This window comes from Dipodomys spectabilis, unplaced genomic scaffold (assembly GCF_019054845.1).
Source record: "Dipodomys spectabilis isolate Male_0828 unplaced genomic scaffold, ASM1905484v1 ptg000173l, whole genome shotgun sequence".
Classification (NCBI taxonomy): domain Eukaryota; kingdom Metazoa; phylum Chordata; class Mammalia; order Rodentia; family Heteromyidae; genus Dipodomys; species Dipodomys spectabilis.
In genome coordinates, this window is record NW_024870850.1 from 8,409,409 (window position 1) to 8,553,587 (window position 144,179).

The 144,179-nt window shown below is 40.7% G+C and overlaps 2 protein-coding genes, 2 non-coding genes and 1 pseudogene across 4 annotated transcripts; all 5 read left to right on the top strand.

Annotated features, from left to right (window-relative positions):
- Positions 1 to 10,483: 10,483 nt before the first annotated feature.
- On the top strand, positions 10,484 to 15,034 carry LOC122119601 (annotated as a pseudogene).
- Positions 15,035 to 24,390: 9,356 nt separating this feature from the next.
- On the top strand, positions 24,391 to 62,111 carry LOC122119602 (vomeronasal type-2 receptor 116-like). The gene is made up of 10 exons (XM_042693611.1): positions 24,391 to 24,594; positions 25,235 to 25,397; positions 25,616 to 25,796; positions 47,970 to 48,096; positions 48,179 to 48,345; positions 54,009 to 54,297; positions 54,675 to 55,484; positions 57,698 to 57,925; positions 58,912 to 59,035; positions 61,192 to 62,111. Exons 1-10 carry the CDS (start codon positions 24,391 to 24,393, stop codon positions 62,109 to 62,111), a joined length of 3,213 nt encoding a protein of 1,070 aa, XP_042549545.1.
- LOC122119996 lies at positions 43,365 to 43,450 on the top strand. The gene has a single exon (XR_006149618.1). It is a non-coding gene; the product is annotated as a small nucleolar RNA SNORD35 (small nucleolar RNA).
- Positions 62,112 to 70,048: 7,937 nt separating the features above from the next.
- On the top strand, positions 70,049 to 84,336 carry LOC122119603 (vomeronasal type-2 receptor 116-like). The gene is made up of 7 exons (XM_042693613.1): positions 70,049 to 70,150; positions 70,286 to 70,452; positions 78,208 to 78,496; positions 78,871 to 79,680; positions 80,623 to 80,850; positions 81,840 to 81,964; positions 83,403 to 84,336. The coding sequence occupies exons 1-7, from the start codon at positions 70,049 to 70,051 to the stop codon at positions 84,334 to 84,336; spliced, it is 2,655 nt and encodes an 884-aa protein (XP_042549547.1).
- Positions 84,337 to 134,441: 50,105 nt separating this feature from the next.
- LOC122119993 lies at positions 134,442 to 134,527 on the top strand. Its single transcript, XR_006149615.1, has one exon. It is a non-coding gene; the product is annotated as a small nucleolar RNA SNORD35 (small nucleolar RNA).
- Positions 134,528 to 144,179: the final 9,652 nt, after the last annotated feature.

A 144,179-nucleotide genomic window follows, 5' to 3' on the forward strand; every position in this document is an offset into this window, starting at 1 on the left:
ACTTTCTTGCAATTGTTTCCAACATATTTATAAGATGATATCTTTGTTACTTTGCATATACCTCCCACATGGTATAACCCTTCTTTCACTGTATTTGATGTTGGTATAATTTGTGGAGGGTAAAGGAAAAACCAAATTGCTTAAATAGAGTTACAGGTGGACGCATTGCAACAATTAGATGTACAAGACATTATGTGGAAAAACGAACTTTGCAACTTTGGCAGTGGAGTAGGGGGGTGTGGAAAGGGGAAGGGATGGGAAGGGGAAACAAAGGAGGAGGCAACAATGCTTGATAAGAAATGTACTCAAGATCTTGCCCATGTAATTGTAACCCCTCTGTATGGAATTTTCACAAAAAAAAAAATAAAAGAAAGAAAGAAGGAAAGAAAGAAAGAGAGAAAGAAAGAGAGAAAGAAAGAGAGAAAGAAAGAGAGAAAGAAAGAGAGAAAGAAAGAGAGAAAGAAAGAGAGAAAGAAAGAAAGAAAGAAAGAAAGAAAGAAAGAAAAGAAAGAAAGAAAGAAAGAAAGAAAGAAAGAAAGAAAGAAAGAAAGAAAGAAGGAAAGAAAGAAAGAAAGAAAGAAAGAGGAAGAAGACAGAAGAGAAGAAAGGAAGGAAGGAAGGAAGGAAGGTAGTAGCTTACCCATGTAATTGTAACCCCTCTGTATGATATTTTCAAAATAAAAAAAGTTTTAAAATAAAAAATATAGAAAAAATGAGATAAAATATAAAAAAGAAAAGAAATTTAATAATAGCAGACGCTATTGAAGATGTTGCCAAAAAATATGTTATAACACCGTTGGTAACATAATATGACAAAAGATATATTTTATTATATGCACATTACACACACACAAATAGTGGTGTTTGTTATGTTTATGTTTATATATGATGAGTGTTTATCATGACACTACTTAGAAGCTGAGTTTCAGAACCACACTCCATTCCAATCAACACATGAATGGAAAAAGTGAATTGAGTAATACAGACATAATGGTGTCTTGAGCATGCAATTATATGTTTGAGTCAGAAATACGGGAAAGTGGAGATCATCGTGTTCAGTTAATCACCCTGACAAATGCAGCAGTGGTATATACTGGACACCATGTGAAAAATGAAGCTTACAACTTGTGGATGGGGAAGAGAGGGGAAAACTGAGTAACATTATAAAAACATAAACATACTCATTTCCTGACTTACATAATGGTAACACCTCTGTACAACATATTGACAATACAGACAGACAGACCGACAGACAGACAGACAAACAGACAGACAGACAAACAGACAGACAGAGAGACTGACAGGTAGAGAGAGATGGATAACACCCAACATAGATCCCCAAGTTTTCTCTCATTTTTGAAATGTAGGGAGAAGAAGGCTTACAGTACTAGAGTAGATATTAGTGACAATGAAGTAGAAATTGTTAGCTTCGCCACCAAGAAAACCTGATACATGGTTCAGGCAGAAAAAGCAAACTGCCTACATGCAGGAGATGGAAGAGCATGGAAAAGACAGAGGAAAAGGAAAAAGAGAAAAAGAGAAAGAGAGAGAAGGGGACTTGTGCTGAGCCAGGACCACAGCGGATGTGGAAATGACTACAGAGTCTGGGGAAATTCTCACTGTCCTATGGAGGCTTGACCAGGGTGGTACAGGAAGTGACTTCTGTGGATGAACAAGTGAACACAGAGTGTGGGGTCCTCTACTGAATCACAGTCAGGTGACTGACAGGTGATTACTGGTTTCAGGCAGGTGAAGGGGATGTGGGGAGGGGCTGTTCTCTTGGACAGATTTAACAGAAATAGAGTAATAGATGAAGAGAACAGGATAAATGTTTCTCTTCTGAGCCAGCCACAGGTGGCTCATACTGGTAATCCTGGGTATAGAAGCAACAAAGATTTCTACCTCAGAACCCAAGTCAGGCTAGGCCCCAGCAATGGTGCTCTTGCAAGGTCTTGCTGGCTACCAACACCAAATAGCATTTGCATCCTTACATTTCCAACTTACATTTGCCAAGCCCTTCCCCATAAATATATGCAGCCAAATCACATAACCGGCCACCATGGTGAACTCTGTGCAGAGCAGGACCCTATGCTGTGACCTTGGTTTCAATTCTATTATGAGGAACTAATAGAGAAGACAGGTAGGGAGACATGGACAGAGCTGGCATCACATAGTTGTACAAGTGGTAACAAGAATTACCAGAGCACTCTGGACATGATGGGGACACAGCAGAGCAAGACCCATCCATACACCCACAGCTACCAGGATTCTCAATGGGCAAGACTGCTATGTTCCCAGAAAGTAACAGATCATAGAACATCTCTGTCCAACAGTGGACCACCACAATATATTGATAGGTGCAGTCTGATGGTCAATGACATGCAAGCACTGAAGAAGTTCAAAGTTCAGAGTGCAAATATCCAATTGGATATGTGCATTGACCTTGAAGTATTGATCTGTAATAGTTGAATTCAGGGAGACTGTTTGTAACACCAGCAGCAGTAAATAAATGCATTGACCACTTCTGGATACTTATGCCTGTGCAGTTGGTATCGAAACCTGAATGGTTCATTTCAGCAAACTGTGGATCACTTGGCCCTGGATTGTGAGGCTGTCCATCCTTAAGTTTGACAGTGCTCCAATAACTCTGATTGGGCCTTTTCTGGCCAGGCGCTCTATGACCATTTGAACTTCACTTGGCATTTTCTAGTGTTATCCATTCCCCTCATCCCTAGTGACCCTTGATTGGTTGTGCTTTTTCTGTTCAACTTTTTGCTTTCAAACAAATTTGTGAACAATTCAACAAGAAAGGAATCTATTCCTGGAGTTTCATTATCTACAGTCTTGGATGAAATCAAGGTCCTGAGGGAGTGGAGAGGAAGATTGTACACATGTTTTCTTACTTCTGTTTTGACCTTGAAGCCGGACCCCAGATGCAGAGACAGAGGGCAGAATGGGCTCTGTATTCCTCTAGGACAGAGGAGGCCATCCAGGTAACAAGAAGCCACAAAAAACTGAAGATCCATTATACACCTGCCTGACACAGAAATCACAATCTGCATCCAGAATCACAGCTCCAGGTTAAAGCAGCAACAATGTTTCCTATGGCTCTGACACTGCTTCTCCAGCATCCACACCTGGTCAGTTCCTCTGAAGACAGCAGACGGATTTGCACAGAGAAATCTGTGGTATGCAGCAGGGGACATGTGGTCATTGCTGGATTTTACCCCCTCTATTCTTGGGCATTGTTCATTCAAAGCTTGAATGACCCTACCCTGCAGCAACAGAACATTCAGTAAGTGATTTCTTGGCTTTCCTTAAATTGTGAATTTTCTCTTTGGGTTACAGTCAGAGGTGGGGGAAGTTTGGACACAATCACTGATGTCCTCTGCATCTTCTACATTGCCCTCACTACAACAGCTCTACTTCATTTCAGATTTTCCTGAATGAATATCGTTTTTTCATCCAAGGGTACAGAGTTTTCTGTCTGTCTTCCTCTCCACTCCCCTTTCCAGAGATGTCCGACCACCCCACCACATCACTGTGTCTCCTCCACTCATCACTGTTACTCAGGGTCAATGGGGTGACCAAGAGTCCATATGGACACTAAAGAGCAATGTCCCCATCCATAGTGCAAAGGCCAGGGAATCTTCAATCAATTCTCTACTTTACACTTTTCAAAACAGGACCAGTGTTTGGACCTCCTTCATAGTAACCTTTGTTAGGGTAGACATGCAATTTCTGCTTCTGGGATTATTTCATGTCAGCAAAGCTCTGGGAGTGGGGAGCTGCTGGACATATCAGTAATAAGAGATTCAAGACATGTTTGATTTTTTCCCCTTAACTAATGTAAGTAAACGTCTGCCCTGATGTTCATGTCTTGACCTGTGTCCCATGTCATTCCCAGAAGCTCTGCTTCCATTCCTTGTCCTCCAACATCTTTCCAGGCTTCTTTATTTTTCCTTGCTCATAACTTCCTAAACTATATTTGAATGTTTTTTTCATATATATTGGCAGTAATGGGGGGCTTCAACTCTGGCCTTCAATGCTGCCCCTCTGCTATCCAGCTTAAGGCAAGTGCTCTACTGCTTGCGCCACAGTGCCACTTCCAATGTTTTGGTGGTTTATTAGAGCTAAGAGTCTCATGAACTCTAATGGCTGGCTCTGAACCCTGATCCTCAGATATCACCCTCCTGAGTAACTAGAATGACAGGCGTGAGCAAAGGTGCCTGACTTTTTCATGTTTTACACACACATTAATTCATGCATTTGACCCAGGATACCTCACTACTTTCAGATCTACAGAATTCTCTGTAAACTAGAGAAGTCATGGATGAATCTTCTCAGACAAGTTGTGTGGAAACATCCTGTTTGAGGTTGGTTTAGGAGAGGAATACTTTATTAAATAAGAGATATGTGAGGGATAGTGAAGCCAACTGAACCTGGTGAGGAAGTGAGTGAGAAAGACGGGGCTCATGTGTAAAGCCAGCATTAGAAACGTACCCCATGGGAGGTGGGAGATGTCAGAGCTATCCTCTTCTCTGTCCATTCTCTAATTGGGCTGTGGGTTTGTGTGTGTGTGTGTGTGTGTGTGTGTGTGCATGCGTGTGTGTGTGTGTGTGTGTGTGCATGTTCACACATACTCTGATACTCAGGCGTCATCTCAAGTCCTGATGGCTGTCCCTTAGCATTTTTTCTGTCATGGCTGGCACTCTACCACTTGACCCACAGCTCTGCACCAGCTTCTCTTGAGTTGCTTGCACATAAGACTGTCACAGACATTCCTGGCCAAAGTAACTACAAAACATGATTCTCCTATATCAGCCTCCTTAGTAGTTATAATTACAGGCCTTAGCCACCAGTTCCCAATTCATATTTAGTATTACTGGCATTCTAGCTGTCAAGCCTGAGAGTTAAATTGTACACAAGGACATCAGCAAACATCCATGAGAGTTGAGATTCTATGAGAATTTCCCCAAAATGATTACAATGAATGCTAGGAGAACTCATTGTTCTGGAACATTCTTGATTCATATTGGCATGTGATACTATCTGGCCTTTGAAATGTCTCTGAATTACACCAGTGGTCTGGCTTTGTGCCTGTCTTTCCAGAAATTCCAGGCAGGCTTCAGTGTTCCTGAGTCTGTAGTGACTTCCACAATGGCACCACTAGAGGGAGCGCAGGCCTTGAGGGAAATCAGCTGAGAGGTGATAAACCACTTCAGTACCAGAGAAAACCAAAGGCAATTTTGGTGACAAATACTCTGTGGTTCTAAAAACTTCTAGAGAACTTTAATGAGTCATGGGTCCAAGTATGCCTCCTCTTGGGTGCACAGGGGGAACATATGCCTCCTCCACAGGGAATGGCCTTGTGAGTGGATTCTGCCTAGCAGTGGCAACATCTGTGTGCCTTAGTCAGAGCTGTGGACACCAGAACTCTATTACACCTGGAATACCAACCAGCAGGGTCACCAAATCAGATGAAGGTTAATGAAGTTTCCCTCTAAAAGTAGGGACTCTTCACTTGGGATCCTGGACTTTGATCACAGAAAAAAAATTCTAGACAATCACAACAGTAAGAAAATGTGGCAGAGCTTTACTGAGTAAGGAAGCAAACAAGCAAGCAGGTAGAAAAATAGGAAGCAGAAAGGCAAAGAAACACTCTAACTGAGGAGAGATACACAGCTCTTGGGCTGCCAGGGGTATTCATATGGTAAAGGAAGGAGTTCTGACTTCAAAGTTATGCAAACGTAGGTATCTCACTTTTGTTCTAATCACTGCTGGTGTTACACTTTCTGAGTTTCTGTATGTTTTGGGCATTCTTTCCAGATGATTATCCTTGAGGGAAGGTGTGCTGTTGTCTATATTTGGGGTAGGATGTTGCTAAAGTTTGGGGGAGCATCTTGGAGGAAGGCGTACATACAAGAAGACAACTGCTATTTCATATGATGAGAAATGCATCTCTCAGGAAGCAATGCAACCTGTCGTCTCTCTTTGAAGTAAAGATAGTAGCCCTGTGTTTCTAAATCATATGTTTCTAAGTTGCCGTCTCTAGGACTCATTTTTTTCCCATAATTTATCCAGCTTCTTTTTGTGCTCAATGACTTTGGTCCCGTAATCTTTTTTTTTAATGTTATTTCTGGCTTTTTCTTTTTACTTTTCTTTATTTATTGTGATAATACTGTACAGAGGGGTTACAACGACATGGGCAAGATAATGAGTACATTTCTTATCAAGCATTGTAGCCTCCTCCTTTGTTTCCACTTCCCATCCCTTCTTATGCTCCCCCCATCCCCCAATTCTCCTCCACCCCCGCACGGAAGTTGTAAAGTCCATTTTCGACATAAGGACTTGTGCATCTCATTGTTGCAATGGGTCCACCTGTATCCCTACTTAAACGATTTGTTTTTCCCCTTCCCCTCCACAAATTATGAAATAAAGTGAAAGAAGGAGTTGTACTGTGGGGGAGGGACATACAAAGCAACAAAGAAATAATCTTATAAATGTGTTAGGAACAATCACATGAAAGAAAAAAACACATGAATCCATATCTTAGGGTTCATTTCCCTCACATCAACTTATCTGACCTTTTCTGCTTGACTCAGACATATACTAGATATTGCAAATAAGGGAAACCCTGGGACCTATGTTTCTTTGGGCTTGGCTTACTTCACTTAATATAATTTTTTCTAAGCGTTTCCACTTCCTAAAAATTGGAGCAATGTCATTCTTTCTGATGGAGGCATAGAATCTCATTATGTATATATACCACAATTTCTTGATGCATTCATCTACTAAGGGGCATCTGGCTTGGTTCCATATCTTAGCTGTAATAAATAATGCTGCAATAAACATAGTCGTGCTGGTAGCTTTATTATGGTCTTGTTTGTAAGCATTTGGTAAATGCCCCAAAGTGGAATTGCTGGGTCATAGGGGAGCTCTATGTGGAGTCATTTGAGGAACCTCCATACTGCTTTCCAAAGTGGTTGAACAAGTTTACACTCCCTCCAACAATGCAGTAAGGTTCCCTTCTGTCCACATCCCTTCCAGCATCTGTTGTTATTAGAGTTCTTGATTATACCCATTCTATCTGGAGTGAGGTGGTATCTCATTGTTGTTTTGATTTACATTTCTTTTATGGCGAGAGAGGTTGTGCATGTCTTCATGTTTCTATTGACCATCCTTCTTTCCTCTTCAGAGAAGTTTCTCTTTGAGTCTTTAGCCCACTTGTTTCTTTGGCAGTTGTTTCTTTAAAGATTTGTTGTTGGGGGATTTAATTTTTTGAGTTCAAGGTATAATTTAGATATGAGACCCTTGTCTGTTGTGTGGCTAGTGATGATCTTCTCCCAATCCTTGAGCTTTCTATTGATCTTTCTAGCTGTGTCCTTTGCCATGCAGAAGCTCTGCAATTTCATGCAATCCCATTTGTCCAACCTTTCTTTGATTTTTTGTGTTTCTGGGCCTCTACTAAAAAATTTTGGCCTGTGCCAAGGAGACCTAGGGTTTCTCATATTCCATCCTGTAATGTTTTCAGAGTGTCTGCTTTGACTCCGAGGTCTTTGATTCATTTGGAGTAGATTCTGGTGCAGGGTGATATATAGGGATCTAGCTTTAGTTTTCTACAAGTAGTTAACCAATTTTGCCAGCATCATTTACTGAAGAGGCTGTCTTTCTTCCATTCTACTTTTTAGCTCCCTTATTGAAGATTAGATGGCTATAGGTCTGTAGGTTCATTTCTGGGTTTTCAGTTCTATTTCATTAGTCCTGAGGTCTGTTCTTGTTCCAGTACCAAGCTGTTTTGATTACTATGGCTTTATAGTAGAGTTTGAAATTGGTATTGATATTCCTCCAGCAGTGTTCTTTCTGTTAAGGATCATTTTTACTATTCAGGGTCTTTTATTGTTCCATATGAATTTTTGGATTGCCTCTTCTATTTCCTTGAAGAATGAGGTTGAAATTCTGATAGGATCGCATTGAATTTGTAGATAGCCTTGGGAAGTATTACATTTTCATGATGTTGATCTTTCAAATCCAGTAACATGAAAGTTTTTGCCATTTTCTAAGTTCTGTTTTGATTTCCTTTTTCTAGTTTTTAATGTTTTCATCATAGAGGTCCTTCACTTCTTTGGTTAATTGCTAGGTATTTTATTGTTTGTGGGGCTATTACAGGTGGAGTTGCTTTCCTAGTTTCAGCCACACTTTTCTCATTGTTGGCATACAGAAAATCCATTGATTTTTGAGGGTTAATTTTATACCCTGCTACTTTGCCAAAGTTGTGAATCAGATTGAGTAATTTGGGAATGGAGTCTATGGGATTCTTTAAATACAAGACCATGTCATATGAAAAGAGGGAGAGTTTTTCTTCTTCTTTCCCTATTTAGATCCCCTTTATTTTGCATCTTGTCTTATTGCTGTAGCTAGGCATTCTAATACTCGATTGAAGCGAAGTGGAGAGAGTGGACAGCCTTGTTCCTGAGTTAAGGGGAAATGGCTTTAGTTTTTTACCATTAAGTATAATGCTGGCTGTAGGTTTGTCATGTACAGCCTTTATTGTATTGAAGAATGTTCCACAGATTCCTAATTTTTCCAGAACCTTCATCATAAAGGAATGTTGGATCTTGTCAAATGCTTTTTCTGCATGGTCCCTTAATCTTAAGATATGTAGATGGATGAATACCTCTCTATATATTCTGAGCTTCACAAATCTCATTTTTTACTAATCTATTCTAGCAGATGCTTGGGTGCTAGCATCAAACAGTGCTTCTAGTTTATTCTGGATTATTAGATCAATAAGCATTTGATTCAAAAAGAAGTCATGAGATTTGCAGTTAATCATTTGTGATAAGCATATACCTACCCAAAATTTGTGACCTTTGTGCAGGATCAACTTAAAGAAATACCAATTGCTTCTCACCCTGCTGCTGGCTGTGGAAGAGATCAACAAGAATCCCCATCTGCTACCCAGCATGACTCTGGGGTTTGAGATTTATAGTGCACATTACTCAGGTACTGATCTGTTAGAGGATCCACTCACCTGGCTGTCTGGGAAAAATAAAAACAGCCCCAATTACACCTGCAGAAGAGACAGCAAAGCTTTAGCAGGACTCACAGGAACCTCAAGCACATCTGTTCCAATCGGGACACTGCTGGACCTCTACAAACTTCCACAGGTAAGGCTGGGAGAAGTGGGCAGATGTGAAACTATGTCCACATGGACTCTGTCCTGGACAGGCTGAAGAGGTATTATCACCAACCCTTCCAAATGCATAATCTCACAGAGAAAAGACTCCACAAGTGGGTGGAACATACACATTTTCTTTGCTCTAAATAAAAGGAGAAGTTTTAAGAGAGGAAAGGATGACCCAAAGATCTGAGCCTTATCCATACAGGGATGCAGCGTGCTTGAAACATGGGAGATGACTTTGCAAATGGGATAAGCAAACTTTTGCTCCCACATTTGCCAGTTGTTGGTTAGCTCACATCAGGACTGAGACTTGCCTATTACCATCCTCTTCCTGGTGTTGTGTTCATTTTTTCCCTGTAGTTCACTTATGGGGATTTTGATCCTCTCCTGAGTGATCATGGAAAGTTTGGGACTGTCTATCAGATGGCAGCCAAAGACTCAGATCTAGCCCTGGCCATGGTCTCTTTGATGCTTCATTTCGGCTGGACCTGGGTGGGACTGTTCATCACTGAAGACAACTATGGTGTGTGGTTCCTCTCAGAATTGAGAGAAGAGATGGGCAAGAGTAGAGTCTGTTTTGCCTTTGAGAACATGATCCCTTACAATGCCTTTACAGATTACTCAGATGATCTATCGAAGTATCGCCAGCTAATGGACTCATCAACCAATGTGATTATCATTTATGGGGACAGTAAATTTCTACTAAGCTTTATTGTTAAATTTGGGCACATTTTCATTACAAGGAAAGCCTGGGTCATGAACTCACCCTATGATGACGCCACCATTGGTAAAAGATATTTTCTGATCCACTCCTTTCATGCATCTCTCACCTTCTCTCATCATCATAGAAACACTTCTCTCTTCACCAATTTTATTCTGACAGATACGTTGTCAAATAACTTAGGAAATAATTCCCTTCCCACGTCATGGATTCAGTCTGTTTATAACCCACTGATGAAGTCTGACTGCAGAGACTTGGGGCAGTGTTCATACAATGCCACACTCCATTGGTTGCTGAGGCATATTTTTGACATGACTATATCAGAAGAGAGTTACAACATCTATACTGCTGTGTATGCCTTGGCCCACGCCCTCCACCAGATGTTTTTCATCACATGGAAGAGCCACCAGTGCACAATGGTCAACCAAGGGCATTTCTCTCTTCACAGGTAATGGCTTTGGTTTTGGGTGACCTACTCTAGGCATAGTCTTTCTACAGAAGCTTTCATAGCAGATGCAACTAGGTCATCTGGCTTTATTTTGCAAAATACAAGAAACATTGGGCCTGTCATACTCTACATGAGTGAATGTAGAGCTGTGAAGACAATGTTCTTGAAGAATGCTGCATCCATGAAAAGGAAGTGCTGTGTCTTCTGTCCCCATCCTCACTATGTGTGGAAAAAGCCATCCCCTTTTCGATATATCCAAATTGTCCTTGTAACTTTTTAAAATAACAGATCAAGGTGACTAATTCTTGAAAACCTAATATTGTCTGGACACAAGTGGCTCACACCTGTGGCTCACTCCTGACTACAGTTAACTATCAAAAAGCCAGAAGAGGAGCTGTGGCTCAATGGATAGAATGCATACTTTGAAAAGAAAATAAAACCACCTCAATTTGAGTGCCTAAGCCCTGAGTTTGAGTCACAGGATAGACACACACACACACACACACACACCACAATGAACTCTGTCTTGCTTACGGTAGTCTTTCATACTTGTCATAAATATTTTACTATCCTACTTAGTATATTATTCACCTTATTTCAGACTGACTCTCTGATCACAATCATAAAATGAGTGATTGGAATGCAATTGAGAGTCTTTGAGGTCTGTCATATGATAAATTCATTATTTTGTTAGATGTAGCTGGAGTTGCATTCCCTTGAAATTGAGTTTCTGCATCCCATCCTGGATACCCAGGTTTTAGAGCTTGGTAAAACTTTAGTCTGCTGTGGGCCTGCATTTGATACAGTTGGTTGGATTCCTGTGGTGTGCCTGAATCAGGGGATGGGAATGAAGAGTAATCCATTGTTCTGGGGTTCTGTGATAACACTGGGAAGCACTTCACCATACTATAATGTTTCCCTTTTAGCTGCATCCCTTTTTGAAGAAGATCCAATTTACCAATCCTGTTGGAGACCAAGTGGTTTTGAATGAGGAAAGAAATTGGAGGCAGAGTATGACATTAAGAGCTTTTGGAATTTTCCAGAAGGTCTGGGACAAAGGATGAAAGTTGGTGAGTTTTCTCCATCTAGGCCACATGGTAAACAACTGATTTTGTTTGAAAATCTGATAGAGTGGCCCATAGGAATTACCAAGGTGGGTCATTAGTACATTTGGTACTCTCTCCTTTAAAAAAAAAAAAAGTATTGTTATTAGGAAGTAGTTGTAGAAAGAGCTTGCAATATACTTAGTCAGGTTACAATCACAATGCTTGTTATCAGTGCCACCACATCCTATTTCTCCCCCAGAGTTGGTTGTTTCTAAGCATAATGTCATAATCTATGTATAAATAAGCAATAAGCTTACCCTTTCTTTAAAGGTTGTTCAATAAAACTATGGTTCAGTCGTGTACATTTCACCTTCCTGCTTCTGGAAGTTTCTTACTAACAGATTCATGGAGGGAATAGGGGAACATTTCATTATCAATATGTTGTTCTATGTTTGCATATTGAATATCATAAAAGCTAAATGCCACCTGTGAATCATCTTTCCAACACTGTGACCAAATACCTGAGGGAATCAAATGAGAAGGCAGAAGGGCTTGCTTTGCTTCTGCCTGGAGATTTCAGACCATGCTTGGGTAGATTGTTGCTTTTGGATCTGTGTTGACACAGGTTGTAATGAGAGGAACATCTGCCAGTGAAGTTCGCCCACCTCATGGCAGCTGGGAAGTCAAGAGAGTAAGATGTGAATAACCCTGGGAAGTCAAGAGAGTAAGATGTGAATAACCCTTGGTACAGCAGCACCTTCAAAGAACTTAGCCGTGCTTTAGAGTGTGGATTTAAAATTTCCCTGAATGATGTTCTTCTCATGAGAGAAAACACATCATCACCTGATACAAGAATGGGATGCAGGGTTAACTCCCATTTCCTAATTTCCTAGAATTAACATCCACTTCTTCAAGGCTCCATGACTTCCTGATAGACTGAAGGGCTGGATGTCTAGGCCCCATATATTCTTCAGGTCATGTTACATGAAACTGTAAGAAGGCTCAATCAATTCATTGGTTGTATGTATTTAAAGATTTTGTGTTTTGATGATCTTTTCCCTTAAAGTACTGGAGTGTCTGGGATGTCAGGTAAAAGGATGAATAGTCACTACCCTTCATCTGAATGTTCCCAGACTCCTCAGTCTGTCTGCACTGAGAACTGTGGTCCTGGATTCAGGAAGGCCTCTCTGGAGGGAAATGCTACCTGTTGTTTTGACTGCATTCTTTGCCCAGAGAATGAGATTTCTAATGGGACAGGTGAGTCTCTGACTTATAGAGAAATTCCCCATCTCTCCTTGTTAACCTTCAGTCCATCCAAACCAGTGGAGTGATATACACTAAAACAGCAGGAACACACATGCACCTTCACCCAAATTTCTATGACTACCGTTAACCATACTTCTCCTTAGAAGAAACAACCCACTGCCCCTCCATTACAAGACCCTGTTCCCATCTCCTCAGTCATATGTTTTTGTATTAAAAGAAAGTATATAAAAAGAAAATATCAAGGATTAGTTGTTGATCTTTGAAATGACATGCAAATCTAAATGTAATTGTGGATGTAACACAGACTTTCATTTGTGAATTCTCATTGCAACTCTTTCCTAATTGAATGTTATTTTCTATTTAGCACACCTAATAATACAAGGGGCTTTGGGGCTTTTTTGGGGTTTTTTTGTTATGATCACTCCATATCTGACACTGGCACTAGGTTGACTAGCAATTACTCAATTATCATTGATTCAGAAGTAGTTCACCATCTCCATTTCGTGTCTCTTCTCCCTTCTCAAGCTGAGCTTTCTGAGATCCTCTCATATCAGTGGAGGAGCATTGTTCTGTTTTTAATACATTTTTATTGTTAAAATCCTGTACAGAGGGGTTACACTTACATAGGTAAGGAAATGAGTACATTTCTTATTGAGTATTGTTGCCTCCTCCTTTGTTTTTCTCTTAACATCCCTTCCTTCCAACCTCCCCAATTCCTCCTCCCATAGACCAAATGCTCAGGAAGTTTATGTTTGGGGTAAGTAGTAGGTTGAGTTGAGGATTAAACCTTCTTTTTAAATTGAAGTGCTTGGGCTGATTCTATATTTTCCATTATTTCTTGAATGAGTAGCAGAGAGCCAGAGTGGTAGGACCTGTCAAGAACGTAGCAGGATGGCTAGGTAATTATATATTACACCTGTAATCCAAGTGACTCAGGCAATTGGGATTTGAGGATGGAGCTACGATGCAATGATGAGCAGGAAACTCAGTAAAAATCTTTTCCAAAATTAAGCACCAAAAGAGCTGGAATTCGAGCTGTGAGTCAAGTGGTAGAGTGGTAGTTTTGAGAATGAATACTCAGGAAAAATTCCTAGGGGCAGAGTTCAAGCACTGGATGAAAGACAGACAGACACGCAGACAGAAAAAGAAAAAAAAGAAAGATAGAAAGAAAGAAAGAAGGAAAGAAAGAGAGAGACGAGGGGGGATGTGAGGGAGTGAGGGAGGGAAGGAAGGAAGAGAGATAAACAGAAAAAAGAGAAAGGGAAGAAGGAAAGAAGAAATGTGTGAAAGAAAGAGAATTCACGTGAACATATTTTGATACAGAGAGTTATACTAGTTGGTATTGAGAGTAATACAGGTCAACTGGTGAATCAGGGAAAATGAGCATCTTGAGTAGAGGAGGATGTGAGAAAAGAGAAACATGGAACCCAGACAAATAGTGATTCTCACTCCTCACCAGACATGGAGCATTGTGTCAGGTGTGCAGATCATCAATTTGCCAACACCCAGAGAAACCACTGCCTCAGGAAAAATGAGAGCTTCCTGGCTTATGAAGACTCCTTGGGCCTGGCTCTGGTCTGAATGGCTCTCTGCTGCTCTGCACTAACAGCCGCTGTCCTCGGGGTATTTATCAAGACATCCCTATTGTCAAGGCCAATAACCGGGCCCTCAGCTATATCCTGCTCATCTCCCTCACCTGCTGCTTCCTCTGCTCCTTGCTCTTCCTTGGCCATCCCAACACAGCCACCTGCATCCTGCAGCACACCACATTCGCAGTGGTCTTCACCGTGGCTGTCTCCACGGTCCTGGCCAAGACCATCACTGTGGTTCTGGTCTTCACGCTCACTGATCCAGGGAGAAGCGTGAGACTGTGGCTGTTGTTCGGGGCTCCTAACCTCATCATCCCCATCTGCACCCTCATCCAAGTGACTCTCTGTGGTCTCTTGCTGGGAATCTCCCCTCCTTTTGTGGACATAGATGCACACTCTGAACATGGCCACATCATCATCCTGTGCAACATGGGCTCCCTCACCGCTTTCTACTCTGTCCTGGGATACCTGGGTGCCCTGGCCCTGGCCAGCCTCACTGTGGCTTTTCTGGTCAGGAACCTGCCTGACACCTTCACTGAGGCCAAGTTCCTGACCTTCAGCATGCTGGTGTTCTGCAGTGTGTGGTTCACCTTCCTGCCTGTCTACCACAGCACCAAGGGGAAGGTCATGGTGGCCGTGGAGGTCTTCTCCATCTTGGCCTCCAGTAGAGGCCTCCTGAGCTGCATCTTTGCCCCCAAGTGTTACATCCTCTTGATAAGACCTGAGAGAAATTCACTGCACAGGTTTAGGGAGAGACCGACTGAAAGAAATAAATCTTAAGATGGACATAAATTTTGTCTAGAATGCTTGGAGGTTCTGAGACAAATCTATACAATTTGGGCAGTTAAGAACCATTTAACTCATTCATTTTGCGGGTTGTGTTAGAGTTAGAGCAAGATTCCAACTAGACTGTCTAAATTTGTATTTCCTCCTGGATATCCTTTGCTTCCTCCAATGTAATCTTCCTTTTATGCTATCAATCGTCCTTTTGATTACAAATCTACTGTGATTCTTCTTTGCCCTATATGCAGGCTATAACACTGCTTGAATATTATTATATTGCTCAGTTCACTGATATATGAGCATTCATTTTGGTGAAAGTTTCCATGCTTTGATTACAGTTACTTTTGTATATTTTCTGAGGTAGTTGTGTATTTCTGTTCAAATATTTACTGTTCTGCAATATTACTGAGTGTATTTTCCTAGGAAATACCTCCCCTCTCTCCTTCACCCCTCCGTACCTTTCTCTCTCCCCCTCTCCTCCTCCATACCTCTGTCTCTGTCCCTGTCTCTCTCTCTGTCTCTCTGTCTCTCTCTCACTCTCACTCTCTTTCATCTACTTCAGAAATTTAGTTCAGGGTATTAAGCAGCACTAGTATCCCATGGGAATCTCTATGAGTACTTTTTTCTGGCAAAAAGGGCCAGGGCATCAACGTGACTTAAGATGAACCACTGGAGGAATAGTTTGATTATTGGTCATTATTCCTCAAGGGAAGTTGAAGGTACAGAGTGCATTATGGTCTGAGCTGAGCCTTGTCACCTCAGTCTCTAAGGATCCTCAATATTAATAGATAGTGAAAAGAAAAGGATCCCAAAAGAGGGGAAATACATTAGATCATGCTCAGACTCAATATATGGCCATGTTCTTTAAACAGTACAAGAGAAGGAACAGTTCAACCATTCAGAAGACTCCTTGAAGAAATCAGAATCTGTTGCGTGCTTGTTTGGAGTTGAGGCTCCTTCACTTGTCATTTATCTTGTGTTTCTATGGCTTGTTCTATCCCACTTGGAATTGGCAGCAGAGTATTCAATGAAAAACCTAGAGGATAGTTCTCAAAATACTCTAGAAACACTACTGGCAATCATGCTGAATGAAAAGGGCCCGTTTAGTGACAGAGTGCAAGGGAAAGTCTATAAGGGAAAAAATGGGAATCCAGAGGCGAAAGAAGCTAAAGAAGACCAAGAAGGGCCAGATGATCTTAGTTCGGCAGAGACAGGTGGTAATTGAGGAGGTCCTGAATTCTGCAGGGAGGTATAGCTCATCCCTGATGAGAAATAATGAACCCTAGGTGTGACTAACATCTGGCACAACTGAGCCAAGTCTTTCAAGGCTCTGTAGCCCCAAGAAGCAAGAGCTTAAGAAGGTGAGTGGAATGTTTGGTATTTACTTTGATACTAATTCTAAAAAGGTATTTATAACTTTTGGTCAACTTAAAAAATGTGTATGGTTATTATAAAGGGGATATACGGGGGGTTACAGTTACATAAGTCAGGTAAAAATACATTTCTTTTTGGACAATGTCACCTCTCTCCTTGCTCTTTCCCAGTTTCTCCCTCTTTTACCACACACAAGTTATATAGTTCCTTTGCCACTACTGCTGCATTTGTTCACTTTGTCCCTCCATTTCCTAATCAAATTGGAAAGGCCTCACCTCTTAATACTGTCATATTGGGGAAGACACATTCAAACCACAGCAAGGAAAAAGCTGGAGGAAAAGCTGTAGATCTGAAGAAAGAAAAGTTCAGGTGGTAGAAAATCATTACCTTTTCAAAATCAGGTGATAACAAAAATCAAAGCAATGCTTTAGAAAGATTGATTTAACACTGTAATGCTGAAGGGGAGAATGAAATTAGAACAAACTGAAGAATAATTAAATTGAAGTAGAGATTTTGTATCTTTGCATATCTATTACAAACAATATGTTTTATATATATAACAGTATGACAGATTTTGCTAGTTTTGGGAATTTAAGTCTAAACTATAAACATACAAATAATTATATATATACAATGGAATTCTGTGCCTCCATTAGAACGAATGTCATTGCCCTGTTTGTTAAGAAATGGAAAGACTTGGAAAATATGAATGTGAAGAATCAATATACACAGGAAAGAAAGTAGAGCTGTGGTTCAAGTGTTAGAATGTATTGAGCAGAGAAATTCAGGAACAGACCCCAGCCCCCAGTTCAAGCCCCAGAACAAGCTCAAAAATAAAATAAAAAAACACAAGAAAAAACAGGAAAGTCTATACTGTAGGGAAAAAACAGAGGAAGAGCATTGGGAATCTCAACAAGAGCAAGGATAAGATCCACATGGTTATCTCAATAGATGCAGAAAAAGCATTTGATAAGATCCAACACCCATTTATGATGAAGGCTCTGGAAAATCTAGGAATCCAGGGAACATTCCTCACTACAATAAAGGCTATATATGACCAACCTACAGCCAGCATTATAATTAATGGTGAAAAACTAAAGCCATTTTCTCTTAATTCAGGAATGAGACAAAGATGTCCACTCTCCACTGCTCTTCAATTGAATATTAGAATGCCTAGCTACAGCAATAAGACAAGATGCAAACATACAAGGGATCCAAATAGGGAAAGATGAAGTAAAACTCTCCCTCTTTGGAGATGAAATTATCTTCTATTTAAAGAATCCCATGAGGGGTGGGGAGAGATTTGGTAGAGGGGGCATGGGGTAGGTGAAGGGATGGGAAGGGGAAACAAAGGAGGAGGCTACAATGTTAGATAAGAAATGTACTAATTATCTTGCCCATCTGTACAGTATTTTCACAATAAAAAAAAAGAATCTAACGACTCCAATCCTAATTTATTTGAGCTGACTTTAAACATTGGATAGTAGCAGGGTATAAAATTAACCCTCAAAAATCAATGGCTTTTCTGTATGCCAACAGTCAGAAAAGCATGGCTGAAATCAGGAAAGCAACTCATTTGTAATAGCCCCACAAAAAAATAAAATAACTAGGAATTCACCAAAGAAGTGAAGGATCTCTATGATGAAAACTTTAAAAATCTGAAAAAGGAAATCAAAACAGAATTTAGAAAGTGGAAACACCTTCCGTGTTCCTGGATTGGAAGGATCAACATCTGAAAATGGAAATACTGGGGCTGGGAAGGTGGCTCAGTCGTAGAGCGCTTGCCTTGCATCCATGGGGCCCTGGGTTCGACCCCTCAGCACCACATAAGCAAAAAGAAAAAAGCCGGAAGTGGTGCTGTGGCTCAAGTGGTAGAGCACTAGCCTTGAGCTGAAGAGCTGAGGGACAGCGCCCAGGCCCAGAGTCCATTTCCCCAAACTGGACCTTTCTCCCCCCAAAAAAGAAAAAAATCAATACTTCCCAAAGCTATCTACAAATTCAATGTGATACCTATAAATATTCCAACCTCATTCTTCAAGGAAATAGAAGAGGCAATCCAAACATTCATATGGAACAATAAAAGACCCCAAATAGCAAACACAGTCCTTAACAGAATGAACTGTGCTGGAGGAATATTAATGCCAAATTTCAAACTCTACTACAAAGCCATAGTAATCAAAACAGCTTGGTACGTTCACAAGAACAGACCTCAGGACCAATGGAATAGAATTGAAAACCAAGAAATGAACCTACAGACTTATAGCGATCTAATCTTCAATAAGGGAGCTAAAAAAAAAAAATAGAAGGGAAGAAAGACAGCCTCTTCAGTAAATGGTCATAGCAAAATTGGTAAACTACACATAGAAAACTGAAGGTAAATCCTTATATGTCACCCTGCACCAGAATCAACTCCAAATGGATCAAAGACCTCGGAGTCACAGCAGACACTCTGAAAATATTACAGGATGGAATATGAGAAACCCAAGGTCTGCTTGGCACAGACCGAAATTTTCGTAATAGAAACCCAGAAACACAACAAATCAAAGAAAGGTTGGACAAATGGGATTGCATGAAATTGTAGAGCTTCTGTATGGCAAAGGATGGCAAAGCTACCAAGATCAATAGAAAGCCAACAGATTGGGAGAGGATCTTCACTAGCCACACAACAGACAAAGGTCTCATATAAAAAGTATAACTGGAACTCAAAAAATTAAATCCCCCAACAACAAATCCTCAAAGAAACAACTGCCCAATAAATAAGTGGGCTAAAGACTTAAAGAGAAACTTCTCTGCAGAGGAAAGAAGGATGGCCAATAGATACATGAAGAAATGCTCACCCTCTCTAGCCATAAAAGAAATGCAAAACAAAACAACATTGAGATACCACCTCACCCCAGTTAGAATGACAAAAATCAAGAATTCTAATAACAACAGATGCTGGAGGGATTGTGAACAGAAGGGAACCTTACTGCATTGTTGGTGGGAGTGTAATCTTGTTCAACCATTGGAAAGTAGTATGGAGGTTCCTCAAAAGACTCCACATAGAGCTCCCTTATGACCCAGCAATCACACTTTGGGTCATTTACCCAAATGATCACAAACAATACCATACTAAAGTTACCAGTACAACAATGTTTAATGCAGCATTATTTACCATAGCAAAGACATGGAACCAACCTACATGCCCCTCAGTTGAAGAATGGAACAAGAAAATGTGGTATATATACACAATGGAATTCTATGCCTCCATCAGAAAGAATAACATTGCCCCATTTGTTAGGAAATGGAAAGACTTGGTAAAAATTATATTAAGTGAAGTAAGCCAGGCCCAAAGAAACATAGGTCCCATGGTTTCCCTTATGTGCAATAACTAGTATATGTCTGAGAAAAGCGGAAAGGGCAGACAACTTTATGTTAGGTGAAATGAACCCGAAGATAAGTATTCAAATGTTTTTGCTTTCATGCAATTGTTTCTTACATATTTATAAGATTATTTCTTTGTAGCTTTGTATGTCCCTCCCCTACAGTATAACCCCTGCTTTCACTGTATTTCATGTTTGTATAATTTGTGGAGGGGAAGGGAAAAAACAAATCATTTAAATTGGGATACAGGTGGACCCATTGCAACAATGAGATGCACATGTCGCTATGTCAAAAACTAACTTTACAACTTTAATGGCGGGGGAGTAGGGTTGGGTTAGGGACCGGGGGAAGATGGCAAGGGATGGGGAGGGGAAACAAAGGAGGCTACAATGCTTGAAAAGAAATGTACTCATTATCTTGCCCAGGTAATTGTAAACCCTCTAGACATTATTTCACAATAAAAAAAAAAGAAAAGAAAAACGAACTTTACAAATTTGCCAGGGGAGGGGTGGGGACAGGGGGGAGGTGGGACATGGGAAGGGATGGGTAGGGGAAACAAAGCAGGAGGCTACAATTCTTGGTACAAAATGTACTCATTATCTTACCTATGTAATTGTAAGCCCTCTGTATGATATTTTCACCAAAAAGAAAGAAAAGAAAAAGAAAGGAAGCCATTAAAATAAAAAAAAGAAAAGAAAAAAGGAGTCATGTTGCTTAAGTTTGGGGGAGCATTTTCTCAGGAAGAAATATTTCCTGCCAGACAAATATTAATTCTTGGGGTAAGATATGCACCTCACAGGAAGGAATGCACCCTGCTGTCTCTCTTTGAAGCAAAGATAGTGCTTCTGTATTTCTATGTACCATGTTTCCTCAATTTCTCCTGCCTCATTTTCCCCTAAAATGACTTTCTTACTTTAATATTAAGGGAATTGGATGGATTACCTTTAAGCTTGAGGGGTTTTTGGTCATGTCTGGCAACCATTACCCATGCCTCATTTTCCCTGGATTATCTTTCATTTTCCTCTGAAATGACTTTGTTCCCTTAATCATAAAAGATGTAGATGGGCAAAAATCTTCTGTATTAGCAACTAGCGTTTTAATTACTGTCAATCATTTACCCTGCCACAGTTTTCCGAGGTTATCCTGCCTCACTCCCCTCAAATGATTTTGGTCCCTTAATCTTAAAGGACATTGATTGGTGAAGATCTGTTTCTGTCACTGCATCAGGCTGAGCAGGGACATTGACAGTTCAAGTCTTGTCCTATCTTATCAATGGGTGACATGGGAAGTTCTGTTGTTCAATTGTCAGTTTGGGACAACATTAGGAGCATTCTTTAACAAAAAACTGGAAAGGAAGTCAAACAAGAAATTCTGAATCATAATAACCCTCAGAAGCTATATAAGGTGCAGTAGATCAATACACCCCCACCTATTAATGCCATAAATATAAATAACAAATTTCCCCACAAGTCGTTCCAGAGAACCATTAAGCAAGGCATTTGTTAAAACTAAGAGCAGAGTCAGACTTAGTATCATTTTGAGTGTGTAGAACCAGAGGGGCTGGGGAGATATTTGAGTTGTCTGGAATATACACACAGCATTTAACCTTTACAGTTCTGCAGGTTCCTCCTTAGGCTGCAGGAGTGATAGCTAACATCTTCCTGTTCTGCAGGAGAGGTTTTCCCATCCCATTGACTATAAGTATGACAGTGCTATTTCCAGAAGAGAGAAGTCTTTGAGCTCAATTGCCCAAGAGTGGAAGTTAGCCAGAAATAACCTCCCTTATATAAAATTGGGCCCACTGTCAAAATGGGTTACTTTCCAATTCAGCCCAGGAAATAGTCATTAGAAAAGGTGACTTCTTATACATCCTAAGCTTAATGAAGGAGCTTTAACAATTGTTCTGAGACTAAAGAATGCTATTTATAATTGAGTCCACAGAAATTTAAAATTGGAAACTTGATCACAACATTCAGGCAATGTGGTTAACTCTCCTTTTATTAATCTTGAAGAGGAATCTCAAGTCTTTTAGAGGTTTACAGGTAGAGAAGTCCTGTGAGACCTCGTGTCTACATGAACCTGAAACCTGAGATTGGGGATAAAGATATAAAGTTTTTATTCTAGAAATGTGTATCCAAGAGTTAACAACAGACAATTTCACAGCTGTGGGAATACTGAGAAGAACTGAACAGGGTTACTTCCATTTAGGTAAAAGTTGATCTGAAGAAATTTGAGCATAGAAGGGATCCAAGCCATTCTTGGGTGGTGGTTAAATCTTTTTATTTTATTGTAAAGATGCTGTACAGAGGGGTTACAGAAACATCAGTAAGGTAATGAGTACATTTCTAGTCCAACATTGTTACCCCTCCTTTGTTTTTCTCCTACCATCCCTTCCCTCTCCCACCTCTCTCACTCCTCTCTCCCCCAAATACATAAAGAGCATTTCCAACATAGTGTCTTGTGAATATCATTGTTGCAATGGATCATCCTGTGTCCTTCTTTCAGAATTTTGTTATTCCCACTTCCCCTCCCCAAATTAGATAAATGTATATACAAGATTCAAGGTACCTAAATCAAATACAGTGACAACAGGGATATGCCATAGGAGAAAGAACATACATAAGAAACAAAAAAATCACATAGTACATTAAAAACAACAACAAAGAAAAACCTCATGTGTCTGTACATTGGGGTTCATTTTGCTGAGCATCATTTTATATGGTCATATGTACATAACTTTTGAGCTTTTCAGATCATCTGATAAGATTAGCCTAGACATATACCAAAATTACAATTAAGGGAAACCATGGGACCTATATTTCTTTGGGTCTGGCATACATTACTTAATATGATTTTTTCCAGTTCTTTCCATTTTCTAGAAAATTGGGCAGCTTCATTCTTCCTGATGGAGGCATAGAATTCCAGTGTGTGCGTGTGTGTGTGTGTGTGTGTGTGTGTGTGTGTCACATTTTCTTGATCCATTCATCTACTGAGGGGCATCTGGATAGGTTCTATATCTTAGCTGTGCTGAATAATGCTTCTATAAACATAGTTGTGCTGGTAGTCAAGCCATTTTCCTAGAGCAGAGCACTACAGCCTGCTTAGCACTCTGGTGTGCAAAAGCATGTCCCTGGTTGACTGGAGAACCTCAACTGTGGTGACCATTACAGTGCATATCAGCTTTCTGTGAAGCTTCCCAGACATCTTTCAATGGGGACAAGATCTTAGATCCATGATTAATTGGGGTTTTACAATACCAAGAAAGAATATTTAGAATGTATATGAACACTGCTTTACGTCTGTGTTTGAGCTCTATTAGAGCCAAATGACCAGATATCCTATTTTGGGCTTGTGAGAAGAGGCTTTTGATTTACTAACACCCCAGCCTTACCCTCTTTATCAGACTGGCTGAATATATGTATCTGCTTCCATATCAAAAATTTACTACAAACATAGCCTTGAGCAAAGAGTAGAGTCTGCCCTTCTGGATACTTTTAAGCTATCCCCAATTTCACAACCATAGCCTTAAAAACAAAAACTTACCTTACATAAAAATAATAGGTAATACATATAAATTCCTGCCCAGTTAGAAGGTAAACAGATATGGGCATCAAATAGACATACTTTTCAACTATTTTCTTTTGACCTCCCAGCTGTGCTTAGTTTTGAAAGGACAAGCACAAAGTGACTCCCTTTAGGATCTGACACCATCCCTCTTATGGATGCAGTTTTCCACTGGCATCGGGATGACCACTTATCCCCAGGATCCCTCCACACCAGGACAGATATTTTGTTCCGGGAGACTGTCTTTTTCCTCAGATAATGTCCTTATTGGTGATGATGATAATGATGATATTATTATTATTATTATTGTCAGTAGTGGGGCATAAACTCTGGTCCTGGGCACTGTCCCTGTGCTCTTCAGCTCAAGGCAAGCTCTTTACCACTTGACCCACAGCGCCACTTACGGTTCTCTAGTGGTTTCTTGGACATTAGAGTCTCATGGGCTTTTCTGCTCCAGCTGACTTTGAACCATGATCCCTAGATCGCAGCCTCCTGAGTACCTAGAATTACAAGTGTTAGCCATAGGCATCCGGCTCTAATTGCTGTTTTTGCCAACTAGTATCTCAAACATTCCATTTACTTCAGATACAGACCTAATCTTCATATATTTCATACACAGACCTACTTCAAGGTAACCAATAACTTGGTGTGGGAACTAGAGAAGCTCTATGGCCTAGATATAAGTGCTTCTCATGTATCCACAAATGACAGACAGGAGAAGCCAGCTCACTCCCTCTCTATCTCAGAACAGCAATCTAGTGTTCTTTATTCAAATTCTGGTTCAGGAACTCTCCAAATTCTCATTATCTTCCTAATGATCCAAATTCTAATTCCATCCTCTTTGAAGACAGGCTCCAAACATATTACTGTGTGTACAGAAAACCATTCAATTCAACAAAGTATTGAGATTTCAACTTAATCCTTTGTAATACATGTTTACATACCTGAATCTCTGTGGCCTCTGTGCAGGTTCAACTAAGGAAATGCCAATTAGTTCTGTCTCTGACCCTCACAGTTGAGGAAATCAACACAATCCCAATCTGCTACCCAACATGACACTAGGGTTTGAGATCTATATTTCACATTATGTAGAAACTGGTGTGTTAGAGAATCCATTAACCTTGCTGTCTGGGAAAAATAAAAATCGTCCTAATTGCACCTGCAGGAGAGACAGCAAAGATTTAGCAGTACTCACAAGAACTTCAAGCACATCTGACCCAATCTTGACACTTCTGGACCTCTACAAGCTTCCACAGGTGAGTATGGAAGGGGAGGGCAGATGTGAAGCTAAGTCCACCTTGAACCTGTCCTCAATAGTTTGAAGAAGTGGAAAAAAGAGGTGGTATTATGAGCCTCACATACTGAACGGCCTCAAAGGAAAAAATCCCCACATTGGATGGGGCATCCACATTATGTTTGTTGGAAGAGATAAAAGGAGACTTTATAAGAGAGCAAAGAGTGAGCCCAGGCTCTGATCCTGATCCATACAATTTTACAAAAATCTTGGAGCATGAGAGGTGATATTACAAGTGGATTAAGCAAGCCAGGCACTGGTGGCTCATGCCTGTAATCCTAGCTACTCAGGAGGCTGAAATCTGAGGATCGCGGTTCAAAGCCAGCCAGGGCAGGAAAGACAGTGAGACCCATATCTCCAAGAAACAACTAGAAAACTGGACATGGTGCTGAAGCTCAAGTGGTAGAGCGCTTGCCTTGAGCTTAAGAGGTGAAGGACAGTGCCCAGGCCCAGAGTTCAAGCCCCACAACTGACAAAAAAACAAGTGGGATAAGCAAACCTTCACTCCCACCACTGCAAGCGGTTGTTGGCTGCTCATCAGGACTGTGACCCTGACAATGACCATCCTCTTCCTGCTGTTGTGATTATTTTTCCCCCTTTAGTTAACCTATGGGTCTTTTGATCCTCTCCTGAGTGACCATGGACAGTTTGGTGCTGTCAATCAGATAGCTGCCAAGGACTCAGCTCTAGCCCTGGCCATAGTCTCCTTGATACTTCAATTTGGCTGGACCTGGGTGGGACTGCTCATAACCAAAGACAACTATGGTGTGTGGTTCCTCTCAGAATTGAGAGAGGAGATGGACAAGAATGTAGTCTGTCTTACCTTTGCGAATATGATCCTGACAAACAGCCCATCAGATTTATCAACTGATCAACCAAGACATCGCCAGATCATGGAATGCTCAACCAATGTGATAATCATTTACAGAGAAATTGAATTGCTACTAAGCTTTATTCTTAAATTGGGGATTTTTTAATTACAGGGAAAGTCTGGGTCATGAATTCACCCTATGATGACATGACCCTTAGCAAAAGATACTTCCTGCTAGACTCCTTCCACGCAACTCTCATCTTCTCTCACCACCATACAGACATTTCTGGGTTCACCAATTTTGACCCAAGAGATAACTATTCCAAGGACTCAGGAGATATTTCTCTTCCTAGGTTATGGATTTGGGCTGTTCAGTGCATACTGATTAAGTCTGATTATAGAAAATTGGGGCAGTCTTCATCCAATGCCACTGTGGCTTGGTGCAGGGACACACTTTTGATATGGTCGTGTCACAAGAAAGTTTCAATATCTACACCACCATGTATGCCGTGGCCCACGCCCTCCACGAGGTGCTTCTTCATCACATAGAAGAGCCACCAGCACACCATGAGCCACCAGGGGCATTTCTGTCCTCACAAGTAATGACTTTTATGTTAGGTGATATGTTCCAGGCATAGTGACTTTCTAGAATCTTTCATAGCTGATGGAATTAGGTAGTCTGCCTCCTTTAGGGAAAATACAAGATAAACTCGCCCTGCCATTCTCTCCATGATATGACTTGAAGAACACAGCATCTGTGATAAGGAAGTGCTATGTCTCCTGTCCTCATGCTCACTTTGTGTGATATAAGCTCTCAACTTTTCAATAGTCTAAATCCAAAATATCACTCTGGAGTAAGATGGCTGAGGAGAAGCTGGAGGCTGAAGAAGGTCTTTCATTGAAAGCAGTTTTAGTGTTGTTCCAGTGAACAGTCCTAGGCTGGAGAATCATACCAAGTGTGCCATCACAGTACAGAGAGTTTGGTCAGAGAGGAAAAATCCAGGTAGCTTGATCAAGAAGACAGATCTGATCACTTGACAGTAGGCACATCAGGGGTAGCGGTGGCAATGGTGGCGGCAGTTACCACTGCCACCATATCAACAGAGACGATCCAGGACAAAGGTACCAGACACGGTGTGTGAGCAGATCCTATTCACCAACAGTAAGAACTGACAAGGGCAGAAATTTTCATCCTGCTATTCGCAGACCAGAGACAGCCCAGGAACAGAGTCTGGCATGAGTAGAAGCAAGATAACCTCAATCCTTCTAATGGAGCAGCAGTGGGAAGGTAGGCCCTCCCCCACCACCGGATAATATCTCCATCTTTGTTACTGACAAATGCCCTGCCAGAGAAGCTAGCTCCAACTCAGGCCTTGAAAGAAAACCATAGGAGCCATTCAACAGGTCACAAGAACCTGACCTGACTTGCCAGGTTCAGCTCCATTCAGAGAGGGGAAGCTCCACTTCGGGAGAAGTGACTTTCTTCACTGGATAAACAGAGGCAGAGGCTGCCCCTCCCACTGCAGCCTAGTCAGCAGAAGGGGTAAAACACAAAGAATTAAAACTCAGTAAACATAAACCTTGAGAATGGCTCCAGGCTGGGCTTTAAGAGTGTCTTAGGAGCTAGCCCCTCAGGGAAAAGCTACTGATTGCTGTAGGCCTCAACCCTACCCAGAACCTAGCCTCAGCACAGCAACTCCAAGTTAGAGGAAACAGACATCTCCAGCTTTTCTGATACTCAAAGCAGAACTCCCTCCCACTCAACTACACTGGGAGGAGGATCACAAAGTCCTGGGGGAGGAACACCTTCTTTCTGCTTGCTCTAACAAGCTTAAGAAACCAATCAAGCCACAGGAAAACCAAACACCACAAGCCAACCAGAGACTCCACCAAGAGACTGGTTACAGACAGAGGGGAAATAAAAGATCTCCCCCTCCACCAAAAAAAAAAATCAAACAACTCTTTTTTCTACTTAATTTTTTTAATTTTCGAAAAAGTTTGTTTTTTTATCATTTTTTTCTTTCATAATTTTTATTTCAGGTGTGTGTGTGAAATCTCTTTTAACCATTTAGCCCTTTTTCCTTTCTTGTTTTGAGTGATTAATTGCTAGTCTGCTGATTCCCCAATATATAGCTGTCATCTATTCTTAGACCTTATTCCTCATTGTGTACAGAATTAATCCAGGAATTTACTAATCAATTTACAATCTCTTAGGCTTAACTTCTTTAATACTTGTATTATTCCTTTAGAATTATAAAATATTTAGGTGTTCCATTTTTCAAATTTTTATTTTTTCATTTTTCCTTCTCATCTCTCTCCTCCTCTCATCCTATCCCTTTCTTCAACAATATCATTTCTTTATTCTTCCATAATTTTAAGTATTTCAATATTTAAATTTTTGTTTTTCTTATTTCTTTTTTTCTCTCTCTCCTTTCATTAAGTCCTATCCATTCCCTCTCTGAGATTAGGATTTGGTAAAATTTACTCTTTCCTTTTACCTCACCATATTCTTCTAATCCTATTTTTCCTCACAATTCTCCCTAAACCTATTAAGGTCTGGTCATCTGAATCTTTCTTTGATGTCCTAAGCCCATTAATCCATTGTTGTTTGATGATGAATAGATTGTATCTGTTGAACTAGATTGTATCGGCAGCCGTTTTAATGTGTAACTACAGGACTCTGGTTGATGCTTGCCTTAAAATAGTGTTCTAGCACAAAATTGGTGTTACTTTCTTACCAAATGGACAGAACAAGCCGGAGAAAGACAAGAAAAATGGCAAGTCCGGGTATCTCAACTCCCATTCATGATAATGAGGTGACAGAACATTTAATGAAAAATCCAGAAGAGAGTTCCCAAAAAGCTCTACAAACACTACTGGTAAACATGGTGAATGAAAGGTATGAAAATGTGTAGAGGATTCAGTGTGACCATTATAGGAAGCAAGGTGAGGGCAACCAAAGATTAATATGGGAACTTCACGAGCATGATAAGGTTAACCAAAAATTAATACAGAAATCTCATGAGCATAAGGAAGCTAATCAAAGATTACTATAGGAATTGGATGGCAGGCTGAGAACAACCAAAGAGAAAGACAGGAATTGCATGAGCAGGCTGAGAACAGTCAAAGAAAAATACATGAATTGTATGAGCATGAGGAAGCTAATCAAAGAGTAAGACAGGAATTGTGTGAGCAGGATGAGAATAGACAAAGATCAATAGAGGTATACATGGAATCCATAAACAGACAGCTGAAGGAATCCAGACAGACCACAAAGGGAATGCTAAATGGAGCCCGACAGAAGGAATCAACTAAGTGATTTGAGAATAAACACTGAACACTAAATTAAGGAAGTAAAGAAGTTCATACAATATCTAAAACAAAGCTCCCACAAGGAATTTGAAGCCATCAAAGCCAAACAATTAGAAGGTAAGAAAATTAAAAAACCAAGTAGAAAGTCTTGACAGTAGGTTAGACCATGCAGAAGTTGGAATCTCAGAGATTGGAGACAGCCAAGATATTATAGAGAGAGAGCATACAATTATCCAAGACAAATTCAAGAAATATGATAGATTGATTCAATATTTGTAGACACCATCAGAAGTCTTAATCTGAGAATAATAGATGTAGAGGAGCAACTAGAGACAGAAGTTAAAGATCTAGGAAATTTATTTAACAGGATCCCATCCGGGAACTTCCCAAACATGCAAAAAGATAGGCCTGTTCAGATACAAGAAGCTTTTAGAACCCCAAATATACCAGACCTGAACAGGACATCCCACCATCACATTATAATCTGCACAGGATCGATTCAGCTCAAGGAAAGGATTTTTAAAGCTTTCAAGGTGAAAAGATCAATCACATATAAAGGGAAAACAATTAGAATCACCTCAAATTTTTCAGCAGAGACAATTGAAGCAAGAAGAGGCTAGAATGATGTATACCGCACCCTAGAGACAAACAACTATCAACCAAGAATGCTGTACCCAGCTAAACTCTCCTTCATAATGAAGGTCAAATGAAAATCTTCCATAGCAAAGAAAAACTGAGACAATTGATCCCCACCAAACCAGCCCTACAAAAGATACTTAAAGATGTCCTACACATAGAAAACCAACAAGACCACAATAAAGGCCAAGAAACTGCACCCAAACTGAGAATCCAAGAACTATGTGAAGAACCAAGTTGTCGCAGCTGCTAAGAAGGTAGATAACATGGCAGAACCACCAAACAGCTCTCAGTCCTAAGTCTCAACATTAATGGACTTAACTCTTCAATTAAGCAGCATAGACTGCCTACTTGGATTAAAAAGGAAGATCCTTCTATATACTGCTTTCAGGTGTCACACTGTCCCAACTAAAACAAACATATTATGAAAGTGAAAGGCTGGAATAAAATCTACCAAGCAAAGGCCCCCATAAACATGTGGGAGTAGGGATCCTAATATCACATAAAATAGACTTCAAATTAAAATTAGTGAGAAGAGAAAAAGTAGTTCACTACATACTAATTAAAGAATCTCTCCTTCAGGAGGATATAGCAATTCTAAATATCTATTCACCAAACAACAGAGCACCCTAATTTATCCAAGAAACACTACTTTCTCTCAAATCTCACATAGATACAAAGGCATTAAGTGTTGAGGTCTTTAACACACCACTATCCTCACTAGTTAGATCAACTCAGCAAATCTCAAAAGTGAATCCGCAAATCTAAACAGCTGCATAGATCAACTAGATTTAACAGATTTCTACCAAATACTTCACCATGCAGCATCAGATTATACATTCTTCTCAGCAGCACACAGAAGATTTTCCAAAATACACCACATTTTAGGTCACAAAACAAACTGGTACAAATTCAGAAACATTGAAGTTATGGCCTGCATGCTCTCAGACAAGGGAATAAAATCACAACTCAACACCAAAAGCCACCATAGAAGGTCCTGTAACACATGGAGGCTGAACAACACACTGTTTAATCACCAGTGGATCATTGAAGAGATTAGAAAGGAAAGTCAAATGTTCATGATATTCAACAAAAATGAACACACAAATAGTTCCTCTGGGACACAGCAAAAGAAGTACTCATAAGCAAGTTTATAGCTCTGATTTCCTACATCAACAAATTGGAGACATCTGAAACCAACAATTTAATGAGACATCTGAACTTCCTTGAGAAAGAGCAGCAAGATAAACCCCAATCCAATAGACAGGAAGAAATAATTACAACTAAATCAAATTAAACTAATTAGATTCCAAGAAAAACATAGAAGGAATCAACAAACAATGAGTTCGATCCTTGAACAAATAAAAAGAAATTGACAGACCCTGAGAAATCTTATCAGAAAAAGAACACACCCAAATAAACAAACTCAGATATGAGGATGGAAGCATCACCACAGAAACCACCAAGATTCAGAACATTATAAGGGAATATTTCTCAAACCCTTAAGATAATAATTTTGAGAATCTGGAAGAAATGGACAATTTCTTAGCAAAACGCGATATGCCCAAAAACAAACCAACATGAGTTAAACCAACTAAAAAGACACAAATCAAGCCTTGAAATAGAGCAATAAGAGACCTCCCATCAAAGAAAAACCCAGGACTGGAAAATTTACAGCAGAATTATACAAGGCTTTCAAAGCAGAACTGACACCAATATTCCTTCAAATCTCCAATGAAATTGAAAGAGAAAGTTCACTACAGAACACATTCTATGAAGCCATAACCCTCATCTCAAAACCAGGCAGGTACTCATCATAAAAAGAGAACTATTGAAGCGTTTTTTGATGAACGTCGATGCAAAACTTCTCCACAAAATCTTGGCCAAACGAAATATTCTTAATAGAGACCCAAAAACACAACAAATCAAAGAGGGGTTGGACAAATGGGATTGCATGAAGTTGCAGAGCTTCTGCCTGGCAAACGACACAGCTATCAAGATCAATAGAAAGCCCACGGATTGGGAGATCTTCACTAGCCATACAACCGACAAGTGTCTCATATCTAAAATATACCTCGAACTCAAAAAATTAAATCCCCCAACAACAAATCCTCAAACAAACAACTATCCAATAAATAAGGGGGTAAAGACTTAAAGAGAAACGTCTCTGAAGAGGAAAGGATGGCCAATAGACACATGAAGAAATGCTAAACCTACCTAGCCATAAAAGAAATGCAAATCAAAACAAGATTAAGATACCACCTCACCCCACTGAGAATGGCAAAAATCAAGAACTCTAATAACAACAGATGCTAGAGGGCATGTGGACAGAAGGGAACCTTACTGCATTGTTGGTGGGAGTGTAAATTTGTTCAACCACTTTGGAAAATAGTATGGAGGTTCCTCAAAAGACTCCACGTAGAGCTCCCCTATGACCCAGCAATCCCACTTGGGGGCATTTACCCAAATGTTTACAAACAAGACCACACTAAAGCTACCAGCACAACTATGTTTATCGCAGCATTTTTTACTATAGCTAAGATATGGAACCAACCCAGATGCCCCTCAGTAGATGAATTAATCAAGAAAATGTGGTATATATACACAATGGCATTCTATGCCTCCATCAGAAAGAATGACATTGCACAATTTGTTAGGAAATGCAAAGTCTTGGATAAAAGTATGTTAAGTGAAGTAAGCCAAGCTCAAAGAAACATTGGTCCCATGGTTTCCCTTATTTGCAATATCTAGTATATATCTGAGTCAAGCAGAAAAGGTCAGATAAGATGATGTTAGGGAAATGAACCCTACGATATGTATTGAAATTTTTTTTTTCATGTGATTGTTTCTAAGGCATTTATAAGATTATTTCTTAGTTGCTTTGTATGTCCCTCCCCCACAGTATAACCCCTGCTTTCACTGTATTTGATGTCGGTATATTTTTTGGAGAGGAAAAGGAAAAACAATCGTTTAAATAGAGATACAGTTGGACCCATTGCAACAATGAGATATACAAGTCATTATGTCGAAAAGGAACTTCACAGCTTTGGTTGGGGGGGGGAGAATAGGATAGGGAGGACAGGGGGGTGGTCGATGGGAAGGGATGGGAAGGGGAAACAAAGGAGGAGGCTACAATGATTGATAAGAAATGTACTCATTATCTCACCCATGTAATTGTAAACCCTCTGTATAATATTTTCACAATAAAAAAAAAAAAACTTGGCCAATCAACTTCAACAATTCATCCATAAGATCATAAACCGAGATCGAACAGGATCAATTTCAGGGATGCAAAGATGGTTCAATATATGCAAATCAACTAATGTAATCTATCACACAAAAAACAGCAAGGATAAGATCCACATGGCTATTTCAATAGACGCAGAAATAGCATTTAACAAGATCCAATACCCCTTTATGATGAAGGCTCTGGAAAGACTACGAATCCAGGGAACATTCCTCAATACAATAAAGGCTGTATATAACAAATCTACAACCAGAATTATACTTAATGCTGAAAAACTAAAGCCTTTTTCTCTTAACTTAGGAAGGAGACAAAGATGGCCACTCTCTCCATTTCTCTTCACTTTAGTATTAGAATGCCTAGCTACAGCAATGAGACAAGATGCAATCATAAAAGGGATCCAAATAGGAAAGAAGAAGTAAAACATGACATGATCTTGTATTTAAAGAATCCCATGGACTCCAATCCCAAATTACTCAAGCTGATTTGAAACTTTGACAAACTAGCAGGGTACATACTTAACCCTCAAAAATCAATGGCTTTTCTGTATGCCAACAATGAGAAGCGTAGGGCTGAAATCAGGAAAGAAACTCGTTTGTAATATCCCTACACACAAGAAATGACTAGGAATTAATTAAAGAAGTGAAGGACCTCTATGATGAAAACTAAAAACCTGAAAAAGGATTCAAAGCAGAACTTAGAAAGTGGATAAACCTCCCATGCTCCGATATTGGAAGGATCACCATCTTGAAAAAGGCAATACTTCCCAAGGCTATTTACAAATTCATTGTGATACCTATCAATATTCCAACCTCATTCTTCAAGGATATAGAAGAAGCAATCCAAATATTCATATGGAACAATAAAAGACCCCGAATAGCACAAACGATCCTGAACAGAAAGAACAGTGCTGGAGGAATATCAATACCAAATTTCAAACTCTACTCCAAATCCATAATATCAAAGCAGCTTGGTACTGGCACAAGAAATGACCAGAGGAACAATGGAATCGAATTGAAAACTCAGAAACCAACTCACAAACCTATAGCCACCTAAACTTCGATAAGTTAGCTAAAAAAATAGAATGGAAGAAAGACACCCTCTTAAGTAAATGGTGCTGGCAAAATTGGTTAATCAACTACAGAAAACTAAAGCTATATTCTTATATATCACCCTGCATCAGAATCAACTCCAAATGGATCAAAGAACTCGAAGTCAAAGCAGACACCCTGAAAACATTACAGGATGGAATAGGAGAAACCCTAGGTCTCCTTAGCACAAGCTGAAATTTTCATAATAGAGACCCAGAAATACAACAAATCAAAGAAAGGTTGGACAAATGGGATCCCATGAAATTCTGCGTGGCAAAGGACATAGCTAGCAAGGTCAATAGAAAGCCCAGGGATTGGGAGAATATCTTCACTAGCCATACAATGGACAAGGGTATCATATCTAAAATATACTTGGAACTCAAAACCTGCATCTCCCCACAACAAATGCTCAAAGAAACAACTTCCTGATAAATAAGTTGGCCAAAGACTTAAAGAGAAACTTCTCTGAAGAGGAAATAAGAATGCCAATAGACACAGGAAGAAATGCTCAACCTCTCTAGCCATAAAAGAAATACAAATCCAAACAACATTGAGATTCTACCTCACCCCAGTTAGAATGGCTATAATCAAGAACTCTAATAACAACAGATTCTGGAGGGGATGTGGATATAAAGGAACCCTACTACATTGTTGGTGGGAGTGTAAATTGGTTCAACCACTTTGGAAAGTAGTACAGCGGCTCCTCAAAAGACTCCACATAGAGCTCCTCTATGACCCAGCAATCCCACTGTCGGGCATTTACCTGAATGATCACATACAAGACAATACTAAAGCTACCAGCACAAGTATGTTTTTTGCAGCATTATTTACCATAGCTAAGACATGGAACAAACCCACATGCCTCTCAGTAGATGAATAGAACAAGAAAATGTGGTATATATACACAATGGAAGTCTATGCCTCCATCAGAAAGAATGACATTGCCCCATTTGTTTAGGAAATGGAAAGACTTGGAAAAAATTATATCAATTGAAGTAAACCAGGCCCAAAGAAACATATGTCCCATAGTTTCCCTTATTTGCAATAACTAGTATAGGTCTTGGACAAGTAGAAAATATCAAAAGCTATGTACATATGACAAGATAAGATGATGTTAAGCAAAATGAACTCCAGGATAGGGACAAAAGTGGTTTTTTCTTTCTTCCTATTGTTTCTAACATATTTATAAGGTATCATGTGATTTTTTTGTTGCTTTCTGTGTTCCTCCCCCACACTATAACCCCTTTTTTCACTGTATTTGAACTTGGTATAATTCACGGAGGGGAAGGGTAAAAACAAAATGTTTAAATAGGGATGTAGGTTGACCCTTTGCAGTAATGACATGTAGAACACTATGGTGAAAAGCAAACGTTACAATTTATGGGGCGTTGGGAGTAGAGGGGTACAGTTGTGGAGATGGGAGGAAAGGGATGATAGGGGAAAAACAAAGGAGGAGGCAAAAATACTTGATAAGAAATGTGTTCATTACCTTCCTCATGTGACTGTTACCCCTCTGACCAGTATTTTCACAATTAAAAAAACCTATTTAAAAAATTCAAAATCTCCTTGTTACTCATTATAATAATAGGTCAAGGTGGACTACTTGCTTGAAAACCTAAGATTATCTGAGCACAACTGTCCCATACCTGTGGATCACTCAAGGCTAAGTACTTAGGAGGCTGGGATCTGAAGATTTCAGTTCAAAGCCAAGCCAGACAGGGAAGTGTATGTGACACTTATCTCCAGTTAAGCACTAAAAAGCCAGAAGTGGAGCTGTGACTCCTATGGAAAAGTGCTAGCCTAGAGAAAGAATAAAATTAAAGGAAGTACCCAGGCCCTCAGTTCAAGCCCCATGACAGGCACACACAATAAACTTAGTCTTGCTTGAGATAATCATTCCTAGGTGTCATAAATGTTCTGATTCTACTTAGTTTATTGTTTATCTATTTTCAGACTGAATCTCTGATTCAGGTTATGTATGGTTCATTGAAGAGAGGCAGTTAAGGTCTAACTTATCATAATTCATTATTTAGGCAGATGTAGCTGGAGTTTTAATTTTTTTGTTGTTGGTCGAGGGGCCTGAACTCAGGGCCTGGGTGCTTTTCCTCAGCTCTTCAGCTGTAGACTAGCGCTCTACCACTTACTTGGATCACAGTGCCACTTCCGGCTTTTTCTGTTTATGTGTTGTGAGGAATCGACCCAAGGCCTCATGAATGCAAGACAAGCACTCTACCACTGAGCCACCTTCCCTGCCCCCAGCACTTTAGTCTTCTACAGGCTTGCATCTGCTCCACTTGATTAGATTCCTATGTGTGTGTGAACTGTGTGGTGGGAATGAAAGCTAATCAGAACTTGTCCATGATATTGCATTACTGTGGTCAATCTGGAAAGCACTTCAACATAGGGTAATGTGTGTCTTTTAGCTGCATCCTTTTTGAAGCAGATCCAATTTACCAATCCTGTCAGAGAACCAGTGGTTTTGGTTTTGGGGGAAGGGAAATTGGGGGCAGAGTGTGACATTCTGAGGATTTGGAATTTTCCAGAAGGTCTAGGACAAAGGGTGAAAGTTGACAAGTTTTCTCCATCAAAGCCACATGTTCAGTGATTGATTTTGTTTGAAATTCTGATAGAGTGACCCATAGGCATTACCAAAGTGGGAATGTCCATTTGTTTCGCTGTCTTCTTTTGAAGTTTTTGTTATTATTGAGTAGGTATAGAAAAAGCTTACAGTTCCCTAAATCAGACTGTGAGTACAATGATTGTTGACAATGTCACAGCATCCTAATTTCTCGCCCAGAGTTGGTTATTTCTGACTAGAATGACATGATCTCTGTATAAAAAAGCAATAATAATCTTAAGGGATGTAGATGAATGAATAACTCTGTATTTGATGTAGCTTACCATTTTTTCCTAATCTATGCTACTCCATTTTCCCCTAAATGACTTCATTCCCTTTCAATTAGGGAAGTAGATGGACAAACTTTAAGCTTGAGTTTTTGAATTGCTGGCATCCATTAACCAGGCCTCATTTCCCCCTAGTCTATCATGCCTCAGTACGGCATCCTCAGTCTATTGCAATCAAGACCAAACAACTAATGCAAATCAAAACATCATTGAGATACCACTTCACCCCAGTTAGAATGGCTACAGTCAAGAACTCTAATTACAACAGATGCTAGAGGGAATGTGGACAGAAGGAAAACTTACTGCATTATTGGTGGAACTGTAAACTTGTTCAACCACTTTGGAAAGCAGTATGGAGGTTCCTCAAAAGACTCCACATAGAGGTCCACTATGACCCAGCAATCCCACTTTGGGGCATTAACCCAAATGTTCACAAACAAGACCACACTAAAGCTACCAGCACAACTATGTTTATTGCAGCATTATTTACCATAGCTAACATATGGAACCAACCTAGATACCACTTAGTAGATGAATGGATCAAGAAAATTTGGTATATATACACAATGGAATTCTATGCATCCACCAGAAAAAATGACATTGCCCATTTGTTAGGAAATTGAAAGATTTGGAAAAAATTATATTAATAGAAGTAAGCCAGGCCAAAGAAACATATGTCCCTGGTTTCCCTTATTTGCAATAATCAGTATTTGCCTGAGTCAAGCAGAAAAGGTCAGATAAGTTGATGTCAGGGAAATGAACCCTAAGATATGTATTTAAAATGCTTTTTTTCTTTCATGTGATTGTTTCTAAGGCATTTATAAGATTATTTCTTTGTTGCTTTGTATGCTCCTCCCCCTTGCTATAACCCCTGCTTTCACTGTATTTGATGTTGGTATAATTTGTGGAGGGAAGGGGGAAAAACAAATCGTTTATATAGGGATACAGGTGGACCAATTGCAACAATGAGAGGTACAATTCATTATGTCCAAAACGAACTTTACAACTTTGGTGGGGGGGGGGGAGGATTGGGGGATCTGGTGGAGGATAGGAAGGGATGGGAAGGGAAAACAACAGAGGAGGCTACAATGCTTGATAAGAAATGTACTCATTATCTTGCCCATGTAATTGTAACCACTCTGTACAGTGTTTTCACAATAAAAAAAAGACCAGACCGCACTGGGTGAGCAGTACCATCCTCCCAGGGTGTATGTGGTAGAGGTGGCCTCATGGGCCAAGATTGCCCCAACCATATGCAATTAGTGATAGCTAGAGTAGATCTCAGATTCTCTGGTGGTAGATTACTTTCCCAGGTACTGAGGTGATTACAGAGCTCTGCCAGGGGCTGTTCTGGCTATGGGGTCATGTCACAATTCTGGTGCTATCACCTGGGCCACACTAAGCTGTGGGACAATATCACCATCTTGCTTCCCTGTCCTACCCATGAAAAGTGCGTAGGAGAACAAGGATGAGTCACAGCTGCATAGAAAGTTTTGTCAGGTAAGCCACAATCTTTGCACCGGTGGCAGACACCTGTAATCCTACCTACTTACAAGGCGGAGATCAGTGGATTATGGTTGAAAGCCAGCCCAGGCAGAAAAGTCTGTGAGTCTTTTATCTCCACAAAAACATAAGAAAACTGGTGGTGGAACTGTGGCTCAAGTGTTAAAGAGCTAGTCTTCACCTGAAGGATTCAGGGTCAGAGCCCAGGCCTAGAGTTCAAGCCACATAACCAACAACAAAAAAGCCACAGGGCATTTTTAGTGAATACTGCCATGCACTCAGGCTTAATATCCCATCCAGAAAGCCCAAACAGTCATGTGGATACACTGAGGCCTCACTCTAGCTTGTGCTGTTGTAGACCAATGCACACTGGATTCCTAGAGCAACCTAAGTTTCATACTGATTCCATCTTGAGCACAGTCCTTCTAGGGCAATGGTCCCTGAGATGATTCACTGCCCAACAAGACTGGGACTGAGCCAGGTGTTAACAGAGTCACACAGAAATAGTGATTTTACAAGGCTAAGCAGGAAGACAGGTGTCAGCCTACTCCACCCATGGTGGAAACTGATGCAAATGGCATTTGGTTCTGCCTCAGCGACCTTCCAACACCTCCTGAAAGATTCCAATGGAAGCTTGGATGCCAGAACCAAAGAGTGCCTCTAGTTTATTCTGGATGATTGGTCCAACCATGACATGCCTGACACAGGGTTCAAAGAAAAACCCTGGCCCACTCTTATGCTCTCTTCACTAGGAGGTTGTACCTCATACCTGCTGTCGTTCACAAGATTGGAGGAGGGAGGTTGTGGCACTGTCTTCCTTGTCTGTCCTAAACCAGTTCCAGAGGCACAATCTAAAGGTAGGGACACAAGAGTAGAGACTATAACCACTTCCCCAGCACTGGTCTCAGTGTATGGGGATGGTGCTGAGATTTAACTTTAATTCTCTCCCTCCCTGCAATGTTGGAGGGTTTCTGTCCATAATGAGCTACTAATGCTGTTGTATGGGAGGAACATGGAGATGGCTTCTTCCACCATTTCTCATTCATCCTTTCCTGTTGTTTTGTTCTAATAGAGAATAATCTCCGGTCCACACCACTTGACTCTCATATGTTCTTTGTTGGGTGGTGCAATCTTTATATTCTCTCTTTGTCAGCTGCCATCTTGCTCTGCTTCTGGGGAATCCTCTTGAATGATGACATTCTCTGAGTCAGCTTAGTGTGCCTCTACTACATGACATGAATTGTATTTCTTTGTTTTCTTTTTTTGCTAATTGTGGGGCCTGAACTCTGGGCCTGGTTGCTGTCTCTCAGCTCTTCAGCTCAAGGATAGCACTCTACCACTTGAGCCACAGCACCAATTCCATCTTTTTCTGATTATGTGTGCTGAAGAATAAAACCCAGGACCTCATACAAGGCAAGCATTTTACCAGTGAGCCACCTTCTTTGTTTTCTTTACTTTGCTCAGAAGGGAAGATTTACTTCTTTGCAGAAGCGTGCCTCATCGGCAAAAGTGTGGCAAGTAAGCACAGACACAAGGCAGCCTGCTTTCCTATTTACTCCTAACACAGCAGGCCCTGCATCCCTGCTGATATTGGTTGAACTCAGGTAGACAATCTGCTCTCAAACTAAATTCTGTTTCTTGAGAGTTTCTTCATATGCAAATTTTATTCTTTCCTTGCTCCTCTCTTCTTCTCTCACCATCATATAAACTCCTCTGGGTTCACCAATTTTATTCTGACAGAGACCTTGTGCAAGAACTCATGAGATAATTCCCTTCCCACATCATGGATTCAGTCTGTTTATAGCCTACTGATTAAGAGACTGAAGAGACTTGGGGCACTGTTCATACAATGCCACACTGCATTGGTTTCTGAGGCATATTTTTGACATGACCATGTCAGAAGAGAGTTACAACATCTATAATGCTGTGTATGCCATGGCCCACGCTGTCCACCAGATATTTCTTCATCACATGGAAGAGCCACGAGAGGACAATGCACAACCAAGGGCATTTCTCTCTTCACAGGTAATGGTATTGCTTTTGGGTGATCTGCTCTTGGCATGTAGACTTTCTATTGAAGGTTTCATAGCAGATAGTACTAAGTCATCCGGCTCCATTTTGGGAAATACAAGAGACACTGGGCCTATAGTGCTGACCATGAAATGACTGTAGAGCTATGAAGACAATCTCTTGAGGATCGCTGCATCCGTGACAAGGAAGTATCTGCACAAAGTATCTGCACAGAGATAGAAATGTCTGGAAGCCCAACAGATTATTCCATTTACAATGACTCAAAGAAAAGAGTGCTCACTGTTCTGTAGGTGCTTATGTAATGGCTGTTTTTGTTGGACAACTATGTATTCAACACAGGGGAGTTGATGAATTTTAGTACTACAAAGCTTCATGGAGAACCAAACAGCCTAACTAAATAAAGTGAATGGGTGTTAGACTACCATGTCAAATGTCTACATCACACTTTATGAAGTCTCTGATCACGTGCCCACTAGAGAAAAGGAAACTTCAAAACCAATAACTTTTTGCCCTTTATTAAGTATAAACTTACATTTTGGGGCTAATAATTAATAGGTAGTTGCCCTTATACATTCATCATACTCCAATAGTAAAGGAAGTTAGTATTAAGTCATTTCTAAGCAAAGAGGCTAAGGTACAAGGGACCTGTTGCTGGATTCTCAGCAAGATAAAATGACTGTTTACCTTGTCAAAGAGGACAATGTACCAGAAAGATTCTGATCTCATGTCTTTTGCCCATAAACAGTGAGCCCAATGCAAACACAGTTGTAACAGTTTGTGTTTAAACAGTCACAAGTTACATTAAAATTGCTCACACTTAGCTGAGTTCCAGTGCCTTAGGCCTGTAAACTTAGCTCCTCAGAGAGCTGATATATGAGGTTCATGGTTCCAAACCATCCTGGGAAGGAAAGTTCATGAGTCTTTTATCTCCAGTACCAACAAAAGTCAGAATGTATACATGGTTGAAGTGGCAGAGCACTCACTTTACACAAAAACAATGCTCAGAAACAACACCCAGACCCTGGCTTCAACTATCAGAACCAGCACCAAAAAAACAAAACCCATAAGAACATCAGCTCATTTTCATTTCTTTAGGTGGCCAAGATGGAAATTCACTGTGAAGTACAGAAAGGTGAAGCATATGAAATTAAAAGAACAACACAGAAGAAAGAGATCATAGCTTGGCAAAAATAGGAAATTCTGAATAGTATCATTGATGCTGGTATTGTTTTGTCAGTCTCAGGACTTGAACTCTGGGCCTGGGTGCTGTCCATGAGCTCTTCAGCTCAAGGAGAGTGCTCTACTACTTAAGCCATAGCACCAATTCTGGTTTTATGGTGATTATTTGGAGATAATAGTTTCAGAGACTTTCCTGCCTGGACTGGCACTGAATCACAATCCTCAGATCTCAGCCTGTGAGTAGCTAGGATTACAGGCGAAAGCCACGAGTATCCCACCATTGATGCTGTTTTGATAACTGAGGTCCAGGCCTTTAATACTGTTGCAATAGTTCCTTTTAAGTACTCAGAAAGAGTTTAAAATAATACATGTATTGTAGTTAGGGGAAGACTTCAACAGGAAACAGAGCCAGTACAGTGTAGGTAGAAAAAAAAACATTGGTTACCCATTCTGCTAACCAAACACAACTAAGGAGGTTTAAAACTTAGTGAACTGTGAACACAAGTGTGAAATAATTTTTACTGGCTACCCAAGGCAATTATGTTTTTATGTTTTAAGAGGTGATATTTCCAAGGCTTTTAATTAACATCATTACTTACTACGTAGAGCTGCATCTACCGTTAGACACAACTAAGGGGTAAAGAACCAAAGATCTTTTCAAGCTTGGAGCCCAAGGAAAGCTCAGCCTCAATCCTCAGGACTGACATACCAGGAGCTGGCCATTGCCAGCCTCTGTCTCAGAGGATAGAAGCGTGGAACCTATACCTCTCCAGGAGACACTCAAGTAAAGGAGAGAAAGGATGGGCTCATCATTGACTTCCATAGGACCTTGGTAAAATCAATTCCCAGAGCTCACAATGAGTCAATTTGTGCATCATATCGGTCCAAATCTCTAAGGACACCCAAATAGAAATGGAAGAAGAAGAGAAAAGAGAACAACAGAAACACTAGATTTTTGAGGGGATCTCTTTAGCCATGCTGGCAAAAGATAGTGTGTCCTTTCTTCCACTGCTTTATTTTCTACTTACATTTTTCAGATCCAGTGGTGTTCAATCACCTCTTAAGTGGACTAAATTACACATCATAAATGTGTTACTGTTTTACAATGAAATATGATAAAATAAACAAGACACAAGAAACAAAGCTTGGCTTCTTAATTTGTTATATAGTTTCTAAATGACTCTATATCCTGGCCGCATATATGGTGTATAAGCATGCACATCTAAGGGAAACTAAGAGGAGGGCAAAGAACTATAGGAAAATGGGTGAAAAAATACAGCAGAGGGGCCCATCAGCGGCATTGGTCATTGATGAAAGTGAACTAAGCAACTCAAGGCTGGTGATGGGAGGGAGGGAAAGAGAGAGAAAGAGGAAACAGCTGATACTGAGCAAAAGGAAAGAAATGTACATATCACGCGATTTGGGAGAAACCATTTTATTGTTAAACTCTGTAGAGTTCATAAGCTTTGTAGATGAAGACAATGACAAGATGCATTGTGAAGGTTAAAGTGTGTTAGTGACTTTAGCTAAGTATCACTATGCCACAATACTGTGAAATTTATGTAATTACTCTCAATAAAGAAAAAGTGTTACTGTTTTAAAGTACTCACTAAAACATTGAGTCATATGTATTAACTTTTCACATTCTTTTGGAAGTCTATTAGTAAATTCATTATTAATTTCAATATTATAAACGCAATTTTTTCAAGTCAGACATCAATGGCTACTTTAGAAGGCTTGGATCTGAGGATCACAATTCAAAATTAGCCTGGACAACAAAGTGTATGAGACTCCATCTTTAACTTACAAGTAAGAATACAGGACGCGTGGTATTTCTCAAATGGTAAAATGCCACTTGTGAATTACAAAGCCAAGAAAGGGAGTTTGGGTCCTGATTTCCATGGCTGGCACACACATACACACACACACACACACACGATTTTTTCCATAAATTAATTTTTTCCCTTATCTTCTCACCAACCAACTCTGAAAACCATCAATCCTGTCTTTAATTTTTTTAAAGCAAGTGATGTCTTTTCTCACAATGGTCTGTGGATGCCACTGTGGGCAGTGCCAATGATGCCAAAGGCTCAGCAGATACCAGGAAATAAAAAGGGGGAGAGCAAAAAATACCCAATATATTAAATAAAAACCAATCAAAGGAGGGACATGAAGGGTGGGAAGATGGGAGGGCAGGGATGGGAAGGGGATAAAAAGGAGGAGGCAAAAATGCTTGATAAGAAATGTACTCATTACCTTGCTCATGTAATTGCAACTCCTCTGTACGGTATTTTCACAATAAAAAAAAACATAATTTTTTTTTAAAAAAGAAAACCAACCAAATCTGCCTGAGCAGGAAAAAAATGAAAGGAGATGCCCATACATTGCAGGTGAGTCATCTCAACCCGGAGAGGGGCCAGAATAGCAGAAATAGGCTATGGATCCCACCCGTGCTCCCTAGACTTGCTGCTCAGATCTGCCTCGAGTTGGTGTTGCTGAACAAACCCTCAGACATGAACAAGGCCCTAGCCACATGCAGCCCCTCGTGCTCAAGGCCAAGGTCTCCTTCCTATGATGCTCACTGCCCCATGCCCCAGGGCATGCTGGGAGTATCCTTCCCCTTCCAGAGCAGGATCCTGAGCCCCATCTTCCCCAGAGGCGCCAAACCATGTGCAGGGGCTAAGCAGCTCAGACATGCTGCTTGTCATGTCTGGAGACCGCTTGATGCACCCCGTGGGGACTGCACCCTAGGTCGGTTGGCCTGGTAGGGGTGGATCTGGAAACTCCCAGAGGCAGAAGCCGCACTCCTGCACTAACAGGTGGTGAACAGCTCATGGACCAACCAGACTGGGTACTGTGATCTGGAAGTCTCTGCGTATGTTCCCAGGAGGTTCTGGCAATGTACTGGTAGCTTCCACCAGCCAAAGGGATAGAAGGTAGAAATTTTCTAACTGGCTTTGAGACCATCCAAAGCTAAGAATATTGCCTTGAGTTTTATGGTTTTCTTATTTTTCTTCTCTTATTTTGCCACTTCTTGCCAAAATTAACTCATCCAAACTCATATTTGCCTTCTTTCCCCATCCCCCCAGGATTCTTTTGATAAAACAATCATGCAGTGTGTGTTCAGATTTTCTATTTTCTTATAGATATGGGTCAGATAGATAATGTGCAGTTTGCTCTACATACGTATTTTCCCATTGTGGTTTCCTTTAAGGGACAAAGAAAAAAAGTAGAAATTACATTTAAATTTTCCTGGCTTTGGTTAGATATTTACTTCAATGTAAAACCTAATTTACGTTACTCGATCCTTTTTTTTTTTTTTTTTTTTGGTCGGTCATAGGGCTTGAACTCTGAGCCTAGGCTCTGTCCCTCAGTTCTTCAGCTCAAGGCAAGCAATCTACCACTTGAGCCACAGCACCACTCCTAGTTTTCTGAGTGGTTTATTGGAGATAAGAGTCTCAGGAAGTTTTTTGCCACTGCTAGCTTTGAACCGTGATCCTCAAATCTCTGCCTCCTGAGTAGCTAGGATTATGGGTTTGAGCCATGGGCTCTCAGCTATAGCTCAATTCTTTTATTATTATTATTATTGCTCAATTCTTTACACACCAAAATGCCAATATATGAGTGTTTTTAACTAAAAGTTGCTTTCCTTCAAATATTACCTGAAGAAAGTTACAAGAGTGATATGTAAAGTGATGCAATCAGCTGCATTTTGAAAACACCAAGAGATGGTCTGAGATCCCTCAAGTTTGTTAAGTTTGGACTCTTCATGCAATGTCAGTCTACATGTGATTCTCCTGTTCTCCCTGCTTTAAAACCAAATGGGAAATATCAATTTACAACCAGTTTGTCTAAGGATTACTACTTTACATCTTTAAAAATGTCATTTTGAGATCAAATGTTTTCAAAGAGTTAATTAAACATGTAATTTTTAAAAACTCAGTAAGGAATCCAGGTGCCAGTGATTCACACCTGTAATCCTAGCTACTCAGGAGGTTGAGATCTGAGGATCAGGGTACAAAGCCAGCCCAGGCAGGAAACTTCATACAACACTTATCTCCAATTAACCACCAGAAAACCAAAAGCAGTGCTGTGGCTCAAGGGATAGAGCATTCTCCTTGAGCTGAAAACTGAGGGACAGCACCTAGACCCAGAGTTCAAATCTCATGACCAAGGGAAGTTAATAAATGAAAGTCTTGAGAAAGGGAATTGATGAAACAAATTGGTTTCATTTGGATACAAAATGATTTCAGAAGCAAAAACAGTCTTCATTTTTTTTTTTGGTGTGTTGTGGGGCTTGAACTCTGGGCCTTGGCACTGTCCCTCAGCTCTTCAGCTCAAGGCTAGCACTCTACCACTTCAGTCACAGCACCACTTCCCATATTCAATTTTTATACCCACAAAATGTTCAAGTAAGTAGCAGAGGAGTACATCTTAAGTTTCATAAAATATAACTCATTATAAAATAATTAGCAATAAATAAGTTGATTGATTATTCAGAAAATTAATAATAACAGACACTAATGGAGATATGGCCAAAAGGAATATTATAACTCCTTTGGTAACATAATACGACAAAAGATATAATATTACATGCATATTACACACACACAAATATTGGTGTTTGTTATGTCTATGTTTACATATGGTGAGTGTTTATCATGACACTACTTAGAAGCTGAGTTGCAGAACCAGGCTCTGTTCCAATCAACACATGAATGGAAAAAGTAAATTGAATCACACAGACACAAGGAGTCTTGAGCATGCAATTATATGTTTGAGTCAAGAATATGGGTGGAAGTGGAGAACATCGTGTTCAGTTAATCACCCTGGCAAATGCAGCAGTGGTATATACTGGACACCGTGTGAACAATGAAGCATACAACCTTTCGGTGGGGCAGGGAGGGAAAAACTGGGTAACATTTTAAAAACAGAAATGTACTCACTACCTGATTTACATAATGGTAACTCTTCTGTACAACACATTTACAATACACACAGACAAACAAACAGACATACCAGAAAGAAAGCACACCCATAGAGGCAACAGAGATCCCCAAGTTTTCTCTTATTTTTGAAATGTAGGGAGAAGAAGGCATAGAGTACTAGAGTAGATATCAATGATAATGAAGTAGAAATTGTTAGCTTCTCCAGCAAGGAAACCTGATACACGGTTCAGGCAGAAAAGGCAAACTGGCCACCCTCAGGAGATGGAAGCCCCTGGAGAAGACAGAGGAAAAGGAATAAGAAGAAAATAAAAAGAAGAACGGGACCACAGCGGATGTGGAAGTGACCACAGAGTCTGGGGAACTTATCACTGTCCTACAGAGGTGTGACCAGGATGGTCCAGGAAGTGACCTCCGTGGATGAGGAAGTGACCTCAGATTGTGGGGTCCTTTGCTGACTCCAAGTCAGGTGATTAACAGGTGACTACTGGTTTCAGGCAAGTGAAGAAGAAGTGGGGAGGGCCTGTTCTCTTGGGCAGACTGAACAGAAATAGTTCGAGTAATAGATGAGGAGAATGGGATAAAAGTTTGTCCTCTGAGCCAGGCACAGCTGGCTCATACCGATAATCCTGGGTATAGAAGCAACAAAGATTTCTACCTCCAAACCCAAGTCAGGCTAGGACCAGCACTGATGCTCTTGCAAGGTCTTGCCAGCTACCATCACCAAATAGCATTTGCATCCTTACTTTTCCAACTTACATTTGCCAAGCCCTTCCTCATAAATATATGCAGCCAGTTCACAGAACCAGCCACCATGGTGAACTCTGTGCAGAGCAGGAACCTATGCTGTGACCTTGGTTTCACTTCTAGTATGAGAAACTAGTAGAGAAGACAGCTAGGGAGACATGGACAGAGCTGGCACCATACAGCTGTCCAAGTGGGAAAAAGAATTCCCGGAGCACTCAGGACATGATGTGGACACAGCAGAGCAAGACCCATCCATACACCCACAGCTACCAGGATCCTCAGTGTGCAGGCCTGCTATGTTCCCAGATAGTCATAGATCATAGAACACCTCTGTCTAACAATGGACTGTCCATATATTGATAAGTGCAGTCTGATGGTCAACAACATGCAAGCACTGAAGAAGTTCAAGATTCAGAGTGCAAATGTCTAATTGGATAAATGCATTGAACTTGAAGTATTGATCTGTAATGGTAGGATTCCAGGACACTGTTGGTAACACCTGCAACAGTAAATAAATATATTGAGCTCTTCTGGATTCTTGTGCATGTGCAGTTGGTATAAAAACCTGAATGGGTCATTTCACCAAACTTCGGTGTCTCCCTTTTCCCTAGGTTGTGAGCCTGCCCATCCTCATCTTTGACGGTGCTCCAATAACTCTGACTGAGCCTTTGCTGGCCATGGTGCTCTATGATCATTTGACCTTCACATGGCATCCACTGCTGTCATCCATTCCCATCATCCTTAGTGACCCTTGATTGGTTGTGCTTTTTTGTTTTCAACTTTTTGCTTTCACACAAATTTGTGAACAACTCAACAAGAGAGGAATCCATCCCTGGAGTTTCATTATCTACAGTCTTGGATGAAATCATGGTCCTGAGGGTGTGGAGAGGAAGATGGTACACATGTTTTCTAACTTCTGTTTTGACCTTGAAGCTGGGCACCAGATGCAGAGCCAGAGGGCAGAACGGGCTCTGTATTCCTCGAGGACAGTGGAGGACATCCAGGAAACAAGAAGCCACAAAAACTGAAGATCCATTTAGACACCTGCCTGACGCTGCAGGCACAGTCTGCATCCAGAAACACAGCTCCATGTCAAAGCAGCAGCAATGTTCCCTGTGGCTCTGACACTGCTTCTCCTCCAGCATCCTCTCCTGATCACTTTCTCTGAAGATGGAAGATGCATTTGGACAGAGAAATCTGTGGCATGCAGCAAGGGAGATGTGGTCATTGCTGGATTTTACCCCCTCTATTCTTGGGAATTGGTCGGTCAAGGCTTGAATGACCCTACCCTGCAGCAACAGAACATTCAGTAAGTGATTTCTTGGATTTTCTTAAATTTTGAATTTTCTCTTTGTGTTACAGTCAGATGTGGGGGAAGTTTGGACACAATCACTGATGTGCTCTGCATCTTCTACACTGCCCTCACTACAACAGCTCTACTTCATTTCAAGTTTTCCTAATGAATATTTTTCTTTCTTCCAAGGGTACAGAGTTTTCTGTCTGTCTTCCATTCTACTCCCCTTTCCAGAGATGTCCCGACCACCCCACCATCACTGTGACTCCTCCATTCATCACTGTTAGGGTTACTGGGGTGACCAAGAGTCCATACAAAGACACTAAAGTGCAATGTCCCCATCTATAGGGCAAAGGCCAGGGAATCTTCAATCCATTCTGTTTTTTATACTTTTCAAAACAGGGCCAATGTTTGGACCGCCTTCAGGGCAATGTTTCTTAGGATAGACATGCAGTTTCTGCTTCTGGGGTTAATTCATGTCAGCAAAACTCTGGAAATGGGGAGCTGCTGGACAGATCAGTAATGGGAAATGCATGACACATTTTATTTTTTTTCCCCTTAACTAATGTAAGTAAGCTTCTGTCCTGCTATCCATGTCTTGGCCTGTCTCCTTCAATCCATTCTGTTTTTTATACTTTTCAAAACAGGGCCAATGTTTGTACCGCCTTCAGGGCAATGTTTCTTAGGATAGACATGCAATTTCTGCTTCTGGGGTTAATTCATGTCAGCAAAACTCTGGAAATGGGGAGCTGCTGGACAGATCAGTAATGGGAAATGCATGACACATTTTATATTTTTTCCCCTTAACTAATGTAAGTAAGCTTCTGTCCTGCTATCCATGTCTTGGCCTGTCTCCTATGTCATTCCCAGAAACTCTGTTTCCATTCCTTGTTCTCCAAATGTTTCCAGGCTTATTTATTTTTCCCTGCTCATAACTTCCTAAACTAGATTTTAATGTGTTTTCCATATATATTGTCAGTAATGGGTCTTGAACTCTAGGCTTGGATGCTGTCCCTGTGCTATTCAGCTTAAGACAAGCGCTCGATTGCTGGTGCCACAGTGCCATTTCCAATTTTCTAGTGGTTTATTGGAGATAAGAGTCTGATGGACACTTCTGCCCTGGCTGGCTTTGAACCCTGATCCTCAGATCTCAGCCTCCTGAGTAGATAGGATAATAGGCGTGAGCAAAGGTGCCTGGCTTTTTCATAATTTTTATACACAGTTTCATTCATGCATTTGACCCAGGTGAGCTCATTACTTTCAGATCTATAGAATTCTCTGTAAACTAGATAAGTCATGGATGAATCTTCTCAGACAAGTTGTGTGGAAACACCCTGTATAGGGTTTGTTCAGGAGAAGAATACTTTATTCCATGATAGATTTATGAGAGATATTTAAGCCAAATCAATGTGGTGAGGAAGTGAGTGAGAAAGATAGGGCTCATGTGTAAACCCAGCATTGGAAACTCTAATGAGCTGTGTGTGTGTGTGTGTGTGTGTGCGTGTGTGTGTGTGTGTGTGTGTGTGTGTGTGTGTGTGCATGTTCACATACATTCTGGTACACATGCATCATCTCAAGTCTTGATGGCTGTCCCTTAGCATTTTTTCTCTCATGGCTGGCACTCTACCACTTGACCTACAGCTCTGTACCAGTTTCTGTGGAGTTGCTTGCACATAAAGAGTGTCACAGACATTCCTGCACAAAGTGACTACAAAACATAATTCTCCTATATCATCCTCCAGAGTAGTTATAATTGCAGGCCTGAGCCACCAGTTCCCAATTCATATTTAGTATTACTGTCATTCTAGATGTCAAAGCCTCAGTTACATTGTACACAATGACATCAGCAAGCATCCATGAGAGTTGAGATTCTCTCTATGAGAATTTCCCTAAAATGATTATATTGAATGCTAGGAGAATTCATCATTCTGGAACATTCTTCATTCATATTGGCATGTGATACCATCTGGCCTTTGAAATGTCTCCAAATTATACCAGTCTGACTGGTCTGGCTTTGTGCCTGTCTTTCCAGAAATCCCAGGCAGGCTTCAGTGTTCCTGAGTCTGTCGTGACTTCCACAATGTCAACACTAGATGGAGCCCAGGGCCTGTGAGAAGTCAGCTGTGAGGTGATAAACCATTTCAGTACCAGAGAAAACTAAAGGCTAATTTGGTGACAAATACTCTGTGGTTCTAAAAACCTCACGAGAACCCCAATGAGTCATGGGTCCAAATATGCCTTCTCCTGGGTGCACAGGGGTCCCATATGCCTCATCCACAGGGAATGGCCTTGTGCGTCGATTCTGCCTAGCAATAGCAAGATCTGTGTGCTGGAACTGGCGTTAGACACAGCTGTGCCACCAGAGCTCTATTACACTTGGAATACCAAACAGCAGGATCACCAAAACAGATGAAGGTTAATGAAGTTTCACTCTAAAAGTAGGGACTCTTCACTTGGGATCCTGGACTCTGATCCCAGAAGAAGAAATTCTAGACAAGTCACAACAGGATGGAAATGTGGCAGAGCTTTTCTCAGTAAGGAAGCAATGAAACAAGCAGGTAGACAAACAAGAAACAGAAAGGCAAAGACACACTGTAATTGAGAAGAGACACTCAGCTCTTGGGCTTCCAGGGGTATTCAGATGGTAAAGGCAGGAGGTCTGACTTAAAAGTTACACAAACATAGGTTTGTCATCTTTGCTCTAATCATTCCTGGTGTTACACTTTCTGAGTTTCTGTATGTTTTGGCCATTCTTTCCAGATGATTATCCTTGAGGGAAGGAAGGTGTGCTGTTGTCTATATTTGGCATAGGATGTTGCTTACGTTTTGGGGAGTGTCTTGTGGGGAAGGCATTTGCCCTACAAGACAACTGCTAATTCATATGATGAATTCATCTCTCAGGAAGCAATTCAACCTGTTTCCTCTCTTTGAAGTAAAGATGGTAGCCCTGTGTTTCGAAATCACATGTTTCTGAGTTGCCTTCTCTAGGACTCATTTTTTTCCTTAATTGATCCAGCTTCTTTTTGTGTTCAATGACTTTGGTCCCTTAATCTTTTTTTTTTTTTTTTGGGTGCGGTCGTGGGGCCTGAACTCTGGGCCTGGGCGCTGTCCCTCAGCTCTTCAGCTCAAGGCTAGAGCTCTACCACTTGAGCCACAGCGCCACTTCCGGCTTTTTTTCTTTTTGCTTATGTGGTGCTGAGGGGTCGAACCCAGGACCTCAGGCATGCAGGGCAAGCGCTCTACCACTGAGCCACCTTCCCAGCCCTGGTCCCTCAATCTCAAGATATGTAGATGGATGAATAGCTCTCTGTTTGCTGTGAGCTTCCCATACATCATATTTTACTAATCTATTCTACTCCATTTCCCCCTAAATGACGTCATTCCCTTAACATTAAGGGAAGTAGATGGACAAGTTTTAAGCTTGAGTTTTTGAATTCCTGGCATGCATTAACCAGGCCTCATTTTCCTATCCTGCCTGAGTACATCATCCTCAGTCTACTGCGATCAAGACCAATACAGTACTGGGTGAGTACTAAGATTGACTCAGGTTGAATATGGTAGAGGTGTGCTCATGAGCCAAGATGCCCACAACCATATACAATTAGTGATAGCTAATATAAAATTCAGATTGTCTGGTGGTAGATGACTTTCTCAGGTATTGAGGTGATTACAGAGTCTACCAAAGGCTGTCCTGGCAATATGGTCATGATACAGTTCTACTGCTATTATCTAGCCCACACTAAGCTGTAGGACAATATCACCATCTTACTTCCCTGTCTTACCTATTATAATTGGGATGGAAAACCATGCAATGCTACAGAAGCATGGTAAGGTTTGTAAAGGAAGCCACAAGCTGGGCATGGGTGGCTGATACCTAGAATTCTAGCTACTTAGGAGGCTGAGATCTGAGGACCGGGGTTCAATGCCAGCCCAGGCAGAAAAGTCTGTGAGACTTTTATCTCCAGTAAAACAAAAGAAAGCCAGAAGTGGCGCTGTGCCTCAAGTGCTAGAGAGCTAGTCTTAAGCTGAAGATTTTAGGGTCAGATCCCAGGCCTAGAGTTCAAGCCACACAATCAACAAAAACAATAAAGTAAGCCCCAGGACCATCTTGGTGAACACCACCATCTACTCAGGCTATCTAGCATCCCCAAAGCCCAAACTGTCATGTGGATACACTTAAGCCACAATCTAGCTTATGCTGCTGTAGACCAATGCACACTGGATTCCTAGAGAAACTTCAGTTTCTGCCTGGTGCCATCTTGAGCACTGTCCTTCTAGGGCAGTGGTCCTGAAATAATTCACTGTGCAATGAGACTGGACTGAGCCAGATAACAACAGAGTCACATAGCCACAGTGGCTTCACAAGGCTAAGCAAGAAGACAGGTGTCAGCCTACTCCACCCATGGTGAAAACTGATGGAAATGGCATTTGGTTCTGCCTCAGCGACCTTCCAAATCCTCCTGAAAGATTCTAATGGAAGCTGTGGTGCTTGCACCAAACAATGCTTCTAGTTTATTCTGGATTATGGGTGCAACCATGACATGCTTGACAAAGGGTTCTAAGAAAAACTCTGACCCAATCTTCTGCCCTGATCACTAAGAGGTTGTATCCCATACCTGCTGTCATTCACAAGATTGGAGGAGGGAGGTTGTGGCAGCGTCTTCCTTCTCTGCCCTAAACCAGTTCCAGAAGCACAATTTAAGGTCTGGACCCAAAAGTAGAAACTATAAGCACTTCCCCAGCACTGGTCTGAGTGTATGGGGATGGTGCTGAGATTTAACTTTAATTCTCTCCCTCCCTGCAATGTTGGAGGGTTTCTGTGCATAATGAGCAACTAATGCTGATAATGGGGAAAAACATGGAGATGGCTTCTTCCCCCTTTTTTCACACATCCTTTTCTGTTGTTTGTTCTACTAGAGAAGTATCCTCCAGTCCACACTCCCTGACTCTCGTCTGCTCTTTGTTGGCTGAGGCAATCTTTATGTTCTAGCTTTCTGGGATGCCATCTTGCTCTGTTCTGGGGAATCCCCTAGAATGATGACATTCTCTGAGTCAGCTTAGTGTGCCTCTATCACATGCCATTGATTGTAGTTCTGTGATTTCTTTACTTTCCTCACAAGACAAGATTCACTTCTTTGCAGAAGGATGCACCATTGGCAAATGTGTGGCAAGCGAGCACAGACACAAAGCAGCCTGCTTTCCTATTTACTCCTAACACAGCAGGCCCTGCCTCTCTGCTCATACTGGTTGAACTCAGGTGGACAATCTATTCCCAACTGGAATTGTATTTCTTAAGAGTTTTTCCATATGCACAGCTAATATAAGGTACTAAATGATTTGGTATGTGAGCTGGGCCTGTTCCTATGTCACAGCAGACAGCAGTGTTTTTCACATATCCATAAGGTGCAGAGAGGAAAAGCCAGCTGGATCACTCCCCCCACCCTCTCTCTCTCTGCAACTCAGAAGAATAGTCATCTCATGTATGCTGATCAAGCCTGTTCAGGAACTCTCCCAATTCTAAGAACTTTTCTTAGACTACAAATTAGAATGCCATCCCGTTGGATCTATACATATTACTGTGTGTAGAAATCAACATTTGATTCAACAAAGTCATGAGATTTGCAGTTAATCATTTGTAATACTTGTATACCTACCCAAATTTTGTGATTTCTGTGCAGGATCAACTTAAAGAAATACCAATTGCTTCTCACCCTGCTGCTGGCTGTGGAGGAGATCAACAAGAATCCCCATCTGCTACCCAACATGACTCTGGGGTTTGAGATCTACACTGTGCATTACTCAGGTACTGATCTGTTAGAGGATCCACTCACCTGGCTGTCTGGGAAGAATAAAAACATCCCTAATTACACCTGCAGAAGAGACAGCAAAGCTATAGCGGCACTCACAGGAATCTCAAGCACATTCTTCCCAATAGGGACACTGCTGGACCTCTATAAACTTCCACAGGTGAGGCTGGAAGTGGTGGGCAGATGTGAAGCCATATCCACAGTGACTGTCCTCAACAGGCTGAAGAGGAGGTGGTATCACAAACCCTTCCAAATGCATAATCTCACAGGGAGAAGCCTCCAAAAGTGGGTGGGACATACACATTTTCATTGCTGCAAATAAAAGGAGGGGTATTGAGAGGAAAGGATGACCCAAAGCTCTGAGCCTTATCTGTACATGTCTACAAAGAGTTCAGAACATGGGAGATGACTTTGCAAATGGGATAAGCAAACTTTTGTTCCCACCTCTGTACTACCAGTTGTTGTGTCATTCACATCAGGACTGAGATTTGCCTATGACCATCCTCTTCCTGATGTTGTTTCCATTTGTTCCTGTAGTTCACCTTTAGGTCTTTTGATCCTCTCCTGAGTAACCATGGAAAGTTTGGTACTGTCTATCAGATGGCTGCCAAGGACTCAGGTCTAGCCCTGGCCATGGTCTCCTTGATGCTTCATTTCAGCTGGAACTGGGTGGGACTATTCATCACTGAAGACAACAATGGTATGTGGTTCCTCTCAGAATTGAGAGAAGAGATGAGCAAGAGTAGAGTCTGCTTTGCCTTTGAGAACATGATCACTTACAATGTCCTTTCAGATTACTCAAATGATCTATCGATGCAGCGCCAGCTAATGGACTTATCAACCAATGTGATTATCATTTATGCGGACAGTAAATTTCTACTAGGCTTCATTCTTAAATGTAGGCACTTTTTAATTACAGGCAAAGTCTGGGTCCTGAACTCACCCTATGATGATGTGACTATTGCTAAAAGACATTTTCTGATTGACTCTTTCCATGCACCTCTTATCTTCTCTCACCATCATAGAAACACTGCTGGGTTCACCAATTTTATTCTGACAGAGACCTTCACCAAGAACTCAGCAAATAACTCCCTTCTCAGGTCATGGATTCAGTCTGTTTATAGCCTACTGATTAAGTCTGACTGCAGAGACTTGGGGCACTGTTCATACAATGCCACACTGCATTGGTTGCTGAGGCACATTTTTGACATGACCATGTCAGATGAGAGTTACAACATCTACAATGCTGTGTATGCTGTGGCCCATGCCCTCCACCAGATGTGTCTTCATTACATGGAAGAGCCAAGAGTGCACAATGGGCAACACAGGGCATTTCTCTCTTCACAGGTAATGGCTTTTCTTTTGGGTGCCCTACTCTAGGCATGCAGAACTTCTATATAAGCTTTCATAGCAGATGCAACTAGGTTGTCTGGCACCGTTTTGGCAAATACAAGAGAGTCTGTTTTCTCTCCATGAAGTGATGGTAGAGCTGTGTAGACAATGTTTTTGAAGAACGCTGCATCTGTGACAAGAAAGTGCTGTGTCTTCTGTCCCCATCCTCACTATGTGTGGAAAAAGCCATCCCCTTTTCAACAGGATATATTCAAATAATCCTTGTGCCTTTTTAAAATAACAGATTAAGACTGACTAGTTTTTTTATTGTGAAAATTCTATACAGAGGGGTTACAATAACATGGGCAAGATAATGAGTACATTTCTTAACAAGCGTTGTAGCCTCCTCCTTTGTTTCCCCTTCCCATCCCTTCCCATCGGCCACCTCCCCCCCCCCGTCCTCCCTATGCTATCCTCCCCCACGCCCTGAACCAAAGCTGTGAGGTTTGTTTTCGACATAACCACTTGTACAACTCATTGTTGCAATGGGTCCACCTGTATCCCTATTTAAACGATTCTTTTTCCCCTTCCCCTCCAAAAAATATACCAACATCAAATATAGTGAAAGCAGGGATTATACTGTATACTGTGGGAGAGGGACATACAAAGCAACAGAGAAATAATCTTATTAATGTGTTAGAAACAATCCCATGAAAGAAAAAATCATTTGAATTCGTATCTTAGGGTTCATTTCCCTAACATCACCTTATCTGAACTTTTCTACTTGACTCAGACATATACTAGATATTACTAATAAGGGAAACCATGGGAACTATGTTTCTTTGGGCCTTGCTTACTTCACTTAATATAATTTTTTCCAAGCCTTTCCATTTCCTAACAAATTGGGCAATGTCATTCTTTCTGATGGAGGCATAGAGTTCCATTTTGTATATATAACACTTTTTCTTGATCCATTCATCTACTGAGGGGCATCTGGGTTGGTTACACATCTTAGCTGTAGTTAAATAATGCTGCAATAAACATAGTCGTTCTAGTAGCTTTAGTGTGGTCTTGTTTGTAAACATTTGGGTTAATGCCCAAAAGTGGGATTGCTGGGTCATAGCAGAGCTCTATGTGGAGTCTTTTGAGGAACCTCCATACTACTTTTCAAAGTGGTTAAACATGTTTACACTCCCACCAACAATACAGTAAGGTTCCCTATTGTCCACATCCCCTCCAGCATCTGTTGTTATTAGAGTTCTTTATTTTAGCCATTTTAAGTGGAGTGAGGTGTTATCTCAACGTTGTTTTGAATTGCATTTCTTTTAGGGATAGGGAGGTTGAGCATTTCTTCATGTGTCTACTGGCCATCGTTAGTTCCTCTTCAGAGAAGCTTCTCTTTAAGTCTTTAGCCGACTTATTTATTGGGCAGTTGTTTCTTTGAGGATTTGTTTTTGGGGCATTTAATTTTTTGAGTTCCAAGTATATTTTAGATATGAGACCCTTATCCGTTGTATGGCTAGTGAAGATCTTCTCTAAGGGTGACTAGTTCTTGAAAACCTAATTTTGCCTAGACACAAGTGGCTCACACCTGTGGCTCACTCATGACTACAATTGACCACCAAAAAGACAGAGGGGGAGCTGTGGCTCAATGGACAGAATGATTACTTTGAAAAGAACAAAAAAAAAAATACCAAGTTGAGTGCCTAAGCTGTGAGGTCACACCAAAGTACAGGCATACACACACAGACACAGACATACACACACACACATACACACACACACACACACACACACACACACACACACACACGCAGTGAACTAAGTCTTGCTTAAGGTAATCTTTCATAGTTGTGAAAAATATTCTATGATTCTACGTAGTTTATTATTTACCCATATTTCAGACTGATTCTCTGATCAGAATCACAAAATTAGTGATTGGAATGCAATTTAGAGAGTCCGTTGAGGTCTATCATGTGATAATTCATATTTGATTGGTTATGGCTGCAGTTTCATTCCCTTGAAATTGAGTTTCTGCATCCCATCCTGGATTCCCAGGTTTATGAACTTGGTAGCACTTTAGTCTGCTGTGGGACTGCATTTGATACAGTTGGTTGGCTTCCTGTGGTGTGTGAATCAGGGGATGGGAATGAAGAGTAATTCATTGTTCTTCGGTTCTGTGATAACACTGGGAAGCACCTCACCATACTGTAATGTGTCCCTTTTAGCTGCATCCCTTTTTGAAGAATATCCAATTTACCAATCCTGTTGGAGACCAAGTGGTTTTGAATGAGGAAAGGAACTTGGAGGCAGAGTATGACATTAAGAGCTTTTGGAATTTTCCAGAAGGTCTGGGACAAAAGGTGAAAGTTGGCAAGTTTTCTCCATCTAGGCCACATGATCAACAACTGATTTTGTTTGAAAATCTGATAGAGTGGCCCATAGGAATTACCAAGGTGGGTCATTTCTACTTTTGTTACTCTCTCCTTTATAAAAATGTATTGTTATTAGGAAGTAGTTGTAGAAAGAGCTTACAATTCCCTAAGCCAGGTTATGATCACAATGCTTGTAGACAATGTCACCACATCCTTATTTCTCCCCCAGGGTCAGTCGTTTCTAACCATAATGGCATGATCTATGTATAAATGAGCAATAAGCTTATCCTGTTTTAAAGTTTCTTCAATAAAACTATGGCTCAGTGGTGTACATTTCAAAACTTTCTGTTTCTGGAAGTTTCTTACTAACAAAATTCATGGACGAAACAGAGGAACATATCATGACCAATATGTTGTTCTATGTTTGCATAATGAATATCATAAAAGTGACACCTGTGAATCATCATTCCAGCACTGTGACAAAATATCTGAGGGAATCAAATGAGAAGGCAGAAGGGCTTGCTTTGCTTCTGCCTGGAGATTTCAGACCATGGTTGGATAGATTGTTGCTTCTTAGTCTAGTGAGACAGGATGTAATGAAAAGAGCATCTGCCAGAGAAATTCACCCACTTTCTGACAGCTAGGAAGCCAAGAGAGATGTGAATGGCCCTGGGTACAGCACACCTCCAAAGCAATTAGCCATGCTTTAGAGCGTGGGTTTGAAATTTCCCTGAGTGATTTTCTTCTCATGCTCTTATTCATCTGTAAACAGATCACCTGAATTCAAGAATAGGATGCAGGATTAACTTCCATTTCCTAATTTCCTAGAATTAACATCCAACACTTCAAGGCTCCATGACTTCCCGATAGTATGAGTGCTGGGTGTTCAGGCCCCACATGTTCTTCAGCTCATGTCAGATGAAACTGTAAGAAGATTCAGTAAATTCAATTTCTGTATGCATATAAATATTATGTGTTTTGAGGATCATTTCCCCTAAATCACTGGAGTGTCTCAGATGTCAGGTAAAAGGATAAATGGTCACTAACTTTCATCTGAATATTCTCAGACTCCTCAGTCTGTGTGCAGTGAGAGCTGTGGTCCTGGATTCAGGAAGGCCTCTCTGGAGGGAAATGCTACCTGTTGCTTTGATTGCACTCCTTGCCCAGAGAATGAGATTTCTAATGTGACAGGTGAGTCTGTTAGTTAGAGAAATTCCCCATCTGTCCTTCCTAATCTTCAGTCCATGCAAGCCAGTGGAATGATCTACAGTAACATGGCAGGAACACACATGCACCTTCATGCAGAGTTCCAGGGCTACCGTTAACCATACTTCCCTTAGAAGAAACACCCACTGCACCTTCATTACATCTCTGATTGTATTTTCTAATCTATTACAGGCTTCATCTTGAGAATACCCATATTCCCCTCTCCTCAATTGCATTTTTTGTATTTAAAGAACCCATGGTTTCCATTATTTGTAACAACTACTATATGTCTAGGGGAAGCAGAAAAGGTTGAAAGCTATGTACTTATGACCATATAAGTTGATGTTAAGCGAAATGAACACCAAGATAGGAACACAAGTGGTTTTTTCTTTCTTTTTTAAGGTATTTATAATGACCATGTGATTTTTTTGTTTCTTTGGTATGTTCCACCCCCATGGCATAACCCCTGTTTTCAATGTATTGGATTCTGGTGCCCTGCATCTTGTATATACATTTTCCTAATTTGGGAAGGGCAAGGAAAAAACAAACTGCTTAAATAGGGATACAGGTTGACCAATTTTAACCAGGAGATGTACAAGACACTATATTGAAAAAGAACTTTACCACTTTGGCATTGTCAGAGGAGTTCTTGGGGAGGTGGACAAGGAAGGGATGATAAAGAAAAAACAAAGGAGGAGGCAACAATGCTAGATAAGAAATGTACACTTTACCTTACTCATGTAACTGTAACTACTCTGTACAGTATTTTTACAATAAAAAACATTTTTAAAAAAAGGGGGAACAATGCTCGATAGGAGAAGTACTCATTACCTTACTCATGTAACCGTAACCACTTTGTACAGTATCTTAACAATAAAACATATATTTAATAAACAAGGGAGAAATGGAGAAAATAAGAGCTAAACACTGAAAAAAAGAAAATATCAAGGACCAGCTGTTGATCTTTGAAATGATATGCAAATCATCATGGAATTGTGGGTCTAACACAGAGTTTCTTTTCTGAGTGCCTATTGCTGCTCATTTCTAATTAAATTTTATTTTCTATTTAGCATGCACTAATAATACAATGGGCTATGTTATGGTCACTCCATGTCTGACACTGGCACTAGGATGACTAGCAATTCTTCAAATATAAAAGATTCAGAAATAGTTTATCATCTCCATTTCATTTCTCTTCTGCCTCCTCCAGCTGATCTTTCCCAGACCATATCATATCAGTGGAGGAGTACTGTTCTTGACACAGATCAAATGCTCTGTGTTTGGTGTAATGAGGAGATTGAGGTTTGGATTAGGCCCTCTTGTACAAAGTGAAGTGGTTGGGCTGATTCTCTATTTTCCATTATGTCTTGAATGAGTAGCAGAGAGCCAGAGTGGTATGACCTGTCAAGAATGCAGCACATAATGCTGGTAATTATATATTACACCTGTAATCCAATCGATTCAGGCAGTTGAGATTTGAGGATGGAGCTTCGATGTAATGATGTACAGGAAACTCAGTAAGATTCTTTCTCACCATTAAGCACCCAAAAACCTGTAATTGGAGCTGTGGCTCAAGTGGTAGAGTGGTAGTTTTGAGCATGAATACTCTGGAAAATGTCGCATGGCCAGAGTTCAAGCACTGGAGGAAAGAAAGACAGATGTAAGGAAGGAAGGAGCTAGAGAAGGAAGAAGTGAAGAAGGGATGGAGGGAGGGAGGGAGGGAGAGAGGAAAGGAAGGAGGGAAGGAAGGAAGGAAGGAAGGAAGGAGAGAAAGAAAGAAAAAAAGAGAGAGAGAAAGAAAGAAAGAAAGAAAGAAAGAAAGAAAGAAAGAAAGAAAGAAAGAAAGAAAGAAAGAAAGGAAGGAAGGAAGGAAGGAAGGAAGGAAGGAAGGAAGGAAGGAAGGAAGGAAGGAAAAGAAAAGAAAGAAAAACAAAAACAGAAAGAGGAGGGAAAGAAGAAGAAATGTGAGAAAGAGATTTGATGTGAAAGCATTTTGATATAGAGAGTTACTCTATTGATACTGAACTCAATACAGGTCAACTGGTGAATCAGGGAAAATGAGCTAGCTAGTTGAATCAAGGGGGTTGAGAGGAAAGACAAACACTGACCACAAACTAATAGTGATTCTCACACCTCACCAGACATGGAGCAGTGTGTCAGGTGTGCAGATCATCAGTTTGCCAACATCCAGAGAAATCACTGCCTGATGAAAACTGAGGGCTTCCTGGCTTATGAAGACCCCTTGGGTATGGCTCTGGCTTGCACAGCTCTCTGCTGCTCTGCACTCACAGCTGCTGTTATTGGGGTGTTTATCAAGCACCAAGACACGCCTATTGTCAAGGCCAATAACTGGGCTCTCAGCTACATCCTGCTCATCTCCCTCATCTGTAGCTTCCTCTGCACCTTACTCTTCCTTGGCCGTCCTCACACAACTGCCTGCATCCTGCAGCACACCACATTCGCAGTGGTCTTCACTGTGGCTGTCTCAACAGTCCTGGCCAAGACCATCACTGTGGTTCTGGCCTTCACGCTCACTGCTCCAGGGAGAAGCACGAGGCAGAGGCTGCTCTTCTGGGTTCCTAACCTCCTCATCCCCATCTGCACTCTCATCCAGGTGACCCTCTGTGGCCTCTGGCTGCGAATCTCTCCTCCCTTTGTGGACAAAGATGCACAATCTGAACATGGCTACATCATCATCCTGTGCAACATGGGCTCCCTCACTGCGTTCTACTGTGTCCTGGGATACCTTGGCTCTCTGGCCCTGGCCAGCTTCACTGTGGCTTTTCTGGCCAGAAACCTGCCTGACACCTTCAATGAGGCCAAGTTCCTGACCTTCAGCATGCTGGTGTTCTGCAGTGTGTGGCTTACCTTCCTGCCTGTCTACCACAGCACCAAGGGGAAGGCCATGGTGGCCGTAGAGGTCTTCTCCATTTTGGCCTCCAGTGCAGGTCTCCTAGGCTGCATCTTTGCCCCCAAGTGCTACATCATCCTCATAAGACCTGAGAGAAATTCTTTCTCCAGGTTCAGGGAGAGATCACGTTCTGGAAGAAACAAACATTAAGATAAACATAGATGTTGCCTAGAATGTTTAGAGGCTCTGAGAGCAATCTGTATTACATCTTAGTTTAATGTGAGGACTTCTTTGAACAAACAAGTTACTCTTATTCATTTCTCTGGTTATGTTAGAGACATAGCACATTCCCAACAAGACCTCCTACATTTGCATTCTAACTTGGATATTTTGTGATTCCTCCAGTGTAATCTGTCCTTTATACTATCATACTTCCTAATGAGTACATTATCTACTGTGCTTTTTCCTTTCTCTTTCCTGTCTCAATTATTCTTCCTAGCTATCCTATATCACAGCTTCAATATCACTGTATTGCTAAGCTACTAGTATAGGAAGTTACGTTGTTGAACATTTCCATGCTTTCATTATGGTAACTCAAGTCCATTCTCTGACCTAGCTGCATATTTCTATTCACATATTTTCTATTTTGCTATATAACTGAGTGTGTTTTACTGGAAAATCTCTCATTCTCTCTCTTCTTTCTTTAAGAATTTTAGAGCAGGATGTTAATCTGTTGCAGTTTCTAACAGGAATCTATGAATGTATTTTTGGGGGAAGAAATGTGAGTGCACCAAAATAACTACAGTTGTCCAAATGAGTAGCTGCAGCAATAGTTTGCTTATTGGTCATTATTTCTTATTGAAATCCAAAAATACAGAGTATACAATTGGCCAAGCAGAGCCTTGTCATCCCAGTCCCTAAGAATCCTCAATAGTAATGGATGGAGAAATGGAATCCTTTATAAGAAGAGAAAAAACTCCCCAAGAGAGGACAAAAACATCAGATAGGCTCAGACTTCAAAACTCTCAATGATCTTTACAATTCTATGAGAACAAGAATGATTCAGAAGAGTCCCTAAGAAATCAAAATTTTGAGGAGCTTGAAGGAAGAGTATTGTCAGGCCACCACCACATTGTATAGCCAGGAGGAGTCCAATGGATAAACAAGCACATGTCTTTGAGTCCAGAGATCTTGACGTCATTCAATGCTATAGCTGTGGCTCAGTGGAGTGATGTCACCCAGACATGAATGACAAAGATACACACAGTGCTGTCTCTAATTCTGCTGGGCCACGGATGGAAAACAGAAAAGCATCTGCACAGAGACAGAAATCTCTGGAAGCCAAACAGATTATCCCACTTACAATGACTCAAAGAAAAGAGTGTTCACTGTTCTGTATAGGTGCTCATTTAATGATTGCCACTTCTGGTTTTCAGTTGGTCCATTGGAGAAAAGAGTTTCAAGGAATTCCCTGCTTGGGATGGCTGTGAACTGCAATCCTCAGATCTCAGCATCCTGAGTAACTAGGATCACAGGCATGAGGCACCAGCACCCTGCCATTGATGCTGTTTTGATAACTGAGGTCCAGACCTTCAATATGATTGTGATAGTCCCTCTGCAGTACTCAGAAAGAGTTTAGAATAATACAGGTATTGTAGTTTGGGAAAGAACTTAACAGTATCAGAGCCAGTACTGTATGGGTAGAACGAAAAAAAAATTTTGGTTACCCATTCTGGTAACAAAGCATAACTATAAGAAAGTATAAAACATAGGGAACTGAAGCATTCACACAAGTGGTGAAATAAATATTACTGCGCTGTCCTACAATCTGGCTACCCAAAACCATTATGTTGATATTTTTGAGGAAGTGGTGGTATTTCCAAGACTCTTCATGTATCAAATACATCAGTACTTACTGGGTAGAGATGCTTCTGTCTTTAGACACAACCAAGGAGTAAAGAACCAAGGATCTCTTCAAGCCTAGTGCATAGGGAAAGAAGCTCAGCCTCCATCCTCAGGACTGACAGACCAGGAGCGGGCTAGTGCCAGCCTCTGTTCCAGAGGACTGCAGCTGTCCAGGAGATGCTCAAGTGAAGGTGGGAAAGGATGGACTCATCATTAACCTTAGGAAAATCAATCTTCAGAGCTCACAGTTAGCCAACTTCTGCATCTTATTGGACCAAATGACTAAGGACTTCCAAACAGAAATGGAAGAAGAGAAAAGAGACGAATAGCCACACTCGAGTTTTGGAGGAGATATCGTTAGATATGCTGGTAAAAGGTAGTGTGTCCTTTCTTCCATTGCTTCATTTTCTGCTTATTTTTTAAGATCCAGTGATGTTCAATCTCTATTTGATTGGACTAAATTACATGTCATAATCATAAACAAGTAAACAAAGTAGACAAGTAAACAAGACCCAAGAAATAAAGGACCTGTTCTTACTTTTCATATAATTTCTAAATCACTCTGCGTTCTTGACCGCATATAAGCTGAATAGGCATGCACATCTGAGGGAAGCCAGGAGGGGGGCAAAGAAGTGGAGGAAAATGGGTGAAAAAAATACAGCAGAGGGCCCATCAGCGGCACTGGTCATTGATGAAAGTGAACTAAGCAACTCAACAGATTATGGGAGGGAGGGAATGAGAGAGAAAAAGGAAACAGCTGATACTGAGCAAAAGGAAAGAAATGTACATATCACCCAATTTGGAAGAAACAGATTTATTGTTAAAGTCTGTAGAATTCATAAGCTTTGTAGATCAAGACGATGACAAGATGCATTGGGAAGGTTAAAATGTGTTAGTGACTTTAGCTAAGTATCATTATGCCACAATAGTGTGAAATTTATGTAATTACATAATCTCAAAAAAGAAAATGTGTTACTCTTAAAATATGGACTAAAACCTTAGGTAATGTGTATTAAATTTTCACATTCTTGTGGAAATCTATTATTAAATTCATTTTGAATTTCTATATTAGACACGTAATTTTTTGCGAGCCAGACACCAGTGGATCTCTTAAAAGGCTTGGATCTGAGGATTACAGTTCAAAATTAGCCTGTACAGAAACATCTATGAGACTTCACCTCTAACTTGCAAGTAAAAATATAGGACAGGAGGTATTTGTCAAATGCTAAAATGCCACATGTGTATTACAAAGCCAAGAGAAGGAGCTTGGGGCCCTGACTTCCAGGGCTGATACACACACACAAACACACACACACACACACACAGAAACACACACACACACACACACACACAGAGACGTTTTTCATATTGAAAACATAAATTCATATTTAATTCCCTTTACTTTTGCCATCCAACTCCAATAAACGTCAATCCTGTATTTAAATTTTTTAAAGAAAAAGCAAGTGGTTTCATTTCTCACTAGGGTCTATGGATGCCACAGTGAGCAGTGCCAATGATGGCAAAGGCTCAACAGAAACACGGAGAAAAGAAAGGGTGAAGAAAGACAGACAGACAGACAGAATAGCCAATATATTAAAGCTACACAATCATTAAATGAAAATCATCCCAAACTGTGAGAGCAGGAGAACAAAAGAAAAAAGCCCACGCGTGGCAGGTGAGACACCTCAACCCAGAGAGGGGGCCAGAATAGCAGGAATAGACTATGGATCACACCTGTGCCCCCTGGGCCTGCTGCTCAGGATCTGCCCCGTGTTGTTGTTGCTGAATCTGCGCCCAGACACGGGCAAGGCCCTGCGGTATTCCAGAACCACATGCAGTCCCTCATGCTCAAGGGCCAAGTCTCCTTCCTATGATGCTCACTGCCCCATGCCCCAGGGCATGCTAAGAGTATACTTCACCTTCTAGAGCAGGACCCTGAGCCCCATCTTCCCCCAGAGGCGCCAAACCAACAATTTAATGACACATCTAAACCTCCTTGTAAAAGAGCAGCAAGATAAACCCCAATCCAGTAGACAGAAAGAAATAATTAAAATTAAATCAGAATTCAACGAATAAGAATAAAAACACCATAGAAAGAATCAACCCTCTGTTAGCAAATCTTATCAGAAAAAGAAGAGAACACACCCAAATAAATAAACTCAGGGATGAGAATGGAAACCACCACAGAAAAAAAAAAAAACAAGATTCAGAACGTTATAATGGAATACTTCTCAAAACTTTATGCTAATAAGTTTGAGAACTTAGCAGAAATGGTCCTTTTCCTTGCAAATATCGACATGCCGAAACTAAACCAAAACGAATTAAACCATCTTAACAGGCCCATATCAAGCATTGAAATAGAAACAGCAATAAGAGACCTCCTAATAAGAAAAGAAAAGGACCAGATGGATTTAGAGAGGAATTCTACAAGGCCTTCAAAGCAGAGTTCACACCAATACACCTCCAACTCTTCAATGAAATTTAAAGAGAAAGTTGACTACCGAACACATTCAAAAAAATTTGACCAATAGACTTCAACAATTCATCCAAAAAATCATACAGCACGATCATACAGGATTCATTCAGGGATACAAAGCTGGTTAATATAATTCATCACATCAACAAGAGCAAGGATAAGAACCACATGGTTATCTCAATAGGTGCAGAAAAGGCATTTGAGAAGATCCAACACTCCTTTATGATGACGATTCTGAAAAATTAGGAATCCAGGGAACAGTCTTCCACAATACAGTAAAGTCTGTATATGACAAACCTACAGCCAGCATTATAGTTAATGGTGGAGAACTAAAGCCATTTCCTCTTAGCTCAGGAGTGAGAAAAGGATGGCTACTCTCTCCACTTCTCTTAAATTTAGTATTAGAATGCCTACGTAGAGCAATAAGACAAGATGCAAACATAAAAGGAATCCAAATAGGGAAAGATGAAGTAAAACTCTCCCTCTTTGCAGATGACATGATTTTGTATTTAAAGAACCCCGGACTCCACTCCCAAATTACTCAAGCTGATTCAAAACTTTGGCAAAGTAGAAGGGTATAAAATTAGCCCTCAAAAAAGCAATGGATTCTCTGTATTCCAACAATGGGAAAAGCGTAGCTGAAATCAGGAAAGCTACTCCATTAGTTAAATAGCCACACAAAAAATAAAATACCTAGGAATTAACTTAACCAAAGAAGTGAAGGACCTTTATGATGAAAAATTTGAAAAACCTGAAAACGGAAATCAAAACAGAACTTAGAAAGTGGCAAAAACTCTCATGCTCCTGGATTGGAAGGATCAACATAGTGAAAATGGCAGTACTTCCTAAGGCTATCTACAAATTCAATGCAATACCTATAAATATTCCAACCTCATTCTTCAAGGAAATAGAAGAGGCAATCCAAACATTCATACAGAACAATAAAAGACCCCAAATAGCAAAAAACAATCCTCAACAGTAAGAACAGTGCTGGAGGAATATCAACACCAAATTTCAAACTCTACTATAAAGCCATAGTAATCAAAACAGCTTGGTACTGGCACAATAACAGACCTCAAGACCAATGGAATAGAAATGAAAACCCAGAAATGAACCTACAGGCGTATATCCATCAAATCTTTGATAAGGGAGCTAAAAAAATAGAGTGGAGGAAAGACAGCCTCTTCAGTAAATGGTGCTGGTAAAATTGGTTAACTACTTGTAGAAAACTAAAGCTAGATCCTTATATATCACCCTGCACCAGAATCAACTCCAAATGGATCAAAGACCTTGGAGTCAAAGCAGACATTCTGTAAACATTACAGGATGGAATAGGAGAAACACTAGGTCTCCTTGGTACTGGCCAAAATTTTTTTAATAGAGACCCAGAAACACAACAAATCAAAGAAAGGTTGGACAAATGGGATTGCATGAAATTGCAGAGCTTCTGTATGGCAAAGGACATAGCTAGAAAGATCAATAGAAAGCCCAAGGATTGGGAGAAGATCATAACTAGCCACACATCGGACAAGGGTCTCATATCTAAAATGTACTTGGAACTCAAAAGATTAAATCCCCCAACAACAAACCCTCACAGAAACAACTGCTTAATAAACAACTGGTCTAAAGACTTACAGAGAAACTTCTCTGAAGAGGAAAGAAGGATGGCTAATAGACACATGAATACATGTTCAGCCTCCCTAGCCATAAAAGAAATGCAATTCAAAACAACATTGAGAAACCACCTCACCCCAGTTAGAATGACTATAATCAAGAACTCTAATAACAACAGATGCTGGAGGGGATGTGGACAGAAGGGCAGTTTACTGCATTGTTGGTGGGAATGTAAACTTGTTCAAGCACTTTAGAAAGTAGTATGGAGGTTCCTCATAAGACTCCATATAGAGCTCCTCTATGACTCAGCAATCCCAGTTTTGGGCATTTACCCAACTGATCACAAACAAGTCCATACTAAAGCTCCCAACACAACAATGATTATTGCAGTATTTTTACCATAGCTAAGATATGGAGCCAGCCCAGATGCCCCTCCGTAGATGAATGGATCAAGAAACTGTGGTATACATACACAATGGAATTCTATTCTTCCAACAGAAAGAATGGCATTGCCCCCTTTGTTAGGAAATGGAAAGACTTGGAAAAATTATATTAAGTGAAGTAAGTCAGGCCCAAAGAGATATAGGTCCCAAAGTTTCCCTTCTTTGCAATAACTAGTACATGTCTGAGACAAACAGAAACTGTCAGACAGGTTGATGTTAGGTGAAATTAACCCAAAGATAAGGATTCAATGTTTTTTTTTTTTTTCTTGCTTGCTATTGTTTCCAGAAAAGGCAAACTGCATACATGCAGGAGAGGGAAGAGCATGGAAAAGACAGAGGAAAAGGAAAAAGAGAAAGAAAGAGAAGGGGACTTGTGCTGAGCCAGGACCACAGCGGATGTGGAAATGACCACAGAGTCTGTGGAACTTCTCACTGTCCTATGGAGGCGTGACCAGGGTGGTTCAGGAAGTGACATCTGTGGATGAAGGAGTGACCAGAGAGTGTGGGGTCCACTACTGAATCACAGTCAGGTGACTGACAGCTGATTACTGGTTTCAGACAGGTGAAGAGGAAGTGGGGAGGGCCTGTTCTCTTGGGCAGATTTAACAGAAATAGAGTAATAGATGAAGAAAACAGGATAAATGTTTCTCTTCTGAGCCAGCCACAGGTGGCTCATACCGATAATCCTGGGTATAGAAGCAACAAAGATTTCTACCTCAGAACCCAAGTCAGGCTAGGCCCCAGCACTGATGCTCTTGCAAGGTCTTGCTGGCTACCAATATCAAATAGCATTTGCATCTTTACCTTTCCAACTTACATTTGCCAAGCCCTTCCTCATAAATATATGCACCCAGTTCACCAGACCAGCCACCATGGTGAACTCTGGGCAGAGCAGGATCCTATGTTGTGACCTTGATTTCACTTCTATTATGAGAAACTAATAGAGAAGACGGGTAGGGAGACATGGACAGAGCTGGCACCACACAGTTGTACAAGTGGTAACAAGAATTACCAAAGCACTCTGGACATGAGGGGGACACAGCAGAGCAAGACCCATCCATACACCCACAGCTACCAGGATCCTCAGTGGGCAAGCCTGCTATGTTCCCAGAAAGTCACAGATCATAGAACATCTCTGTGTCTAACAGTGGACCACCACAATATATTGATAGGTGCAGTCTGATGGTCAACGACATGCAAGCACTGAAGAAGTTTAAGTTTCAGAGTGCTAATATCCAATTGGATATGTGCATTGACCTTGAAGTATTGATCTGTAATAGTTGAATTCAGGGAGAATGTTGGTAACACCAGCAGCAGTAAATAAATACCTTGACCACTTCTGGATACTAATGCATGTGCAGCTGGAATGGAAACTTGAATGGTTCATTTCAGCAAACTTCTGTGGCTCACTTGGCCCTGGATTGTGAGGCTGCCCATCCTTATGTTTGACGGTGCTCCAATAACTCTTATTGGGCCTTTTCTGGCCATGGCATTCTATGACCATTTGACCTTCACATGGCATCTTCTGGTGTCATCCATTCCCCTCATCCCTAGTGACCCTTGATTGGTTGTGCTTTTTCTGTTCAACTTTTTGCTTTCAAACAAATTTGTGAACAATCAACAAGAAAGGAATCCATTCCTGGAGTATCATTATCTACAGTCTTGGATGAAATCACAGTCCTGAGGAAGTGGAGAGGAAGATTGTACACATGTTTTCTAACTACTGTTTTGACCTTGAAGCCAGACCCCAGATGCAGAGCCAGAGGGCAGAATGGGCTCTGTATTCCTCTAGGACAGAGGAGGCCATCCAGGTAATAAGAAGCCACAAAAACTGAAGATCCATTTAGACACCTGTTTGACACAGAAATCAGAGTCTGCATCCAGAATCACAGCTCCAGGTCAAAGCGGCAGCAATGTTCCCTGTGACTCTAACACTGCTTCTCCAGCATCCACACCTGATCAGTTCCTCTGAAGACAGCAGACGGATTTGCACAGAGAAATCTGTGGTATGCAGCAGGGGACATGTGGTCATTGTTGGATTTTACCCCCTCTATTCTTGGGAATTGTTCATTCAAAGCTTGAATGACCCTACCCTGCAGCAACAGAACATTCAGTAAGTGATTTCTTGGCTTTCCTTAAATTGTGAATTTTCTCTTTGGGTTACATTCAGAGGTGGGGGAATTTTGGAAACAATCACTGATGTCCTCTGCATCTTCTACATTTCCCTCACTACAACAGCTCTACTTCATTTCAGATTTTCCTGATGAATATTATTCTTTCATCCAAAGGTAAAGAGTTTTCTGTCTGTCTTCCATTCCACTCCCCTTTCCAGCGATGTCTGACCACCCCACCATCACTGTGTCTCCTCCACTCATCACTGTAACTCAAGGTCACTGGGGTGACCAAGAGTCCATACGGACACTAATGAGCAATGTCCCCATCCATAGTGCAAAGTCCAAGGACTCTTCAATCAATTCTGTACTTTACACTTTTCAAAACAGGACCAATGTTTGGACCTCCTTCATAGCAACTTTTGTTAGGGTGGACATGCAATTTCTGCTTCTGGAATTATTTTGTGTCAGCAAAGCTCTGGGAATGGGGAGCTGCTGGTCAGATCAGTAATAAGAGATTCAAGACATGTTTGATTTTTTCCCCTTAATTAATGTAAGTAAACATCTGCCCTGATGTCCATGTCTTGGCCTGTGTCCCATGTCATTCCCAGAAGCTCTGCTTCCATTCCTTGTCCTCCAACATCTTTCCAGGCTTATTTATTTTTCCCTAATCATAACTTCCTAAACTACATTTGAATGTTTTTTTCATATCTATTGGCAGTAATGGGGCTTCAACTCTGAGCTTCGATGCTGCCCCTGTGTTATTCAGCTTAAGACAAGCGCTCCAGTGCTTGTGCCACTTCCTATTTTTTGGTGGTTTATTAGAGATAAGAGTCTCATGAACTCTAATGCCTTTGATGGCTTTGGACACTGATCCTCAGATCTCAGCCTCCTGAGTAACTAGAATGACAGGCGTGAGCAAAGATGCCTGACTTTTTCATATTTTATACACACTTTCATTCATGCATTTGACCCAGATGAGCTCACTACTTTCAGATCTACATAATTCTCTGTAAACTAGAGAAGTCATGGATGAATCTTCTCAGACAAGTTGTGTGGAAACATCCTGTTTGAGGTTGGTTTAGGAGAGGAATACTTTATTAAATAAGAGATATGTGAGGGATATTGAAGCAACTGATCCTGTTGAGGAACTGAGTGAGAAAGATGGGGCTCATGTGTAAACCTAGCATTAGAAACGTACCCCATGGGAGGTGGGAGATGTCAGAGCTATCCTCTTCTCTGTCCATTCACTAATTGGGCTGTGGATTTGTGTGTGTGTGTATGTGTGTGTGTGTGTGTGTGTGTGTGTGTGTGTGTGTGTGTGTGTGTGCATGTTCACACATACTCTGATACTCAGGCGTCATCCCAAGTCCTGATGGCTGTCCCTTAGCATTTTTTCTGTCATGACTGGCACTCTACCACTTGACCCACAGCTCTGCACCAGTTTCTGTTGAGTTGCTTGCACATAAGACTCTCACAGACATTCCTGGCCAAAGTAACTACAAAACATAATTCTCCTATATCAGCCTCCTTAGTAGTTATAATTACAGGCCTTATCCACCAGTTCCCAATTCATATTTAGTATAACTGACATTCTAGCTGTCAAGCCTGAGAGTTAAATTGTACACAAGGACATCAGCAAACATCCATGAGAGTTGAGATTCTATGAGAATTTCCCCAAAATGATTACAATGAATTCTAGGAGAACTCATTGTTCTGGAACATTCTTGATTCATATTGGCATGTGGTACCATCTGGCCTTTGAAATGTCTCTGAATTACACCAGTGGTCTGGCTTTGTGCCTGTCTTTCCAGAAATTCCAGGCAGGCTTCAGTGTTCCTGAGTCTGTAGTGACTTCCACAATGGCACCACTAGAGGGAGCGCAGGCCTTGAGGGAAATCAGCTGTGAGGTGATAAACCACTTCAGTACCAGAGAAAAGCAAAGGCAATTTTGGTGACAAATACTCTGTGGTTCTAAAAACTTCAAGAGAACTTTAATGAGTCGTGGGTCCAAGTATGCCTCCTCTTGGGTGCACAGGGGGAACATATGCCTCGTCCACAGGGAATGGCCTTGTGAGTGGATTCTGCCTAGCAGTGGCAAGATCTGTGTGCCTTTGTCACAGCTGTGGACACCAGAACTCTATTACACCTGGAATACCAATCTGCAGGGTCACCAAATCAGATGAAGGTTAATGAAGTTTCCCTCGAAAATAGGGACTCTTCACTTGGGATCCTGGACTTTGATCACAGAAAAAAAAATTCTAGACAAGTCACAACAGTAAGAAAATGTGGCAGAGCTTTCCTGAGTAAGGAAGCAAACAAGCAAGCAGGTAGACAAACAGGAAGCAGAAAGGCAAAGACACACTCTAACTGAGGAGAGACACACAGCTCTTGGGCTGCCAGGGGTATTCATATGGTAAAGGTAGGAGTTCTCACTTCAAAGTTATGCAAACATATGTGTCTCACTTTTGTTCTAATCATTCCTGGTGTTAAACTTTCTGAGTTTCTGTATGTTTTGGGCATTCTTTCCAGATGATTATCCTTGAGGGAAGGTGTGCTGTTGTCTATATTTGGGGTAGGATGTTGCTAAAGTTTGGGGGAGCATCTTGGAGGAAGGCGTACATACAACAAGACAACTGCTATTTCATATGATGAGAAATGCATCTCTCAGGAAGGAATGCAACCTGTCGTCTATCTTTGAAGTAAAGATAGTAGCCCTGTGTTTCTAAATCACATGTTTCTAAGTGGCCTTCTCTAGGACTCATTTTTCCGATAATTTATCCAGCTTCTTTTTGTGCTCAATGACTTTGGTCCCATAATCTTTTTTTTTAAGTTATTTCTTGCCTTTTCTTTTTTCTTTTCTTTATTTATTGTGAAAATACTGTACAGAGGGGTTACAACTACATGGGCAAGATAATGAGTACATTTCTTACCAAGTATTGTAGCCTCCTCCTTTGTTTCCCCTTCCCATCCCTTCCTATGCTCCCCCCACTCCCCAGTTCTCCCCCCCCCCCCCCGCACGGAGGTTGTAAAGTCCGTTTTCGACATAAGGACTTGTACATCTCATTGTTGCAATGGATCCAACTGTATCCCTATTTAAATGATTTGTTTTTCCCCTTCCCCTCCACAAATTATACCGATAGGAAATAAAGTGAAAGAAGGAGTTATACTGTGGGGGAGGGACATACAAAGAAACAAAGAAATAATCTTATAAATGTGTTAGGAACAATCACATGAAAGAAAAAAACATTTGAATCCATATCTTAGGGTTCATTTCCCTAACATCAACTTATCTGACCTTTTCTGCTTGACTCAGACATATACTAGATATTGCAAATAAGGGAAACCATGGGACCTATGTTTCTTTGGGCTTGGCTTACTTCACTTAATATAATTTTTTCTAAGCCTTTCCACTTCCTAAAAATTGGAGCAATGTCATTCTTTCTGATGGAGGCATAGAATCACATTGTGTATATATACCACAATTTTTTGATCCATACATCTACTGAGGGGCATCTGGCTTGATTCCATATCTTAGCTATAGTAAATAATGCTGCAATAAACATAGTCATGCTGGTAGCTTTATTACGGTCTTGTTTGTAAGCATTTGGGTAAATGCCCAACAGTGGGATTGCTGGGTCAGAGGGGAGCTCTATGTGGAGTCATTTGAGGAACCTCCATACTGCTTTCCAAAGTGGTTGAACAAGTTTACTCTCTCACCAACAATGCAGTAAGGTTCCCTTCTGTCCACATCCCTTCCAGCATCTGTTGTTTTTAGAGTTCTTGATTTTAGCCATTCTAGCTGGAGTGAGGTGGTATCTCAATGTTGTTTTGATTTGCTTTTCTTTTATTGCCAGAGAAGTTAAGCATGTGTTCATGTGTCTATTGGCCATCCTTCTTTGCTCTTCAGAGAAGATTCTCTTTGAGTATTTAGCGCACTTGTTTCCTGGGCAGTTGTGTCTTTAAAGATTTGTTGTTGGGGGATTTAATTTTCTGAGTTCAAGGTATATTTTAGATATGAGACCCTTGTCCGTTTTGTGGCTAGTGATGATCTTCTCCCAATCCTTGAGCTTTCTATTGATCTTTCTAGCTGTGTCCTTTGCCATGCAGAAGCTCTGCAATTTCATGCAATCCCATTTGTCCAACCTTTCTTTGTTTTGTTGTGTTTCTGGGTCTCTACTAAAAAATTTTTGGCATGTGCCAAGGAGACCTAGGGTTTCTCCTATTCCATCTTGTAATGGTTTCAGAGTGTCTGCTTTGACTCCGAGGTCGTTGATTCATTTGGAGTTGATTCTGGTGCAGGGTGATATACAAGGATCTAGCTTTAGTTTTCTACAAGTACTTTAACAATTTTGCCAGCACCATTTACTGAAGAGGCTGTCTTTCTTCCATTCTATTTTTTTATCTCCCTTATCGAAGATTAGATGGCTGTAGGTCTGTAGGTTCATTTCTGGGTTTTCAGTTCTATTCCATTGGACCTGAGGTCTGTTCTTGTGCCAGTACCAAGCTGTTTTGATTACTATGGCTTTATAGTAGAGTTTGAAATTTGGTATTGATATTCCTCCAGCAGTGTTCTTTCTGTTAAGGATCATTTTTACTATTCGGAGTCTTTTATGTTCCATATGAATTTTTGGATTGCTTCTTCTATTTCCTTGAAAAATGAGGTTGAAATTTTGATAGGACCGCAATGAATTTGTAGATAGCCTGGGGAAGTATTGCCATTTTCATGATGTTGATCTTTCTAATCCAGGAGCATGAGAGTTTTTGCCACTTTCTAAGTTCTATTTTGATTTCCTTTTTCTAGTTTTTAATATTTTCATCATAGAGGTCCTTCACTTCTTTGGTTAAGTTAATTCCTAGGTATTTTATTTTTTGTGGGGCTATTATGAATGGAGTTGCTTTCCTAATTCCAGCCACACTTTTCTCATTATTGGCATACAGAAAAGCCATTGATTTTTTGAGGGTTAATTTTATACCCTGCTACATTGCCACAGTTGTTAATCAGCTTGAGTAATTTGGGAATGGAGTCTATGGGATTCTTTAAATATAAGACCATGTCATATGCAAAGAGGGAGTGTTTTTCTTCTTTTTTCCCTATTTGGATCCCCATTATGTTTGCATCTTGTCTTATTGCTGTAGCTAGGCATTCTAATACTAGATTGAAGAAAGAGTGGACATCCTTGTCTTGTTCATGAGTTAAGAGGATATGGCTTTAGTTTTTCACCATTAAGTATAATGCTGGCTGTAGGTTTGTCATATACAGCCTTTATTGTATTGAAGAATGTTCCACGGATTCCTAATTTTTCCAGAACCTTTATCATAAAGGAGTGTTGGATCTTGTCGAATGCTTTTTCTGCATGGTCCCTTAATCTTAAGATATGTAGATGGATGAAAACCTCTCTATTTACTGTGAGCTTCCCAAACCTCATTTGTTACTAATCTATTCTACTCCACTTTCCCCTAAATGATTTCATTCCCTTAATATAAAGGGAAGTAGATGGACAAGCTTTAAGCTTGAGTTTTTGAATTCCTGGCATGCATTAACCAGGCCTCATTTTCCTTAGTCTGTCCGGCCTGAGTACAGCATCCTCAGTCCACTGCAATCAAGACCAATACAGTGCTAGGTGAGCACTAAGATTGCCTCAGGTTGAATGTGGTAGAGGTGCATTCATGGGCCAAGATGGCCACAACCATACACAATTAGTGATAGCTAGAATAGAATTCAGACTGTCTGGTGGTAGACGACTCACAGGTACTGAGATGATTATAGAGCTCTGCCAGAGGCTGTCCTGGCTATGGGGTGATGGCAAAGTTCTAGTGCTATCATATGGCCCACACTAAGCTATGGGACAAGATCACCATCTTAATTCCCTGTATCCAACCCATGGGAAGTAGAATGGAGAACCATGCTGTGTCACAGCAGCTTGGTAAAGTTTGTAATGGAAGACACAGCTGGGCACCGGTGGCTGATGCCTGTAATCCTAGCTACTTAGGAAGCTGAGATCTGAGTACCAGTGTTCAAAGCCATCCCAGGCAGGAAAATCCATGAGACTTTTATCTCCAATTAAACGTCAGAAAGCCAAAAGTGGCATTGTGGCTCAAGTGGTAGAGCACTAGCCTTGAACTGAAAAATTCAGGGACAGATCCATGGCCTAGAGTTCAAGCACTAAAACTGACAAAATAAAAAAAAGCAGGCCACAGGGCCATCTTGGTGAACACTGCTATATACTCAGACTCAATCTCCCATCCAGAAAGCCAAACTGTCAGGTGTCCCACACTCCAGCTAATGCTGATATAGACCAGTGCACATTAGTTTCCTAGAGCAACCTACGTTTCTGCTTGGTTCCGTGTTGAGCACTATCTTTCTAGGGCAATGGTCTCTGAGATTCTTCACTGTGCACAAGACTGGGACTGAGTCAGATGTCAACAGAGTCACATAGCAACAGTGCCTTCGCAAGGCTAAGCAAGAAGATAGGTGTCAGCCTACTTCAACCATGGTGGAAACTGATGGAAATGGCATTTGGGTCTGCCTCAGTGACCTTCCAACATCTCCTGAAAGATTCTAGCAGATGCTTGGGTGCTAGCATCAAACAGTGCTTTTAGTTTATTCTGGATTATTAGTCCAATCATGACATGCCTGACACAGGGTTCTAAGAAAAAACTCTGAAGCACTCTGCCCTGCTCACTAGGAGATTGTTTCCCATACCTGCTGTCATTGACAAGATTGGAGGAGGGAGGGTGTGGCAGTGTCTTCCTTCTCTGTCCTAAACCAGTTCCATAGGAGCAATCTAAATGTCTGGACACAAGAGTAGAGACTATAACCACTTCCCCAGCACTCGTTCCAAGATACAGGGATGAGATTTAACTTTAATTCTCTCCCTCCCGGCAATGTTGAGGGGTTTCTGTCCATAATGAGGTAGTAATGCTGTTGACTGGGAGGAACATGGAGGCAGCTTCTTTCTTCCTTTTCTCACACATCTTTATCTGTTGTTTTGTTCCCCTAGAGAAGTACCCTCCGGTCCACACCCCATGACTCTCATCTCTTCTTTGTTAGGTGAGGCAAGCTTCAGGTTCTCTCTCCCTCAGATGCCATCTTGCACTGCTTCTGAGTAATCCCCTTGAATGATGGCATTCTCTAAGTCAGCTTAGTGTGCCTCTACGATATGAAATGAATTGAATTGCTTTGTTTTCTTTAATGTCCTCACAAGGTAAGATTCAGGTCTTTGCAGAAGGGTGCACCATCGGCAAAGTCTGGCAAGAGAGTGCAGAGACAAGGCAGCCTGTTTGCTATTTACTCCTGAGACAGCAGGCACTGCCTCTCTGCTCATATTAGTCGAACTCAGGTGGACAATCTGCTCCCAATTTGAATTGTATTTCTTAAGAATTTTTTCATATGCACAGCTAATTCAAGGTATTTAATGATTTGGGGTGTGAGCTGGGCATGCCCCTGTGTTCCAACAGACAGCAGTATTTTTCACATAGACATATGTGCAAGAGAGGAAAAGACACCTTGCTCATCCCCCCCTCCTCTCTACAATCTCAGAAGAACAGTCACTTCATGTATGCTGATCAAGTCCTGTATAGGAGCTCTCTCAATTCTAAGACTCCAATTTAGAATACCATCCTGTTGGAAGATAGGATCTACACATACTACTGTGGGTAGAGATAAGCACTTGATTCAAAAAGAAGTCATGAGATTTGCAGTTAATCATTTGTGATAAGCATATACCTACCCAAAATTTGTGACCTTTTTGCAGGATCAACTTAAAGAAATACCAATTGCTTCTCACCCTGCTGCTGGCTGTGGAAGAGATCAACAAGAATCCCCATCTGCTACCCAACATGACTCTGGGGTTTGAGATCTATACAGCACATTACTCAGGTACTGATCTGTTAGAGGATCCTCTCATCTGGCTGTCTGGGAAAAATAAAAACAGCCCCAATTACACCTGCAGAAGAGACAGCAAAGCTTTAGCAGGACTCACAGGAACCTCAAGCACATCTGTTCCAATCGGGACACTGCTGGACCTCTACCAACTTCCACAGGTGAGGCTGGGAGAGGTGGGCAGATGTGAAACTATGTCCACATGGACTCTGTCCTGGACAGGCTGAAGAGGTATTATCATGAACCCTTCCAAATGCATAATCTCACAGGGAAAAGACTCCAAAAGTTGGTGGAACATACACATTTTCTTTGCTCTAAATAAAAGGAGAGGTTTTAAGAAAGGAAAGGATGACCCAAAGCTCTGAGCCTTAACCATACATGTATGCAAAGTGCTTGGAACATGGGAGATGACTTTGCAAATGGGATAAGCAAACTTTTGTTCCCATCCTTCCCAGTTTTTGTTTAGCTTACATCAGGACTGAGACTTGCCTATTACCATCCTCTTCCTGGTGTTGTGTTCATTTTTTCCCTGTAGTTCATTTTTGGGGCTTTTGATCCTCTCCTGAGTGACCATGGAAAGTTTGGGACTGTCTATCAGATGGCAGCCAAAGACTCAGATCTAGCCCTGGCCATGGTCTCTTTGATGCTTCATTTCGGCTGGACCTGGGTGGGACTGTTCATCACTGAAGACAACTATGGTGTGTGGTTCCTCTCAGAATTGAGAGAAGAGATGGGCAAGAGTAGAGTCTGTTTTGCCTTTGAGAACATGATCCCTTACAATGCCTTTACAGATTACTCAGATGATCTGTCCACGTATTGCCAGCTAATGGACTCATCAACCAATGTGATTATCATTTATGGGGACAGTAAATTTCTACTAAGCTTTATTGTTAAATTTGGGCACATTTTAATTACAAGGAAAGTGTGGGTCATGAACTCACCCTATGATGACATCACCATTGGTAAAAGATATTTTCTGATCCACTCCTTCCACGCATCTCTCACCTTCTCTCATCATCATAGAAACACTTCTCTGTTCACCAATTTTATTCTGAAAGGTACCTTGTCAAATAACTTAGGAAATAATTCCCTTCCTAGGTCATGGATTCAGTCTGTTTATAGCCTACTGATTAAGTCTGACTGCAGAGACTTGGGGCACTGCTCATACAATGGCACACTCCATTGGTTGCTGAGGCATATTTTTGACATGACCATGTCAGAAGAGAATTACAACATCTATAATGCTGTGTATGCCTTGGCCCACACCCTCCACCAGATGTTTCTTTGTCACATGGAGGAGCCACTAGGGCACAATGGTCAATCAAGGGCATTTCTCTCTTCACAGGTAATGGCTTTGGTTTTGGGTGACCTACTCTAGGCATATAGACTTTCTATAGAAGATTTCATTGCGGATGGAACTAGGTCATCTGGCTCCATTTTGGAAAATATAAGAAACATTGGGCCTGTCATACTCTACATGAGTGAATGTAGAGCTGTGAAGACAATGTTCTTGAAGAACGCTGCATCCATGAAAAGGAAGTGCTGTGTCTTCTGTCCCCATCCACACTATGTGTGGAAAAAGCCGTCCCCTTTTCAATATATCCAAATTGTCCTTGTAACTTCTTAAAATAACAGATCAAGGTGACTAATTCTTGAAAACCTAATATTGTCTGGACACAAGTGGCTCACACCTGTGGCTTACTCCTGACTATAGTTAACTATCAAAAGCCAGAAGTGGAGCTTTGGCTCAATGGATAGAATGCATACTTTGAAAAGAAATTAAAACCACCTCGATTTGAGTGCCTAAGCCCTGAGCTTGTGTCACAGGATAAACACACACACACACACACACACACACACACACACACACACCACAATGAACTAAGTCTTGCTTAAAGTAGTCTTTCATAATTGTCATAAATATTTTACTATCCTACTTAGTTTATTATTCTCCTTATTTCAGACTGACTCTCTGATCACAATCATAAAATAAGTGATTGGAATACAATTGAGAGTCTTTGAGGTCTGTCATATGATAATTCATTATTTTGTTAGATGTAGCTGGAGTTGCATTCCCTTGAAATTGAGTTTCTGCATCCCATCCTGGATACCCAGGTTTTAGAACTTGGTAACGCTTTAGTCTGCTGTGGGCCTGCAATTGATACAGTTGGTTGGATTCCTGTGGTGTGTATGAATCAGGGGATGGGAATGAAGTGTAATCCATTGTTCTGGGGTTCTGTGATAACACTGGGAAGCACTTCACCATACTGTAATGTGTCCCTTTTAGCTGCATCCCTTTTTGAAGAATATCCAATTTACCAATCCTGTTGGAGACCAAGTGGTTTTGAATGAGGAAAGGAAATTGGAGGCAGAATATGACATTAAGAGCTTTTGGAATTTTCCAGAAGGTCTGGGACAAAGGGTGAAAGTTGGCGAGTTTTCTCCATCTAGGCCATATGATCAACAACTGATTTTGTTTGAAAATCTGATAGAGTGGCCCATAGGAATTACCAAGGTGGGTCATTTCTACTTTTTTTACTCTCTCCTTTTTAAAAAAAAGGATTGTTATTAGGAAGTAGTTGTAGAAAGAGCTTACAATTTCCTTAGTCAGGTTACAATCACAATGCTTGTAGACACTGTCACCACATCCTATTTCTCCCCCAGAGTTGGTTGTTTCTAAGCATAATGTCATAATCTATGTATAAATAAGCAATAAGCTTACCCTTTTTTAAAGCTTGTTCAATAAAACTATGGTTCAGTCGTGTACATTTCACCACTTCCTGTTTCTGGAAGTTTCTTACTAACAGATTCATGTAGGGAATAGGGGAACATTTCATTATCAATATGTTGTTCTATGTTTGCATATTGAATATCATAAAAGCTAAATGCCACTTGTGAATCATCTTTCCAACACTGTGACCAAATACCTGAGGGAATCAAATGAGAAGGCAGAAGGGCTTGCTTTGCTTCTGCCTGGAGATTTCAGACCATGCTTGGGTAGATTGTTGCTTTTGGATCCGTGTTGACACAGGTTGTAATGAAAGGAGCATCTGCCAGTGAAGTTCACCCACCTCATGGCAGCTGGGAAGTCAAGGGAGTGAGATGTGAATAACCCTGGATACAACAGCACCTTCAAAACACTTAGCCATGCTTTAGAGTGTTGATTTAAAGTTTCCCCTAGTGATGTTCTTCTTATGAGAGAAAACACATCATCACCTGATACAAGAATGGGATGTAGGGTTAACTCCCATTTCCTAATTTCCTAGAATTAACATCCACCTCTTCAAGGCTCCATGACTTCCTGATAGCGTGAGGGGCTGGATGTCGATTCTCCATATATTCTTCAGGTCATGTTACATGAAACTGTAAGAAGGCTCAATCAATTCATTGGTTGTATGTATTTAAAGATTTTGTTTTTGATGATCTTTTTCCTTAAAGTACTGGAGTGTCTGGGATGTCAGGTAAAAGGATGAATAGTACTACCCTTCATCTGAATGTTCCCAGACTCCTCAGTCTGTCTGCACTGAGAACTGTGGTTCTGGATACAGGAAGGCCTCTGTGGAAGGAAATGCTACCTGTTGCTTTGACTGCATTCTTTGTCCAGAGAATGAGATTTCTAATGCAGACAGGTGAGTCTGTGACTTATAGAGAAATTCCCCATCTCACCTTCTTAACCTTCAGTCCATCCAAACCAGTGGAGTGATATACAATAAAACAGCAGGAACACACATGCACCTTCACCCAAAGTTCTATGACTACCGTTAACCATACTTCTCCTTAGAAGAAACAACCCACTGCCCCTCCATTACAATACCCTGTTCCCCTCTCCTTAGTCACATGTTTTTGTATGTAAAGAAAGTATATAAAAAAGAAAATATCAAGGATTAGTTGTTGATGGTTGAAATGACATGCAAATCTAAATGGAATTGTGGATGTAACAGAATTTCATTTGTGAATGCTCATTGCCACTCTTTCCTAATTAAATGTTATTTTCTATTTAGCACACCTAATAATACAAGGGGCTTTTGGGCTTTTTTGTTTTGTTTTTTTTGTTATGATCACTCCATATCTGACACTGGCACTAGGTTGACTAGCAATTACTCAAATACCATTGATTCAGAAGTAGTTCACCATCTCCATTTCGTGTCTCTTCTCCTTCCTCAAGCTGAGCTTTCTGAGATCCTCTCATATCAGTGGAGGAGCATTGTTCTTTCTTTAATACATTTTTAGTGTTAAAATCCTGTACAGAGTGGTTACATTTACATCGGTAAGGAAATGAGTACATTTCTTATTGAGTATTGTTGCCTCCTCCTTTGTTTTTCTCTTACCATCTCTTCCTTCCAACCTCCCCAACTCCTCCTCCCATAGATCAAATGCTCAGAAAGTTTGTTTGGGGTAAGTAGTAGGTTGAGTTTAGGATTAAAACTTCTTTTTAAATTGAAGTGCTTGGGCTGATTCTATATTTTCCATTATTTCTTGAATGAGTAGCAGAGAGCCAGAGTGGTATGGCCTGTCAAGAATGCAGCAGGATGGCTAGGTAATTATATATTACACCTGTAATCCAAGTGACTCAGGCAATTGAGATTTGAGGATGGAGCTTCATTGCAATGATGAGCAGGAAACTCAGTAAAAATCTTTTCCACAATTAAGCACCAAAAGAGCTGGAATTTGAGCTGTTAGTCAAGTGGTAGAGGGGTAGTTTTGAGAATGAATACTCTGGAAAAATTCCTAGGGGCAGAGTTCAAGCACTGGATGAAAGACAAACAGACAGACAGACAGACAGAAAAAGAAAGAAAAAAGAAAGAAAGAAAGAGAGAGAGACGAGGGTGATGTGAGGTTGTGAGGGAGGGAAGGAAGGAAGCGAAATAAACAGAAAAAAGAGAAAGGGAAGAAGGAAAGAAGAAGAAATGTGTGAAAGAAAGAGAATTCAGGTGAACGTATTTTGATACAGAGAGTTATACTAGTTGGTATTGAGAGCAATACAGGTTAACTGGTGAATCAGGGGAAATGAGCTGCTTAAGTAGAGGAGGATGTGAGGAAAGAGAAATATGGAAACCAGACTAATAGTGATTCTCACTCCTCATCAGACATGGAGCCGTGTGTCAGGTGTGCAGATCATCAATTTGCCAACACCCAGAGAAACCACTGCCTCATGAAAACTGAGGGCTTCCTGGCTTATGAAGACCCCTTGGGCCTGTCCCTGGTCTGCATGGCTCTCTGCTGCTCTGCACTAACAGCTGCTGTTCTTGGGGGGTTTATCAAGCACCAAGACACCCCTATTGTCAAGGCCAATAACCGGGCACTCAGCTACATCCTGCTCATCTCCCTCACCTGCTGCTTCCTCTGCTCCTTGCTCTTCCTTGGCCGTCCCAACACAGCCACCTGCATCCTGCAGCACACCACATTCGCAGTGGTCTTCACCGTGGCTGTCTCCACGGTCCCAGCAAAGATCATCACTGTGCTTCTGGCCTTCACACTCACTGATCCAGGGAGAAGCATGAGACTGTGGCTGTTGTCCGGGGCTCCTAACCTCATCATCACCATCTGCACTCTCATCCAAGTGACTCTCTGTGGTCTCTGGCTGGGAATCTCTCCTCCTTTTGTGGACATAGATGCACACTCTGAACATGGCCACATCATCATCCTGTGCAACATGAGCTCTCTCACCGCTTTCTTTTCTGTCCTGGGATACCTGGGTGCCCTGGCCCTGGCCAGCTTCACTGTGGCTTTTCTGGTCAGGAACCTGCCTGACACCTTCAATGAGGCCAAGTTCCTGACCTTCAGCATGCTGATGTTCTGCAGTATGTGGCTCACCTTCCTGCCTGTCTACCATAGCACCAAGGTGAAGGTCATGGTGGCCGTGGAGGTCTTCATCTTGGCCCCCAGTGGAGGCCTCCTGAGCTGCATCTTTGCCCCCAAGTGTTACATTGTCTTGATAAGACCTGAGAGAAATTCACTGCACAGGTGTAGGGAGAGAACAACTGAAAGAAATAAATCTTAAGATGGACATAAATTTTGTCTAGAATGCTTGGAGGTTCTGAGACAAATCCATACAATTTGGGCAGTCAATAACCATTTGAACTCATTCATTTTGTGGGTTGTGTTAGAGTTAGAGCAAGATTCCAACTAGACTGTCTAAATTTGTATTTCCTCCTGGATATCCTTTGTTTCCTCCAATGTAATCTTCCTTTTATGCTATCAGTCGTCCTTTTAATTACCAATCTACTGTGATTCTTCCTTTCCCTATATGCAGGCTATAATGATGCTTTAATATCACTATATTGCTCAGTTCACTGATATATGAACATTCATTTTGATGAAAGTTTCCATACTTTGATTACAGTTACTTGAGAATATTTTCTGAGCTAGTTGTGTATTTCTGTTCAAATATTTACTGTTCTGCAATATTACTGAGTGTATTTTCCTAGGAAATACCTCTCCCTCTCTCCCTCACCCCCTCTGTACATCTTTCTCTCTCCCTCTCCTCCTCCATACCTTCCTCCCTCCCTCCCTCTCTCCCTCTCTCTTTCTCTCTCTCTCTCTCTCTCTCTCTCTCTCTCTCTCTCTCTCTCTCTCTCTCTCTCTCTCTCTGTCTCTCTCTCTCTCTCTTTCACATTCTCTTTCACCTCCTTCAGAAATTTAGATCAGGGTATTAAGCAGCACTAGTTTCCCATGGGAATCTCTATGAGTACTTTTTTCTGGCAAAAAGGGCCAGGGCATCAACGTGACTTAAGATGAACCACTGGAGGAATAGTTTGATTATTGGTCATTATTCCTCACGGGAAGTTGAAGGTATCTAGTGCATGATGGTCTGAGTTTAGCCTTGTCACCTCAGTCTCTAAGGATCCTAAATATTAATAGATAGCAAAAAGAAAGGGATCCCCAAAGAGGGGGAAATACATTAGATCATGCTCAGACTCAATATATGGCCATGATCTTTAAATAGTACAAGAGAAGGAACAGTTCAACCATTCAGAAGGCTCCTTGAAGAAATCAGAGTCTGTTGCCTCCTTGTTTGGAGTTGAGGCTCCTTCACTTGCCATTTATCTTGTGTTTCTATGGCTTGTTCTATCCCACTTGGAATTGGCAACAGAGCAGTCAATGAAAAACCTAGAGGATAGTTCTCAAAATGCTTTAGAAACACTACTGGCAATCATGCTGAATGAAAAGGGACCGTTTGGTGACAGAGTGCAAGGGAAAGTCTATAAGGGAAAAAAATGGGAATCCAGAGGTGAAAGAAGTTAAAGAAGGCCAAGAAGGGCCAGATGCTCTTCGTTGGACAGAGACAGGTGGTAATTGAGGAGGTCCTGAATTGTGCAGGGAGGTATAGCTCATCCCTGATGAGAAATAATGACCCCTAGGTGTGACTAAAATCTGGCACAACTGAGTAGAGTATTTCAAGGCTCTGTAGCCCCAAGAAGCAAGAGGGTTAAGAAGGGGAGTGGAATGCTTGGTATTTACTTTTTTACTAATTCTTAAAAGGTATTTATTACTTTTGTCAACTTAAAAAATGTTTATGGTTATTACAAAGGGGATATATGGGGGGTTACAGTTACAGAAGTCAGGTAAAAATACATTTCTTTTTTTTTTTTTTTGTAGATTTTAACAGTAGTCATGATCATCTTTTATTTATTTTTATAAACAGCGAATAGATTACATTTATGCTCCATATTTCTTCCCAATATACTTATAGCACAACTCACCACAGTTCTTCAATAAATATTCATTAAATCATTTTGTGGAGGCATTGGGGCTAAATCTCTTTTGAGTGAGATTTCAAAACAAATATTCAGAGACCTAAATATCTGGCAATTATTTCCTTCATGATAAAGAAAACATCCATCACGTTTGTCATTTGGAACTATTTTAAAAGTGCAGTCCAAACAATTTAATTGAAAATAAGTCATGTAAAATATATCTGCACATCACGCTTCCCTATCTAGGCACATTCAGAGTCACATTTTTATGTTTCTTAAATAATTCTTTTTAAATGATAACTATCAATATCAAATATCAAACGGTTGAATTGATACCTTTTACAGATTCCAATTTATTTATTCATTAGTATTCATTGGGAATAATGTCCCTAGAGAATAAGGCGTGTGTGTGTGTGTGTGTGTGTGTGTGTGTGTGTGTGTGTGTAAGATGGTAATCTTATTCTTCCTGCTATTTAGTCCATCACTGCCATGCAGCTGATGGAGCAGATTTTTTCCCCCCATTTAAACAAAGCCCTATATTATGAGCCAACATTGAAGAATGAGTCACTTGGCAAGCAAGCCACCATCTTTACATTATTGGTATTGCTTGGCTATCCCTTGGTGCTTAGCATCAGGATGTTAAGCTCAGTGGATCTCTCTGAGTGGATAGGGGCACTATGAGACAAAAGGAGTGCGTCCAGGCCCCAACACCGTGTCCCTGGACCAGTGTCTGATATTTCGAGCATGAGGTAAAATGGTGGCACTCATGGCATCTTCCAGGCGGCTGCTTCACCAGCAGTACACACCAGGCTGATTTTTAATGCTGATTTTAGGGGGCTGTGTGCAGATTACTTTCCCTTGTTAAAGATCTTCATGAAAACCCGGGGATAGCCTAGTTAGCCTTGGAAGACGCTCCCTGGCGTCCGCCGTCACGCTCACCGTTGCTCTCCACGGAGCCGTTGCACTTCCTTCTGCCATCTTGCCAAGTCTTGGATCCTGGGTCGTCTCAAAAATACATTTCTTTTTGGACAATGTCACCTTTTTCCTTGCTCTTTCCCAGTTTCTCCCTCTTTTCCCACACACAAGTTATATAGTTCCTTTGCCACAACTGCTGCATTTGTTCACTTTGTCCCTCCATTTCCTAATCAAATTGGAAAGGCTTCACCTCTTACTACTGTCATATTGGAGAAGACACATTCAAACCACAGCAAAGAAAAAGCTGGAGGAAAAGCTGTAGATCTGAAGAAAGAAAAGTTCAGGTGATAGAAAATCATTACTTTTTTAAAATCAGGTGATAAGAGAAATCAAAGCAATGCTTTAGAAAGACTGATTTAACACTGTAATGCTGGAGGGGAGAATGAAATGAGAACAAACTGAAGAATAATTAAATTGAAGTAGAGATTTTGTATCTTTGCATATTTATTACAAACAATATGTGTTATATATGTAACAGTATGGCAGATTTTGCTAGTTTCCAGAATTTAAGTCTAACTATAAACATACAAATAATTAACTAAAGATGGTACACTTAGGGGAGGATTCAGAGGATATAGAACCTTTGAACAACTAATGATCAGGTTGTTTGATATTTGGCTCAGCTGAAAGGCTGAAAAGAAGGAGGTCATATTGAAGAAGAAAACTAGGGGACAGGTTGTAATTGGTCAAGTCCTATTGTAGGGTTTGGTCAATATAATGGTGGCGGTCTCTAAATCCTTGAGGCAATACTGTCTGGGTTATTTGCTGAGCCTGGAGAGTATCTGGGTCTTTCCTAGGTGAAGGCAAAGATGGGCCTTGAGGTGATGTGTCAGGGGATAATAAAGAAGGTGTCGTTTAAATCAAAAACTGAAAAGACTGGGGAGTTGGAGAAGATGTGGAACACAAGGATAGGATAAATGAGAACAGATGAGATGACTCTGATTATTTTTTCAGGGTCCTGAAGCAAGCAGTAGGAGCCATTAGGATTTTTTTTATTCCTAATATGGGGTTTTGTGGGAGAGTGAATGGGAATTAGGAGAGAGGCAGAAAGAAGCTGAAGGATAATGGACTTTAGCCCTCAGCAGGTAGCAGGAAAGAGGAGATACTCATTTGGGGTTAAAAAAGGTATGTGAGAAGCTTTAAGGGAAATAAGAATTTGGTCATTGTGGGAGGGAATGGGGAGGAGGTTCTTGAAATGTGCCAAACTAAGGGGATTTACTTCTAGAAGGGGACTTGGGGGAGCAGAGGATTGGGTTCATTTCACCTAACATCAAATCACCTGACCAATTCTGCTTTTCTCAGACATATACTAGTTATTGCAAATAAGGGAAACCCTGTGACTATGTTTCTTTGAGCCTGCCTTACTTCAATTAATATAATTTTTCCAAGTCTTTCCATTTCCTAACAAACAGGGCAATGCCATTTGTTCTAATGGAGGCATATAATTCCACTGTGTATATATATAACATATCTACATACATATATATGTATGTATATATTACATATATACATACATATATATGTATATATAACATATATATGTATATGTATATATGTATGTATATATATGTATGTATATATGTGTATATATATTTTCTTGATCCTTTCATCTACAGAGGGGCATCTGGGTTGGTTCAATACCTTAGCTATGTAAATAAAGCTGCAATAAACATTGTTGTGCTAGTCGCTTTAGTATGGTCTTGTTTGTGATCATTCGGATAAATACCCAAAAGTGGCATCGCTGTGTCATAGGGATGCTCTATGTGGAGTCTTTTGAGGAACCTACATACTACTTTCCAAAGTAGTTGAATAAGTTTACACTCCCACCAATAATGCAGTAGGGTCCCCTTCTGTCCACATCCCCTCCAGCATCTGTTGTTATTAGAGTTCTTGATTATAGCCATTCTAACTAGGGTGAGGCAGAAACTTAATGTTGTATTGATTTGCATTTTATGGATAGGGAGGTTGACCATTTCTTCATGTGTCTATTAGCCATCCTTCTTTCCTCTTCAGAGAAGTTTCTCTGTAAGACTCTAGCCCACTTATTTATTCGGCCGTTGTTTCTTTGAGGATTGTTGTTGGGGGCTTTAATGTTTTAAGTTCAGGAATATTTTAGGTATGAGACCCTTGTCTATGGCTAGTGAAGATCTTTCTGTATTACTCTTTGAATAGCTTCCTCACGTTCACACAATTCCTGTAATTCTCTGACTGTTGTCAGCTTGATCACACAATTCCTGTGTTTCTCTTTGACTACTCTCAGCCTACTCAGGCAATTCCTGTCTTTCTCTTTGTTCTCAGACTGCTCAGGCAATTCCTGTATTTCTGTTTGACTGTTCTCAACCTGCTAACGCAATTCCTGTACTAATCTTTGAGTAGCTTCCTCATGCTCACCAGATTCCTGTTAATCTTTGGTTTGCCTCCTCTTGCTCCCTATCATGCTCACACTGAGTCCTTTCCAGGTTTTCAATCTTTTCATTCACCATGTTTACCAGTAGCGTTTGTAGAGCTTTTTGGAAAATCTCTTCTGGATTATTTATTAACTGTTCTGTCAGGTCATTATCATGAGTGGGAGTTGAGATACCTGGACTTGCCATTCTTCATGTGTTTCTCTGACTTGTTCTGCCTATTTGGTATGGAAGTAACTCCAATTTTATGCTAGAACACTATTTCAAGGCAAGCATCAACCAAGTCCTGTAGTGGCACAGTCAAAAAGCTGCAGATACAATCTAGTTCAACAGATACAATCTTTTCAACATCAAACAACTATGGGTAAATGGGCTAAGAACAGCACAGAAGGATTTGGCAAAGTAGAAATTATTAGATTTATGGAGAAATATGGGGAAAAATAGGATGTGGAGAGGTAACAGGAGAGTGAATTTAAAAAAATCCTAATCTCAGAGAGGGAAATGGATTGGACAGATCATAGGAGAGAGATTTAAAAAAAGAAAGAAAAAAATGGAAAAACAAAAATTTAAATTTAAAAAGTGAAACACTTAAAATTATTTAAGTTTAAAGAAATGATATTTGAGAAGAAAAGGATAGGATGAAAGGAAGGGAGGGATAGAAAAGAAACATGAAAAACTAAAAAATAAAATTCTTAAAATTGGTTACTTGAAAATTGTATAGGTTAAAGAGATAATACTGCTGTTAAAGGAGTTAAGCCTAAGAGGTTGTGAAATGAGCACTAAATTTCTGGATTAGCTATGTACATAATGGGGAATAAGGTCTAATAATTGATGACAGGTAAATATCTGGGGGTGAGCAGAACAGCAATTAAGTCACAGAAAAAAGAAAGAAAGAGAGTTAAAAAAATGAAAAGAATTTTAAAAAGGACCAAAAGGTTAAAAGAGATTTTAAGAAAGCACACACACACACACACACACACACACACACACACACACACACACACACACCTAAAATAAAAATTATGAGAAAAAAAGATTAATAGAAAAAATTATAAAAATAAAAATTAAAAATTAGGTAGAAAAAAGAGTTCTTTGGGTTTTTTTTTTTTTGGCGGGGGAGGGTGAGGAATGGGAAGATCCTGTATCTCCCCTGTGTCCATAACCAGTCTCTTGGTGGAATCTCTGGTCTGCTTGTGGTGTTTGGTTTTCCTGTGGCTTGATTAGTTTCATAAGTCAGTTTGTTTGAACAGGCAGAAAAATGCTCTGCTTTACCCAGGATTTTGTGATCCTCCACCCAGGCTAGTTCAGAGGGAAGGAGATCTACTTTGAGTATCACAAAAGAGGGAGATGGCTGTTTCCTCTAGTTTGGAGATGCTGTGATGAGGCTAGGTTCTGGGTAGGGTTGAGGTCTTTCAGCAAACAGTCGCTTTTCCCAGATGGGCTAGTTCCTGTGACACTCACAGAGCCCAACCTGGAGCCATTCTCAGGGTTTATGTGTACTGAGTTTCAATTGTTTGTCTAGGCTGCTGTAGGGAGGGACAGCTTCTGCCTCTGTTTAGCCAGTGAAGAAAGTCACTCTTCCGGGGGCAGAGCTGCCTCTGCTTGGGCAGCATGACTTTCCCTTAGGTGGAGCTGAGTCTGGCAGGTCAGGTCAGTGTCCTGAGACCTGCTAATGGCTCCCATTGTTTCCTTCCAAGGCTACTCAGCCAGGCCTTTGTCAGTATCAAAGATGGAGATCTCCGGTGGTAAGGAGGGGTGGCCATCCTTCCTGTTCCCTGAGAAGGAGTGAGTATGTCAGGGTTCTACTCATGCCACAGTCTTGGTTCCTGGGCGGTCTCTGGTCTGTGATCTGCAAGATGAAGATATCTGTTTCTTGTCACTTGTTACTGGTGGTGAGTAGAATCCGCTCACCCACTGCATCTGGAGCCTTTGTCCCAAAATCTCTCTGATGGTATGTTAGCTACTGCCGCTGCCACCGCTGCCACTGCTGCAGCCACAGCCACAGATACAAGCAAGTGCCCAGATATGTCTCCTGGCCTGGACTTTCCCACTCTCGCCAAACTCTCTGTACTGTAATAGCACACTTGGTGCGATTCTCTAGCCAAGGACTGTTCACTGGAACACTAAAACTGTTTACTATGTGAGAGCTTGTTTAGCCTCTAGCTTCCCCTCTGACATCTTCCTCTGAATCCTCAACATATTGTCTTTTGAAGGAGTAGTCAGGAGAAGATAGCAGATTAGAAGCACCAACACTTTTTTTTTGGGGGGGGGATATCGGTCATGGGTCTTAAACTATGGGTTTTGGCGCAGTCTCTGCACTCTTCAGCTCAAGGCGAGGGCTCTACCACTTGAACCACAGAGCCAAATGTGGTTTTCTAGTGGTTTATTGGAGTTAAAAGTCTCACAAACTTTCCTTCCCTGGCTGGCTTTGAACTGCAAGCCTCAGAGCTCAGCCTCCTGAGTAGCTAAGATTACAGGTGTGAGCAACGGTGCCCAGCTGCACCAACACTTTTGTCCCCATGAATGTGAAGAATCAATATACACAAGAAAGAAAGTAGAGCTGTGGTTCAAGTGTTAGAATGTATTCAGCAGAAAAGTTCAGGGACAGGCCCCAAGCACCCAGTTCAAGCCCCAGAACCAGCTCAAAAAAAAAAAAAAAAGACAAAAAAACAGGAAAGTCTATACTGTAGGGAAAAAATAGAGGAAGAGCATTGGCAATCTGAACAAGAGCAAGCATAAGATCCACATGGTTATCTCAATAGATGCAGAAAAAGCCTTTGACAAGATCCAACACCAATTTATGATGAAGGCTCTGCAAAAACTAGGAATCCAGGGAGCATTCCTCATTATAATAAAGGCTATATATGACAAACCTACAGCCAGCATTATACTATATGGTGAAAAACTAAAGCCATTTTCTCTTAATTCAGGAATGAGACAAAGATGTCCAATCTCCACTGCTCTTCAATTGAGTATTAGAATTCCTAGCTACAGCAATAAGACAAGATGCAAACATAAAAGGACCCAAACAAGGAAAGGTAAAATAAAACTCTCCCTCTTTGGAGATGAAATTATCTCCTTTTTTAAAAAAATTTTTATTTTATTTCATTTTTTTGTGAACATATTGTACAGAGGGGTTACAATTACATGGGCAGGATAATGCATACATTTATTATCAAGCATTGCAGCCTCCTCCTTTGTTTACCCTTCACATCCCTTCCCAGCCTCCCCCCCCACCCTCTCACCCAATCCTCCCCCCCTGCCCCCCGCACCAACGTTTGTAAAGCTCGTTTTTGACATGACAACTTGTACCTCTCATTGTCACAACAGGACCACCTGTATCCTTAAACGACTTGTTTTCCCCATCTCCTCCACAAGTTATAATGACAAGAAATATCTAGAAAGCAGGGGTTATACTGTGGGTGAGGGACATACAAAGCAACAAAGAGACAATCTTATAAATGTGTTAGAAACTAATGCATGGAAGAAAAAAACATTAGAATACATATCTAAGAGTTCATTTTCCTAACATCACATTATATGACCTTTTCCGCTTGACTCATACATATACTAGATATTGCAAATAAGGGATACCATGGTACCTATGTTTCTTTGGGCCTGGCTTACTTCACTTAATATAATTTTTTCTAAGTTTTTCCATTTCCTAACAAATGGGCCAATGTCATTCTTTCTGGTGGAGGCATAGAATTCAATTAAGTATACATACCACATTTTCTTGATCAATTCATCTACTGAGGGGCATCTGGGTTGGTTCCATATCTTAGCTATGGTAAATAATGCTGCAGTAAACATAGTTGTGCTGGTAGCTTTAGTGTGGTCCTGTTTGTAAACATTTGGGTAAATGCCCAAAAGTGGGATTGCTGGGTCATAGGGGAGCTCTATATCAAGTCTTTTGAGGAACCTCCATACCGCTTTCCAAAGTGGTTGAACAAGTTTACATTCCCACCAACAATGAAGTAAGGTTCCCTTCTGTCCACATCCCCTCCAGCATCTGTTGTTGTTAGTCTTCGTGATTTTTGCCATTCTAACTGGGGTGAGGTGGTATCTCAATGTTGTTTTGATTTGCATTTCTTTTATGGCTAGGGATGTTGAGTATTTCTTCATGTGTCTATTGGCCATCCTTTTTTCTTCTTCAGAGAAGTTTCTCTTTATGTCTTTAGCCCACTTATTTATTGGGCAGTTGTTTCTTTGAGGATTTGTTGTTGGGGGATTTAATTTTTTGAGTTCCAAGTATATTTTAGATATGAGACCCTTGTCTGTTGTATGGTTAGTGAAGATCTTCTCTCAATCCGTGGGCTTTCTATTCATCTTGATAGCTATATTCTATGCCATGCAGAAGCTCTGCAACTTCGTGCAATCCCATTTGTGCAACCTTTCTTTGATTTGTTGTTTCCGGGTCTCTATTCAGAAAATTTCGGCCTGAGCTTAGGAGACCTAGGGTTCTCCTATTCCATCTTGTAATGTTTTCAGAATGTCTGCTTTGACTTCAAGGTCTTTGATCTATTTGGAGTTGATTCTGGTGCAGGGTGATATATAAGGATCTAGCTTTAGTTTTCTACAAGTAGTTAACCAATTTTGCCAGCACCATTTACTGAAGAGGCTGTCTTTCTTCCATTCTATTGTTTTAGCTTTCTTATCGAAGATTAGAGGGATATAGGTCTGTATGTTCATTTCTGGGTTTTCAATTCTATTCCATTGGTCCTGAGGTATGTTCTCATGCCTGTACCAAGCTGTTTTGATTACTATGGCTTTATAGTAGAGTTTGAAATTTGGCATTGATATTCCTCCAGCAGTGTTCTTTCCGTTGAAGAGCGTTTTTGCTATTCGGGGTCTTTTATTGTTCCATATGAATGTTTGGATTGCCTCTTTATTTCCTTGAAGAATGAGGTTGGAATTTTGATAGATATCGCGTTGAATTTGTAGATAGCCTTGGGAAGTATTGCCATTTTCACGATGTTAATCTTTCCAATCCAGGAGCATGGGAGGTTTTGCCATTTTCAAAGTTCTGTTTTGATTTCCTTTTTCAAGATTTTAAAGTTTTCATCATAAAGGTCCTTCACTTCTTTGGTTAAGTTAATTCCTAGGAATTTTATTTTTTGTGGGGCTATTACAAATGGAGTTACTTTCCTAATTTCAGCCACACTTTTCTCATTGTTGGCATGCAGAAAACCCATTGATTTTTAAGGGTTAATTTTATAATCTGCTATTTGCCAAAGTTTTGAATCAGCTTGAGTAATTTGGGAGTGGAGTCTATGGGATTCTTTAAATAAAAGATCATGTCATCTGCAAAGAGGGAGAGTTTTATTTCTTCTTTCCCTATTTGGATCCCCTTTATGTCTGTATCTTGTCTTATTGCTGTAGCTAGGCATTCTAATACTAGATTGAAGAGAAGTGGAGAGAGTGGGCATCCTTGTCTTGTTCCTGAGTTAAGAGGAAATGGCTTTAGTTTTTCATCATTGAGTATAATGCTGGCTGTAGGTTTGTCATATACAGCCTTTATTGTATTGAGGAATGTCCCATGGATTCCTAATTTTTCCAAAACCTTCATCAGGAAGGGGTGTTGGATCTTGTCGAATGCTTTTTCTGCATCTATTGAGATAACCATGTGGTTCTTATTCTTGCTCCTGTTGATGTGATGAATAATATTAATTGATTTGCGTATATTGAACCAGCTTTGCATCCCTGAAATGAATCCTGTTTGATGGTGGTGTATGATTTTTTGGATGAATTGTTGAAGTCGATTGGCCAAAATTTTGTTGAGAAGTTTTGCATCAATGTTCATCAAGGAAATGGGTCTATAGTTCTCTTTCTTTGATGAGTCCCTGCCTGGTTTGGGGATGAGGGTTATGATGGCTTCATAGAATGTGTTCGGTAGTGAGCTTTCTCTTTCAATTTCATTGAAGAGTTGGAGGAGTATTGGTGTGAGCTCTGCTTTGAAGGCCTTGTAAAATTCGGCTGTAAAACCATCTGGTCCTGGACTTTTCTTAGCTGGGAGGTCTCTTATTGCTTTTTCTATTTCAATGCTTGATATGGGCCTGTTAAGCTGGTTTAACTCATCTTGGTTTAGTTTTGGCATGTCAATATTTGCTAGGAAAAGGTCCATTTCTGTCAAGTTCTCAAACTTATTAGCATAAAGTTTTGAGAAGTATTCCCTTATAATGTTCTGAATCTTGCTTGTTTCCGTGGTGATGTTTCCATTCTCATCTCTGAGTTTATTAATTTGGGTGTGTTCTCTTCTTTTTCTGATAAGATTTGCTAAGGGTCTGTCAATTTTGTTAAGTTTTTCGAAGAACCAACTCTTTGTTTTGTTGATTCTTTCTATAGTTTTTTTGGATTCTAATTCATTTAATTCTGATTTAATTTTGATTATTTCTTTCCGTCTACTGGATTGGGGTTTATCTTGCTGCTCTTTTTCAAGGAGGTTTAGATGTGTCATTAAATTGCTAGTTTCAGATCTCTCCACTTTGTTGATGTAGGAGCTCAGAGCTATAAACTTGCCTCTGAGTATTGCCTTTGCTGTGTCCCAGAGGAGCTGGTATTTTGTGTGTTCATTTTTGTTGAATAGCATGAACATTTGAATTTCCTTTCTAATCTCTTCTATGACCCACTCTTGATTCAGCAGTGTGTTGTTCAGCCTCCATGTGATACCGGACTTTCTTTGGTGGCTTTTGGTGTTGAGTTCTAATTTTATTCCCTTGTGGTCAGAGAGAATGCAAGGTATAACTTCAATGTTTCTGAATTTAGACAAGTTTGCTTTGTGGCCTAAAATGTGGTCTATTTTAGAAAACGTTCCATGTGCTGCTGAGAAAAACGTGTATTCTGATGCTGCTGGGTGAAATGTTCGGTAGATGTCTGTTAAGTCTAGTTGATCTATGCAGCTGTTTAGATCTGCGGTTTCTCTGTTGAGTTTTTGCCGAGTTGATCTATCTAGTGGGGAGCGTGGTGTGTTAAAATCCCCAACAATTAATGTCTTTGCATGTATATGGGATTTGAGGGAAAGTAGTGTTTCTTTTATAAATTTGGGTGCTCCATTGTTTGGCGAATAGATATTTAGAATTGTAATATCCTCCTGAAGGAGAGATCTTTAATTAGTATGTAGCGACCTTCTTTATCTCTTCTCACGAATTTTAATTTGAAGTCTATTTTATCTGATATTAAGATTGCAACTCCCGCCTGTTTATGGGGGCTGTTTGCTTGGTAGATTTTGCTCCAGCCTTTAACATTGAAAATGTGTTTGTTTTTACAGGCAAGATGTGACTCCTGCAGGCAGCAGATAGAAGGGTCTTGTTTTTTAATCCAACTAGACAGTCTATGTCGCTTAATTGGAGAGTTCAGTCCGTTAACGTTAAGAGATAGGACTGAGAGGTATTTGGGAGTTCCTGCCATGTTATCCACCTTCTTGGGGGCTGCGAAAACTGGGTTCTTCCTATGGTTCTTGGATTCTCAGTTTGGGTGCAGTTTCTTGGCATTTGTTGCGGTCTTATTGGTTTTCTATGTGTAGGACATCTTTAAGAATCTTTTGTAGGGCTGGTTTGGTGGAGATGTATTGTTTCAATTTTTCTTTGCTATGGAAGGGTTTTATTTGGCCTTCAGTTATGAAGGAGAGTTTAGCTGGGTACAGTATTCTTGGTTGATAGTTGTTTGTTTTTAGGGCATGGCATACATCATTCCAGGCTCTTCTTGCTTTGATTGTCTCTGCTGAGAAATCTGAGGTGATTCTAATTGGTTTCCCTTTATAGGTGATTAACCTTTTCTCCTTGACAGCTTTAAGGATCTTTTCCTTGGTCTGAGTTGATCCTGTGTGGATTATAATGTGAAGGTGGGATGTCCTATTCTGGTCTGGTCTATTTGGGGTTCTAAAAGCTTCTTGTATCTGAATAGGCCTATCTTTTTGTATGTTTGGGAAGTTCTCTGCTAGGATCCTGTTAAACAAATTTCCTAGACCATTAACTTCTGTTTCTAGGTGTTCCTCTACACCCATTATCCTTAGATTAGGCCTTCTGATGGTGTCTTCCAGGTGTTGGATAGATCTATCATACTTCTTGGACTTGTCTTGGATGGTTGTATGTTCTTTCTCTATAATATCTAGGCTGTCTTCAATCCCTGAGATTCGATATTCTGCATGGTCTAACTTGCTGTCAAGACTCTCTACTTTGTTTTTTATCTCTTTTCCTTCTAGTTGGTCAGCTTTGATGGCTTCAAGTTCTTTGTTGAAGCTCTGTTTTAGGTCTTGTATGAATTTCTTTACTTCCTTAATTTGGTGTTCAGTGTTTGTTCTCAAATCACTTAGTTGATTGGTTATGGTTTCTTTGGACTCTCATTCCTTCTGTTGGGTTCCATTCAGCATTCCCTTTGTGGTCTCCCTGACTTCCTTCAGCTCTTTGTTAATGGATTCCATGAATGCCTTTAGTGATCTTTGTGTGTTCTCTACCTGGTCTCTGAATTCCTGAATTACTCTTTGATTAGCTTCCTCCCGTTTGTGGGATTCCTGCAGTTCTCTTTCCTCCCGTTCGTGGGATTCCTGCAGTTCTCTTTGAGTGTTCTCAGCCTGCTCATGACATTCTTCCCTTTCTCTTTGAGTATTCTCAAGTTGTTCACGCAAATCCTGTATCAGTTTTTGAGTAGCTTCCTCACGCTTATGATATTCCTGTATAAACTTTTGGGATGCCTCCTCTCTCTCCCTATCACGCTCATACAGAGTCCTTTGTAAGTTGTCAGACTTCTCATTTATCATGTTTGCCACCAGTGTTTGTAGAGCTATTTGGGAACTCTCCTCTGGATTGTTCATTATCTGATCTGACCCCTGATTATCAAGATTGGGAATTGAGATTCCCGAATTTGCCATTTTTCTTGTGTTATTTCGGCTTACTCTGCCCATTTGAGATGAAAATAGCACCAGTTTTGTGCTAGAACACTATCTTAAGGCAACCATCAACCAACGTTTGCATTTATACAGTCAATAGTCTACAGATACAATCTAGTTCAACAGATACATCTATTCAACATGAAACAACTATATGTTAATGGGCTTCGAACCGCAGAGAAGAATTTGGAAAACCAGAAATTTTTAGGGTTAGGGAGAGATGTGGGTAAAAATTAGGAATAGATTGGTGTGGGGAGGCACAGGGAGAGTTAACTATATCCTAATCTCAATGCAGGAAATAGGTTGGGTAGGATGCAAGTAGAGAGGGAGAGAAAAAGAAGAAAGGGAAAGGGAAATGAAAAGAGAACAGAAAAAAAAATTAGAACGTAAAAATTAATATAGTTATGGAGATTGAAAGACCCTCTATATAGAAAGGAATGTGAATATAATGAGAAAACAGGAGGGAGATAGAGGAGATGTGAAAAACTTAAAAAATGCTTAAAATATTATATAGGTATAAAGAGGTAGTACTGCTATTAAGGAATTTAAGTCTCAGGGTTTTGGATTGAGTAATAAATTTGTGGATTAAGTGTGTACACAATGGGGGATAGGGTCTACTAGTTAACTATGGGTTTATCTGAGGATGTGCAGGACAAGAGTTAAGTCACATACAGAAGAACAAAAGAAAGGAAAAGGTGAAAAGGATAAGAAAGGGAGAAAAAAAAAGTTCAGAAGTTCAGTAGAGCTAGACAAAAAACACAAGAAAGAAAGAAAAGAGAGAGAAGACAAGAAAAGAAAACGTACATCCACGTATTCCTAAAATAAAAATTATAAGAGGGAAAAAAAGTTACTGGAAAACAATTATTTTTTCAAAAAAGGCAAAAATTAAAGATTAATAAAAGTTTTAGAAAAGGAAAAATTTTTTTTATATATATAAGGTACCAAAAAAAAAAAAAAGGAAAAAAGAAAAGAAGAAAATAAAGTTCTTTGATTTTTTTTTTATTTTTTTGGGAGGGGTGGGAAGAATCCTGTATCTCCCTTTTGTCTGTCACCAGCCTCTTGTTGGAGTCTCTGGTCAGCTTGAGGTCCTGTGGCTTGATTGGTTTCTTAAGTCAGTTTGTTCGAACAGGCAGAAAAATGCTCTGCTTTACCCAAGATTTTGAGATCCCCCTCCCAGGTTAGTTTAATGGGAGGGTGATCTGCTTTGAGAATCTCAAAAGAGGGGTCATGAGGCTAGGTTCTGGTAGAGTTGAGGCCTTTCAACAAACAGCAGCTTTTCCCTGGGGCTATTTTGTGAAAAATTCACAGAGCCCACCCTGGAGCCATTCTCAGGGTTTCTGTTTTTCAATTGATTGTGGAGGCTGCTAGAGGGAGGGGCAGCCTCTGGCTCTGGTTACCCAGTGAGGAAAGCCACTCCAATGGCTGGTGCCTGGGCTGGGTGACTTTTCCCTGGATGGAGTTGGGTCTGGCAGGTCAGTTCGCCGTTAAGTTCTTGTGGCCTGCTAAATGACTCGTTTTATTCCAAGGCCTGAGTTGGATTAAGCAGCTCCTCCGAGCTTTGAAGGTATCCAAGATGGAGATCACCGGTGCTAGGGGGGGTGGGAGGGGTGGCCTTCCCTCCTCTGCTCCCTGAGAAGGAGTGAGGACGTCAGGCTACTACTCACGCCGAGTCTTGGTTCCTGGGTAGTCTCTGGTCTGCAGACTGTAGGATGAAGATGTCCGCTCCTTGTCGGTTCTGGTTGGTGCTGAGTAGAATCCGCTTGCCCGCTGCGTCTGGCTCCTTCGTCCCGGACTCACTGTCATTAACTTCTGTTTCTATGTGCTCCTCTACACCCGTTATCCTTAGATTAGGCCTTCTGATGGTGTCTTCCAAGTGTTGGATAGATCTATCATATTTCTTGGATTTGTCTTGGATGGTTGTATGTTCTTTCTCTATAATGTCTAGGCTGTTTTCAATCCCCAAGATTTGATCTTCTGCATGGTCTAACCTGCTGTCAAGACTTTCTACTTTATTTTTTATTTCTTTTCCTTCTAGTTGGTTAGCTTTGATGGCTTCAAATTCTTTGTTGAAGCTTTGTTTTAGATCTTGTATGAACTTCTTTACTTCCTTAATTTGGTGTTCAGTGTTTATTCTCAAATCACTTAGTTGATTGGTTATGATTTCCTTGGACTCCCATTCCTTCTGTTGGGTTCCATTCAGCATTCCCTTTGTGGTCTCCCTGACTTCCTTCAGCTCTTTGTTAATGGATTCCATGAATGCCTTTAGTGATCTTTGTGTATTATCTTCCTGCTCTCTCAATTCCTGTATTACTCTTTGATTAGCTTCCTCCTGTTCATGGGATTCCTGTAGTTCTCTTTGAGTGTTCTCAGTCTGTTCACACCATTCCTGCCTTTCTCTTAGAGTATTCTCAAGCTTCTCACGCAAATCCTGTATCAGTTTTGAGAAGCTTTCTCACACTTATGATATTCTTGTATAAACTTTTGGATTGCCTCCTCTCTCTCCCTATCACGCTCATACAGAGTCCTTTGTATGTTTTCAATCTTTTCATTTATCATGTTTGCCAGCAGTGTTTGTAGAGCTATTTGGGAACTCTCCTCTGGATTATTCATTATCTGTTCTGTCCCCTGATTATCAAGATTGGGAATTGAGATACCCGGATTTGCCATTTTTCTTGTGTTTTTCCGGCTTACTCTGCCCATTTGAGATGAAAATAGCACCAGTTTTGGGCTAGAACACTATCTTAAGTCAAGCATCAACCAAAGTCTGAATTTGCACAGTCAATAGTCTACAGATACAATCTAGGTCAACAGATACATCTATTCAACATCAAACAACTATATGTTAGTGGGCTACGAACTGCAAAGAAGAATTTGGAAAACCAGAAATTATTAGGGTTAGGGAAAGATGTGGGTAAAAAATAGGAATAGAGTGATGTGGGAAGGCACAGGGAGAGTTAACTAAGTCTTAATCTCAAAGCAGGAAATAGCTTGGGAAGGATGAAAGTAGAGAGAGAGAGAAAAAGTCGAAAGGAAAGTGAAAAGAAAAGAGACCAGAAAAAAATAGAAAAGTAAAAATTAATAATATTATGAGGAAACCAAAACAATCTATTTAGAGAAGAACGTGAATATAATGAGAGAAGGGGAGGGATATAAAGAGATGTGAAAAACTTAAAAATAAAAATGCTTAAAATATTATACAGGTATAAAGAGGTAGTACTGCTATTAAGGTGCGACAGACCAGCTCAGCCAGAGCACTGGGACCGACGGGACAGGGATCTTGGGATAGGTGGGCAAAAGAGTCGGCGAAGTGACAGACAGACACAGACTCAAAAGAGTTGCATCTGAGTGTATCTTTATTGAGGAGAATTAATATTTTTATACAGTGTGTGATTGTGACATAGATTCTTTATTTTTTAAGCACATAATCAATTTTTTTAAGGCAAAGCATTGATGAATTACATGAAAATTAATGACTATCCCACCAACTGTTTAAGCTAAGTGGTGCGAAACAAGTCTAGCATATTGTTTAATAGAATACATCATCTATTCAGCCTTTTTTATGTTTAATAATTAACAAACCTAAGACAGGGCTGTACTTACATTGTACTCTTTTTAATTTTATTTTTATCCAACTAATTTCATCTTTATAAGCTCCTGTATAAGGAAATGGTTCTTGGTTGGTTCAGGAAACATGTTACTAACTTTATATTTTGTGTGAAAACACCATCTATTCCCTATAACGTAAGTTAGACTAAACTTAATCATAACTGTTGGGAGAATCTTTCTTTTTCTTATATAATCAGAGGTCCCTTCTTTTTTAGAACTCTCTAAACTACTAGGATAACTCTTTCTAACTTAGTTTAATTTATTGATTTTGTCTGTTGGACATATCTAGAAATTTTAAGTCTCTATATTTACTATTCATGAGCTGCAAAACCGCTTGTGAAGTTGTAGGAGTTTCTGGAGGCAACGTCACATCAGATGATAGATTGATTGGGGCATTGCCCACATTTAATCTTTGGCCTTAGTCTTTATTACTTAGAGAAGCCGTCTCTATTGGACTGGAAAAATACAACATGCTCTGTTCGCGGATCAATAGAAAAATAGCCAAAATGAGAATAAAGGCAACGAATGTACAGCCAAGAAGAATGTAGCAAGAATAAAGGTAGAGGCTATAAAGGTGCAGCCAAGTGTATGGGAAGCCTTGAACCAACAACATGATCTCTCACGCAGACTCCGCAGAAGGTGGCGTGACACCCACTGGTCACAGAAAGATGTCCACTCAGCTGGAGATACTAGGAACCACTGGAAGTGAAGAAACTTAAGCATTTGACCTTGTTTCTCTGGCCAGAGACTATTCATTGAACTTGCAGTCCCTTATTCTGTTGTCGATGTCAAATCAGAAGCCATCTATCCACCACAGGCAGCTTTATGGAAGTGCTCCACTCACCTGCGCTGGCCTCTCTTTGCTGAACCCAGCTAAGAACTCCTTGCAGACACATCTTCATGGCTGCTTTGCCTGCTGTGATCTCTGCTCCTTTCCAAACGCTTGCTTCGGCAGCTTCCTCTCCATTGTGCCTCTTGGACTGGGTTCCCATGGTGGTTGGATACTGTGCTGCTTGTTAGAGGAGGAAACAAGGGTTGTTGTATACAATGGCAGGCCTGAATTGGCCTGGAGGCAGGACAGACGCTCTCCCAGGTGGGACTTGTCAGGCCACAGGGCAGGCATCCTGCCACTGGGCCCTGGGTCACTGTGGTGAGCAGCAGTCACACTGGAACTTCTCTTTCTCAGAGAACAACGGGTTAAGTCTGACCAGATTGTCTTTTTTAGGGAATCCAGTTCTCCACCAACTGCTGGGGGATGCCTGGAGCTTGAGTCTATGCCAGGCTCCACTCCTGTCCAGAACCTTTCATGCCAAAAGTTTCAACCAAGTGTATGTGGCGTGGCATTAAGGAATTTAAGTCTCAGAGGTTTTGAATTGAGTAATAAATTTGTGGATTAAGTGTGTACACAATGGGGGATAGGGTCTAATAGTCAACTACGGGTTTATCTGAGGATGTGCAGGACAAGAGTTAAGTCACATAAAGAAGAATGAAAGAGAGGAAAAGGTGAAAAGGATAGGAAAGGAAGAAAAAAAGATCAGAAGTTCAGTAGAGCTAAACAAAAAACAAAAAGATAATTGAAAAAAAAAGAGAAAGAAAACAAAAAAAAGAAAGAAAAATGCACACTCACATATCCCTAAAATAAAAATTATAAGAGGAAAAAAAAGTTATTGGAAAACAATTTTTTTTCAAAACAAGGCAAAAATTAAAGATTAAAAAAAGTTTTAGAAAAAGAAATTTTTTTATATAAGGTATCAAAAAAGAAGAAGAAGAAGAAGAAGAAGAAGAAGAAAAGTTCTTTGATTTTTTTTGGGAGGGGTGGGAAAAATCCTATATCTCCTTTGTGTCTGTAACCAGCCTCTTGTTGGAGTCTCTGGTCTGCTTGTGGTCTTGTGGCTTGGTTGGTTTCTTAAGTCAGTTTCTTCGAACAGGCAGAAAAATGCTCTGCTTTACCCAGGATTTTGCGATCCTCCTCCCAGGCTAGTTCAATGGGAGGCAGATCTGCCTTGAGAATCACAAAAGAGGGGGATGCAGTGATGAGGCTAGGTTCTGGGTAGAGTTGAGGCCTTTCAACAAACAGTAGCTTTTCCCGGGGGCTAGTTTTTGAAAAACTCCCAGAGCGCAGCCTGGAGCCATTCAAGGGATTCTATTTACTGAATTTCAATTGATTGTCAAGGCTGCTAGAGGGAGGGGCAGCCTCTGGCTCTGATTACCCAGTGAAGAAAGCCACTCCTAGGGCTGGCACCCGAGCTGGGTGACTTTTCCCTGGGTTGAGCTGAGTCTGGCAGGTCACGCCACTGTTAAGTTCTTGTGACCTGCTAAATGACTTGTTTTATTCCAAGGCTTGAGTTGGAGCTAGCAGCTCCACCGAGCTTTGTCGGTATCCAAGATGGAGATCTCTGGTACTGGGCGGGGAGGGGTGGCCTTCCCTCCTCTGTTCCCTGAGAAGGAGTGAGGACATCAGGGTTCTACTCACGCTGAGTCTTGGTTCCTGGGTAGTCTCTGGTCTGCGAACTGCAGGATGAAGATGTCTGCTCCTTGTCGGTTCTTGCTGGTGTTGAATAGAATCCGCTCGCCTGCTGTGTCTGGCTCCTTCGTCCCGGATTCTGTGTGGCTCAGGTATGGTGCCTGCGATCACCGCTGGCACTGCTGCCGCCGCTGCGGCAGCTGCTGGCAAGAGCTCAGATGTGTCTCCTTGCCTGGATTTTCCCTCTCTGGCCTGACTCTCTGTCCTGTGATGGCATACTTGGTGTGATTCTCTGGCTTAGGACTGTTCACTGGAACTCTAAAACTGCTTTCTATGGGAGAGCTTGTTTAGAGTCCAGCTTCTCCTCCGCCATCTGCCCGGAACTCTCATGAAATTATCTTCTATTTAAAGAATTCCACGAGGGGGGGGAGAGATTTGGTAGAGGAGGCAAGGGGGGGATGGGAAGGGATGGGAAGGGGAAACAAAGGAGGAAGCTACACTGCTTGATAAGAAATGTACTCATTATCTTGCCCATCTGTACAGTATTTTCACAATAAAAAAAAATAATCTAACGACTCCAATCCTAATTTACTCAAGCTGACTTAAAACATTGGCAAAGCAGCAGAGTATAAAATTAAACCTCAAAAATCAAAGGCTTTTCTGTATGCCAACAATCAGAAAAGCATGGCTGGAATCAGGAAAGCAACTCCATTTGTAATAGCCCCACAAAAAATAAAATAACTAGGAATTCACCAAAAAAGTGAAGGACCTCTATAATGAAAACTTTAAAAATCTGAAAAAGGAAATCAAAACAGAATTTAGAAAGTGGAAACACCTTCCGTGTTCCTGGATTGGAAGGATCAACATCTGAAAATGGCAATACTGGGGCTGGGAAGGTGGCTCAGTAGTAGAACACTTGCCATGCATGCATGAGGCCCTGGGTTCGATTCCTCAGCAACACATAAGCAAAAAAGAAAAAAGCCAGAAGAAGCGCTGTGGCTCAAGTGGTAGAGCGCTAGCCTAGAGCTGAAGAGCTGAGGGACAGCGCCCAGGCCCAGAGTTCAAGCCCCAAACCGGACCCTCCCCCCACCAAAAAAAAGAAAATGGCAATAATTCCCAAAGCTATCTACAAATTTAATGTGATACCTATAAATATTCCAACCTCATTCTTTAACGATATAGAAGAGGCAATCCAAACATTCATATGGAACAACAAAAGACACCAAATAGCAAAAATGATACTTAACAGAAAGAACTGTGCTGGAGGAATATCAATACCAAATTTCAAACTCTACTACAAAGCCATAATAATCAAAACAGCTTGGTACATTCACAAGAACAGACCTCAGGACCAATGGAATAGAATTGAAAACCCAGAAATGAACCTACGGACATAAGCCATCTAATCTTCAATAAGGGAGCTAAAAAAAAAATAGAAGGGAAGAAAGATAGTCTCTTCAGTAAATGCTGATGGCAAAAATTGGTAACCTACTCGTAGAAAACTAAAGGTAAATCCTTATATGCCTGCACCAGAATCAACTCCAAATGGATCAAAGACCTTGGAGTCAAAGGAGACGCTCTGAAAACATTACAGGATGGAATAGGAGAAACCCTAGGTCTCCTTGGCACAGACCAAAATTTTCTTAATAGAGACCCAGAAACACAACAAATCAAAGAAAGGTTGGACACATGGGATTGTATGAAATTGCAGAGCTTCTGCATGGCAATGGATGGAAAGCTAGCAAGATCAATGGAAAGCCCACAGATTGGGAGAAAATCTTCACTAGCCACACAATGGAGAAAGGTCTTATATCTAAACATACCTGGAACTCAAAAAATTAAATTCCCCAACAACAAATCCTCCAAGAAACAACATCCCAATAAATAAGTGGGCTAAAGATTTAAAAAGAAACTTCTCTGAAGAGGAAAGGATGGCCAATAGACTCATGAAGAAATGCTCACCCTTCTTTAGCCATAAAACAAATGCACATCAAAACAACATTGAGATACCACCTCACACAGTTAGAATCAAGAACTCTAATAACAACAGATGCTGGAGGGGATGTGGACAGAAGGGAACCTTACTGCATTGTTGGTGGGAGTGTAATCTTGCTCAACCACTTTGGAAAGCAGTATGGAGGTTCCTCAAAAGACTCTACATAGAGCTCCCCTACGACCCAGCAATCCCACTTTTGGGCATTTACCCAAATGATCACAAACAATATCATACTAAAGTTACCAGTACAACTATGTTTATTGCAGCATTATTTACCATAGCAAAGACATGCCCCTCAGTTGATGAATGGATCAAGAAAATGTGGTATATTTACACAATGGAATTCTATGCCTCCATCAGAAAGAATGGCATTGCCCCATTTGTTAGGAAATGGAAAGACTTGGAAAATTTATATTACGTGAGGTAAGCCAGGCCCAAAGAGACATAGGTCCCATGGTTTTCCTTATGTGCAATAACTAGTATATGTCTAAGACAAGAAGAAACGTCAGATAAGTTTATGTTAGGTGAAATGAACCCCAAGATTAGTATTCAAATATTTTTGCTGTCATGCAATTGTTTCTTAGATATTTATAAAATTATTACTTTGTTGCTTTGTATGTCCCGCCCCCATGGTATAACCCCGGCTTTCACTGTATTTGATGTTGGTATAATTTGTGGAGGGGAAGGTAAAAAACAAATCGTTTAAATAGGGATACAAGTGGACCCATTGCAACAATGAGATGTACATGTCGCTATGTCAAAAATGAACTTCACAACTTTAATGGGAGGGAGGAGGATCGGGTGGGGGACGGAGGGAGGATGGCAAGGGATGCTGAGGGGTAACAAAGGAGGAGGCTACAATGCTTGGAAAGAAATGTACTCATTATCTTGCCCAGGTAATTGTAAACCCTCTGGATATTATTTTCACAATATAAAAAAGAAAAAGAAAAACGAACTTTACAACTTTGCCAGGAGAGGGGTGTAGACGGGGGGAGGTGGGACATGGGAAGGGATGGGTAGTGGAAGCAAAGCAGGAGGCTGCAATTCTTGATACGAAATGGACTCATTATCTTACCTATGTAATTGTAACCCCTCTGTATGATATTTTCACCAAAAAGAAAGAAAAGAAAAAGAAAGGAAGCCATTAAAATGAAAAAAAAGAAAGAAAGGAGTCATATTGCTTAAGTTTTGGGGAGCATTTTCTCAGGAAGATATATTTCCTGCCAGACAAATATTAATTCTTAGGGTGAGATATGTACCTCACAGGAAGGAATGCACCCTGTTGTCTCTCTTTGAAACAAAGATAGTGCTTCTATATTTCTATGTACCATGTTTCCTCAATTTCTCCTGCCTCATTTTCCCCTAAAATGACTTTCTTACCTTAATATTAAGGGAAGTGGATGGATTACCTTTAAGCTTGAGGGTTTTCTGGTCATGTCTGGTAACCATTTCCCATGCCTCATTTTCCCTGGATTATCTTTCATTTTCCCCTGAAATGACTTTGTTCCCTTAATCATAAAAGATGTAGATGGGTAAAACTCTTCTTTATTAGCTACTATCTTTTTTGATTACTGTCAATCATTTACCCTGCCACAGTTTTCCAAGGTTATCCTGCCTCACTCCCCTCAAATGACTTTGGTCCCTTAATCTCAAAGGACATTGATTGGTGAAGATCTGTTTCTGTCACTGCATTAGGCTGAGCAGGGACATTAACAGTCAAGTCTTGTCCTATCTTATCAATGGGTGACATGGGAAGTTCTGTTATTGAATTGTCAGTTTGGGACAACATTAGGAGCATTCTTTAACCAAAAACTGGAAAGGAAGCCAAACAAGAAATTCTGAAGCATAATAATCCTCAGAAGCTATATAAGGTGCAATAGATCAATACACCCCCACCTATTAATGTCATAAAGATAAATAACAAATTTCCCCACAAGTCATTCCAGAGAACCATTAAGCAAGGCATTTGTTAAAACTAAGAGCAGAGTCAGACTTAGTATCAATTTGAGTGTGTAGAACCAGAGGGGCTGGGGAGATATTTGAGTTGTCTGGAATATACACACAGCATTTAACCTTTACAGTTCTGCAGGTTCCTCCTTAGGCTGCAGGAATGATAGCTAAAGTCTTCCTGTTCTGCAGGAGAGTTTTTCCCATCCCATTTACAATAAGTATGAGAGTGCTATTTCCAGAAGAGAGAAGTCTTTGAGCTGAATTGCCCAAGAGTGGAAGGTAGCCAGAAATAACCTCCCTTGTAGAAAATTGGGCCCACTGTCAAAATGGGTTACTTTCCAAATCAGCCCAGGAAATAGTAATTAGAAAAGGTGATTTCTTATACATCCTAAGCTTAATGAAGGAGCTTTAACAATTGTTCTGAGACTAAAGAATGCTATTTATAATTGAGTTTACAGAAATTTAAAATTGGAAACTTGATCACAACATTCAGGCAATGTGGTTAACTCTCCTTTTATTAATCTTGAAGAGGAATCTCAAGTCTTTTTAGAGATTTACAGGTAGAGAAGTCCTGTGAGACTTCGTGTCTACCTGAATCTGAAACCTGAGATTGGGGATAAAGATATAAAGTTTTTATGCTATAAATGTGTATCCAAGAGTTAACAACAGACAATTTCACAGCTGTGGGAGTACTGAGAAGAACTGAACAGGGACATTCCCATTTAGGTAAAAGTTGATCGGAAGAAATTTGAGCATAGAAGGTATCCAAGCCATTCTTGGGTGGGGGTTCTTCTTAAAACTTTTTATTTTATTGTAAAGATGCTGTACAGAGGGGCTACAGTGACATCAGTAAGGTAATGAATACATTTCTAGTCCAACATTATTACCCCTCCTTTGTTTTTCTCCTACCATCCCTTCCCTCTCCCACCTCCCTCACTCCTCTCTCCCCCAAATACGTAAAGTGCATTTCCAACATAGTGTCTTGTGAATATCATTGTTGCAATGGGTCATCCTGTGTCCTTCTTTCAGAATTTTCTTTCCCACTTCCTCTCCCCAAATTAGATAAATGTATATACAAGATTCAAGGTACTTAAATCAAATACAGTGACAACAGGGATATGCCATAGGAGAAAGAACATACAAAAGAAACAAAAAATCACATAGTACATTAAAAACAACAACAAAGAAAATCCTCATGTGTCTATACCTTGGGGTTCATTTTGCTGAGCATCATTTTATATGGTCATATGTACATAATTTTGAGCTTTTCAGGTCATCTGATAAGATTAGCCTAGACATATACCAAAATTACAATTAAGGGAAACAATGGGCCCTATATTTCTTTGGGTCTGGCATACTTTACTTAATATGATTTTTTCCAAGTCTTTCCATTTTTTAGAAAATTGGGCAGTGTCATTCTTCCTGATGGAGGCATAAAATTCCAGTGTGTGTGTGTGTGTGTGTGTGTGTGTATGTGTGTGTGTGTGTGTTGTGTGTGTGTGTGTGTGTGTGTGTGTGTGTGTGTCACATTTTCTTGATCCATTAATCTACTGAGGGGCATCTGGATAGGTTTCATATCTTAGCTGTGGTGAATAATGCTTCTATAAGCATAGTTGTGCTGGTAGTCAAGCCATTTTCCTACAGCAGAGCATTACAGCCTGCTTAGCACTCTGGTGTGCAAAAGCATTTCCCTGGTTGACTGGAGATCCTGAACTGTGGTGACCATTACACTGCATATCAGCTTTCTGTGAAGCTTCCCAGATATCTTTCAATGGGGACAAGATCTTAGATCCGTGATTAATTGGGGTTTTACAATACCAAGAAAGAATATTTAGAATGTATATGAATATTGCTTTACATCTGTGTTGTGCTCTATTAGAGCCAAATGGCCAGATGTCCTATTTTGGGCTTGTGAGAAGAGGCTTTTGATTTACCAACACTCCAGCCTTACCCTCTTTATCAGACTGGCTGAATATATGTATCTGCTTCCATATCAGAAATTTACTCCAAACATAGCCTTAAGCAAAGGGTAGAGTCTGCCCTTTTGGATAAATTTAAGCTATCCCCAATTTCACAAACATAGCCTTAAAAACAAAATTTTACCTTACATAAAAATAATAGGTAATGCATATAAATTCCTGCCCAGTTAGAACGAAAGCAGATATGGGCATCAAATAGACATACTTTTCAACTACTTTCTTTTAACCTCCCAGCTGTGCTCAGTTATGCAAGGACAAGCACAAAGTGACTCCCTTTAGGATCTGACACCATCCCTCTTATGGATGCAGTTTTCCACTGGCATCGGGATGATCACTCATCCCCAGGATCCCTCCCCACTAGGACAGAATTTTTGTTCCAGGAGACTGTCTTTTTCCTCAGATAATGTCGTTATGGGTGATGATGATGATGATGATAATGATGATGATGATGATGATGATGATGATGATGATGATGATGATGATATTATTATTATTATTATTATTATTGTCGGTAGTGAGGCTTAAACTCTGGTCCTGGGCACTGTCCCTGTGCTCTTCAGCACAAGGCAAGTATTTTACCACTTGTCCCACAGCACCACTTCCGGTTCTCTAGTGGTTTATTGGAGATTAGACTCTCATGGGCTTTTCTGCTCCAGCTGACTTTGAACCGTGATACTTAGATCCCAGCTGCGTGAGTACCTAGAATTATAGGCGTGAGCCACTGGCACGCGGCTCTAACTGCTGTTTATGCCGAATTGTATCTCAAACATTCCTTCATTTACTTCAGATATAGATTTAATCTACATATATTTCATACACAGACCTACTTCAAGGTACTCAATGACTTGGTGTGGGAACTAGACACGCGCTATGGCCCAGATATTAGTGCTTTTCATGTATCTACAAATGACAGACAGGAAAAGCCAGCTCACTCCTTCTCTATCTCAGAACAGCAATCTAGTGTTCATTGATCAAATTCTGGTTCAGGAACTCTCCCAATTCTCATTATCTTCCTAACGATCCAAATTCTAATTTCATCCTCTTTGAAGACAGGATCCAAACATATTACGGTGTGTACAAAAAACCATTCAATTCAACAAAGTATTGAGATTTCAACTTACTCCTTTGTAATACATGTTTACATACCTGAATCTCTGTGTCCTCTGTGCAAGTTCAACTAAGGAAATACCAATTAGTTCTGTCCCTGACCCTCCCAGTTGAGGAAATCAACACAATCCCCATCTGTTACCCAACAGGACCCTAGGGTTTGAGATCTATATTTCACATTATGTAGAAACTGATGTGTTAGAGAATCCATTGACCTTGCTGTCTGGGAAAAACTAAAACAGCCCTAATTACACCTGAAGGAGATTCAGCAGTTTTAGCAGTACTCACAGGAACTTCAAGCACATCTGTCCCTATCTTGACACTACTGGACCTCTACAAGCTTCCACAGGTGAGTATGGAAGGGGAGGGCAGATGTGAAGCTAAGTCCACCTTGAACCTGTCCTCAATAGGTTGAAGAAGTTGAGAAGAGAGGTGGTATTATGAGCCTCACATACTGAATGGCCTCAAAGGAAAAAAATCCCCACATTGTGTGGGGCATCTACATTATCTTTGTTGGAAGAGATCAAAGGAGAGCTTATAAGAGAGCAAAGAATGAGCCCAGGCTCTGATTCTGATCCATACAATTCTACAAAAATCTTGGAGCATGAGAGATGATATTACAAGTGGTATAAGCAAGCCAGGCACTGGTGGCTCACACCTGTAATCCTAGCTACTCAGGAGGCTGAGATCTGAGGATTGTGGCTCAAAGCCAGCCAGGGCAAGAAAGACCATGAGATTCCTATCTCCAAGAAACCACTAGAAAACTGGACATGGTGTGGTAGCTCAAGTGGTAGAGTGCTTGCCTGGAGCTTTAGAGCTGAGGGACAGTGCCCAGGCCCAGAGTCAAGCCCCACAACTGACCAAAAACAAGTGGGATAAGCAAACCTTCACTCCCAACACTGCAAGCGGTTGTTGGCTACTCATCAGGACAGTGACCCTGACAATGACCATCCTCTTCCTGCTGTTGTGATTATTTTTCCCCCTTTAGTTAACTTATGGGTCTTTTGATCCTCTCCTGAGTGACCATGGACAGTTTGGTGCTGTCAATCAGATAGCTGCCAAGGACTCAGCTCTAGCCCTGGCCATGGTCTCCTTGATGCTTCAATTTGGCTTCAATTTGGTGGGACTGCTCATAACCAAAGACAACTATGGTGTGTGGTTCCTCTCAGAATTGAGAGAGGCGATGGACAAGCATGGAGTCTGTCTTGCCTTTGAGAATATGATCCTGGCAAACAGCCCATCAGATTTATCAACTGATCAACCAAGATATCACCAGATCATGGAATCCTCAACCAATGTAATAATCATTTACGGAGAAATTGAATTGCTATTAAGCTTTATTCTTAAATTGGGGATTTTTTAATTACAGAGAAAGTCTGGGTCATGAACTCACCCTATGATAACAATACCCTTAGCAAAAGATACTTCCTGTTACAATCCTTCCACGCACCTCTCATCCTCTCTCACCACCATACATTTCTGTGTTCACCAATTTTGTCCCAAGAGATAACTATTCCAAGGACTCAAGAGATATTTCTCTTCCTAGGTTATGGATTTGGGTTGTTCGCTGCATATTGATTAAGTCTGATTATAGAAAATTGGGGCAGTCTTCATCCAATGGCACTGTGGCTTGGTTGCAGGGACACACTTTTGATAGGGCAGTGCCACAAGAAAGTTACAATATTTACACCACCATGTATGCCATGGCCCACGCCCTCCACGAGGTGCTTCTTCATTACATGGAAGAGCCACCAGCACACCATGAGCCACCAAGGGCATTTCTGTCCTCACAAGTAATGACTTTTATGTTAGGTGATATGTTCCAGGCATAGTGACTTTCTAGAATCTTTCATAGCAAATGGAATTAGGTAGTCTGCCTCCTTTAGGGAAAATACAAGATACACTTGCCCTGTCATGCTCTCCATGATGTGACTTCAAGAACACAGCATCTGTGATAAGGAAGTGCTATGTCTCCTGTCCTCATCCTCACTTTGTGTGATATGAGCTCTCAACTTTTCAATAGTACAAATCCAAAATATCACTCTGGAGGAAGATGGCTGAGGAGAAGCTGGAGGCTAAATAAGGTCTTTCATAGAAAGCAGTTTTAGTGTTCCAGTGAAGTCTTAGGCTAGAGAATCATACCAAGTGTGCCATCAGACTACAGAGCTTGGTCAGAGAGGAAAAATTCAGCTTGGTCAAGAAGACAGATCTGAGCACTTTCCAGTAGCCACATTGGGGCTGCTGGTGGTGATGGTGGTGACAGTTACTGCCACCATATCAACAGAGACGATCCAGGACAAAGGCGCCAGACACGGTGTGTGAGCAGATTCTATTCACCAGCAGCAAGAACTGACAAGGAGCAGAAATGTTCATCCTGTTTTTCGCAGACCAGGGACAGCCCAGGAACAGAATCTGGCATGAATAGAAACAAGATAACCTCAATACTTCTCATAGAGCTGCAGTGGGGAGTTAAGTCCTCCCCAACCACCGGAGAATATGTCCATCTTTGTTACTGACAAATGCCCTGCCACAGTAGCTAACTCCAGCTCAGGCCTTGAAAGAAAACCATAGGAGCCATTCAACAGGTCACAGGAACCTGACCTGATTTGCCAGGTTCAGCTCCATTCAGAGAGAGGAAGCTCTACTTCGGGAGGAGTGACATTCTTCACTGGGTAAACAGAGGCAGAGGCTGCCCCTCTCCATTGCAGCCTAGACAGCAGAAGGGGTAAAACACAAAGAGTTGAAACTCAGTACTCATAAACCTTGAGAATGGCTCAAGGCTGGGATCTATGTGTGTCTTAGGAGTTAGCCCCTCAGGGAAAAGCTACTGATTGCTGATAGGCCTCAATCCTACCCAGAACCTAGCCTCAGCACAGCAACTCCAAGTTAGAGGAAACAGACATCTCCAGCTTTTGTGATATTCCAAGCAGAACTCCCTCCCACTCAACTAGACTGGGAGGAGGACCACCAAGGCCTGGGGGAGGCATACCTTCTTTCTGTTGCTCTAACAAACTTAAGAAACCAATCAAGCCACAGGAAAACCAAACACCACAAGCAGACCAGAGACTCCACCAAGAGACTACTTACAGACAGAGAGGAAATAAAAGATCTCCTAATCCACAAACAAAATCAAAGAATTCTTTTTTCTACTTAATTTTTTAATTTTTGAAAAAGTTTGTTTTTTATTATTTTTTTCTTTCATAATTTTTATTTCAGGTGTGTGTGTGTGTGAAATCTCTTGTAACCATTGAGTCCTTTATGCTTTCTTTTATTGAGTGATTAATTGCTCTTCTGCTCATCCCCAAATATATACCTGTCATTGATTCTTACACCTTATCCCTCATTGTGTACTTATTTAATCCAGGAATTTATTACTTAATTCACAACCTCTTAGGCTTAACTTCTTTAATACTTGTATTATTTCTTTATAATTATATAATTTTTAAGATTTCCATTTTTAAAATTTTTTATTTTTTCATATTTTCTTACCTCTCTCCTCTTCTCATCCTATCCCTTTCTTCACCAATATCATTTCTTCATTCTTCCATAATTTTAAGTAAGTCAGTTTTTAAATTTAAATTTTTGTTATTCTTATTTCTTGTTTTTTTATCTCTCTCCATTCATTAAGTCCTATCCATTCCCTCTCTGAGATTAGGATTTGGTTAAATTCACTCTTTCCTTTTACCTCACCACATTCCTCTAATCCTATTTTTCCTTACAATTCTCCCTAAACCTATTAAGATCTGGTCATCTGAATCCTTCTTTGATGTCCTTAGCCCATTAATCCATTGTTGTTTGATGATGAATAGATTGTATCTGTTGAACTAGATTGTATCTGAAGCCATTTTAATGTGTAACTACAGGACTCTGGTTGATGCTTGCCTTAAAATAGTGTTCTAGCACAAAATTGGTGTTAATTTCTTACCAAATGGACAGAACAAGCCGGAGAAAGACAAGAAAAATGGCTAGTCAGGGTATCTCAACTCCCACTCATGATAATGAGGTGACAGAACATTTAATGAAAAATCCAGAAGAGAATTCCCAAAAAGCTCTACAAACACTACTGGTAAACATGGTGAATGAAAGGTATGAAAATGTGTAGAGAATTCAGTGTGCAATGATAGGAAGCAAGATGAGGGCAACCAAAGATTAATATGGGAACTTCACGAGCATGATCAGGTTAACCAAACATTAATACAGGAATCTCATGAGCATGAGGAAGCTAATCAAAGATTAATAAAGGAATTTCATGGCAGGCTGAGAACAACCAAAGAGAAAGACAGGAATTGCATGAGCAGGCTGAGAACAGTCAAAGAAAAATACACGAATTGTATGAGCATGAAGAAGCTAATCAAAGAGTAAGACAGGAATTGTGTGAGCAGGATGAGAATAACAAAGATCAGTAGAGGTATACATGGAATCCATAAACAGACGCTGAAGAAATCCAGACAGACCACAAAGGGAATGCTAAATGGAACCCAACAGAAGTCCAAGGAAACCATAACCAATCAACTAAGTGATTTGAGAATAAACACTGAACACCAAATTAAGGAAGTAAAGAAGTTCATACAATATCTAAAACAAAGCCCCAACAAGGAATTTGAAGCCATCAAAGCCAAACAATTAGAAGGAAAGGAAATAAAAAACAAAGTAGAAAGTCTTGACAGTAGGTTAGACCATGCAGAAGATGGAATCTCAGAGATTGGAGACAGCCAAGATATTATAGAGAGAGAGCATACAATTATCCAAGACAAATCCAAGAAATGTGATAGATCGATTCAATATTTGGTAGACACCATCAGAAGTCTGAAAATAATAGATGTACAGGAGCAACAAGAGACAGAAGTTAATGGTCTAGAAATTTATTTAACAGGATCCCATCAGGGAACTTCCCAAACTTGCAAAAAGATAGGCCTGTTCACATACAAGAAGCTTTTAGAACCCCAAATACACCAGACCTGAATTGATCAATTCAGCTAAAGGAAACGATTCTTAAAGCTGTCAAGGTGAAAAGATCAATCACATATAAAGGGAAAGCAATTAGAATCACCTCAGATTTTTCAGCAGAGACAATTAAAGCAAGAAGAGGCTAGAATGATGTATACCACACCCTAGAGACAAACAGCTATCAACCAAGAATACTGTACCCAGCTAAACTCTCCTTCATAATGAAGGTCAAATGAAAACCTTCTATAGCAAAGAAAAACTCAAACAATAGATCCCCACCAAACCAGCCCTACAAAAGATACTTAAAGATGTCCTACACATAGAAAACCAACAACACCACAATAAAGGCCAAGAAACTGCACCCAAACTGAGAATCAAAGTACCATGTGAAGAACCAAGTTGTTACAGCACCTAAGAAGGTGGATAACATGGCAGAACTACAAAACACCACTCAGTCCTAACTCTCTACATTAACAGACTTAACTCTACAATTAAGCAACATAGACTGGCTACTTGGATTAAAAATGCAAGATCCTTCTCTATACTGCTTTCAGGTGTCACACCTTCCCAATTAAAACAAACATATTATGAAAGTGAAAGGCTGGAATAAAATCTACCAAGCAAAGGCCCCCATAAACATGTGGGAGTTGCAATCCTAATATCACATAAAATAGACTTCAAATTAAAATTACTGAGGAGAGAAAAAGTAGATCACTACATACTAATTAGGGATCTCTCATTCAGGAGGATATCACAATTCTAAATATCTATTCACCAAACAACAGAGCACCCTAATTTATCCAAGAAACACTACTTTCCCTCAAATCTCACATAGATCCAAAGGCATTAAGGGTTGAGTTCTTTAACACACCACCATCTTCACTAGTTAGATCAACTCAGCAAAAACTCAAAAGTGTAATCGCAAATCTAAACAGCTGCATAGATCAACTAGATTTAACAGATATCTACCAAATATTTCATCCTGCAGCATCAGATTATACGTTCTTCTCAGCAGCACACAGAACATTTTCCAAAATACACCACATTTTAGGTCACAAAGCAAACTGGTCCAAATTCAGAAACATTGAAGTTATGGCCTGCATGCTCTCAGACAAGGGAATAAAATTACAACTCAACACCAAAAGCCACCAAAGAAGGTCCTGTAACTCATGGAGGCTGAACAGCACACTGTTGAATCACCAGTGGATCGTGGAAGAGATGAGAAAGGAAATTCAAATGTTCATGATATTCAACAAAAATGAACACACAAATTAACAGCTCCTCTGGGACACAGCAAAAGCAGTACTCATAGGCAAGTTTATAGCTCTGATTTCCTACATCAACAAATTGGAGACATCTGAAACCAACAATTTAATGAGACATCTGAACTTCCTTGAAAAAGCAGCAAGATAAACTCCAATCCAGTAGACAAGAAGAAATAATTAAAATTAAATCAAATTAAACTAATTAGAATCAAAAAAACATAGAAAGAATCAACAAAACAATGAGTTGGTTCCTCAAAAAAGTTAAAAAAAAAATGGACAGACCCTGAGAAATCTTGTCAGAAAAAGAACACACCCAAATAAACAAACTCAGAGATGAGAATGGAAGCATCACCACAGAAATGACCAAGATTCAGAACATTATAAGGGAATATTTCTCAAACCAGTTTGAGAATCTGGAAGAAATGGAAAATTTCCTAGCAAAAAGCAATATGCCTGAAACCAAACCAGCATGAGTTAAGCCTACTAAAAAGACACAAATCAAGCCTTGAAATAGAAAGAGCAATAAGAGACCTCCTATCAATGAAAAACCCAGGACTGGAAAATTTACAGCAGAATTATATAAGGCTTTCAAAGCAGAACTCACACCAATACTGCTTTAACTCTTCAATGAAATTGAAAGAAAAATTTCACTACCGAACTCATTCTATGAAGCCATCATAACCCTCATCTCAAAACCAGGCAGGGACTCATTAAAAAAAAGAGAACTATAGAAGTGTTTCTTTGATGAACATCAATGCACAACTTCTCCACAAAATCTTGGCCAAACGAAATTTTCTTAATACAGACCCAGAAACACAACAAATCAAAGATGGTTCGGACATATGCGATTGCATGAAGTTGCAGAGCTTCTGCATGGCAAAGGACATAGCTAGCAAGACGAATAGAAAGCCCACGGATTGGGAGAAGACCTTCACTAGCCATACAATGGACAAGGGTCTCAAATCTAAAATATACTTGGAATTCAAAAAATTAAATCCCCCAACAACAAATCTTCAAAGAAACAACTGCCCAATAAATAAGTGGGCTAATGACTTAAAGAGAAACTTCCCTGAAGAGGAAAGAAGGATGGCCAATAGACACATGAAGAAATGCTCAACCTCCCTAGTCATAAAAGAAATGCAAATCAAAACAACATTGAGATACCACCTCACCCCAGTTAGAATGGCAAAAATCAAGAACTCTAATAACAACAGATGCTGGAGGGGGTGTGGACAGAAGGGAACCTTACTGCATTGTTGGTGGGAGTATAAACTTGTTCAATCACTTTGGAAAATAGTATGGAGGTTCTTCAAAAGACTCAACATAGAGCTCCCTTATGACCCAGCAATCCCACTTTTGGGCATTTACCCAAATGTTTACAAACAAGACCACACTAAAGCTACCAGCACGACTATGTTTATTGCAGCATTATTTATTATAGCTAAGGTATGGGACCAACCCAGATGCCCCTCAGTAGATGAATGCATAAAGAAAATGTGGTATATATACACAATGGAATTCTATGCCTCCATCAGAAAGAATAACATTACCCCTTTTGTTAGGAAATGGAAAGGCTTGGAAAAAATTATATTAAGTGAAGTAAGCCAAGCCCAAAGAAACATAGGTCCCATGGTTTCCCTTATTTGCAATATCTAGTATATGTCTGAGCCAAGCAGAAAAGGTCAGATAAGGTGATGTTAGGGAAATGAACTCTAAGATATGTATTCAAATGTTTTTTTCTTTCATGCGATTGTTTCTAAGACATGTATAAGATTATTTCTTTGTTGCTTTGTATGTCCCTCCCCCACAGTATAACCCCTGCTTTCACTATATTTGATGTCGGTTTAATCTGTGGAGGAGATGGGGAAAAATAAGTCGTTTAATGATACAGGTGGACCCGTTGCAACTATGAGAAGTACAAGTTGCCATGTCGAAAACGAACTTTAAAACTTTGGTGCGGGGGGGAAGGGGGAGATTAGGTGGGGGGGCAGGGGAAGGCTGGGAAGGGATGTGAAGGGTAAACAAAGGAGGAAGCTTCAATGCTTGATAAGAAATGTACTCATTATCTTCTCCATGTAATTGTAACCCCTCTGTACAGTAGGTTCACAAAAAATTAAAATTAAAATTGAAAAAAAGATTACTTCATTACTTCTTTGTTTCTTTGTATGTCCATCCCCTCAGGATAACCCGTGATTTCACTGTATTTGATGTCGGTATAATTTGTGGATGGGAAGGGGAAAAACAGGTCGTTTAAATAGGGATACAGGTGGATCCACTGCAACAATGAGATGTACAAGTCGTTATATCCAAAACGAACTTTAAAACATCGGTGGCGGAGGAGGGAGGGGGAAGGAGGGGGAGGGGGGGAGGATTGGGGGTAGGAGGAAGGAAAGAAAGGGATGGGAAGGGAAAACAAAGGAGGAGGCTACAATGCTTGATAAGAAATGTACTCATTATCTTGCCCATGTAATTGTAACCCCTCTGTACAGTATTTTCACAATAAAAAAATAAAAATTAAAAAATAAATCTTGGCCAATCAACTTCAACAATTCATCCATAAGATCACATACCCAAGGTCAAACAGGATCAATTTCAGGGATGCAAAGATGGTTCAATATATGCAAATCAACTAATTTAATCCATCACATCAACAAGAGCAAGGACAAGATCCACATGTTTATTTCAATAGATGCATTTGACAAGATCCAACACCCCTTTATGATGAAGGCTCAGGAAAGACTAGGAATCCAGGGAACATTCCTCAATACAATAAAGGCTGTATATGACAAATCTACAGCCAGAATTATACTTAATGCTGAAACACTAAAGCCTTTTTCTCTTAACTTAGGAAGGACAGAAAGATGTCCACTCTCTCCACTTCTCTTCAATTTAGTATTAGAATGCCTAGCTACAGCAATGAGACAAGATGCAATTTTAAAAGGGATCCAAATAGGAAAGAAGAAGTAAAACTCTCCCTCTTTGCACATGACATGATCTTGTATTTAAAGAATCTCACGGACTTCACTCCCAAATTACTCAAGCTGATTCGAAACTTTAACAAACTAGCAGGGTACATAATTAACCCTCAAAAATCAATGGCTTTTCTGTATGCCAACAATGAGAAGAGTATGGCTGAAATCAGGAAAGCATCTCCTTTGGTAATATCCCAACACACAAAAAAAATGACTAGGAATTAATAAAAGAAGTGAAGGACCTCTATGATGAAAACTAAAAACCTGAAAAAGGATTCCAAGAAGAACTTAGAAATTGGATAAACCTCCCATGCTCCCATATTGGAAGGATCACCATCTTGAAAAAGGCAATAATTCCCAAGGCTATTTACAAATTCAATGTGATACCTATCAATATTCCAACCTCATTCTTCAAGGAAATAGAAGAAGAAATCCAAATATTCATGTGGAACAATAAAAGACCCCGAATAGCACAAACAATCCTGAACAGAAAGAACAGTGCTGGAGGAATATCAATACCAAATTTCAAACACTACTACAAAACCATAATATTAAAACAGCTTGGTACTGGCACAAGAAATGATCTGAGGAAAAATAGAATTGAATGGAAATTCAGAAATCAACTCACAAACCTATAGCCACCTAAACTTCGATAACTTAGCTAAAAAAAATAGAATGGAAGAAAGACACCCTCCCAAGTAAATGGTGCTGGCAAAATTGGTTAATCACCTACAGAAAACTAAAGCTATATTCTTATATATCACCCTGCATCAGAATCAACTCCAAATGGATCAAAGACCTTAAAGTCAAACAGACACCTTGAAAACATTACAGGATGGAATAGGAGAAACTCTAGGTCTTCTTGGCACAGGCCGAAATTTTCATAATAGAGACCCAGAAATACAACAAATCAAAGAAAGGTTGGACAAATGGGATCCCATGAAATTGCAGGGCTTCTGCATGGCAAAGGACATAGCTAGCAAGGTCAATAGAAAGCCCAGGGATTGGGAGAACATCTTCACTAGCCATACAATTGGACAAGGGTCTCATATCTAAAATATACTTGGAACTCAAAACCTACATCTCCCCACAACAAATGCTCAAAGAAACAACTTCCTGATAAATAAGTTGGCTAAAGACTTAAAGAAAAACTTTTCTGAAGAGGAAATAAGAATGCCAATAGACACAGGAAGAAATGCTCAACCTCTCTAGCCATAAAAGAAATACAAATCCAAACAACATTGAGATTCTACCTCACCAAAGTTAGAATGGCTATAATCAAGAACTCTAATAACAACAGATGCTGGAGGGGATGTGGATATAAAGGAACCCTAATACATTGTTGGTGGGAGTGTAAATTGGTTTAACCACTTTGGAAAGTAGTACGGAAGTTCCTCAAAAGACTCCACATAGAGCTCCCCTATGGCCCAGCAATCCCACTTTCGGGCATTTACCTGAATGATCACATACAAGACAATACTAAAGCTACCAGCACAACTATGTTTATTGCAACATTATTTACCATAGCTAAGACATGGAACCAACCCACATGCCTCTCAGTAGATGAATGGAACAAGAAAATGTGGTATATATACACAATGGAATACTATGCCTCCATCAGAAAGAATGACATTGCCCCATTTGTTAGGAAATGGAAAGACTTGGAAAAATTATATTAATTGAAGTAAGCCAGGCCAAAAAAAATGTGTCCCATAGTTTCCCTTATTTGCAATAACTAGTATAGGTCTGGGAGAAGTAGAAAAGATCAAAAGCTTTGTACATATGACCAGATATGATGATGTTAAGCAAAATTAACTCCAAGATAGAGACAAAAGTGGTTTTTTCTTTCTTGCTATTGTTTCTAACATATTTATAAGGTATCATGTGATTTTTTTGTTGCTTTCTATGTTCTTCCCCCACACTATAACCTCTATTTTCACTTTATTTGACCTTGGTATAATTCACGGAGGGGAAGGGTAAAAACAAAATGTTTAAATAGGGATGTAGGTTGACCCTTTGCAGCAATGAGATATAGAACACTATGGTGAAAAACAAACTTTACAATTTAGGGGGCGTCGTGGGAGTAGAGGGGTATAGTTGTGGAGATGGGAGGGGAGGGAAGGGATGATAGGGGAAAAACAAAGGAGAAGGCAAAAATACTTGATAAGAAATGTGTTCATTACCTTGCTCATGTGACTGTAACCCCTCTGAACAGTATTTTCACAATAAAAAAAAATATTTTAAAAAATCCAAAATGTCCTTGTAACTGATTAAAATAATAGGTCAAGGTGGACTACTTGCTTGAAAACCTAAGATTATCTGAGCACAACTGTCCCATACCTGTGGATCATTCCAGGCTAAGTACTTAGGAGGCTGGGATCTGAAGATTTCAGTTCAAAGCCAAGCCAGACAGGGAAGTGTATATGACACTTATCTCCAGTTAAGCACTAAAAAGCCAGAAGTGGAACTGTGACTCCTATGGAAAATTGCTAGCCTAGAGAAAGAATAAAATTAAAGCAAGTGACCAGGCCCTCAGTTCAATCCCCATGACAGGCACACACAATAAACTTAGTCTTGCTTGAGAGAATCATTCCTAGGTGTCATAATGTTCTGATTCTACTTAGTTTATTGTTTATCTATTTTCAGACTGAATCTCTGATCACATTCATACAGTAAAAGGTTATGTATGGTTCATTGAAGAGAGGCAGTTAATGTCTATCTTATCATAATTCATTATTCAGGCGGATATAGCTGGAGTTTTAATTTTTTTGTCGGTCATGGGTCCTAAACTCAGAGCCTGGGTGCTCTTCCTCAGCTCTTCAGCTGTAGACTAGCACTCTACCACTTGGACCACAGTGCCACTTCCGGCTTTTTCTGTTTATGTGTTGTGAGGAATCGACCCAGGGCCTCATGAATGCAAGACAAGCACTCTACCACTGAGCCACCTTCCCTGCCCCCAACACTTTAGTCTTCTACAGGCTTGCATCTGCTCCACTTGATTGGATTCCTATGCTGTGTGGGCACTGTGTGGTGGGAATGAAAGCTAATCAGAACCTGTCCATGATATTGCATTACTGTGGTCACTCTGGAAAGCACTTCAACATAGGGTAATGTGTGTTTTTTGGCTGCATCCTTTTTGAAGCAGATCCAATTTACCAATCCTGTCAGAGAACCAGTGGTTTTGGTTTTGGGGGAAAAGAAATTGGGAGCAGAGTGAGACATTATGAGGTTTTGGAATTTTGCAGAAGGTCTAGGACAAAGGGTGAAAGTTGGCAGTTTTCTCCATCAAAGCCTTATGTTCAGTGATTGATGTTTGAAATTCTGATAGAGTGGCCCATAGGAATTACCAAAGTGGGATTTTCCATTTGTTTCGCTGTCTTCTTTTGAAATTTTTATTATTATTGAGTAGCTGTAGAAAAAGCTTACAATTCCCTAAATCAGACTGTGAGTACAATGATTGTTGACAATGTCACAGCATCCTTATTTATCGCCCAGAGTTGGTTATTTCTGTATAAAAAAGCAATAATAATCTTAAAGGATGTAGATGAATGAATAACTCTGTATTTGCTGTAGCTTACTATATCTCATTTTTTCCTAATCTAAGCTACTCCATTTTCCCCTAAATGACTTCATTCCCTTTCTATTAGGGAAGTAGATGGACAAGCTTTAAGCTTGAGTTTTTGAATTGCTGGCATGCATTAACCAGGCCTCATTTCCCCCTAGTCTATCATGTCTCAGTACGGCATCCTCACTCCATTGCAATCAAGACCAAACCGCCAATGCAAATCAAAACATCATTGAGATGTTGACAAAGCTTTCCATGCTGCTGTGACACATCCTGGTTCTCCATCCCACTTGTTATAGGTAGGACATGGAAGCAAGATGGTGATATTGTCCCACAGCTTAGTGTGGCCCTGGTGATAGCACCAGACCTGTGCCATGACCCTACCATCCCTTCCCTCCCATCTCCCCAGTTAAATTAGCTACAACCAAGAACTCAAATAACGACATGCTGGAGGGGATGTGGACATAAGGGAACCTTACTGCATTGTTGGTGGGAGTGTAAACTTGTTCAACCACTTTGGAAAGCAGTATGGAGGTTCATCGAAACACTCCACATAGAGGTCCCCTATGACCCAGTAATCCCACTTTTGGGCATTTACCCAAACGTTCACAAACAAGACCACACTAAAGCTACCAGCACAACTATGTTCATTGCAGCATTATTTACCATAGCTAAGATATGGAACCAACCCAGATGCCCCTCAGTAGATGAATGGATCAAGAAAATGTGGTATATATACACAATGGAATTCTATGCATCCACCAGAAAAAAAGACATTGCCCATTTGTTAAGAAATGGAAAGAGTTGAAAAAAAATTATATTAAATGAAGTAAGCCAGGCCCAAAGAAACATATGTCCCATGGTTTCTGTTATTTGCAATAACTAGTATATGTCTGAGTCAAGCAGAAAAGGTCAGATAAGTTGATGTCAGGGAAATGAACCCTAAGATATGTATTCAGATGTGTTTTTTTCTTTCATGCTATTGTTTCTAACACAATTATAAGATTATTTCTTTGTTGCTTTGTATGCCCCTCCCCCATGGTATAACCCCTGCTTTCACTGTATTTGATGTCCGTATAATTTGTGGAGGGAGGGGGAAAAAGTCATTTAAATAGGGATACAGGTGAACCAATTGCAACAATGAGAGGTACAAGTCATTATGTTCAAAAAGAACTTTACGGAGGTTCCGGGAAGATGGCGGAGGAGAAGCTGGAATCTGAACAAGCTCTCGAATAGAAAGCAGTTTTAGAGTTCCAATGAACAGTCCTAAGCCAGAGAATCACACCAAGTGTGCCATCACAGGACAGAGAGTTAGACAAGAGAGGGACAGCCAAGGCAAGAAGACACATCTGAGCGCTTGCCAGCAGCCGCCGCGGCGGCGGTGGCAGGGTCCCGGCAGAGACCGCAGCCGGGGCCATACCTGAGCGCTCACACAGAGAGTCCAGGAGGAAGGAGCCAGACGCAGCGGGCGAGAGGATACTCAACACCAGCAAGAACCGACAAGGAGCGAACATCTTCATCCTGCAGTTTGCAGACCAGAGACGACCCAGGATCCAAGACTCGGCGTGAGTAGAAGCCCGACGTCCTCACTCCTTCTTAGGGAGCAGAGGAGGGAAGGCCACCCCTCCCGCCCCCAGCACCGGTGATCTCCATCTTGGATACCGACAAAGCTCAGAGGAGCTGCCAGCTCCAACTCAGGCCTTGGAATAAAACGAGTCATTTAGCAGGTCACAAGAACTTAACGGCGAAGTTACCTGCCAGACTCAGCTCCATCCAGGGAAAAGTCACCCAGCTCAGGCGCCAGCCATTGGAGTGGCTTTCCTCACTGGGTAACCAGAGCCAGAGGCTGCCCCTCCCTCTAGCAGCCTCAACAATCTATTGAAAAACAGAAACCCTGAGAATGGCTTCAGGCTGGGCTCTGTGAGTTTTTTCACAAAATAGCCCCAGGGAAAAGCTACTGATTGTTGAAAGGCCTCAACTCTACCCAGAACCTAGCCTCACCAGTGCATCCCCCTCTTTTGTGATTCTCAAAGCAGATCACCCTCCCATTAAACTAATCTGGGAGGGGGATCTCAAAATCTTGGGTAAAGCAGAGCATTTTTCTGCCTGTTCGAACAAACTGACTTAAGAAACCATCAAGCCACAGGACCTCAAGCTGACCAGAGACCCCAACAAGAGGCTGGTTACAGACAAAAGGGAGATACAGGATTCTTCCCACCCCTCCCAAAAAAATAAAAAAAAAAAAAAACAAAGGACTTTTTATTTTCTTCTTCTTCTCCTTTTTTTTTTTTTTTCTTTTTTTTTTTGGTACCTTATATATATAAAAAAAATTTTTTCCTTTTCTAAAAATTTTATTAATCTTTAATTTTTGCCTTTTTTGAAAAAATAATTGTTTTCCAGTAACTGTTTTTTCCTCTTATAATTTTTATTTTAGGAATACGTGAATGTGCGTTTTGCTTTCTTTTCTTGTCTTCTTTCTCTTTTTCTTTCTTTCTTAACTATCTTTTTGTTTTTTGTCTAGCTCTACTGAACTTCTGATCTTTTTTTTCTCCCTTTCTTATCCTTTCCAACTTTCCTCTCTTTTGATCTTCTTTATGTGACTTAACTCTTGTCCTGCACATCCTCAGATAAACCCGTAGTTAACTAGTAGACCCTATCCCCCATTGTGTACACACTTAATACACAAATTTATTACTCAATTCAAAACCTCTGAGACTTAATTTCCTTAATAGCAGTACTACCTCTTTATACCTGTATACTATTTTAAGCATGTTTTTAACTTTTTCACTTCTCCCCTATGTCCCTTCCCCTCTCTTAATATACTCATGTTCCTCTCTAAATAGATGGTCTTTTATACTCCATAATAATATTAATTTTTACGTTTCTATTTTTTTCTGTTCTCTTTTCATTTCCCTTTCCCTTTCTTCTTTTTGTCTCTCTCTCTCTACTTGCATCCTACCCAACCTATTTCCTGCATTGGGATTAGGACATAGTTAACTCTCCCTGTGCCTCCCCACACCAATCTATTCCTATTTTTTACCCACATCTTTCCCTAACCCTAATAACTTCCGGTTTTCCAAATTCTTCTCTGCGGTTCGAAGCCAATTAACATTTAGTTGTTTGATGTTGAATAGATGTATCTGATGAACTAGATTGTATCTGTAGACTATTGACTGTACAAATGCAAACTTTGATTGATGGTTGCCTTATGATAGTGTTCTAGCACAAAACTGGTGCTATTTTCATCTCAAATGGGCAGAGTAAGCCGGAAAAACACAAGAAAAATTGCAAATCCGGATATCTCAATTCCCAATCTTGATAATTAGGGGTCAGAACAGATAATGAATAATCCAGAGGAGAGTTCCCAAATAGCTCTACAACCACTGCTGGCAAACATGATAAATGAGAAGTTTGACAACTTACAAAGGACTCTGTATGAGCGTGAAAGGGAGAGAGAGGAGGCATCCCAAAAGCTTATACAGGAATATCATAAGCATGAGGAAGCTACTCAAAAACTGATACAGGATTTGCGTGAACAACTTGAGAATACTCAAAGAGAAAGGGAGGAATGACATGAGCAGGCTGAGAACACTCAAAGAGAACTGCAGGAATCCCACAAACGGGAGGAAGCTAATCAAATAGTAATACAGGAATTGAGAGACCAGGTAGAGAATACACAAAGATCACCAAAGGCATACATGGAATCCATTAACAAAGAGCTGAAGGGAGTCAGGGAGACCACAAAGGGAATGCTGAATGGAACCCAACAGAAGGAATGGGAGTCCAAAGAAACCATAACCAATCAACTAAGTGATTTGAGAACAAACACTGAACACCAAATTAAGGAAGTAAAGAAATTCATACAAGACCTAAAACAGAGCTTCAACAAAGAACTTGAAGCCATCAAAACTGACCAATTAGAAGGAAAAGAGATAAAAAACAAAGAAGAGAGAGTTCCGGGAAGATGGCGGAGGAGAAGCTGGAATCTGAACAAGCTCTTGCATAGAAAACAGTTTCAGAGTTCCAGTGAACAGTCCCAAGCCAGAGAATCACACCAAGTGTGCCATCACAGGACAGAGAGTTAGTCAAGAGAGGGGAAGCCAAGCAGACACATCTGAGCAGCTGCCGCTGGGGCGGCAGGGTCACAGCGGCGACCACTGCCACGGAGGCATACCTGAGACGCAGTCCGGGACGAAGGAGCCAGACGCAGCGGACGAGCGGATTCTACTCAACACCAGCAAGAAGCGACAAGGAGCGGACAACTTCATCCTGCACTTTGCATACCAGAGACGACCCGGGATCCAAGACTCCGCGTGAGTAGAAGCCCCACTTCCTCACTCCTTCTCTGGGAGAAGAGGAGGGAAGGCCACCCCTCCCCCCCCAGCACCGGTGATCTCCATCTTGGATACCAACAAAGCTCGGAGGAGCGGCTAGCTCCAGCTCAGGCCTTGGAATAAAACTAGTCATTTAGCAGGTCACAAGAACTTAACGGTGAAGTGACCTCACAGACTCAGTTCCATCCAGGGAAAAGTCACCCAGCTCAGGCGCCAGCCATTGGAGTGGCTCTCCTCACCGGGTAACCAGAGCCAGAGGCTGCCCCGCCCTCTAGCAGCCACCACAATCAATTGAAAAACAGAAACCCTGAGAATGGCTCCAGGCTGGGTGCTGTGAGTTTTTTTTTTTCACAAAATAGCCCCAGGGAAAAGCTACTGTTTGTGGAAAGGCCTCAACTCTACCCAGAACCTAGCCTCATCACTGCATCCCCCTCTTTTGTGATTCTCAAAGCAGATCACCCTCCCAGTAAACTAACCTGGGAGGGGGATCTCAAAAACTTGGGTAAAGCAGAGCATTTTTCTGCTTGTTCCAACAAACTGACTTAAGAAACCAATCAAGCCACAGGACCTCAAGCTGACCAGAGACTCCAACCAGACTCTGGTTACAGACAAAAGGGAGATACAGGACTCTTCCCACCCCTCCCAAAAAAAAAAAAAAAATCAAAGAACTTTTTTTTTCTTCTTCTTCTTTTCTTTTTTTTTCTTTTCCTTGTTTTGTTTTCTTAACTTTCCTCACAAAAGAAAGATTCACTTCTTTGCAGAAGGGTGTCCCATCGGCAAAAGTGTGGCAAGCGAGCACAGACACAAGGCAGCCTGCTTTCCTATTTACTCCTAACACAGCAGGCCCTGCATCTCTGCTGATATTGGTTGAACTCCGGTGGACAATCTGCTCTCAAATGGAATTGAATTTCTTGAGAGTTTCTTCATATGCAAATCTAATTTTTTCCACGCTTCTCTCATCTTCTCTCACCATCATAGAAACACTGCTGGGTTTACCAATTTTATTCTTGTGCAAGAACTCAGGAGATAATTCCCTTCCCAGGTCATGGATTAAGTCTGTTTATAGCCTACTGATTAAGTCTGACTGCAGAGACTTGGGGCACTGTTCCTACAATGGTTGTAGGAATTGGTTGCTGAGGCATATTTTTGACATGACCATGTCAAAAGAGAGTTACAACATCTATAACGCTGTGTATTCCATAGCCCATGCCCTCCACCAGATGTTTCTTCGTCACATGGAAGAGCCAGGAATGCACAGTGGGAAACCAAGGGCATTTCTCCCTTCACAGGTAATGGCATTGCTTTAAGTGACCTGCTCTAGGCATGCAGCTTTTCTATTGAAGGTTTCATAGCAGATAGTACAGGGCATCTGGCTCCATTTTGGAAAATACAAGAGACACTGGGCCTATAGTGCTGACCATGAAATGACTGTAGAATTTTGAAGACAAGTTCTTGAAGATCGCTGCATCCAAGATAAGGAAATGCTGTGGCTTCTGTCTTCATCCTCACTCTGTGGGAAAAAAACCATCCCCTTTTCAATAGGATATATCCAAATTCTCCTTGTGCATTTTCAAAATAACAGATCAAGGGTGACTAGTTCTTGAAAACCTAAGATTGTCTGGACACAAGTGGCTCACACCTGAGGTTTACTCCTGACTACAATTAACCACCAAATAGATAGAGGTGGAATTGTGGCTCAATGGATGGAATGCTTACTTTGAAAGAAAAAGAAAAACACGTTAAGTTAAGTGCCTTGGCACTTTGGTTGAGGCACAGGGTAGGCACACACACACACACACACACACACACACACACACACACACACATACACACCATGAACTAAGTCTTGCTTAAGGTAATCTTTCATAGTTGTCATAAGTATTTTATGATTTTGCTTAGTTTATAGTTTATCTAGTTTTCAGGCTGACTCTCTGATCACAATCATAAAATAAGTGATAGGAATTCATTATAAAGAGATGATGGAAGACTGTCATATAAAATGAATTCTAATACGAATTCTAACCAAATAATGATACTTAATTGGATGTGGCTAGAGTTTCATTCCCTTGAAATTGAGTTTCTCCATCCCATTTTGGATAACCAGGTTTTAGGAACTTCTTAACAAGTTAGTCCACTGTGGGTCTGAATTTGATACAGTTGATTGGATTCCTGTGATGTATGTGAATCATGTGGTGGGAAGGAAGGAAAATCTGTGTGCATCCATTGTTCTGGGGTTCTGTGATAACTCTGCGAAGCACTTTACCATACTGTAATGTGACCCTTTTAGCTGCATCCCTTTTTGAAGAAGATCAGATTTACCAATCTTGTTGAAGACCAAGTGATTTTGAATGAAGAAAGGAAATTGGAGGCAGAGTATGACATTATGAGCTTTTGGAAATTTCCAGAAGGTCTAGGACAAAGGGTGAAAGTTGACCAGTTTTTTCCAACTATGCCACATGGCCAACAACTGATTTTGTTTGAAAATCTGATAAAGTGGCCCACGGGAATTACCAAGGTGGGTCATTTATACATCTCCATTCTCTCCTTTTTTTAATGTATTGTTCAGGATGGAGAAATGGAATCATTTATAAGAAGAGAAAAAGAACCCGAAAGAGAGGACAAAAACATTAGATACGACAGACTCCATAACTTTCAGTGTTCTTTACAATTCTATGAGAACAAGAATGATTCAGAAGAGTCCCTTAAGACATCAAAAGTGTTCAGGAGCTTGAAGTGGGAATATTGTCAGGCCACCACTGCATTATACAGTCAGGAGTCCAAAGGACAAGCAAGCTCATACCTCTGAGTGCAGAGATCTTGACATCATTCAATGCTGTAGCTGTGGCTCAGTGGAGAGATGTCATCCACACATGCATGACAGAAACCCACACAGTGTTGCCTCTAATTCTGCTGGGCCATTGCTGGAAAACAGAAAAGTATCTGCACAAAGATAGAAATGTCTGGAAGCCCAACAGATTATTCCATTTACAATGAATCAAAGAAGAGAGTGCTCACTGATCTGTAGGTGCTTGTGTAATGGCTGCTATTGTTGGACAACTATGTATTCAACGCAGAGGAGTTGATGAATTTTACTACAATAAAACTTCAAGGAGAACCAAAACAGCTTAAGTAAATAAAGTAAATGGGTGTTAGACTGCCATGTCAAATGTCTACAACAAACTGTATGAAATATCTGATGACTTGCCCACTAGAGAAATGAAAACTTCAAATCCAATAATTTTTTGCCCTTTATTGAATATAAACTTACAATTTGGGGCTAATAATTAATAGGAAGTTGCCCTTATACATTCATCATACTCCAATAGTAAAGGAAGTTAGTATTAAGTCATTTCTAAGGAAAGAGTCTAAGGTATAAGGCACCTGTTCTTGGATTCTCAGGAAAATAAAATGAATGTTTACCTTGTCAAAGAGGACAACGTACCAGAATTATTCTGATCTCATGTCTTTTGCCCATTAGCAGCAAGCCCAATGCAAACACAGTTGTAACAGTTTGTGTTTAAACAGTCACAAGTTACATTAAAATTGCTCACACTTAGCTGAGTGCCAGTGCCTTAGGCCTGTAAACTTAGCTCCTCAGAGAGCTGATATGTGAGGATCATGGTTCCAAGCCATCCTGGGAAGGAAAGTTCATGATTCTTTTATCTCCAGTAAACCAACAAAAGTCAGAATGTATACATGGTTCAAGTATTCACAAAAACAATGCTCAGAAACAACACCCAGACCCTGGCTTCAACTATCAGAACCAGCACCAAAAAAACAAAACCCATAAGAACATCAGCTCATTTTCATTTCTTTAGGTGGCCAAGATGGAAATTCACTGTGAAGTACAGAAAGCTGAAGCATATGAAATAAAAAGAACAAACAGAAGACAGAGATCATAGCTTGGAAAAAATAGGAAGTTCTGAATAATATCATTGATGCTGTTATTTTTTTGTCAGTCTTGGGACTTGAACTCTGGGCCTGGGTGCTGTCCCTGAGCTCTTCAGCTGAAGGAGAGTGCTCTACTACTTAAGCCATAGCACCACTTCTGGTTTTCTGGTGATTAATTGGAGATAGTTTCAGAGACTTTCCTGCCTGGGCTGGCACTGAACCACAATCCTCAGATCTCAGCCTGTGAGTAGCTAGGATTACAGGCATAAGCCTCCAGCACCCCACCATTGATGCTGTTTTGATAAATGAGGTCCAGGCCTTTAATATTGTTGCAACAGTTCCTTTTCAGTACTCAGAAAGAGTTTAGAATAATACATGTATTGTAGGTAGGGGAAGACTTCAACAGGAAACAGAGCCAGTACAGTGTAGGTAGAAAAAAAACATTGGTTACCCATTCTGCTAACCAAACACAACTAAGGACATATAAATCTTGGTGAACTGTGAATACAAGTGTGAAATAATTTTTGCTGGCTACCCAAAGCAATTATGTTCTTATGTATGATTAATAGGTGATATTTCCAAGACTCTTAATGTATCAATTACATCATTACTTACTAGGTAGAGCTGCTTCTGCCTTTAAATACAACCAAGGGGTAAAGAACCAAAGATCTTTTCAAGCTTGGAGCCCAAGGAAAGCTCAGGCTCCATCCTCAGGACTGACGAACCAGAAGCTGGCCATTGCCAGCCTCTGTGTCAGAGGATACAAGCGTGGAACCTATACCTGTCTCTCCTTTACTCAAGTAAAGGAGAGGAAGGATGGGCTCATCATTGACTTCCATAGGACCTTGGTAAAATCAATGCCCAGAGCTCACAATGAGTCAATTTGTGCATCATATTGGACCAAATCTCTAAGGACACCCAAATAGAAATGGAAGAAGAGGAGAAAAGAGAACAACAGAAACACTAGATTTTTGAGGGGATCTCTTTAGCCATGCTGGCAAAAGATAGTGTGTCTTTTCTTCCACTGCTTTATTTTCTACTTACATTTTTCAGATCCAGTGGTGTTCAATCACCTCTTGATTGGACTAAATTACACATCATAAAAGTGTTACTGTTTTACAATGAGATATGACAAAGTAAACAAGACACAAGAAACAAAGGTTGGCTTCCTAATTTGTTATATAGTTTCTAGATGACTCTATATACTGAACCGCATATATGGTGTATAAGCATGCACATCTAAGGGAAGCTAAGAGGAGGGCAAAGAACTACAGGAAAATGGGTGAAAAAATACAACACAGGGGCCCATCAGCTGCACTGGTCATTGATGAAAGTGAACTAAGCAACTCAAGGCTGGTGATGGGAGGGAGGGAAAGCGAGAGAAAGTGGAAACAGCTGATACTGAGCAAAAGAAAAGAAATGTACATATCACCCAATTTGGGAGAAACAGTTTTATTGTTAAAGTCTGCAGAGTTCATAAGCTTTGTAGATGAAGACAATGACAAGATGCATTGTGAAGGTTGAAATATGTTAGTGACTTCAGATAAGTATCACTATGCCACAATACTGTGAAATTTATGTAATTATTCTCAATAAAGAAAAAGTGTTACTGTTTTAAAATACTGACTAAACGTTGAGTCATCTGTATTAACTTTTCACATTCTTGTGGAAGTCTATTATTAAATTCATTATTAATTTCAATATTATACACGCAATTTTTTTCAAGTCAGACACTAATGGCTACTTTAGAAGGCTTGGATCTGAGGATCACAGTTCAAAATTAGCCTGGACAGAAAAGTGTATGAGACTCCATCTTTAACTTACAAGTAAAAATACAGGACGGGAGGTATTTCTCAAATGGTAAAATGCCACTTGTGAATTACAAAGCCAAGAAAGGGAGCTTGGGTCCTGATTTCCAGGGCTGGTATACACACACACACACACACACACACACACACACACACACACACACACACGCACTATTTTTTTCCATAAATTAATTTTTTATTCCCGTTTCTTCCCAGGACCCAACTCTGAAAACCATCAATCCTGTCTTTAATTTTTTTTAAAGCAAGTGATGTCTTTTCTCACGATGGTCTGTGGATGCCACTGTGGGCAGTGCCAATGATGTCAAAGGCTCAGCAGATACCAGGAAATAAAAATGCAGGAGAGAAAAAATATCCAATATATTAAATGAAAACCAAACAAGGGTGGGAGATGAAGGGTGGGGAGATGGAAGGGCAGGGATGGGAAGGGGAAACAAAGGAGGAGGCAACAATGCTTGATGAGAAATGTACTCATTACCTTGCTCATGTAATTGTAACTCCTCTGTACGGAATTTTCACAATAAAAAAAACTTATAAATTTTTTAAAAAAAGAAAACCAACCAAATATGCCAGAGCAGGAAAAAAAGAAAAGAGATGCCCATACGTTGCAGGTGAGTCATCTCAACCAGGAGAGGGGCCAGAATAGCAGGAATAGGCTATGGATCCCACCCGTGCTCCCTGGACCTGCTGCTCAGGATCTGCCCTGAGTTGGTGTTGCTGAACAAACCCTCAGACACGGACAAGGCCCTTGCCACATGCAGCCCCTCATGCTCAAGGCCCAGGTCTCCTTCTTATGATGCTCACTGCCCCATGCCCCAGGGCATGCTGGGAGTATCCTTCCCCTTCCAGAGCAGGACCCTGAGCCCCGTCTTCCCCAGAGGCGCCAAAGCATGTGCAGGGGCTAAGCAGCTTAGACATGCTGCTCGTCATGTCTGGGGACCGCTTGATGCACCCGGTGAGGCCTGCACCCTAGGTTGGTTGGCCTGGTAGGGGTAGATCTGGAAGCTCCCAGAGGCAGAAGCCGCACTCCTGCACTAACAGGTGGTGAATGGCTCATGGACCAACCAGACTGGGTACTGTGATCCAGAAGTATCTGCATATGTTCCCAGGAGGATCTGGCAATGGACTGGTAGCTTCCACCAGCCAAAGGGATAGAAGGTAGAAATTTTCTAACTGGCTTTGAGACCATCCAAAGCTAAGAATATTGCCTTGAGTTTTATGGTTTTCTTATTTTACTTCTCTTATTTTGCCACTTCTTGCCAATATTAACTCATCCAAACTCATACTTGCCTTCTTCCTCCGCCCCCCCCCCCCCCGATTCCTTTGACAAAACAATCTTGTAGTGTGTGTTCACATTTTCTACTTTCTTATAGATATGGGTCAGATAGATAACGTGCAGTTTGCTCTACATACATATTTTTCCCATTGTCGTTTCCTTTAAGAGTCAAAGAAAAAAGTAGAAACTACGTTTAAATTTTCCTGGCTTTGGTTAGTTATTTACTTCAATGTAAAACCTAATTTATGTTACTGGATTCTTTTTTTTTCTTTTTTTTTTTTTGTCGGTCACAGGGCTTGAACTCTGAGCCTAGGCTCTGTCCCTCAGTTCTTCAGCTCAATGCAAGCAATCTACCACTTGAGCCACAGCACCACTCCTAGTTTTCTCAGTGGTTTATTGGAGATTAAGAGTCTCATGAAGTTTTATGCCCAGGCTGGCTTTGAGCCATGATCCTCAAATCTCAGCCTCCTGAGTAGCTATGATTATGGGTTTGAGCCAGTGACTCCCAGCTATTGCTCAATTCTTTTATTATTATTATTATTATTATTATTATTATTACTCAATTCTTTACACACCAAAAGGCCAATATATGAGTGTTTTTAACTAAAAGTTGCTTTCCTTTAAATATTACCTGAAGAAAGTTACAAGAGTGATATGTAAAGTGATGCAATCAGCTGCATTTTGAAAACACCAAGAGATGGTCTGAGATCCCTCAAGTTTGTTAAGTTTGGACTCTTCATGCAATGTCAGTCTACATGTGATTCTCCTGTTCTCCCTGCTTTAAAACCAAATGGGAAATATCAATTTCCAACCAGTTTGTCTAAGGATTACTACTTTACATCTTTAAAAATGTCATTTTGAGATCAAATGTTTTCAAAGATTTAATTAAACATGTAATTTTTAAAAACTCAGTAAGGAATCCAGGTGAGAGTGATTCACACCTCTACTCCTAGCTACTCATGAGGTTGAGATCTGAGAATCAGGGTACAAAACCAGCCCAGGCAGGAAACTCCTTAGGACTCTTATCTCCAATTAACCACCAGAAAACCAAAAGCAGTGCTGTGGCTCAAGGGATAGAGCATTCTCCTTGAGCTGAAAACTGAGGGACAGCACCTAGACCCAGAGTTCAAATCTCATGACCAAGGGAAGTTAGTAAATGAAAGTCTTTTTTTCTTTTAATTTAATTTAATTTTATTTGTGAACATACTGTACAGAGGAGTTACAGTTACATGGGCAGGATAATGCGTACATTTCTTACCAAGCATTGCTGCCTCCTCCTTTGTTTACCCTTCACATCCCTTCCCAGCTTCCCCCCTCCCCCTCTAATCCCAATCCTTCTCCTTCCCCCCTTTCCCCCCCTTCCCCCCCCCCCCGTACCAACGTTGTAAAGCTCGTTTTGGACATGACAACTTGTACTTCTTATTGTTGCAACAGGTCCACCTGTATCCTTAAACAACTGGTTTTTCCCCATTTCCTCCACAAGTTATACTGACATCAAATATAGTGAAAGCAGGGGTTACACTGTGGGGGAGGGACATACAAAGCAACAAAGAGATAATCTTATAAAAGTGTTAGAAACACATGCATGAAAGAAAAAAAACATTAAAATACACATCTAAGGGTTCATTTTCCTGACATCACATTATCTGACCTTTTCCGCTTGACTCATACATATACTAGATATTACAAATAAGGGAAACCATGGGACCTACGTTTCTTTGGGCCTGGCTTACTTCACTTAATATAATTTTTTCCAAGTTTTTCCATTTCCTAACAAATGGGGCAATGTCATTCTTTCTGATGGAGGCATAGAATTCCATTGTGTATATATACCACATTTTCTTGATCCATTCATCTACTGAGGGGCATCTGGGTTGGTTCCATATCTTAGCTATGGTAAATAATGCTGCAATAAACATAGTTGTGCTGGTAGCTTTAGTGTGGTCTTGTTTGTAAACATTAGGGTAAATGCCCAAAAGTGGGATTGCTGGGTCATAGGGGAGCTCTATGTGAAGTCTTTTGAGGAACCTCCATACTGCTTTCCAAAGTGGTTGAACAAGTTTACATTCCCACCAACAATGAAGTAAGGTTCCTTTCTGTCCACATCCCCTCCAGCATCTGTTGTTGTTAGAGTTCTTGTTTTTTGCCGTTCTAACTGGAGTGAGGTGATATCTCAATGTTGTTTTGATTTTCATTTCTTTTATGGCTAGGGATGTTGAACATTTCTTCATGTGTCTATTGGCCATCCTTCTTTCTTCTTCAGAGAAGTTTCTCTTTAAGTCTTTCACCCCTTTATTTATTGGGCAGTTGTTTCTTTGAGGATTTGTTGTTGGGGGGTTTAATTTTTTGAGTTCCAAGTATATTTTAGATATGAGACCCTTGTCCGTTGTATGGCTAGTAAAGATCTTCTCCCAATCCGTGGGCTTTCTATTGATCTTGCTAGCTATGTAGTAAATGAAAGTCTTGAGAAAGGGAATTGATGAAACAAATTGGTTTCATTTGGATACAAAATGATTTCAAAAGCAAAAACAGTCTTCATTTTTTTTGGTGTGTTGTGGGGCTTGAACTCTGGGCCTTAGCACTGTCCCTCAGCTCTTCAGCTCAAGGCTAGCACTCTACCACTTCAGTCACAGCACCACTTCCCATCTTCAATTTTTATACCCACAAAATGTTCAAGTAAGTAGCAGATGAGTACATTTTGAGTTTCATAAAATAAAGCTTATTATAAAATAATTGGTAATAAATAAGTTGATTAATTATCAAGAAAATTAATAATAACAGACACTAATGGGGATGTGGCCAAAAGGAATGTTATAACACCATTGGTAATATAATATGACAAAAGATATAATATTACATGCATATTACACACACACTAGTATGGGTGTTTGTTATGTCTATGTTTATGACACTACTTAGAAGCTGAGTTGCAGAACCAGGCTCTGTTCCAATCAACACATGAATGGAAAAAGTAAATTGAGTCACACAGACACAAGGAGTCTTGAGTATGCAATTATATGTTTGAGTCAGGAATATGGGTGGAAGTGGAGAACATCGTGTTCAGTTAATCACCCTGACAAATGCAGCAGTGGTATATACTGGACACCATTTGAAAAATGAAGCATACAACCTGTGGGTGTGGTAGGGAGGGAAAAACTGGGTAACATTGTAAAAACAGAAATGTACTCAATACCTGATTTACATAATGGTAACTCGTCCGTACAACACATTTACAATACACACAGACAAACAGACATACAGAAAGAAAGCACACAGACAGATAGAGGCAACACAGATCCCCAAGTTTTCTCTTATTTTTGAAATGTAGGGAGAAGAAGGCTTAGAGTAGTAGAGTAGACACCAATGACAATGAAGTAGAAATTGTTAGCTTCTCCAGCAAGGAAACTTGATACACGGTTCAGGCAGAAAAGGCAAATTGCCCACCCTCAAGAGATGGAGGCCCATGGAGAGGACAGAGGAAAAGGAAAAAGAAGAAAATAAAAAGAGAGACAAAGTGACTTGTGGTAAGCCAGGACCACAGCGGATGTGGAAGTGACCACAGAGTCTGGGGAACTTCTCACTGTCCTAGGGAAGTGTGACCAGGATGGTCCAGGAAGTGACCTCCATGGATGAGGAAGTGACCTCAGATTGTGGGGTCCTTTGCTGACTCCCAGTCAGGTGATTGACAGGTGATTACTGGTTTCAGGCAGGTGAAGAGGAAGTGGGGAGGGCCTGTTCTCTTGGGCAGACTGAACAGAAATAGTTAGAGTAATAGATGAGGAGAATGGGATAAAAGTTTGTCCTCTGAGGCAGCCACAGGTTGCTCATACCGATAATCCTGGGTATAGAAGCAACAAAGATTTGTACCTCAGAACCCGAGTCAGGCTAGGCCCCAGCACTGATGCTCTTGCAAGGTCTTGCTGGCTACCAACACCAACTAGCATTTGCATCCTTACTTTTCCAATTTACATTTGCCAAGACCTTCCTCATAAATATATGCAGCCAGTTCACAGAACCAGCCACCATGGTGAAGTCTGTGCAGAGCAGGACCCTATGCTGTGACCATGGTTTCCCTTCTAGTATGAGGAACTAATAGAGAAGACAGGTAGGGAGACATGGACAGAGCTGGCACCACGCGGTTGTCCAAGTGGGAACAAGAATTCCCGGAGCACTCAGGACATGATGTGGACCCAGCAGAGCAAGACCCATCCATATACCCACAGCTACCAGGATCCTCAGTGTGCAGGCCTGCTATGTTCCCAGAAAGTCATAGATCATGGAACATCTCTGTCTAACAGTGGACTGCCAATATATTGATAGGTGCAGTCTGATGGTCAACAACATGCAAGCACTGAAGAAGTTCAAGGTTCAGAGTGCAAATGTCTAATTGGAAAAGTGCATTGACCTTGAAGTATTTATCTGTAATGGTAGAATTCCGGGACACTGTTGGTAATACCTGCAGCAGTAAATAAATACATTGAGCTCTTCTGGATTCTTATGCATGTGCAGTTGGTATAAAAACCTGAATGGGTCATTTCACATAACTTCTGTGGCTCCCTTATGCCTAGGTTGTGAGCCTGCCCATCCTCATCTTTGATGGTGCTCCAAGAACTCTGACTGGGCCTTTGCTGGCCATGGCGCTCTATGATCATTTGACCTTCACATGGCATCCACTGCTGTCATCCATTCCCATCATCCTTAGTGACCCTTGATTGGTTGTGCTTTTTTTGTTTTCAACTTTTTGCTTTCACACAAGTTCGTGTACAACTCAACAAGAGAGGAATCCATCCCTGGAGTTTCATTATCTACTGTCTTGGATGAAATCATGGTCCTGAGGGTGTGGAGAGGAAAATGGTACACATGTTTTCTAACTTCTGTTTTGACCTTGAATCTGGGCCCCAGATGCAGAGCCAGAGGGCAGAATGGGCTCTGTATTCCTCTAGGACAGTGGAGGCCTTCCATGTATCAAGAAGCCACAAAAACTGAAGATCCATTTAGACGCCCACCTGACACTGCAGGCACAGTCTGCATCCAGAAACACAGCTCCATGTCAAAGCAACAGCAATGTTCCCTGTGGCTCTGACACTGCTTCTTCTCCAGCATCCTCTCCTGATCACTTTCTCTGAAGATGGCAGACACATTTGCACAGAGAAATCCGTAGCATGCAGCAAAGGAGATGTGGTCATTGCTGGATTTTACTCCCTCTATTCTTGGGAATTGGTCGTTCAAGGCTTGAATGACCCTACCCTGCAGCAACAGAACATTCAGTAAGTGATTTCTTGGATTTTCTTAAATTTTGAATTTTCTCTTTGGGTTACAGTCAGATATGGGGGAAGTTTGGACACAATCACTTATGTGCTCTGCATCTTCTACACTGCCCTCATTACGACAGCTCTACTTCATTTCAGGTGTTCCCAATGAATATTTTTCTTTCTTCCAAGTGTACAGAGTTTGCTTTCTGTCTTCCACTCCACTCCCCTTTCCAGAGATGTCCCGACCACCCCACCATCACTGTGACTCCTCCACTCATCACTGTTACTCAGGGTCACTGGGGTGACCAAGAGTCCATACAAAGACACTAAAGTGCAATGTCCCCATCCATAGGACAAAGGCCAGGGAATCTTCAATCCATTCTGCTCTTTATACTTCTTAAAACAGGACCAATGTTTGGACCTCTTTCAGGGCAATGTTTCTTAGGATAGACCTGCAGTTTCTGTTTCTGGGGTTATTTCATGTCAGCAAAGCTGGGAATGGGGAGCTGCTGGACAGATCAGTAATAAGAGATGCATGACAGATTTGATTTTTTCCCCTTAACTAATGTAAGTAAGCTTCTGTCCTGCTATCCATGTCTTGGCCTGTCTCCTATGTCATTCCCAGAAACTCTGTTTCCATTCCTTATTTATTGTTCCCTGCCAATAACTTCCTAAACTAGATTTGAATGTTTTTTTTTCATATATATTGTCAGTAATGGGTCTTGAACTCTGGGCTTGGATGCTGTCCCTGTGCAATTCAGCTTAAGACAAGTGTTCGATTGCTGGCAACACAGTGCCATTACCAATTTTCTAGTGGTTTATTGGAGATAAGAGTCTCATGGACTCTTCTGCCCTCGTTGGCTTTGAACCCTGTTCCTCAGATCTCAGCCTCCTGAATAGATAGGATGACAGGTGTGAGCAAAGGTGCCTGGCTTTTTCATATGTTTTATACACACTTTCATTCATGCATTTGACCCAGGTGAGCTCACTACTTTCAGATCTATACAATTCACTGTAAACTAGGGAAGTCATGAATGAATCTTCTCAGACAAGTTGTGTGGAAACACCCTGTATGGGGTTTGTTCAGGAGAGGAATACTTTATTCCATGAGAGACTTATGAGAGATACTGAACCCAAATTAGTGTGGTGAGGAAGTGAGTGAGAAAGATGGGGCTCATGTGTAAACCCAGCATTAGAAACGTACCGCCATGGGAGGTGGGAGATGTCAGAGCTATCCTCTTCACTGTCCATTCTCAAATTGAGCTGTGTGTGTGTGTGTGTGTGTGTGTGTGTGTGTGTGTGTGTGTGTGTGTGTGTGTGCATGTTCACACACACTCTGGTACTCAGGCATCATCTCAAGTCCTTATGGCTGTTCCTTGGCATTTTTTCTGTCCTGGTTGGCACTCTACCACTTGACCTACAGCTCTGCAACAATTTCTGTGGAGTTACACAAAAAATGTGTCACAGACATTACTGCCGAAAGTGAATACAATACAAAATTCTCCTATATCATCCTTCTTAGTAGTTATAATTGCAGGCCTGAGCCACCAGTTCCCAGTTCATATTTAGTATTACTGATATTCTAGATGTCAAGCCTCAGTTACATTGCACACAATGACATCAGCAAACATCCATGAAGTTGAGATTCTCTCTATGAGAATTTCCCTAAAATGATTATATTGAATGCTAGGAGAACTCGTCGTTCTGGAACATTCTTGATTCATATTGGTATGTGATACCATCTGGCCTTTCAAATGTCTCCGAATTATACCAGTCTGTGCCTGTCTTTCCAGAAATTCCATGCAGGCTTCAGTGTTCCTGAGTCTGTAGTGACTTCCACAATGTCAACACTAGAGGGAGCTCAGGGACTGTGAGAAGTCAGCTGTGAGGCAATAAACCACTTCAGCAGCAGCGAAAACCAAAAGCAATTTTGGTGACAAATACTCTGTGGTTCTAAAAACCTCACGAGAACCCCAATGAGTCATGGGTCCAAATATGCCTTCTCCTGGGTGCACAGGAGGCCCATATGCCTCATCCACAGGGATTCTGCCTAGCAGTAGCAAGATCTGTGTGCTGGAACAGGCCTTAGACACAGCTGTGGCCACCAGAACTCTATTACACCTGGAATACTAACCAACAGGGTCACCAAAACTGATGAAGGTTAATGAAGTTTCCCTCTAAAAGTAGGGACTCTTCAGTTGGGATCTTGGACTCTGATCACAGAAGAAGAAATTCTAGACAAGTCACAACAGTAAGAAAATGTGGCAGAGCTTTCCTGAGTAAGGAAGAAAACAAACAAGCAGGTAGACAAACAGGAAACAAAAAGGCAAAGACACACTCTAACTGAGGAGAGACACACAGCTCTTGGGCTGCCAGGGGTATACAGATGGTAAAGGCAGGACGTCTGACTTCAAAGTTACACAAACATCAGTTTGTCATCTTTGCACTAATCACTCCTGGTGTTACACTTTCTGAGTTTCTGTATGTTTTGGCCATTCTTTCCAGATGACAGGGAAGGAAGGTGTGCTGTTGTCTATATTTGGCGTAGGATGTTGCATATGATTTGGGGGAGCATTTTGGGGGGAAGGCATTTGCCCTACAAGACAACTGATAATTCATATGATGAGAAATGCATCTCTCAGGAAGCAATGCAACCTGTTGCCTCTCTTTGAAGTAAAGATACTAGCCCTGTGTTTCTAAATCACATGTTTCTGAGTTGCCTTCTCTAGAACTCATTTTTTTCCTTAATTTATCCAGCTTCTTTTTGTGCTCAATGACTTTGGTCCTTTAATATTAAGTTATTTAGATGGATGAATAGCTCTCTGTTTACTGTGAGCTTCCCAGACCTCATTTTTTACTAATCTATTCTATTCCATTTTCCCCTAAATGACTTCATTACCTTAATATTAAGGGAAGTAGATGGACAAGCTTTAAGCTTTGAGTTTTTGAATTCCTGGAATGCATTAACCAGGCCTCATTTTCCTTAGTCTATCCTGCCTGAGTACAGCATCCTCAGTCTACTGAGATCAAGACCAATACAGTGCTGGGTGAGGACTAAGACTGACTCAGCTTTAATGTGGTAGAGGTGTGCTCATGAGCCAAGATGCCCACAACAATATACAATTAGTGATAGCTAATATAGAATTCAGATTGTCTGGTTGTAGATGACTTTCTCAGGTATTGAGGTTATTACAAAGTCTGCCAGAGGCTGTCCTGGCTATATGGTCATGGCACAGTTCTAATGCTATTACCTAGCCCAAACTAAGCTGTGGGAAAATATCACCATCTTACTTCCCTGTCTTACCTATTATAATTGGGATGGAAAACCATGCAATGCTACAGCAGCATGGTAAATTTTGTAAAGGAAGCCACAAGCTGGGCATAGGTGGCTGACGCCTAGAATTCTAGCTACTTAGGAGGCTGAGATCTGTGGACCGGGGTTCAATGCCATCC

Bases quoted from the DNA above. Each gene is read 5' to 3' on its own strand.
- LOC122119602 (XM_042693611.1), top strand. From the start codon at position 24,391: ATGACACTAGGGTTTGAGATCTATATTTCACATTATGTAGAAACTGGT. The intron at 25,398-25,615 runs GTGTGTGGTTCC...TTTTAATTACAG, and splicing joins CATAACCAAAGACAACTATG to GGAAAGTCTGGGTCATGAAT. The intron at 57,926-58,911 runs GTGGGTCATTTC...GAATATTCTCAG, and splicing joins GGCCCATAGGAATTACCAAG to ACTCCTCAGTCTGTGTGCAG.
- LOC122119603 (XM_042693613.1), top strand. From the start codon at position 70,049: ATGTTTTCTAACTACTGTTTTGACCTTGAAGCCAGACCCCAGATGCAG. The intron at 70,453-78,207 runs GTAAGTGATTTC...ACCTTTTTGCAG, and splicing joins CTGCAGCAACAGAACATTCA to GATCAACTTAAAGAAATACC. The intron at 81,965-83,402 runs GTGAGTCTGTGA...CCAGACTAATAG, and splicing joins GAGATTTCTAATGCAGACAG to TGATTCTCACTCCTCATCAG.